General features: G+C 39.1%; 1 protein-coding gene across 2 annotated transcripts; it reads right to left on the bottom strand.

Annotated features, from left to right (window-relative positions):
* Positions 1-844: 844 nt before the first annotated feature.
* Positions 845-88763, bottom strand: CTDP1 (CTD phosphatase subunit 1). Of its 2 annotated transcripts, XM_030446042.1 has the most exons (13): positions 88187-88763; positions 76407-76490; positions 72387-72477; positions 70901-71029; positions 69396-69546; positions 61330-61420; positions 59114-59280; positions 56891-57970; positions 50186-50327; positions 45227-45457; positions 40465-40627; positions 21858-22045; positions 845-1872 (listed from the first exon to the last, which is right to left on the bottom strand). In XM_030446042.1, the coding sequence occupies exons 1-13, from the start codon at positions 88522-88524 to the stop codon at positions 1731-1733; spliced, it is 2997 nt and encodes a 998-aa protein (XP_030301902.1). In that variant the 5' UTR covers positions 88525-88763; the 3' UTR covers positions 845-1730. The 2 variants fall into 2 exon arrangements, with proteins under 2 accessions (XP_030301902.1, XP_030301903.1); XM_030446043.1 differs by lacking the exon at positions 21858-22045 and having other exon boundaries at positions 1772-1872.
* Between the last annotated feature and the right edge of the window lie 33133 nt (positions 88764-121896).

The raw sequence follows: 121896 nt of genomic DNA, 5'->3' as shown, positions 1-121896 counted from the left end.
TTAAGAAAACCCAAAACATAGTCCACAACCCCAGACATCTTAATATTTAATTGCAGGGAGTCATACTCTGATAGCTGGGGAGTCTGCATTTAAGTTGCTGAAAAAAACCTACTTTAATCTCCCATTTTAAAATCAGTGGTCTTTTTCTTCTGGTATAGAATGCAGTGTGCTCGGAGACATCTTGCTTGTTGTCATGGAGAGTTAGAGCAGGCAGGTGACTGTGGATGTGAGCAATGTGCTACCCATGGAAATGACCAGGAAAATGAACATTTTCCTAATGAAAACACAATTACTGTCTTGTGTATGCTGATCCTGTATTCTGAAGTGGAAAAACAGTACTAATCTCAAAGGATTCTTGGATTTTCTCAGTCTTCCTTTAATTGCCATTATGAAGCTCTACTAAGCTGTTCTTTTAAAATCAGTTGAGATTCTGTGACTGCTAAGTGCCAAAATTAAGTAATTCTGCATTGAGAGTACTTCCTTTTAACCATTATTTAAAAGAATTTTTCTCTCCAGTTGCTTACAACTGAGAATAAACCACAGTTCTAGCCTCAGAAATTTAGTAACAAAGCAATCCAATATCTTCAGAGGTAAGTCAAAGAGATCTAAGAAAAGATCAGAATTTAACATTTCACATAAAAAAGAAAAGGGAATCTTCTGAGCCAGTGTTTCTCTTCTCTGCCTCAGGTACTGGCCTGAATCTTTAAACTTGCAGATTCTTTTAATGTTTTTTCATTATTTTCATGCAGAGTAAAGGAACGATATAACAGAAAGGAGTCTTGCATTTAATGGAAGGAAATGACCAGGAAAGGGAAACAAAGCTTAAAAAATGAATTTTTATTAAATGAAAGAAAATCTGTTCTGTGGGTCAAATATGAAATAGAATATACAAAGACTTTACATCAGATCTCTTCTCAAAGAAATTATATTCTATCTAGACTGAAGGAGCACACGTTCTTCCCAAGACAACACAAATGGGTGAATACGCTTCTTATAGCCATACAGGATCACACAATATGCTGTTCTAAATTACATAGAATAAAAGTTAAAAATCTAAATGATGTCCCTAAAGAATCCAACTATTCCACAAGGTAACTGAAAAACATGAGTTTTGATCATTATATATTCTCTCAGACTCAAAAGACAGGTGGGTTGAATGCAGAGCTCACAAAGCTTGCATATCACATTCTCTGTTTCTGTACAAATATAAATCGTTCTTTTTTATTTAAAAATCCTTTTATATTTGATAGTATTTATTTGTGGAAAAGGATGACCTGTTCATCAGGTTCCTGCTGTACTGTCCATCTCCTTTATCTCCTCCTTTTTTGGGGGGAGACCTTTACTCATAAACCACACACTGCAATTATTCTGCAAAAAGTTGCTGTAAGTTTAATCACAAATCTTTGTGTCATTGTCCTGTATATGAAGGTTCTGCAGAGTTCCTATCATGTCTTTGACATAGCACACCAAGTCCCATTTAATACTTTTTTTGTTCGCTTAAAAAAGTATGTTTTCCTTTAATAAAACACCTTAAAAACATCTACTTCTGATTTTGTAAAATAACGTGTCACCTCTTGTGTTGTTTTGCAAAATATACACACACGTTTTGGGAACACATTGAGTACTGACATAAGGGACTCATCTGAAGTCCAATCTGTTTACATAACTATATACTCCTTTGCAATTACAATTACAAAATGTAATTACAAACTCCATCTTCTGCATGAATATCACATGAAGTCATTCAATTCAGCTTCAAGTGCTGCTGCCATTTCATCTGCTTCAGAACTGCTTCCTTCCTCATCTTCAATGCTGGATTCTTTACTGGATTCACTGGCAGCATCATCTTCATCCAGTTTGCGCTTGTGACCCCTGGAAGGGTAGACAGAGATAATGTCCACAAACCAAAGTATCTCATTGCTTATTATCAAAGATTTAACAGGAGAAAGAAATGGGGCTGAGGGGCCCAACTTTGTTATCATGTCTAGAGAAAAATTACTACACTTGCTTTTAAATGAGCGAGCAGTAGTTTGTTCATACAATTTTAAAACTGTGTTATTTATTGTCAGCTGTAGTTGCAAAGAACAAAGTACTGTGGATATCATTTCTCTCATTCTGCTGAACAAGAAATGAAAACAAAGTGTAAGACTATTCGAAAACATTCAGTTGATTTATTTTCCTCTCACATCCCAAAAGAAGAAATCCATTGTGTGAAGGAGATTACCAAAGTATGTTATTTGTTATATAATATAGAAATATCCATGTTCCTGATTTTTTTTTTAAATAAATATGAAACCTGAACTGTTTAACCAAATCTCACTGCTCCAGTTCTTACAATTTACTGCTTTCAAACACGAAAGGGATCTTGTCCTTCCCTTGTATGTCTCTTTGGATTAGTATTGCCAGGCTGAACAACAGCTTTCTTAGCATCTAAGGGGAATTAAACAGTTCAACAGAAGGCTGATGTGCACCATACACTGATAAAAGAGTCATGTTCCTGACTATGAAGGATCTCCAAGGAAATTCTAATGCTTTAACTGGGACATAGCCATAAGCAAAAAAAAAAAACAAAAAACCAACAAAAAACCCGAATTTGTGGAATCCTGAATTTTTTTTTCCTTGCCAAAAGGTATTTTTTTATATCAGACATGTACTTCTAAGACAAAAATAAAGTTGAGACTTTGCATTGCACAGAAGTCATCATGAGCTGCAGAAACACCTTCAAAATCCTTCCTTGATAATTTAGTTAAATCTGAATCAGAGAAATATACTCAAAGGCAGCATTTCTTAAATAACCATCCTCATTGCTAGGTGCAGTTTTATTAAGAGAATGCATCCACTTGTAATAATGAAAAATCACTAAATTAAATCTTTCATCTTTTATCAACGAAGCAGTAATTTTAAAATGGAGAGTAAAGAGAAGAAGCATATAGCAAGAGACCCCTTCAATAAAAGAAGATTTCAACCATGTGCATCCAAAAGAAATAAATGCAAAATCAACAGCCAAACTTGTGAGGTTTTAAGCAATAATAAAATAAAAATTGTTATTTATAAAGACATTCTTATTGCCGTTTTTCCCAGAAACATTAATTCTCAGGAGTGCAGATGCTTGGCTTGTAGGCTGGTTGAGTGACACTTCTTACTTCTGGCACCTTCCTCAGCTTTTCAGGGGCACAGACAAGATGGGATGTGAAGTCAAGAGGGGATTCTTGAATCAAAATGGGAAGTGAGCAGTACCTGCATTACTCCCTTTTCCCCTTCTGCTGCCCCAGTGGGATCAAAAGATACATTGCTGGGGCTTTCTGAGTGCTTCCTCACAGTGATGTTAGGTGGGTTTTTCAATTCAGTATAGGGTGGTAGGAATAATAGTCCAGGGAGTTAAGTCTGAAGGCCCTGGGATTCAGTCTGGGGTCTAAATCCCTAACAAGGGAAAAGGGGATGAGGTGAAAGCACTTCCTGAATATTTTGCTACTGAAACTCAGGTGTGGCCTGCTGAGGGAATCACTAAATGCAGCTTAATACACAACATAAAACACTTTATCAGGAATAACAGCATTTTTCCACGCAGCCTACAACAGCATGCAGGATGAGGAAGCACTCAGTCGAAAAATGCTCAGTTGGAAGCAATCTTAGCACATTTCCATTAAAAGCTACATAAATATATGGAGCTTGAGTTTCACTTGCTCACTTCGTGATCATTTCAGCCTTCAAAAATACAGCACTATCTTAGGTTCTGATGACACTGTTAGCTGCAGAAAAGCTAACTGGGAGTTAAAGGAAGCTGAATCTTACTCAGCAATAGAAGAAACAGTTATGTGTATATAAGAAGTAGTGGAAATGGAGGATACATATACAGCTACCAGAGAAATAAAGAGGTGGGAATCTATAGCAGCCTTCACAGCTGAAAATATTCCTAGTCATCTGTTTGTATCACTGTATCTATGGAAACTGATGGTATCTACAAATTGAAAACTAAACATAACAGTCTGACAGCTATATTTCATATTTACATAGATCAAACATGTACACACAACTGCAGATGATGTGTTAAAGAATGTGTCAGGACAAGCAGGTTTTTAGACCCAGCCCAAATACTATGACACTGGTGGACTCTAAATCTGAGCAAAGATCCCACAGAAAAAAAGGTCTATGACAAACCACTATCTCACTGCCATTTCTTGAAAGCAAGGAACAACTAATTTACTAAATAATTAAGGCAAAGACTAGCAAAATTATTAATTTATGTAACAAAGCCACATTTTGATTTAAATGTACTCTGTCACAACTAGATTTCAATGAGGACAATCAACAATATAGGGACTGCAAATGCTCAGTGTAACCACAGTGTAACCAGTTAACTAAAAGAATGGCACTCCTTTCAGGGAGTTGTAGAGAGTGATGAGGTCTCCCCTGAGCCTCCTCTTCTTTAGGCTGAACACCCCCAGCTCCCTCAGCCTCTCCTCATAGAGTCTGTGCTCAAGTCCCTTCACCAGCCTGGTTGCCCTCCTTTGGACCCGCTCCAGGACCTCAATATCCTTCCTAAAATTGTCCATGGCAGGCCTGTAAAACTCAGGTGTTGACCCTCTAGCAATTCGTCTTGTACATCTCTGTTGGAACACTGAATTTTCTGCCCAGGTGCAGCTCCTGGGCCCTGGCACAGGATGCTGCCAAGCACACAGCCCTAAGAGCAACAAATAGCACGAGCCCCATATTGGGAAGCTGGAGTATGTACTCCTACTACACACTCACACTATGATAAACAGGACAATATTTAGTGTTGCAGGAACAAATGGCAGACAACACACATTTTTTTTCATTAACTCATCCGATGTTGCCTGTGGGATTACAGGATGATCCAGAAACCCAATATGCAGAAAAATTCACACAGAATGTTTACTGCCTAGCCCCGGCATGCAGAGAGAGATTCTGCAGATGGATGAACAGCATTGGTTTTAATGCTCTCCACAAAACACCTTAGCAGAATTCCACCAATTCCAACTGACAGCTCCAGAATGTATTTTAACTTACAGAACAGTAAAGTGAATTAATTTTTGAACAGCTTCGGTGTCTTTGTGCTTTAAAATTTAGCACACCTGCACGCTATTCTAATGGTGAGAAACTGTTATAGAAACTTTAAAAACTATTTTGACAACAGTTTCACAGTTCTCTGAAGTAAATGCTCAATGTATAGCTAAATTAAAAGAGAGTTTTTGAAGTCAGGAAGTCACAGAAAACTTAAATTCAGAAATTATTACAATGTGTAAATAAAGATACTTTGTAAATTTGGCTAAAATAATGCATTTTTCAAGACTAATGCATTTTTCTAGTATCTAGACCAAAGGAAAAGTTTCATAACAAAAATCTCACCTCCCAATTCATTGAAAATGGTAATTTCTTTAAAATTTATTGTTTGCTTGGGATATTTAAAGAACGAACAGTGCCATAATAAAGCTTTAAAATGAAAGACTATGCACTGAACTAATTTTCTGTGTGTTGAACTAATTAGATACAGATAATAATTAAACTGGGTAATGCAAAACTGAAAAGTTCAATCTACAATTTTTCTTATATAACTAAATCACAGAAAAATATGACTCTAAAATATTACTTATTATTTTACTAAACTTCAAGTTGTTTAAAATAATCCACAAAGCTGTTGTAAGAAGACATTTACAACACACAATATTGACTATTTCTTCAAAAGGCAAATGTGATAGTAGCAGTTTTATATCATATAACAAATCGTCTTGTAATTGAATTTTAGAAGACAACAGAAAATTAAATATCCTTCTCAATATGTGGAATGCCAGCCATCACAGACCTGCAGGGGTCAAGATTAATGCACATTAGTTATTATGTGAAAATTAATGTACTTTGAGAACTCACTGGGGAAACTAGAAGGTTGTAATACACAGATATTTTTTTTGTTGTTGTTCCTGATTGGAACAACGTTGCCTTACAGCATTTCTGCTAATGTCCTAGGTCTCAAGACTGACACAGAGTAAAGGATTAAAAACCTTGGCTAACAGTTTTTTTAATGTACTTCTTGGTTTCCTTATTCTTAAGAGGTATTTAGATATCCATACGTCTTACTGAGAAAAAACCCACTATTTTCAATAGGTTATAAACTGCACTAAAGCATTCAGCCTAACAAAAGGAACAAGTGCTGTCTAAATTACCTTATGGCCAATGCTAGGCTGTTCTTCAGCCTTCATGCCAGAATCTCTCACAATCTCTCACTTGTGATAACAAGTGCTTAAAGGAACTTATTTGTTATGCAAGTGGAAGCTGGACACTGGATCCTGTTACTGTCAATTGATAAACAGAAATAACTCAATTAAAAACCTGATGCTTAAAGTCTCATACCTGAACTCAGATCCCACTAGAGGACTTCCCCCCTGTCAGGGCAGTGGGGGGACCTGCGGCACAGATGCTCTGAAGACAAGAGTGAAATGCTCTTCTAACTCCTCCCCTTTGGAGGGAACACAAAGAGATCCAGGTTTTGCAAATCCACCCAGGGTTCTAGTTCTCCCCCTATTGCTCTGGCAATCATAGGAGCCAAGCTGGAGCTGCTGATTCTGGAAGGTAGCAGAACAGGTCACAGATCCTTAAACAGATGAAGTCAAGAACTCCCAACTCATTTTCCATTATCCCTTTGTCTTGCTGACTTTATTTCTTCAACTTTATATTTTGTTTTAAGCATTTTTGGGGGCTGGGTAATGCTAAGTAAACTGTTTCACACACTAGTGCCCCTTCCAGGTGGGCTACAGGGCCAGTATCAGACAACTCTGTTGTAGTGAAATGAGGCAACCAGGTGCCACTAATTGCCAGGTAGTGGGTGTGAGCTTGTGTCAAGCCTACCTGTGCCTGACAATTAGTGGCACCTGGTTGCCTCATTTCACTACACCCTGTATTGTTCTGCAGGCTCTCCACTCCTATCTGTGAGATTGTTTTGAACAGTCCCACAGTCAACCACCTAAGGGGTAGCATGATGTAACAGGAGTTCTCCCTGTCTGGGAGCTCTTCAGGAGTCAAGAGTCAGCTCCTGTTTCCCTGGGTTGGGCTTAGGTGGGACCTCATCCCCCCAGACTCTCCCCCTCTTTCACCTCTTATGTAGGCTCCTAGGACTTTGACCAGAGCTCTCCTGACTCTCAGGAGCAAAACTCTGACCTTAGCAATAATGATTTTACAGTTTGCTTAACATATTTAAGCTAATTAAACTAATTAATTAAATCAGTTTCAGCTAATTAAAGCAAACAATACTCATTCTTCATTCAGAGACAAACATATTTACTGCAGAAGCACATGAAAAACAGAGATAGATAAAATGATAAACATATACAGCACCTAATTTCTTCCTCTTCCTACTCTATATGACCCCTTAGGCTTTAAGGCCAGGGTCTTTGGAGGGTGCCAGGATCACTCCTGGCTGCACAAAGACTCTTATCCAAACCAATGTGATATTCTCCAAAGCTTTGCACTTTCTTCTTCAGCTGGTCTCGCAGTTAAACAAGAATCCTCTGTGAGAAAGCACGTCTTTTTCTCTGTTCTTTCTCACTGATTATATGAATGCCTCTCATAATTCTTCACCCCTCACTCTAAAACAATAATAACAAATACTTGATTTCTATAGTCTGCTTCTAAAAATCAGCTGTTGCAGACTGGTAGCTCTTGCATATCTATTACAGAAAATTATTTTCCCTCAGGTTTAGTCACATTGTCTGGGAGGGAAGCTATTAGTTAATGGCTCTGCAGTGGTAAAAGGCAATGACTGCAGGAAGAATTCTACTTCAAATAAATCGACACATTAGTGAGAAATCAGTTTCATTATTTCACCCAGAAGTTATACATAGATTCACTAAACTATTACAGATGGTAACAGTTAGAAAAAAGAAATGTAAGACAGCAATTCCTGTATATATTTTGGTATTTATTACCACATTTAAGTGGACAAGGAGAACAGGGTACTCTTATACCTCACAACCTACTCTGTACTTCCAAACTTCTGTGCCTATATAAACTAGAAAAAAGCAGCATTCTAGATTACCAGTTCCTTTTGCATATTTCTTGTGGAAGGTGCACATGAATCCAGTTTACTGTCAAAGTTAATTGAGAAAATAAAGATCTATTCTAACACTACTTTCCTAATTCTAGCAACATACAGACTTTTTGATTGCCTGTCTATCCTTCCCTCCTTATGAATTAAAACTGTTAGACCATAAATGTCAGGTAGACTTCCAGAGTTAAGGTATTTGGGTAGGAAAACCCATAAAGAAAAACCGGTACTGACTTAGTATAGAGAGAATTCATAGAAATTTAACTAAGACACACTGGCTTTCAAATCTGTTATTGTAAACAGATGTAAGTTTATGCTATTCTTCACTTCTTGAAAGATATTTCACTTGCCTAGTCAAGAGACATAAAGACATAGCCTCACCATCATGTACAATTCAAGTTATATGAACTGCACACACAGATGCACCTGGGCTGGATATTGTATTATTGCATCTAAAGAATTTCTAAATATTTCTCTAACCAGACTGTATTTCAAGGGATTTTCAGACTTCCCAACTGACACGGTCTAACACAAACATGGATATTATAAACTACCACTTTGTGATAAAAGCAGTTTTCTGAAGTTTACATGACTTGTAGCAATTTACAATTATTTGAGTCCTCCATATCGTGGAAGAAAATATGAAGATAACACAAAATAATGTTAAAATATCTCCCACAAAGTTCAAAGTACCAGTATAAAGCTATTTAGTGAAAAACAAAAAAATATTTATGTAACTATAACATTATTCTTAATGTAAAATTATTAGATTTAGATGATAGTTAAAATGGAGAGTACCTCACATTATACCACCAAATGCTAAAGAAACCTGGCACAAAAGCAACATCATTTCAATATGGAGAGGCTTAGGAAAAAACCTCTTAGAAAAAAGAAAGAAGGTTAAAAAATTCAACTGCTGCTTATAGTTGATAGGTTTCATTTGAAAAAACCAAACTATTTTGTGGATAAGAATGTTACTGAGAACCAATTTATTTAAGTTGCTTAGGAACATTGTACAAGCAAAGTAGTTCAGATATTCTCTCCAGAAACAACCATTGCAGGAGAAACCAGCAAAAACACAGTTGGTTGCCTTGAACTTCAGCTATGGCACCTACCATGAAAGATTTATGGAAAAAAAAATTAATATTAATATTGGAGTTTATAAGGACGAGATCATCATCACTGACAGCCAGCCACATGCTTCCATTTACTGCATTCTGTTGCTGCAGTTTCAACACACTATAAGCAGCCCTCCCAAAGCAAGTAAACATTTATCCTGCATATAAGAGAGCAGAGCCAGCTTAGTAGTTAACTACAACCCATGTCTACCCCTGTACTCAGCCCTGGTGACACCTCGAGTCCTGTGTCCAGTTCTGGGCCCCTCAGTTCAGGAAGGATATCGAGGTCCTGGAGCGGGTCCAAAGGAGGGCAACCAGGCTGGTGAAGGGACTCGAGCACAGATCCTATGAGGAGAGGCTGAGGGAGCTGGGGCTGTTCAGCCTAAAGAAGAGGAGGCTCAGGGGAGACCTCATCACTCTCTACAACTCCCTGAAAGGAGGGTGTAGCCAGGTGGGGGTTGGTCTCTTTTCCCAGGCAACTCTCAGCAAGACAAAAGGGCACAGTCTTAAGTTGTGCCAGGGGAGGTTTAGGTTGGAGATTAGAAAGAATTTCATTACGGAGAGGGTGATCAGGCATTGGAATGGGCTGCCCAGGGAAGTAGTGGATTCTCCGTCCCTGGAGATATTTAAAAAGAGACTGGATGTGGCACTCAGTGCCATGGTCTGGTAACTGCAGCGGTAGTGGATCAAGGGTTGGACTTGATGATCTCTGAGGTCCCTTCCAACCCAGCCAATTCTATGATTCTACGATCTGTAGTTTTAGGACTGTCAAAATGTCCCAGCTACACCTTGAAGAGCTGGCTAAACCTTATAGAGCTGCCTTGAGGAGGTTAATTTAGGCTCCAAGGCAGTCCAGTGAAGCCCACATGAAGCTAGCCACTTTTAGGCATTAATTTCTGCATAAAATCTCTGGCTCTTTGGTTGAGCCAGAGAACTTTTAGATTGCACAGTTCACTGTCTAAAAGCCTCTAGGAGGATAAGCATCCTTATTTTAGGGGATACAAAAGAGATGCAACACACATCTAGCAGCTTGACACTTGCAGAAATGTGCACAAGCTGTGCACCTTCTCCTTGCAGGAAACACAGAGAAATACAAGATCATCTCAGTCTCATCTAAATGTGGACTAGCACCTTTGTTGATTTCAGTTATAGCTGACAGTCTAAACCCCACACTCCCACTGCTGTCTTCTATGAAGCTTTTTTCTTATTCAGTTAATAATGAGGCTTTCAAAAATGCATGTTCCTCTTTTAACAAACAGATATTGTATAAGACCACTGCAATAACTCATCAATTACCAGTTCAAAATATTTCAGAATTTATAGGCAGCAGATATGAAGTGAAAAATGACCTCTGATTTCTTCTGAAGCAGAATTTGCATCCATCTCTTGCACTACATTTATCAATGACATACATGTGCCTGGATCCTTAGAGCGAGGACCTTCCTCTTCAGCAGCTGAAGAACTGTATCTTTTTTTCCCTGCTGATTTGTGCATCTCTGAAAAGACCTAATCAAGACACCTTCTTTCTTAGTAATCTTTCACTAATTTTGAGAGGTTTCATTTTGCTATAAATGAGAATGGAATCAGTCTGAATATCTCAACATCCCCCTGCACAATGAGAGACTGTTCTCCTATCTTTGTGAATTAGGAATTCACCAGAAAAACATTTTAAAATGGAGAAAGAAAAAAAGAAAATCAGGATACATCTCTTATAGACAGAAGGAAGAAAAGAGAACTGTAGAATTTCATGCAAGAATACAGCAAGATTACAGCAATATGTACATTTGTTGTTTTTCCATTTTGATGTGAGTAGTAAGCTTAGTGCAAAGAACCTAAGTGGAAAACTGGAATTTCATAGAATTATATCATGTTTGAAAAGCATTACTGAAGAATTTTCTATGTTTTTCTGATACAGAGCTCCCATTTAAATGCTTCTGTAAGTTTTAAAAACAAAAGTTTGAGGGCTAGGTGCAAAAGACCAGCTACGGAGTAAGATATATTTCATGCAACCACTTTCATTACTGAGCAGTAACTTATGCCAAAAGAAGAGGATAAACCCCTAAATTTCTACCTACAACATCCTGTTTGTCAGAATCCTTAGCCTCTTGCAAAACTTTGTTTCTATAAACTCTGGATAGCAAAAGCAGTCACTTTTCATCTGTTCATCATATTAAATTTCTTCCAAATCTGGGCTAGTACTTTAAACACTGCCTTTCTCCCATGCTTTTATTCTGGGATTACTATTATGCAAGTTATGTAACAGCACGAAGAAAAAAGTTTGTTTCTTCAAAACAAGGAGATCTGAGAAAAAATTAGTATGTTATTCTAATGGTTGTGTCACGCTCAGAAAACCAGTTTACTCTGTGCCAACATCCTTCCCATCACAGCATGGATACATTATGGGGCTAGTCATACACACACCATTTCCATTACTCCTCTGGTACTGTATCCTCTGGGTAATTACAAATCTGCACTTACAGAGTTTCCTGCTTTCCACAGGATTAAGTGTATGCTTTATGTGAAGGGGAGAAGAAATGTGAAAATACAAGAGCATCTTGCTCTGCATCAGTTATAGCTTTTCATCAGCAATGCTGTCTTCCTGTTTTCAACACTTTATTTTTTCCCTGAATGCTGGTTGGAAAAACATGATGCACCATAAGGGGGGGAAAATAATATATATTTTAACTGGTGTGTGCTTCCTCATATTTCTTCCTCTCTAGTGGCCAATATTCTTTTTGCTACTTTGCTTTTGAAGATGAGTGAAATCTACATGTTTCTCCCATTTGTCAAATACCTCCTATGTATCTTCATCTGAAACTTGATGTAATACTTGAGTAGGTGCAAATGTGCCATAGGCAAAGGTAATATTCCCTAAGTATTTGCTAAGGAACCCATGACCAATTTCCTAAATTTTTTTCTCCTCACACAATCATACCATGAATTTATAAGAAAAGGTTTAAAGAAAGACTGTCAGAATTGTTGTTGAATCTCTTAATTTACCACATAAAGATGCCACCATCAAGAATCATGCTAGAACTAATCCATGCTTCCCAAATGAAGCTGCAAGCACAAAGCTTGCTTCATTATGCAATGTCTTAAATCCTCTCATTTTCACACAATTAATTGATTTCTTCTTAAGCACAAGAATTTATGATTATATTTCAGACAAGCATATACAATATATTTTTATTATATCAGTGTCAATTTCCTACAAAATTTGCTGATGAGTCTTTACAGCAAAACTACTCAGGTCAAGAGCTTCACAGATCCTATTGTTAGACCCAGCTTTATCCATCAGAACTGATGCCTGCATTTTGGGAAGAGTTCCCCAGTTCCCTCCTCTCTTCTCCCTCCTGCTATAAAGACTATTCCCTTCAAAAGGCTTTATTTTTACTGCACATCAGCAATCACCTAAGATTTCTTCTTATAGAGATTTTTATTTAAATTTTATTGTATGTGGATCATACCTTTATGTTCATGATGCTCACAAAATCATGGGATTCAGTCTTCCCCTTCCCATTATCTTAGAATTCCCAGATGGAAAGTACAATTGTGACACACTTAAATATACACATATGCAGCAAGAACTGTAATTTTTAAAGTGGAAGCCATTTTGAGGGCATAATGAAGTCGAGAGTCTTGTTTTAAGATGAAAGCAGACTTTTACCAATTGTCCTTTCAAAAATCCTAAAATTATCTCTTTTTTAATGAAAATAGCTGACAGGACTAAAGTGTAACGAAATAAAAAAGATGTCAGATTACATTCAAGGGAGAAAATAAGCAATCAGGAGCACAGGGAGAATAAAAGCCTCAACCAGCCCATGGGACTTATTAATTCATATATTTATTTTTAGGAAGATTCTGTGGCATTTTCATCTAGAGTGGCTTCAGATAATTGGAAGTCTGATCAATTACGGGGGTTTGGAAAACTAGCAGCATGACTAATTGGCAGAGAATAGCTAAGACAGGCACTATGGTACTTGAATTCCTAAGACATAAACAATATGATTCAGAAGCTTCTCTTCCTTCATCTTGGGAGACAATGACAGATGCATCTAATAGAAAATGCAATCCCTTACAAGACTGTACTATTCACAGAAAGGGTGGACCACAAAAGGAAGGAACTCCAGTGATGACTCTGCCATGTAAGGCACGTGGTGGTTTACACCCAAAATACATTATTTTAATTTATAAGAGCATACTTTCCTTTCTGCTGTCTTCAGGATCTGATTTTGCTGCGTCCTCTCTCCTCTGTCCCCTCTAGAATTAGCCAGTTCCTTACATCAAGGTGCCATCCCTGGCAACTCAGATCTTTTCTATTGGTTTCTCAAAATTTGTACTTTCCCTTCTTCTTGCACCTTTCTTTTCTGAATCACCACCACCAGTTGCTTCTGTGCTGAGAGTTGGTTACCTGCTACAGAGACTGATTCTTCATTCCTCACAACTTCTTTCAAGCATTTACCAACATGTGTGATAGAGTTTATTCTATTTTATTTTTGAGGAAATCTGAAAGAAACCATACATCCGTGCAACTCTGCTACTCTTAGTTTAGCCCATCAAGAATCTCTACTTCTCCACCAAGCACATCACTACCATTAATGCTCATCTGGCTTACACAAGTTTTAGAAGCACAACTACTGGGAAATCATTAAGTCTGAGAAAAGCCAAGTGTAAAAAGAACACATAATCACTCCACAAAGAAAACAACCTATGTTTTATAAATTCTCATGGAAACAAGAGGGCATCAGAATTTTCTGAACAAAGCAAGATTTTTCTATTATACACTATTATAATGCTGGCTTGTCATGATGTTAGCACATCTGAATTATGACTTATTAAAGTAATTAAATCAAAGCTGAAAAGGTGAGAATGTATGAGAGAGCCAAATCCTGCATAACTCAAGTGATAGTTGATCAAGCAGCAACACTACAAATTACTGTTTTCTTTTTATAGCTGAATAACATGCCAAAAAACCAAAAGAATCTTTAAATCAACAAAGAAACTAATTATAAAACAATTACTGAAAATTTAACTTTATTCTTTCAGTAATCTTGTTTCCTGAACAGCCAGAATAGTTCACATTTTGTTTTATGGGTTCTTTTACTCATCCACATAAATTTTTTCCATATGAAATCAGAGAGCTTAATTACCTTAAATTAGCAATGGACTAAAAAAACTTCTTTACCACAGCTGCAGAAGAAAACTAAAGATAAAAGCTCAAAGTAAAGGACACACAGAGCAAGCTCTTAAAGTTTAAGATATCAACAGAAATACAAAACCCAAGCAAATCAGTATAGCATATATTTCACGAATTGCCCTGGGTAACAGCTCCCTCAGTCAGACAACATACAGTAACAAATTCAGAGGAAAAATATTTTTCACTGTGATGATATTTTTTGTGTATCAGAGCACTCCAGTCTTCCTAAAAAAGTTGAAGTTGGATATGTATTTTAGATTTTTGCCCCATGAAAAAAATCTTTACTAGGTTGCAGTTTAATCATGATGCAGTAACCCTTTGCTGCCTATGTCCTCACACCACTAGAATATATTTTACAAGATGAATGTGCGCACATCAGCAGTTAGCTTTATGTCTCAGAGTATTTCATTATAACTAAATAAAGGTAACTTGGAACATTTTAACATATTAGTCAGAAGCAGTGTAAGTGTGGTGAAATACAGAATAGATACTCCAGTATTGTGTTTTCTTTGTGAAAAAATTACATAAACTCAAAACAGTTTATGTGCTAAGAAAAAATCTAAGCTATCAGCAACCAAACACTCATTTCCTGTGTGACTTTCATTTTATAAGTTAATTTAAGGACCTATCAATGCCTTCTGCTTTTCTTTTGTTTGTTTACATTTATTTAAGCCCTAGAATCAAAACCTACAGTTTCCTAGCTGGCAATCAGTGAAAAGCTGTTGCTTCAACATAGTACAGAGCGTCAACATAGTACAGAGTGTACAGCATTTGGGACCAGAAATATTTAAAAAACAAACACCCAAACAACCCAAAATAGAAAAATCACCTTTGGAGGAAACAAATAGATTTAAAATTCTGCAGAACAGCCAGATCATGTGAAAACAGCAAGCTGTCCTGCCAGCAGAACCACTTGCCTTTAGAAACTGATCTCAGTTTTCAGTCAGAAGTGTAGCACCATTGCTTCTGGAAAAAAACCCAAACTAACTGAAGCTGCAATAATTTAAAAATTGCTTATATGTAGTGTATACAAAGAGTCTGTTTACTTCCAAACCTTGAGAACTGCAGGGGAAGTTAGTAATTTAAATATATAGTTACTATGCTGTAACTATGAGAACTATTTTTATATTAGAAAAAATTTGTACATTCAGAAAACACAACTTCCATTTAGGAAGCTTGTGGAAATTTCTTTATACCTCAAAATACTCCTCTTGAATAGCTGCTCAAACTCTTCACCAGACTACTGTACTGCCTTGAAAGGTGCTAGCTAGTTCAGGTCATGTATTACTCATCTCATTAAAGTTTTAAACCCATAGAGGAAAGTACTTGTGTAACCTTGCAAAATTTTTAGTAAGAATTTTCTGTTATATAAAGCAAATATTAATCACATTCTATTTTCACCAGAAGCATGTTTTTTTCCTCAGATGTTGAATTTAAAATGTTGAATTAGACTGAATTAATTTAAGACTAATCACAGCAGTAATTGCAGAGAAACAAACTCAAACTTCTTCCAACTTGAAACTTCAGAAAAGTTCAGCAATCTATAAAAGTGGAGCCATCACATCAACTATATTGAGCTTTCTTTACTTGCTCCACCTTAAGAACAGGCCATTTCCAGGGAAGTACCTTCAAGCTGACAAATGCCACATATCACTATAAATTCTTAAAGCAAGTCAGCTTTTCCCACAAGTGGGAGAGGAGGTGGTTGTCTGTCATGTATCTTTAATTCTGTAGAGTTTAGGTCTCTTTTGTCCACTCCTCGGTGATTATTCATTGTTTTCAAAAGCTGAATGGGTTTCCTCTTTCAGAGGATGGAGATCTTCTGGATCTCACTGTAATGGACTAAATTGCACGTCAACGTGGTAATCAAGGAAGAAAATGGCATTTATTTACCCAACTACATCAAGGAACGATAATGAGCTGTTTCTATCAAACTTTTTCTTCTTTTTCTTTAATTGTGGATCCATTATCTCATTGCAAATATCAGTAAATGGGCTGTATATGCTTTCTGAAACATTCCAGAAATCTTAATTCCATGCAAAGATCTTAAACCACAGCAACCAGCTGCAAGATTCTACCTAATTCATCAACATTTAATTGAAATGATGCTTCTGCAATACAAAGGTAGATGTTTCAAAGGAACAACATTTAAGACAAGATGTTTCCCTCTGTAATTCCACAGCCATTGACATGGCAGACCCACACCCAAAATCACCGTGCAATTTTAGAACTGGGCTCAGACTACAGTGCAGGCCAATGATATTTGCAATGAGATAATGGATCCACAATTAAAAAAAAAAAGTTAAAGTTTGATAGAAGCAGCTCATTGTCGTTCCTTGATGTAGTTGGGTAAACATATGCGATTTTTTATTTGACTACCACATAATGGAAATTTCCCTGTTCTGTCTGAATTCTTCCAGGAACTCTTCGCAAGAGTTTATCCATGCAGGTTTCCTGCCTCCTCTATTTTTCTTTTTTTTTTTTTTTTTTTTTTTTTACCTACCTTCTAGAACTCGAGCCCATGAGACACTTCTGAGTAGATCTTCAAAGAGGACAAAGTCAACCCTCTTAGAATCCAGGGCTGAGACTTTACTTACTGTCCTGCTTATTCTCCTAACAATGCTAAAATCTAACATGTCATGGTCACTACAGCCAAGGCTGTCCCCAGCCTTAGCATCCATGACCAGACCTTCTTTGTTTGTGAACAAATGGTCTATCATTGCAACTCTCCTTTTTGGTTCTTCAGCCACTTATAATTTGTCTTCTAACATAGTGGCTGTTGTGCTATAATATTGGAAAAAATACACTTAAAAGAATTTAAGACATACTTAAAGACAGTACATAAAATATTACCGTTTTTTTTTTTTAAAGGTCTGGTAAATGGGCCCAGAAAAGATTCAGAGGAATTTCTGAAATTCTGAGTTCAATTTGCCTTGATTATGAACTAGTAAGCTCTTACTACTGAGAGCTGAAGTTCTACCTTACACTATAAATCATCTAACACGGCTGCACTTTAAACCACTGTTGGCATTCATTAGGACAACAAAGATTGACAAAATCTGTTCTGGAAGAACATAAAAGTTCTTTAGCCTCTGAAAGAGGCTAAAATTCAACCTCCAACATCCTGCTCAGCTCATTTTTTTTCAACAGCATTATTTATTTTATGTGCCTGTCCATCCTGCCAAATATATTTTGAGACAGCCACACCCTTTCACCTGGTCTTTCCTCCTCTTACAAAGACCAGTATTAAAGCACACTATCACAGAATATAGTTTTCCAATATATATTATCATGGCAACTAATTCACAAGCTGCAAGTTTAAAATAAGGGGATATTCTGAGAACTGCAGAAGTGTTCACTATCACTCAAGTGTCAGTGGAGACAGCAGAGTGCAATCAAAATGCATTCGAAAAATAAAGAAAACTTCAGTGACACCTTAAAGCTCAAAATGTCTCAACTAATTACATACCTGTTGCACCTGTTGTGCTAGGAAGCTAAACATCGTTTCTTCTTATTAAGAAACTCTATTTGTACTAGTCTCAAAAGCATTTTCATATTATCTATCACTAATCATTAATAACATATATTAAAAAGAACTGTGCACTTTAATGATTCCTTATTCATAACTCACAGCAGTAAGTTTCACGTGTGACAGGTTTTATCTACGTTAAGTGGAATTTCATTCTAAGTAGAAAATCTTAGAACTGCATTGGGGCTCAAGTCTTGCTCCTGTTGAAATCATGCTCTTCTACAAAAGTTGGATCACAAGAGTAAACAGCAATTCACTTAAAAAAATAAATAAGGATCAGCTTTGAAAAATGCTATCTACACAAAGATCAAAACTATTCAATGTTGCAGTCCAAAACAGGGACCCAGTTTGATGCAAACAAATGTTCAACTTTATTGAATCAGAAGGCAATATTTATACACTAATCTAAGAGCTAATGCCACGTATACATATTGCTGATTGGTGATTTCTACATCTCGTTACACACGTTTTAACTTGATTGGTTACAAAGCATTTAGCAACAATTAACTAACAAAGCTTGTCTTTCACACATTTGAGCTTCTTTGTAGACATAACAATCGTGCCGAGTCCCTTAATCTAATCGTCTTGCTTACTCCTTAACCTTCGAGTGTTCTAACGTACTGGTCCCTGCGGTTACAAAAGTTGCTTTACGCAGAGCTGTCCTTGCGCTTAGCCCAGGGCCCATGGTCGAACCGTTCCATCAACAATTGCTCGGCACCAACAGTTCGAGATTGTACTGCCTCAATTCAAGAACAAAAACTTGTTTGCTACCTTAAGATCTTCTGATTAAAAGTAAGCTACAAATGTACTTAATTGTTATGTAGGTCATAACCACCAAGGACTGGTCAAATGTAACTAGTATGAAGAACTATGTTTTTTTAATTTACTAAAAATTCTATTTCAACTTCTTACACACTGTGAAACTTGCATTCATTGTTTGGTCAATGCTACACCCTTTTAACATGACATGCCAGATAAAGGCAAACATTTTATTAAGCTACATAAAAAGCTAGGATATTTAAGTAATCCTAGGCTGTCGAATTGCAAGTCATAAAAGCACATGTTTGTAGCAAAGCTGTTGCATTTCCTGTCCCACTCTCAAAAAGCAGCTATTTGATTTCTCAAAGATTATTTTTATGAGAATTTTAGAAATGGCACCAATCAGGAAAATGATGTAGGCATTCTGTAGATTTCAAGACTTAGTAATGCTACATTTCTATCTTGTAAATCCTACTTATAGGTGCTACTGGAAAGCTATAATGGAGAAATGAAGCATTGCTTACAAGAAGCCTGAAGTCTCTGCAAGCCTCAGCTCTGTGAAGAATGACCTGAGCCAGAACATTATAGTACTTGATCATATTTGAACTTTGTCTTGTTCATCTTTTATTTACCAGAAACACTAACAACTAGGATATGGACATCAGGGTCATCATAACAAGTTGTGAAATGATGATTTAAAGAGATGGAGCTGTGTGTGGATTTATATAATGAGTAGTTTGGACTGGCCTTTAGAATACAAGGCCTCTGTTTTCTTAATATGGCAAGAGGTAATGGCACAGTAACAAACAACTCATGACTTCAGGCCATTAATAATTTTAAATTATTCCATCTCTGCCATAGAATTTCAGCCTCAATATGCTTCTGACACCCTGAAACCTCCAATTATCAGAACAGACACTTCGGGTCTCATTGGGATTTTTACACTGGGACAGCAATTCCAGGTCCCCTGGAAACTATAGTTGGTATTTGTGTTGGAATGGGCTAATGTCCTTGGAGATTTTAATCCCACTTAACAACTGCTTCTACATTACTCCCCTGGTATAGTATCTCTTAAGCGTATGCAATAGTAACTGGCCACAAAATTGTCAATTTAAAACTTCAACCTTTAAATGTAATAAAAATGATGGGCATAGAACTCCTTTCTGTCAAGATGGATTTCCTGCCTAGCAGACATTGCATCAGCATCTAAACCAGTACTCTGCAAAGATGTTTTCCAGCACTCCATTCAGGTTCAATCCTGGATGCAATTTAACACACTGTTAGGAAAACTTTTAAAATGTATATAAGTAAAAAATAAAAAAGTTACTTAAGAAACCCTCTCAAAAACTTTATTCTAGCACCAGCACTACTACCTCTACATAGTACTACTATATTCTATTTTTTGAGTGCAGAAGTATTGTCAAGTTAGTTACAAACTTCCTTGCTCTATCTTTGTAAACAATATACAGACAACAGTATTTAGCAATAAGCCCAAGCAAAATTCATTTTGCCTTTTTTCCTCCCAGAATTTGGTGCATTTGCTACACAACAAAACATCACAGTATTAGGATGAACTAACAGTGAAATGCCATCACCATGCCTTGCTGCTTTAAAGAGTATTCTAATCATATTCATCACTGGCTTGCCTTTTCTCTTCCAAACTTCATGGGAGAGGAGATTTTTTCTCCTAGCTATGCTAGATAGATCAAATTTTTTCACCTTTTAGAATGACGTTTTTCTGAAGGTGCCCAGTGGTCAGAAATATCCATGACAAACTTGCCTGTGCAAGCTTCCCATGTAGCTCTTTCTCCAATAAAGTCCTGACACACAGCAGCCTTGTTACCATAATCAAAATATCCTCATTAATTTTATATATCACATTCTGTGGTGATTTTTGCACTCTTCTACACGGAGCCAGACTCTTGTCAGTAGTTCCCAGTGACAGGATGAGGGGCAACAGACACAAGGTGGAACACAGGAAATTCCATTTAAACATAACAACAAACTTCTTTACTATGAGGGTGACAAGGCATTGGAATAAGCTGCCCAGGAGGCTGTGGAGTTCCCTTCACTTGGAGATACTCAAAACCTGCCAGGATGCAGTCCTGTGTAATGTGCTCTAGGTGATCCTAGGTGGGAGAGTTGGACCAGGTGATCTCTAGAGGTTCCTTCCAACTCTGATAATTCTTTGATTCTTTGAATGCTAGAACAAAGAATCACAGAATGTCAGAGGTTGGAAGGGACCTCTGAAGATCATCCGAGTCCAACTCCCCTGACAGAGCAGGACCAAAACCAGGGCAAGTTCACTCAGAAAAAAAAAAGAGAGAAAGCTCACAGAGGTTATATTGTAAATAAGTTGCTTAACTCCTATATTATCCTCCATTAAGAAAAAACTGTAAGAGCTTGAATTCTTACTAGTGAGAACAGAGTCTGGGTTTGTGAGAAGAAAGAACTACAATGCACTTTTAGCACTTTGTGGTACAGGACTATGATCTCAACAACTTTAAATTAAAACAGATATATATATATAAAAAAAAATAATATATATATATAATATATATATAAAAAATCTCATATTGCTCCTCCTTGATAGGCTTAAAACTATTAGGGGGCTGCAGTCCAAGAACCATTACTTAACATATTTTAAATATTCACTTATTTTATCAAGTTCTAGTTTACTAGCAAACTGGTTGATAGTCATCATTCAACAGTTAGTGGTGAAACATTGAAATTATTTTTGCAGAAGAGACTAGCAAGTTTGTATTTCTTAAGAGACTGAAGCTGAAGACAATCACAATCACTTAGTTTTTATTCCCATAGAAAAGCATCCCAGAAATTCAGGATGAAAAAACCACAACTTCCAAAACCATGCTTTATTTTACTTAACGTAACACCGCAGAGGACATTGTGCTACAACTGACTCAGGACCAAGACTACTTTAAAACAAGCTCAGTTCAGTGGCCTTCAGCTCTGTCAAAAAAGGCAATATCCTGGCTCTCAGTGAAAATTTACTATGACTATTTGCTTACACCAATCCCAAGACATGGCAGAAATAAGCATGACAGTTTCAGAGCTAGAAAAAAAGTTACCTAGGTTAACAACAAGATAAAGATTGCATTGCTAAAAATCATGCTGAATAGTGCACAGCCACAATGGAAACATCATTAACACTTCTTTGGACATCTGAAAAACTCATACCTGGGTATACTCTCTGTTAAGCTTCTTTCACTTGATGATGATGATGATGACGACAATGATGATACAGGTCTCTGATCTGTTTTCATTCCAAGAGTCTCTGGTGCATTAGTCTGAGGTTTTTCACCTTCTTCGGCCTTTTTTTTTTCACTATCACTTTCATCACTGCCTTCTCCTAAGATGTCATCCACCTGTCAAGGAGTGGAGAGTGAGTGTATCCTCTAACAGACTATTCTACACCAACCTTTCATAATTATTGGATTGCTCTTGAATAATTGTTAAAAACATGCTTCATCTTTCCATGACCTTCTCCCTGAAAAATCAAATTAAACCCCTAGGTCTTCAGATGCAATTTCTGTCGCAGGTCTAGTAATATTCTATTCAAACTACATATATTTAATTTATAATTAATTTAAGGATATACATATAATCACATACATGATACAGATATGTTTGAAAGTGTTTGGACTTTATTATAACATGAACAGCTATAAACAGCTGAAAACGTGGCATGAAAGAAGTGCTGTCATGAAATTAAAGGGATAGATATACTGTTGTAACATATAACACATACTTTGTACTACACATATTTTTATTCTATTATAGCATATAGAATGAGTTGGGTATATATGGTTATGTATTGGTCCAGGAATACCTGTGAAGAGTAAATAATAGAGCATGAATGGAACAGAATGTACAGAGCCCCATTCTAACCTGATTGTCTCCTTATGCTAATTAATAAAGGAAAATCTATCAAGACATTTACACACTTTATTAAATAACTTTGGCCTTTGCTTCTAGAAGTCAGTATGGGACTCATTACTCCTCCTGCTAATTTGCACTTCACAGGTTGGGAACTGCTGAAACCATCACTAAAGACAAATCATGCTCATGAGCTTCAATAGGTTGTATTTTCTTTGAGTCAATGTTCCACCTTCAGAAAGAGATGAAAACATTTGAAATAATGTCAGCATCTCACAGCCTATTTTTATGAATGGCAGAGGACATGGAAAGAATTCTGCTTGGGTATTTCTCTACTGATATTTAAAATTTTTTCCTAAAAGCAGCTTATCTCAGCTTAAGTTAAAATATGCTTAAGTTAAAATATAAATAGCAGCTTAGTGTATCTAAACACAGATGTAAGGTTCTGGTAGAAACAACAGGAATTTCTGTGTCAACTCAAATTACATTTAGTCCAAAATCGTTTGTCCCACGATCAGAAGCTGTCATATGTGTGGAAAACAAGAATCAGGGAACCCAAGATCACAGAGACCGGTATGATGAGATAAGCCAACAGTGAACCTCCTAAAAGTGCAGGAAGTGCAAACAGTAGGGATTTTTCAATGTGTACAGAATACTCAGAAAGTCTGACGTGCTTAAGTATTATAATTTGAGATGGGATGGCAGGAACACCATGCCTGTATAGCTCAGTTAGGAGATACTGTCAAAAAGATGGCCAGCAATAGACAGCAAAATGGCAGCATACATCTACAGCTCTACCATCTCCTTTCCAGAAAGTCTTACATTTAAAATTACATTCTTCATTCCAAAAGCAATGCATTTCCAGGAAGCCCTATGTTTACAACTACATTCTCACCATAAAATACATATTAAGGTGTCAAAAGGACAAAGTTAGGTTGATAGATGTTCAGGGTTACAGATGTCTCTCACAGATTTAACTTTCCCAGTCTCAAAAATATAGTTTGAATGAAAGTTCTGACAGAACTGCAGTGTAGATATTGCTATGTCTTTTTTTCCCATCCTTCACAAAGATGACATTATTCTTTGGAAACCTAGAATGCCAGTTGATATTACATTTACCACATTAGTTGTATACATATGTGCCCTGTTTCTGTAGAAAGGTATTTTAAACGCACATAAAACCCATAGAAACAGGGGAAGTTTTGTAAATCATTACATATGAAAACAATTACATTTTTGGGATGGCCCTTCCAAACTGATTTAACTAGAAAGATTAAAAAAAAAAAAAAAAAAAAAAAGATTGATGCCTATTTAATAAATAGTAAACTGTGTTGAAAAATACAAACATTACAATCTTGATCTTCCAGAATTCTCAAAAAAATGGGAGCAAAATATTGGTTTCATTGAGGCAGTGAGATTCAAGCTCTTAATACATAAAAATAGCAGATTAAGAAGCAACTATCAATCTGGAGACATCATTTGTCTCCAACTTGAAATAAATAAAAAAGCTTAAAGAACAGAGGAAAATTTCCATCTAGTTCAGACCAACCACATAGTGATGTACCAACTACAAATTCTGCTTATAACATTAGATTTTCTATGATTAATGAATGAAATGAAACAGATAACACTTCAAAAGAAACTGACAGCTAATATCAAATTGTGCTGATAAAGACAGCGAGGGGATGGTTACTGCTGAAACACTGCCATACCAGCTATCTTTAAAATACTTACAGACAGACGTTTCTAACACAGCAAGAATGATTAACGTTGAAAAAGAGAAATTATTCATCCCTTGAAGCAGCAAAGGGGTTTATCCAGCAAGAGAATAAAATTCTGACAACTTTTAAACACCATAAAAGCCACAAAATGTCTTTAGCTGACAAAATTATTTTTGTTCTCATAACAGATGAACTTAGTGTGTAGACTAAGTTCAGAGACCAGAGCAGGAGTATTTCTGTCTCATATTCTCTGCTTATGAGCTGTAAAGTACCTAAAGTTTTGTTAAAATGAAAGCTAAAACCTTCTGTAGTGTTAGCAAACCAGGTCAGCAGGAAAATGTTCTTACTCCAGAAGCTGAGTTTACACATTAAAAATTAATCATCACTCTGATAAAACACCAAGAAACTGTCACAAGCAACCTCCATTTTTTTTAAAGATAAATTTATAGGCAATGTTTTGGGACAGCAATATGAATGTGACAGAGACCTACCATGGTGCTTTACATTTTTTCGAAGAAGCAATTATACATGCAGTAGTGCAAGCTTCATATTTTAACAAAGGAGCTGTGAATAAACTTTAATTCTTGTTTTTAAACTACCAGCTATTTTAAAATTCAGATTTTAACAGAAATAAGAAACTGCCTTAGACAGAAATAGGACAACATGTGTAAATACCTAGAAATCTCTTCTAAAAGCAGCAGAATTCTCTGAATCAATTCTTCACTAGAATTACAGAAAATTCAACAAAAAAATAGCATGAGCAGCTGTTCATTTTGTCCTCCAGTTTTGCATGTGATACACACATTTTTTGTGCCCTCAGTCTGTCCCAAAGGACCATTTATATTTTGATCCAACTGATTGCATAAGTGAAAAACAAGAGGAAAAAAATTATTTATGAAGAGTTCTTAAGGTGGGTTTCCACTGCCACAAAAATGACTGTTCATTGTCAGCAATGGGTAGAATTGAACTGGTATTGACAGTAAGTATAGATAAAAAACAATTACATTTCAGCATAAAATCTGTGTCTCCTAAACACATATTTAAGATTTTGTTGAACCAACTCACTGCTTGATAAGCAACATTTTAGTAATAGCTTAATTACATCTGACTACCTTTTAAAGCTGATTTATTGCTTAGCTACATCAGTTCTCTGTTCTCCTTCATTTTATGTCTGCAAAACCACCCATGATGTAGCAAGTACATGACAGGAGGATCAAACCACTGGAACAGATTTGAAATATAAAATGCGTAGCCACAACCTGAATAGTAGAAATCTGGAACAGGAAGCAGACTGATGATTTGGAGAAGTTATGCTAAAAGTATTGTTATATGCCAATATAGATTTTCATAAACTGATGAACCAAACCATTCACTACTGTTGTGGTTTACTGCAGATTCTCTTATGGAAAGTAAAACTTTGTATTCTGGGCAATTTTTAAAGTTCTTCCATACTAGCAAATCTTAAAACCAAACAAACGTGGAAAGGAACAGAAACCCAAGCTGAATGCTCCAATTATACAGATACACTTTACTAAGTATCCTGATTTCACCACCTTCTTAGAGGAATGAGCTAGTGAGTGACTCCACAAATAACATTCTGTTGTACTCACATCCCATTGCACTCTTTTTACAGACATAAGCATTAACTGGATATATAGAGCCTGGAGAACCTAGGGAGTCTGGTCATGCTGTACAAATAGAATCATAATGGACCTAAACTCATAAGACAAAAGGAGCAAGCAAAAATTCTTACACAAAGAGACCTACAATGGTCTTTAATAAATAGAAAGTAACCCTTACGTATGCCAAATGAACAAAGACTAACATCAATGTCAACTTTTTCTAGCCAACAACAAGATCTGGTAAAGACTAGAATTATCCATGCCTGTTAAACAAAACCAAAGTAACAGGTGGACATTTTGGAGTTTTCAGACTGCTGCAAACATATAGCAATATAGCTCCCACCTTTTTACCATATTGCTACAAAGGTTTACATGTTATTTATGTATTACTGGTCACCTTTTTTTATAATAGTACAGTGTCATTATACTTCTTAAAGCTATCCTTTCTACTTCAAAGGAAGTATATTTTGCTGATATGCAGCAAAAGTGGTTAACGGTTGAAGTGTATGAAATTAGAGGTCTTTTCCAACCAGAATGATGCTGTCATGAATCAGCTTTGGTTTACAATTTCGGAAGTCTCTCCTAACAACTGTCAGGCTCTCTATTACATGAAGCAGTTTTGCCAGAAGGAATCATAATTTTCTTCTTATTCCTAGATATGTAGCAAAAGACATGCACAGTCAAATGAGTAAGATATTATTTTAGTGACATAAATTAATCTAATTTGCTAATGAAAGAATGCTTGCAAAAGATTTTTAAACACTATCACAAAATCCCTCTGACACATTAAGTATGGCATCTTAACATACTATCAGAGATGACATATGGCAATTTGAGAGGGTACAGTGCCTAGGTTCTGAGTGATTTTTTCAGACACATTACACTGCCAAAGGGAGGAATCTACAGCAAGATACTAATGAAGTGCTAATGGCAGCACAGCATAATCACATCAGTATCAAGGGACTGTACAATTTCTGAGCTTCTTATCTGTTTTTTTGTTTGTTTTGTTACTTACAAAAAAGATCAGAAATTTGGGTACAAGTCAACTAGGATAAAAATATTTAATCTAATTGCTTTATTTCCAATGATTCCCTCAGAGCAAACTTTCTTTAGACACAAGCTTTATTTTACAACAATTTTTTAAATAATCAAAACACATTCAAAGTGCCCTCTTGACAGCATCTGATCCTGCGAAGTTCCACTTAAGAACAGAAAAAAAAAAAAAAGATGAAAAAAGTCCACAGACACTGAACACACCTATTAGTGTTTACCTTCACAAGCATTTTGTAGAGGACAACATATCCACTCCCCAAAGTAAGAAGCAATGGGATTCTAGACAACAAAGACCAGGAATAAGTGTAATCTACAGGTAAAATTCACTCCCGTGCTGGCCCAGTCAGTGTCATGTTCCATGACATCCAGAGGCAGCTATGAACATGTGTGGGTGAGACTTCATCAATCCAGCTTCTTGACTGCCCAACTGTTTTTTTTTATTAAAAGAACAGTTTTCTCTATATACTCACTATTTTGTCTGGCAAAATCTGCTGAAATGGAAGATTTTTAAAATTTTTAATATGAAAAGTGATACAGGATTTTGCAGCTTGTACTTCTGAACAGAAAATCTCAGCTGTTCTGAAAAAAAGTACCAGGACACTCATCTACATAGAATATTTCAAGTCATTCCCAAAGGATGAGTTAATGCTATAGTGATACTGCAAGTACACTTAGCACATTATCCTTGAAAATGTCTGAAACCATTTAGGGCTTAACCCATTTGGTTATTCCACTAAAACAGGAAATCTCTTAAAAGAGTGGGATTTGAGCTGATTTCCAACAATTTCAAACTGGATTACAGATTATATGGATTACATTTAGGGCTTTAATGTGCTTCAACTGAGAGACAAGCACTAAACTTCTGAAATGGTGCCACCAAAAATACAGTCTGTTGTTGAATGGCATCATAACCAGAAAATATTGTCTTTGTAGAATAACATTACAACTATGGATGTTACTCCAATAGATAAAAGAACCCAAATCGTCCTCACCCTGAAAAGAAGATCTATATAAGCACAGACAAGGAGTTTCATGTATACAAAATACACAGGCAAAAACTTTTTTTTTTTTTTTGGCATCTCGACTGTTTCAAAACTTTGCGCAATGAGTCCTTATTTCCAGACTAGCACAGCATTACATATTTCAGAGGGGGGGAAAAAAAAAAGTGTTTTTCCACTTCAAAGGTCAAATTTATGAACTTCTTGTTCAGCATCATATAAAGCTGTTTAGAAGTCATGGACTCCTAAGTGAAATTGAAAAGACAGGCAAAAATCTGCTTCCATTTATTTTCAAGTGCCAGTTTTTGACAGGTATCACAGCCACTAAGGGACTTAAACAGCAGCTGTGTAGAGCAGCTGGAATACAGCGGGTCTTACTAGCTCAAAAACATTGCAGTATAAATACAGATATGCTGTGGTCATTATAGAATTATTCACACATAATATGAACAACTTAGTAAGCCTAGCCTGATCCAAGCTAGCTACCAGCAGAGCCAGCTTGGATCTGTCAATACTGAGTAGTTTTAACCTAAGTTTAGCATTAGCACTGCCAGACATTTACCTGGCTTCATGAAGCATTGCATGGCTGTCAATGAACTTCCCTCTTCAGTAAGCCCAATTAGCTTGGTCACGTTATCACAAAAGCCAGGAGATCAAACTAACAAAGGTAACTGAAATAACAAGCACTGGGGAGAACAATTTCTGAATTGGCTTTACTAGAAACTTAGAGATGACACTGAAGACAGATCAGCTTCTGCTGAACTCAATGGGACTGCAAAAAGACTGCACTCAAACATAAGCACTGTGTATGTGCAAGTGTGCTGCATGGCCAGAGCACTCAATAGCCAGCATTAGGCACAGAGTAAGTTAAGGGTAAATAAAAAGACAAAAACCAATCCCAAACACTGAAAGGTATGCCCAGCATCTGAACAGCAGTCAGTTTGTACAAGCAGCTCAATATTAAGGTGATGAATACTATGCAGGTTCTGATATGATCTCTGTGTCATGGCATGCCAGCTGTATCAAGTCCTCAATACCTCTGTGATGAAGCAAGTTTGATGCTGAAGCCCTAAAATATCTGAGATAGGCAGCTGTTTGTGTTCATCTTGGGAAAAGAGCTATCATCATATTTGCTATGAGGAATGACAGAGTACTGTCTACAGCTGATTGTGACCTCTGGCAAAGAGAAAGTGCAAGCTCGTATACAAAACTGATAAAATAGAGGACCAATGACATTCTTTCAAAATTTAAAATTAACACCACAACTGTGGACATGAAAAAGTTAGATCAGCATGGCCACACAGGTAATTATTCATTTTGTGACTACACTGCAGTAGGGAATTTTTTTACATCAGTAGAGGGCTCTACTTCTGCAGCTGTTCAGAATCTAAAAAGTGGTACACAGAATGGAAATACTAGTGACACTGACAGAGGTGCTAAAACCACTCACAGCTGCAGGACTGTCACACAGAGACAGAGCTTAGTGGCTATATTCAGTGCTCTCAGAAGCTCATGCCTGAAAAGACTAAGAGTACCAAAGCAAAGATACTTTATCTTGGAGATGTCTTAGAAGTGGGCAATTCCAATGATGTCTAAGTTCAATTAAAAAATGTGTCGCCTTATGATAAATGATTAATAACAGCTGATTAAAGGGCAATGGCACAAATAACCTGGCCCTTATGTCACCAAAATGGACTTGCATTTTTAATACTCCAGCATTCCAAACACAAATCTGTAAATAATTATAGCAGACTAGTGCTATTCAAGTGTTAGTAGAAATTCTCAATAATATGTAACTTATGTGATGCAATAATGCATACCCATACTTGTTCTTATGTTGAAATTTTAAGTATTGGAGCATCTTCATAATACAAAAAAAATATGTTTTGAAGAAACAGTTCAGACTTGTACCAGGACTTGAGCAGAATTCCAGGTACCACTCACAGAGAATAACAGCTTGAAATTAAATGAGAAAACACACTAGATTTGTAATGAGGCTTAATCAGGCCATATATGCAGCTGCTAAGAGTCACGATAGGGATCAGCTTGCAAATTGTTTAACATGGCACAGACAATTAATTCTTAACTGTAGCCAATTAGTGTTGACAGCCTAGCTACATTTAATTTAGAATATGGAGGTATACACTTATTTTCAAATGAGGTTATTAACTCTAAAAAAACATTTGCTCCACTTTCAGTGAGGAAGCAAAGAGCTCACACCTTCTCCTTCCTACAGCCAAGCAGAGAGGCTGCAGATTCATAAGGTACGACTGGTGGTGGTACAAAACCCAACAATGTATGGAAAAGCCTTTTTCCTTATGGAATAACAAATCTTCACTGTAATACCTTGTACATACATTCTAGATGTATAAGCTTTATAGACCTACTCCCCATTTTACATGGAGTAACTTAGAATAATGCATTTGCCATATAACCAGAAACACTTTAAAAGCTAAAGTTGTTTGTATCTGCAAAAACAAACACGGATCTCGGATTTGATCTTATCTGCATAATAATTTTTACTTTCTGTTTAGCAGAATTATAGCAATGTGTAAAAAGATACCGCTTTTCTTAAAAACTTATGAGAAAATCCTCTAAAAACCCAAGATTACTTATAGTGGAACTATTCTGAGAATAGCTTTGAAAGAATAGCAAAGAATCTGAATCAACTTTCTTGCATCAGAAAAGTATGAAGAATGAGAGATTCACAAAAGCATCTTCATTGATAAGTAAATCAAAGCAATCTTTGACTGACTGTCAATAGAATTAGCAGGAAAATTGAGGCAAAACTCAAGCAGTCAATCTTATCACCATAAATATTTTCCTCAAAAAGATGTCAATGCCTCAGTAAGCATGACTCCTGTTTTAGTTGATATCCATTTGGTCCAGCCCTTTAATAATACCTATTGAAGCAAAATTCTTTGTAGTTTTCTCATGATTAAAGAACTTGTCAAAATATCTGGGCATAATAAAAGTAGGTCTACATCACACATTTTCTTCTCTTTTCTCTTAACAGTATCCTGACCAGCCAATAATTTGACATATCATGTTCATTTTGCACAAGATTCTATATAGTAATATTAGCTTTTAAACAACTTATCATGAGTGTCATCAAACGAATCCTTACATATACAGGTATTTTCCAATGTTTTCCATATTCTCCCATGGTATATAAATTGATAAAAATAACCTTAAATGAAAATAAGATGCCCAAGTACACCAGAAATTATGTTTTAATAATGTTTCCTAAGCAACCTCTGATGAAAAAAGAAGCCACCCAAACCTCAGGTAATATCAAATTAGATAAACATCTTTTTGTTACTTCGGTAATCAGTTGTCTCTCTGTAAAATGTAGCATTACGCTGAAAAAACCCTCTTTACAAACACTTAACAAATATGCTAGGGTAGGGCTAGACCATGATGCCCTCTTAAAAAAATGACAAATATGTAAGCAGCTCTAAGCAACTAATGCATAAACTGTGCATTATAAATATCAGACAGAAAAAAAGGAAAGAATGTTTCATATGTTGATAATTAATTCCAATTTCACAAGCCTTTCTTTATACTGCATTTAGTTGTTAATGTTCTTTTAGTTAGATGAGCAACAGTCAGTGTCAATGTTTCTGGTCACAATGATTTACCTGTAACAAACATGACTAATTCATATTTATTTTTATTGTGTTGATATCTTCTGTACTTAAAAATAAATAGAAATGCAATGCTACTTTTTACAAGTGTTTCAATTTGCAGTAGAATATGAATTCTTCACAACAAATCAAAGAAAGGCAGAACAAATTAGAATCAGGTTGGAAGGGACCTCAAGGATCATCTGGTACAGCCCTTATAATACTACAGTTTATATGATCTGTTTCAGCATCCTGTTGAGCTGAGACTTAAAACTTTCCTAAGTGGGAGAATACACCACTTTCTCCAGGAGACCACTGAAATGTCTGATTGTGCTCACAGTGAAAAATTTCCCTCTTGTGTTCAATCAGAATCTTGCCAGGAGCAACTTGTGCCCACTGCCCCTTGTCTTGTCCATGTGACTCCTTAATGATTTCTAACTTACTTTAAATGCCTGTCTGTCTTCTCTCCATCCCACTGTACTGATTTCTTCTTTCTACACTGCTGAGTCTCACTGCCAAAGTACTAAAAATAGTACTGGACAACTTTCCTCAGTTTTCTCTACTGAGAAATCACATGAGATATGGGTGAAATAATTGCTTTAACATTATAATATTTTAATGTTCAAGTACTTCTATGTTCCTTAGCCATATTATAGACGGGTGAATGTCGAAACCTGAAAGGTGCAAAAGCAGTAAAAATACTTCCCTTGTTCTACAATAGCTTTAGGCTATGTTCATTGCAAAACAAAAATTCCCTGGTGTCAACCACAGCACATACTCCATTAAGATAAACCAGCACCTTCATTTTTAGGACCACAGCCTCACTTTCTAGCTCAAAACCTAATCTCAGTGTGAAAGAAAGCAGGCAACACATTTAGTAATACTGGGTTAAGTCATTTGGTAATAAGCACTCCATACTGAAAAAAAAAAATCTGATGGGGCCAGAGTTTCACCAGCTTCTGTGCTACCTGCTTTTGTGTATGGAAGAAGGCAGATAGAGCACAGGGGGCACTGGGATGGGTGCAGGAGCTGCCATGTGAAGGAAGGTGACAGGAGGGCCCCAGATGAAGAAACAGTACCAGAAGTCACCAAAGCTCAGAGCAGAGCTAGGCCCTCCCGTGTGAATGCTGTCAGGTCTGCTTATGCCACAAGGTATTTTGCAAAATACTTTTCCTACAGGTTCTTACTGTCATGTAAATTTTTTGATGAAAAGTAGTGCATTTACTTTTGCTTTTTCTCCATGTGTATACTTTCACCAATAGTTAACCCCCCAAAAATGTTTTTTTAAAAAGTTCAATTTGAATGGAAGTGGTCTAATTACTGTAAAGCAAGACCTCTTAACTTCTGAGGTGCCTGTATGACAAGAACTGGCAACAGAAAGGGTAAAACTTCAAAAAAGGTTACAATTTATAAGAAGAAACTGTTTACCAAATTTACCATCTGTACAAATTATGGCCTTAACTACATGTTAAGGTGCCACACAAGAAATTTTGTGTGAGAAATGTAGCTGTGGAAATTTGAAGAACTGTTGATAAGCAATGCAGGGAACCTCAGGCAGTTATTATTTTGCACTGAAGACCATATCCTCTGCATTAAATTAGTATTTTAAAACTAAGACACTGACTACTTACTGAGATAATAGCTGCTGCTAAACTGAAGGATAAAAATATTGCCTCTTAATTCACTGCATGGTATAGCTACTAATTCAAAAAGAAAACAGAAATTAAGGGATAAATCTGCTTAGTTAGATGAGAGTGAAATACAGTGACAAAACAGCTTTATGGAAGAGCAGAATGTGGTAATTTCAGCCTTTATATATGGCATATAAATTCCAACTTGTTGAAAAAGAAAAGCATGTGCAGAACATGCACCAAATCAGTGGAATAACTTTGGTGCAAAAGTAGTTCACTAAGCAATTCGCACACAAGAAAAGTCTGTATGCTTAAATGCACTGATGTACAGAACATACCTTTGCAATGTAGTCACTTTGCAGCTGCTAAGAACATATTCAGCCAGATGGTAGGAATCTTAGCAACTCCACTAACTGAAGTGAGAGATGGGAAAGCTGGAGGTCTGACTGGTATCAGATTCACTCTCTTGCTTCCTCTCTCCCAAGTCCAGCACTGAGAGGAATTTGAACCAGCAAAATATTTTACCTAAGATGGCAGAAATTGTGACACTTGACAAGATACAGATGCTGCTCTCAAACACCCTGACAAAAACGTAATAATAAATATAAAAGTATATGGATCAAACTAGCAGGCTATGTGTGTGCAGCTGCCTCAGGACATCAGTAATCCCAGACGTTCCTGGATGATAAGATGGGGCAAAACATACCTAAAAAAATCTTTCTGCTCTACTGAACTTAAATCTTATTGAAGTTTTACTGCCTTATGGAAGTTCCTTTTTGAACTTCCCATTTGTGAGGTGCATAGTGGGTATTTGCCTAAGGCTAGTACTGCAAGTGTTGATGGTGACAAATATAAGTACCTATGTACGTCTGTCTTCTACTGTTACTTCCACCCTACCATGAATACAGCAGCAGCCCACGTGTGAGCAAGAAAGAACAGGATCATGAGTTCTGCACAGGCTCATAACACACAGAGGAAAAAAAAAAAGGTCTTGGGTAATTTCTTTTTCTTTTGCCTCTGGCATATTATAAGGCTGCATCTTTGAATCTTTCTATGCGTTTTCATGGATAGGGGATTAGAAAGAATCTCAAAAATAAAATAAAGGAACTTTACAGACAGGAACAGCTCTTAAAGGAACAGACAATAGAATAATTTACAGAAAAAGGTAGATAGGAATGAAAAGCCTTGACCTTGCTTACTTAACTCAGGAACAAATGATTTATTATGCACAAGAATGTCAACCTAATTACTAAAAGGACATGTGATACAAAAGGGAAAACCAAGATTATATAAAACTGACTGTTAAATATTTTGAGAAAAAGAAAAAGCTAAAAATCACCTTTTGGAGCTGCAACAAATAAACACAAAGAATAAATCTTACACAAAAGTCAAGGCCCACTAGGAAGCAATCAGTATGTAAAAACAAAGCTTATTTATGGCACATAGGGCACAACAGTGTTAAGATTAGATCAACTTGACTAGGTAAGTGTACAAGATACTAGCCCAGTTGTATAAGGTTCTCTCCATATACAATTTAGGAATACAAATTCAGAAGAGGAATTAAGAAGAGCTTAAGTGAAAAAAATCCACAATTTCTAAATTGGCAAGACAAAATTTATCAAGTATTGGTTATATGTCATTTTTGCTGGCCTTCTTTAAATGTGTAAGTAATTGTTCAAGTGCAGAAAGGAGTCAATACCCTAGAGGTTCACAGCAATGTTTCTCAATGCATTCTGAAGAAATACGCTCACAAGATGATCCATGAGCAAGCTATGGGAAGGAGAACTGCACTTCACCCTATACTGAAATAATCAGTTATAAAAGGAAAGATACATGTATGTCCTGACATGACTTGTAGGCCTTCCTTTATGCAACTTGCTTTAGCTAATAAATCCTTCTTTTTTTTGGGGGAAAAAAAAAAAAAAAAAAAGTAATTTCAAGCCTGGATTCCACTTTCTGGCTTCTGTCAGTAAACTACAGTAGATTTGCACAACTTTATAGTATCTGGTAGGTCAGCAACTTGTCTGTCAGAGGGAAAGAACGATGACACGCAACCACACCAGAAGCACACAAAGAATGGTCCTGTACCTCTATGATAAGCAGGTGGGTAAATGGACTCCAGCTCCAATGCAGGGTGTGAAAACCTGCAGCCAACCTGTCTCCCTACAGGACAGGCTCTTGCATCTGTTACTTTCCAACTCAAGTCACAGGATCACCACAGTTGGAATAGACCTCAGAGCTCAACATGTCCAACTGTCAACAGTCCCCCCCCAATAAAATATATGTATCAATATCTGTATCACCCTTTAGAGCACATCCCAAAGTGCCTCGTTCACACAGTTTTTAAGTATTTCCAAGTATGGCAATTCTGCCACCTCCCTTGGCAGCCCATTCCAAACACTCAGCTACTCAGTAAAGAATATCTTCCCTAGAATTTCTAGTCTAAACCTTCCCTGGTGCAACTACAGCCCATTTCCTGTAGTCCTGTCATTATCCACTTGAGAGAAGAGGCCAGCACTCACCTCCCCACAACCTCCTCTCTGGTAGTTGTAGAAAGCAATAAGGTCTCCTCTCAGCCTCCTCTTCTCCAAACTAAACATTCCCAATTCCCTCAGCCTCTCCACACAGCGCTTGCTCTCCAGACTCCTCACTGGATTGGGTGCCCTTTTCTGAACTTATTCCAGCAACTAGATATCTTTCTTGTAGTGAAAGGCACAGAACTGAACACACTACTTGAGGTGCAGCCTCACCAATGCTGAGTACAGGGGCACAGTCACTTCCCTTCTCTTGGTGGCCACCCTACTTCTGATTATGTTGGCCACCAGGGCACACTGCTGGCTCATTCTCAGTCAGCTGTCAAACAGTACCCCAGGTCCTTTTCTGCTTGCCATCTTTTCAGCTACTCTTCCCCAAGTCTGTAACATTCCATGGACTTGTTCCAGAGTTCAGGCCCCGGCACTTGGCCTTGTTTAACATAATTTTAATGTACTTGGCCCACTGGCCCAGCTGCTCCAGATCCCTTTGCAGTGGCTTCCTACCCTCAAGCAGATCAACAGCCTTGTCGCCCGTAGTCAAGACACAAACCAACAGAGTCAGTTTATGCGGTGCTTTATTCAGGGCCCGGGAAACCTGAGGACTAGTGTCCCAAGTCAGGATTCCAAAGACCCTCATTTTTGGTTTAGCTTTTATACTCTTTACATTGTGAGGCTACGTGCAGAATTACATATGTTCAGGTCACAAACAACTACATAAATCATGTAGATAACAATAGACAAACATCTCTAAATGGTAAATCTTGTACTAGGAATTATCATTTAGGTACTCCCGCTTCCTGGGTACAATAGCTCATCTCTTATCTTTTCATACAAGGTGTTAGTTTAACTCTTTCCACACGTTTCACATGCCCTACTGACCCCTTTGATCATAAATCACTGGAATTAGCACATTCCTTGCCGGTTCCCCCAAGACTTGTTCCCAGGGTTTGACTTTCCGGCCTGCCTGACCAGTTCAAATCTTAGCCTAACTACTTTGAAATCTCTATTTCTTTTTCTTTTTCCTACTTGTAATTTCTATTTACTTTCGCTACTTGCAACAGCCTCACCCATCTCGCTGTAATCTGCAAACTTAATAAGGAAGCCCTCAATCCCCTCACCTAGATAATTAATGAAGATATGGAATAGGACCAGCCCCAAAACTGAGCCCTGGGGAACACCATCAGTGACCAGGAGCCAACTCGATTTGACTCTGCTGCTGACTGCCACAAAAGGAAAAACAGATTCCTTATCTGCAAGTGAGATTACTGGTGTTTAGAAAATAAATTATCCTGAAAAAAGTATTACGGACAAGAAATGTCTAGGTAAATTATTACAGACTGCATTTAATTGTTTGCAAACCTCATCTTTAAAGATCATTTTCAACCCCTGCCCTCTGCTGAAACCAGCAAGGTACCACGAGGATAACTGTATACTAGATAAATCTGGTCTCCCAGATTTTGGCACTGAAAATGTTACGAAGGACTAGGTGACCTTAAACTGCAACCCAATATCTAGTATTCTATTAATTTCTTTTGACTTATTTGATAACCATAACACAACTACAGCTAAAAAAAAATGAAAGATTATAAAAATATATACAAGATCTGATTTTAACAGAGATGCCTATTCATGTCAGTTCTTCCTGGGAAAATATATTGCTTTTTTACTAGGAAAAGTAGATATTTAAATAGGTTACGAATGGAAATGGATTTAATTTGGGAATAAAATATAATTCAGTTCTCTTTATTTGCTTCAAACAAAACTCACATATAAACTACATACAAATTCTATATTGCTTGGGGCTGTGTGGTCTTTTCAGAAGTTTTTTCAAAGAAAAAACAAGATTTTCTTTTAATGTGAAGTGCAAGAGAAGTATTTATTGCCTGCTGTGTCCGCAGAAACAATATATACAATTCTTCTATTGCCAAATTCATTTCATTGGGAAAAAAGAAAAAACAAACCCAAAAGATCACAAAGCCTGAAGATAAAGGATTCCTTTTCATCTAGTGAAAATCCTAGTGAATTCCCAGCCAGGGAATTCAGCAGAAATACTGAGGATGCAATTTTAAAGCTAGAGGGCTGCAATTCTGCCTTCACTGCTCATTCCTCACTCCTAGCTTCTACTTGCTCCTGGCACTAGCACTCATGTAGAGTAATATCTGAGAGTTATTTCAGTAAGCTGGTAACAATGTAGATTAACCTGGAAAGGGATGTTTTATGACTAAATCAGCTCCCTGAACTGGCTTGCAATATGGTCTCAGGATTATCAACAGTGGCTCAGGGGCAGGATCATAGTAGTTGAGACTGAAGCTGACTTACACTCTAGCAAAATCACACTGTAACTTGGCTTTCACTCTTCTTGGACTACACAAGCCCAACCCAATCAGTCTCAGCACTAGCACTTCTAGTTATGGAGAAAGACATCAACTGCTGGAACCAAACCAGTCTTCCACTACTTCAAGGTAGTCTACAAGCAGTTGTAGATCTTGTGACTGGCATAGCCACTAGCACGTACAAAAATGAAGCAAAAACATTTTTTTGGCAGAAAGTAGAAGTCTCGCACTTCTTAGTAACATAACTGCAGAAAAGTTCTTATCCTTTAACATTTTCTGATAAAGAATGAGAGAAAAGCAAACACCCTCGGTGTATAAGTTAAACTAATCAGTGCCACTGGAGTGACCTGAGCACCATGAGGAAATACTTATCAAGCTTACTTTCACTTTATTTAGTAATGCTCCTGACAGCAGAATCTCCAATGTATACTTCACTACTCTTTTCTATGGACTATATTGCCACACATCCTCCCCAGTTCATAAACAGAATGCCATAAAATCCTGTTTTATTATTTACATCATATGTTTTGTACATAAATACATAATCTTTACCAAGGTGATGCTAGCAGTACCAAGGCTAGTCGACAAAGCTTAGTTTCTCTAGGCTGTCTCACTCACAGTCATCTCCAAAGAGATGACAACCTGGTAGTGCTGGACACTACCATGTCTGGTTCACTACTCGATCATATTCTCTGTGCTATTCTTCATATCAGTGCTAATGTCTGACTCCTGATCAAACCATGGTGGGGAGCTAAAATACCACAAATTCCCAATCTACTTCCCCAGCAAACAAACATAAAATATACCCACACACAGTAAACCAACTGCTACTGGTCTGGCTGCCTGAGGATCAGAAAAATGTAAATTTAATAAAGATATGGTGGGAACAGAGACTGGTGGAAGGGAAATCTTTTGGCAGCAACTGTTAATATCAAATCATACTCTTGAAAAAAAAGCTAAGTCATTTGTTCATGTAGTCTAATTTCCAAACATTATATGCAGCTTAAGGAAAAGCATAATTTACAAAAAAATAATTGTCATTTAAGATCCTTGTATTTGTAGGTTTCGTAGACCAATTTCTTTGGTCTCAGTGTAGCAGCATAGTGAGCAATTGATCACAAAACGAACACTACCAGAAGATTAAAATTTTTACCAAGGTCCAAATACTACCATTAAATACAGTAATTCTGGAAAGCATGAACACTTTCTTTTGGTTCAGTGCACATTGCAACAGCAATTCTTTCATGTTTTCCAAAATCCACACCATCAGATAAATGTTAGCACCCAAACCATAAAAACAACACATAAAAATAACAATTTGCTTTCCCTACCACTGACAATACAGAAGGAAGAAACGGATGCCAGGAACTGGCATCATGACAAAAAAATTACTATTTTCTTGTTGAAGTCTGAGATCAAATGGGCAAAATTCTTTGAAACCAAGAGCAAAAGAGATCAAAAGTCACTAACGCCAAGAGTTAGTGGGTAAAGTTAAAAGCTTGCACTTATCCGAGATTCAGAGTAGATCGCCACAGAGGTTGAGATTTATTGAACACAAGCCCAAGTGTGGGCTTGTACTTGTGTCAAGTACTTCTCTAACAACAGCACATCTCAAAATTACACTATACTGTATACATCAACTCTTTCTTACTGTGGTCAAATTTGCAGTTTCCTGCTCATTCTTTTTATTATATTTTCTGAAGTTCACTCGAATCCTATTATGAACTTTGCAATCAACCCAAAACCCAGCCAGTTTTACACTTCTGTCCCCACAGTGAATGATCTAAGCTCAAAGACAGATTTAAGTTCCACCAGGTTTTAAAGTAAAGTTGCAGGGCATGAATTCATGAAAACATGGCATGCATTGAGGTACTATTAATCTCTATGTATCATTTAATACTATGTAAGACAGTGTCTCATTTGAAAGAAAAGCACACACACACAGAAGTAACAACAAAGCAGCTGCCAGAGGTCCATAGTGAATTTCAAATAAAGTGGTTTTGAATTAAAGTACAGTTCATTCTGTGACAGAAAGCTCCCATCACCTACAGATCTACGATTACTATTTAGCAGCACTGCAACTACATACCTGCAGATAACAAGGTCCCATGAACCCTTTTAGTTGCCTCACCTTCTCTAAAGCAAAGCCTATGCCTTTTACAGCCACAGACCTCTTCCCCTATCCTGCCACTGATTTTTTTGCAAAGTTTGCTTTGCAGAACATAACTGCCTTTTAGACTGAACTGTAACACAAGTCTGCTGTCACTTTTAATTTCCAGTAGGAGCATACAAGCCTGGTTCGCATACATGCATAATTTAACAGAAGTTAAACTGTTAGGCATAACCATCAATCATGACGTTAGAAGTCTGTCAGAATTAGTTAAACTCACCTCTTTATCCATACTCTCTAAATCCTCTTTACATAGAGTGTACAGAGGCATTGTCTCAGACATACTTGGCTGGCGTTTCCGCTTAGATGGACCAGGCTGCTCTTCATTTTCACTTGCTGGTAGGTCGTCTTCTTCAAACATCTCCTGATGAGGCTGAACAACTCTGAAAAATTTCAGGGGTCCCATGTAAGAAAGATTTACTTATTTACAGCTTGTCTAGAAATATAATCCTATAGTGAATTTGACTGCTGAATATCTATGACTTTGCTTTAACAGAGCACAATGCTGTTAGAAGAAGAAAATAAGTCTACCAAAGACTGCTTTCATTTTTAGTCTGATGGTTTAAAGTTTCTTACCCTACCTTTGACAAGCTATTCTCTCTCCTGTCTTTCCATTGTTCATGTAAGAAACCATTAAACCTTTCTCAAAGCCAAGAGTTTCAGTAGCTGAGGGTGACAGTGATTAAGGAAAGGTATAGGATAGTCTCTGATGACAAGAGTTAGAGCACAGGATGGCTGCTTCTCATCAAGCCTGTTTTTTCAAGAAACAACTTTAGATCAGCAGCCTCACTCAAAAAAGTCATTATGAAATCATGTAAATCAAGTTACAGGTAAGGTTATACAAAATTGTTTCTCCTCTCATAAACCTAACACTTTTCTAAGAAGACCATCTGAGTATTTTTTTTTCTGCATCAGTACTGCAATCCTAGAACATCTGAAGTCTGAAAGCCACACAAAGCTGTCAATTGAGCTAATTTGGAGGGTTCATATTTCCTAATATACACACCTCTCCTCTCAGATACCCTGGATAGCTGCAGGAGATTTTTTGAATTGCAGATGGTGAGGGAAGGGAGCCAAGCCTCTGCTGTGCTACCAGAACCACACTATCTGCCACAAAAGAGCCCCATTAGCTTAATACTACTCAGCCATAATCAGAATTATATCCACTCATAGGCTGCACTTTTGTAGAGTGGAACTTCCTGTGATGCCAATAAAGCAATTGGGATGTTGTGGAAATTAACAAATCAAACTGTTTTTCTGTTAGAATTTTTCACTGCAGCTTAACAGTTGTGGGATTTTTTTTTCTATTTTACAAGACCACACAGTTCAATTTTGTTATTAAACTGCTGCTCTCAGACAGTTTCCATATGTAAAAGCAGAAAAAAGTACAGCATTTGGCTTTATTTTCCAGAAACACTGGGACCTCTTAGCAGAGCATTCAAAAAAGCAATATAAAACAAAGACATCTTTAAGGTTTGTGAGAAATATTTTTATTTTATCAAAGATATTTTTAGGCTTCATATTTTCAGCTGCTTGTTACATTTATTAAAATTTAAAGACACACAAATGAAGAAATTTACATTTATTTCTAATCAGACGAGATTCATCAGTTCTTCTTGAAAAAATAACACTGGATTGAGCCCTGCCCAGGTTAGTTGGTGCTTGCCAGTCTTACATGCACAAGCACAAGTATATGTGCTGGAACTCATTGCATGCAGGGTGGGATCAGTATTTGCAGAAGTAATAAGCATCTTAACACTTTAATTGATACAGCATCAGGGCAAAAGCTAAAATAGCAGCACCACCATGAAAATGCCAGAACTATTAAAATTCCATTAGGGATTTCAGTTTGGTACTTTATATTTTTGCTGTCATAACAAGCCCGATAACAACACAAAAATGTTATAAGTGAAATTAATTTATAATAATCTTAAAGAATTGCTTCAATCACCAGCAGATACTTGACACACCTTTTCAAATGAAACATTTGGTGCATCGTAGCGTTATTTAAAACCAGACTAGAACTTCTAACTCACTTTGGAGAGTACTGATTCCATATGAAAATGCAGATTCTTGGGATACATATGGTGTGTCAAAGCTTTGACACACAGGTTATTTTTAAAAAGGAATTCTTCCAGTTCTGATAGAGAAGAGCTCCTGCCAGCCATCAGTCACCACTGAGCAGCACTACACTCCCTTCCAGTACAGCTGCAAACTCTTTGCCACGGTTCCACTCAGGCTGCAACAGCCTTGACAAAAAACAGGTGTTAAGTCTAAAAAAGCTGAGTGCAACAGCAAGATCTTTGCTTGTTGCACAAAAAAATTGACCAAATGAACTGAATTATCTGCAATTCACTGGTGACAGTTTCACTGCAAACTGTGTAGCTATTTATATTCATGGTATCTGGTTTTAAATTATGTTTCAAGTTTTATCTGGGAAAGAAGCTAAAAATGCCCAACCCAAAATAAAAAAAGTGAGAACTGAAATAGTTCTTATGCCATGGTACTCAAGATAACTTGGAAGCCTTTTTCAGCCACTAGCCTTGTAAGAGGTCATCTTCCAAGCACAACCTCTAGTCTTACAGTAGGAGACCAAATACCCTTCCTATGGCACGTGCAGCTATGATCTCCACGGGTTTCCTCTCACAGAACTGCAATTTCTCTGCCAGCTGTGTGAAATTCAGAACCAGATAAAGTTTTGGGAACTACCAAAGATGATCATTGGAGGCTTTGACTACATGCAGCCACAACAGAAGCAGTTGTATTAACAAGACTTATCTAACTCTACACTGAATTCAATGGTTTAGTTACAAATATTCTCATCTTTCTGCAGGAAGTGGTCATACTAAGCCTACCAAGGCACAAAGTACATTGTACTCTACAAGAAATTGCTGCACTCAAGTATTTTTCTCTGAAGTCAAGTATCACATCATTATTTAAACCGGAGATGAGACTTTTTAAAAAAGCTATTGCTCTGTGCATTAAGACAAAGCAAGTAATTCTAAGCAAGCTCTTGCTCAGTCAAAAGACAAAGCTATTCCTATTTAGCTTTTTGTTAATTCTTTCCAGCCTTCATGGTAGGCTTGCACTGCACTTCCTATCTATCAAAAAGTAGTCAAAGAAGTATTTGATTACTGTATTCCTTTCCTCATGGACTTCATAATCACACTCCTCACCATCTTAACTGAAGATAGAACTGCTCTGAGGCATACAGACATGCCACAATAAAGAGATCAATGTTCACACCTCACTGATTTTAAAACTGGAACCAAATCAACAGGAAATGATGATGAAAAAATTGACTATTTCCCAGTATATATCTTATGCTAATCTCTTTTCTCACAGCTGCTTAGTTACAGGCAGAAGTTGCAGAACTGTGCAATTGGATTCACATTTTTAGGTTAAAGCATCTCAATGCTGAGAATTGACAGTGACAAACTGCTTAAGTTAAATAAAGTAAGTTGAGTAGAAAGCAGATAGAGCCTCATTACACCCTCAAAACTGGCTGAGGCTCTGAGAAAATCAATTAAGAGGACAGCTGAAGTATATTTTTCTCCTTTTTTTGTAAGATGGACAAAGGAAGAAGCAGTTCCACATTTTAAAAAAAATTAGGCTTAGGTATGGACATAACTCTTCATTAAGTTGTTGACAAAGGTAGAATAAACATCAAAACCTGATCTTCTAAAAGCATAGACTGATGCATTAATATCAATCTATGTTCAACCTTCTCAGCTCTATTTCTAGACAAATTCCTTTTCAAAATAACTGACAAAAACCCAAAAAGCTTATTGGCTTCTCTCTGGATACATTATCTAAATAATTAAAGTTTTTTGTGTTCATTTAATATGTCATAGTAAAGTAAAATACAGAATTTAAAGACACAGTTAAAAAGGAACGAAAACCAAGATTCGTTCACAAATCAGAGACTCAAGTGTTGAGAGAAACAAGGAAGTGGAAATAATAAAAGTCTTATAAAAAGATGACAACTGAAAAAAAACCCCATAAGCTGAAATAATTTAGCAACAGGAAGATAGAGTGGAAGCATAAGAAGCTATAGTAATGTACAAAATGTTTACAAATATTATACTGCAAAAGTGGCAGGAGAGAGAACAGAAAGGTAGAAAACTGTAATTGTACTATTTTTATAGCTTTTTGGAAAACTGAATTGCTTCATAAAAACTGCTATGCTCTGGATCACACTGTACAAAGGAATTGTGATCACATTTTTTAAAGATAAAAACTTTATCTTTAATTGGATACTTCTTTACCACTGGAGTCAACCAGGCTTGCTAAGCTTGTTACCACTACAGAAAACAGATATGATTATGCAAAAACTTAGGGATGAATTTTAGATACTTTATGCAACATAGCTTGACCAAATCCACAAATTTTGATGTATCCAGCTGCTAGCCCTTGTACTTCAGAAAACAGGCAGCCTTCTCCTGCTGTTTGAGTCTTTCTTTAGTGACTTAAGGATTATTAACTAGCACTCAGTCATATGGCCTTATTTAATAATACTGTCAGCTATACACCCCTCTTGAAACACTTGTGATACTCCTCAAAACAAAACACAAAGCTAATATCACATCTTAAGTAATCAGGTGAAAGGGAAAATTTTATACAGAAAATCCAAATGTTATCAGATATATTATCTAAACAAAAAACCAAGGAGTATTCTAAGATTTCTTAGAAACATTAAGTTGTGCACTCTAAAGAATGTTAGAAGTGAGGCAAAATGCATGTTGCATTTATTTGTTTTGAGGTTTCTAGTTGCATTTAGTTGAGGCACAAAAAGCATCTGGAAATCTAGCACGTGAATTTTCACTTCAGTGGGCTATTCATTTTCTCTCATTTCTTTGGCTTTCTATAAAGAGAAGTAAAGCAAACATGACAATTCCATCAAATGCAAAAATAACAAGAGTTAAATTTACTACACCATATGAAAATCTAATTGAAGTGACTCTTAGCTATGCTTTAGGTACCTGAAGGATGAATGTTCACCATGGACTGGCAAGGTGATGAGAGGAGCTGGAGGCTGGATGTACATCGACTGGCCAGAGGGCTGAGCACCCTTCCTGATGAGCTTCCCAGTGTTAGGATCATAAAGTCGAACTTCAGGACCAGGTTGAGACTTGGGATGGATAGGTGTTGGGTGAAACAGAGTGGTCTGAAATGTGCTGTGTGTATCAGGAAATATGGCAGGGCTATTCTCTCTGTTGGACAAAGTTCAGAAAAAATTGCTATAGAAATTTAAATGAGCTAGCTAACCAGAATGTAAAAAAATGAGCATTTCTTTGTTCCAAGGGAGAAAGTGATAAGGGGAGGGACACAGGGTAGCCAGGAATGGTTTGAAATGTATCTGAAGAAACATTTCTTCATCCCCATGCTCTTTAAAGTCTCACTGACTTTACAAGAGAAAAATGCCAAGACACGGATAACATTTTTACCTTGTTTACGTTATTAAAAAATTTACTAAATATGCCTTAAGAATTGTCTTGACACATGAAGTTATTGAAATTATTTCCAGGTAGCAACCATGGTACAACTAGAGTAGCACGATAATCCACATTTATGGAACAAGGAGAAAAACATGACATTGTTCTGTATCTTGGTATCTGCTCTCCAAATTCACTCAGAGAGAATATAAACACATGGTATTAATTTGCAAGTCATCCAAACTTTTTTGTTAAACCCCTAATCCACCTATTATCAACTCACTGCATTTTAAAAATAGTTTTAGAAGTGTCAGCAGAGAAACATTCAGAGATCAGTCAGTAGGAGAGCACACTATCCAATCGTTATGAAGTGCCACAAAAAAGAAAGCAAACTCAATAATTATTATTTTTTAAATAATCAAATAAACCAGCATGTTATGCACCATGAATCCAATGCTATAGAAAGCCCCCCCCCCCATATTATATTATGAAAAATACTAGAAGTGTGATAAAACTGGAGTTTTTACATATGCTTTCATGGACTTTTCTGAAATAGTCTTGCAATGCCAATACTTAAGGTCAACCAATTTGAAGCTTATTTATTCTTTTTTGATACTCTTCAGCTCCTTTTATAGGCAAAAATTTTCTCAGCGTTTACCCCTTGCCTAGTTTGTAAGTGCTTTAGACCAAAAATCACTCTTTCAATTAGCTTCCCTAAAGAGAAAGATCTTTTCCAACAAGTTGCATATGTTGGATTAATAAAGTAGAATCATTTCCATTAAGATAAATGTCTTACTGACTGTAGTTTGTGGTCTGTGAGTGGGGGAAAATATGAAGTGAAGGTATGCTGTACTTGAAACACACAATTAGGAAAAAAATCCAAACTATCATTGTGCTTCAGTGAAATGGAAGAGTAAACTATGATATATAGAGTAAATCAAGATATTTAGAAAAAACAACATTTATCTACTGAGAATTTTGCAGTGTAAGACCTCTGAGACAAGTTAAAATATTCTATACAAATACTCCAAAGTTTGATTTAAAAAACCCACATCTGATCGCACTTTTAAAAATCAAAATATTCTCGCCAAGGCATAAGTAGGATACATCTCTTTTCTAAGTTTTAGATATCCTGCGTCTAGTCTCCCATTTGATAAGGTACTTCACTTCCAGACATTTCTACTTTTAGTCTCTGGAGTGTCTCAGTACTTAACACATGCACATTCTGCCCTCAGAAGGCAGCAGAAAGCAAATCTCTAGCTCACTTAAGACAATCACACCAGTACCAGTTTAATACAGAAAACCCAATACACCATGCCTCTTTCTGTCTAAACACAGAAAGGAAGGTTCTCTGTTAGGCTTGCAAGATGATATTTACCTGAGTCTATCCAAACAGATAACAAATTAAGAAGCAGAAGCTGGCCCTACAGCATCTTGTGATGAGTTATTTTAGCCATGGCACCTCCTGTTCTCTCAAAACTTCCTTTCTTCCAGTGTTTCCTTCTACCTTTGTAACATCCAACTCCTCAGATTTTTCTGCTTAATTTTTCCATTTCTCTCTTCCTCCTTGCTACCAAGTCTCAGAAAAAATGCCATACTTTACCATTTTTCATATATAGGAGATGTACTTTTAAAACTTATTTGGCAGCATGAATGATTCTGTGTCTTGGTGGCATTTCCAATGTTAGTCTGTGGATGGCCTGATAAAGTCAGCTGCTCCAATTGAAGATGGCAAGCACCAACAACTGCTACCACAGGTTTCTTTAACAGTCTGAAGTTTAAGCAGCATAGAAATGGACTGAAATGGAGGGTTCTTACATGAAATCTGTAAGCATCACATACCACATTGAAGTTGTCAGAAACTGACAAATTCTGCTGACATGACTGCTGTCATGGATGGCTTTGTCCTTTTTTGGAAAGAACATGCTAACAAGGTATGGTGGTGGAGTTGCTTGTTATGTGAGAGAGCAATTATAATTGAGGCAGATAAAGGCAGAAAGTCCAGAGGCAGATAAAGAGCAAGGTGACAGTTTGCAGGCAACAAACTAAAGAGCTAATATGGCAGGGAGACACTGCCATGGCTGTCTTTTACAGGCCACCTGATCAGGATGACAGGGCCTTCTAGAGACAGCTGGCAGTAGCTACATAATCACAGGCCTGAGTTCTCATGGTGGACTTCAGCCATCCTGACAATTAGCTGGAAAGGCTACACAGCCAGACATGTACAGTCCAGAAGGTTCCTGCAGTGCATTGATGGTAACTTCTTGACATGGGTGGTGGAGAAACCAATGGGGAGAGGAATGCTGCTGGACCTTGTACTGACAAGAAAGCAGAGACTGGATGAGGATGTAAAGGTTGGGGGCAGCCTTGACTACATTGACCATGAGCTTGTGGAGTTCAGGATCATGTGCAGGAGGCACAGAGAAACAAGAAGTATCACAGCCCTGGACTTCAGGAGAGCAGACTTTGGCACCTCCAGGGATCTGCTTAGCATGGTACCATGGGATAAAGCCCTGGAGGGGAAGGAAGCCCAAGAAAGCTGGTCTGTATTCAAGGATCACCTCCCCCAAGCCCAGGAGCAATTCATCCTAACAAAAAAGGAAGAAAAGAATGCCAGGAAGCCTACATGAATAAAAAAGGAGCTCCTGTACACGATTAAATGCAAAAAGAAAGTCTACAGGGGGTGGAAGCAAGGATAGGTAGCCTGGGAGTAGTATAAGGAATGTACTCTGAGCAGCCAGTGTTGGGCTTAGGAAAGCTAAAGCCCAGACAGAATTAAGTCTGGCCAGGGACATCAAGGGTAACAACAAAAGCTTCTACAGGTACATAAGGGATAAAAGGCAGTCTAGGGAAAATGCGGTCCCTCTCCGAAAGAAAAAAGGAGACCTAGTCACATGGGATATAGAAAAGGCTGAGGTAATGAATGACATTTTTGCCTCAGTCTTCACCACCTCTGGCCACAACACCCATGTTGCGTAAGGCAAAAGCAGGAACTGGGAAAAGGAATATCTGTCACTGTAGAAGACCACACTTGAGACCATCTAAAGAACCTAAAAGCATGCAAGTCCATAGGATCTGACAAGATCTCTCCTTGTGTCTACAGAGGGAGCTGGCAGATGAAGTTGCAAAGTCACTTTCTATTGTATTCTATTGTATTTGAAAAGTTGTGGAGCAGATCTGCTCAGGCATATGGAAAATCACTTGGTGGTTGGAGGCAACCAACACAGCTTTAGCAAGGGCACACAGTGGCATGATAAATTTAGAGGCTTTTTATGATGGTGTCACAGCGTGGTTGAGTAAGAGGAGAGCAACTGACATCATCTACCTGGACTTGTGCAAAGCCTTTGACACTGTACCACACAACATCCTGGTGTCTGAAGTGGAAAGATTTGGACTTGATGGATGAACAGCTCTGGGGATAAGGAATTGCCTGGATAGTTGCACTCAAAGATGGTCAACAGCTTGATGTCCAAATGATGAACTGCAATGAGTGGCACTTCTCAAGGGTTGGTACTGGAACCGGTGCTGTTTAACATCTTTGTCAGAGACGTGACTTTACTGATGACACCAAGCTGTGTGCTGTGGTTGACACACTGGAGGGAAAGGAGGCCATCTAGAGGGGCCCTGAAGGCTTGATAGGTGGGCCCGTGCAAACTGCATGAAGTTCAGCAAGGCCATGTGCAACTGAGTCAGAGCAATCCCAGGCACAATTACAACATGGGCAGAAAACTGACTGAGGGCAGCCCTGGGGAAGTGGACTTGGGGGTGCTGGTTCATGCGAAGGTCAATATGAGCCAGCAATGGGCACTTGCCAACTGTATCCCAGCTGCATCAAAAGAACTGTGGTCAGTAGATCAAGGGACATGATTCGCTTGATAAACCCTGCCCTCATGAAATCCCACCTGGAGTACTGTGTCCAGTTCAGGAGCTGCCAAGACAAGGACATGAAGCTGTTGGAGTGATACTAGAGAAGGGCCACAAAAACAAACAGGGAGCTGAAGCACCTCTCTTGTAAAGATAGGCCAAGAGAGATGGGGTTGTTCACCTCATCAGGAGATGAAAAGGCCCCAGGGAGACCTTATAGCAGCCTACCAGTACCTAGAGGGGGCCTACAGGAAAGATAGGGACAGACTTATTACAAGTGCATACAGTGGCAGGACAAGGGAGAATGGTTTTCAGCTGGAAGAGGGTATATTTAGGTTAGACATTAGGATAGACATTAGGAAGAAATTCTTCACCATGAGGGTGGCACAGGTGTTCTAGGGAAGCTGTGGATGCCCCCTCCCTGGAAGTTTCCAAAACCAGACTGGATAGGGCTTTGAGCGAGGGCTGATCTCATGGTACATATCCCTGTCCACACTTGGGGTTTGGAACTAGATAGTTCTTTTCCTAAGGTCCTTTCCAACCCAAACCATTCTATTATTCTATGATTCTATAGCTGTATTAATTAGTCATTGTATGACTAACCTAGTTTTATGATCCCTACTCCCCCAAGCTCCCACTTACCTGTGTGTTTTGATGTAGTCATCCTTCAAGGGAAAGAGCTGTTCCTCTACCTTGTCCCAGCGCTCCAGACAGCTCCACAGCCAGTCAGGGTTTACAACATGGAGGTCTTTGCAGTCCTGAGCTTGTCGTACTTTCTCTGTGCCTATTTCAAAGTTAAATGTAACATTACAGTGTTCCCAGAAACACAGAAGATAATTTTATGTACACACTGATTTAAGAAAAACATTTTGTGATCCATCTTACAGAGAAAAACACCCCTCCCCACAAAATAATTGCAATTGATAGAAGTGAGACTCCAAGGACATCTAAGGAAGATGTGATAACTTCAGTCAGATGATGGCATTTGACTTCCTGAAGCCTTGGCACCCTATAAGCAGTCAACTAAAACGATCCATACGGAAAATCTCTCCATGTTAACTAAATTAACAATACAAAATATACTTCTATATTTCACCTCCTTCATTTCTATTTGTCAAAGCCTAAGCAGCAGTGACTCTTAAAAGCCTAACACTAATTTATCTTACTGATTTTCTTATGCACAGTCTCCTGTACACACAATATATCTTTTAAAAGCCATCCACCCACTCAAATTCTATTTGCCAGAAATGGGGGCAGAGACAAATACATCATTTTGTGCATAAAGAGGAGCAAGTGTGAAGTTGAATGTAGCAGGCAAAAAACAAAGTCAGAATTTCAGAACAATGATAACAAGGAAGCAAGAACAGTAAACTAATCTGATGGTTTCAACATAAATCCCTGGAGTTCTGTTTATATGACTGTCATTTAACAACATTTCAACTAAGATGAAAGTCTTGAAGAACTAATACATCTCTGCATCACTTGCAGATGAGAACAGTTAACAGGCAAATATTTTAAGGTTTGTGTACAACTGAACGAGAATATACTCGGATAGACAGATCAGCTGAAATGCACTCTAGGACTGACCTAACAAGTTAGAAAGTTCAGTTTCTAGATTTCTGTAAATTCAAGAGACTAAATAAACAGAAAGGGCATATCACTGTTCTTTACAGAAGTACTGAAAGTTTGTTTCGTGACTTCTGTTCCCTCAAACCCAGCAGAGTACAGGAACAGTGCTACCTTTCCCTCTAATTTTAGATTAAAAAAAATATTATGTACACAAAAACATTTCCTCTCTTTTCAGTACCAAATAAAGAAATTCTACAGTTTGGGACTTGAGAGCTGTAATTGCAATACTGTACTACACATTACAATTCTTGAGCTCACTGAACACAACACACAAAAGCACATGATTTCACTAGTAAGCACACAGTACAGTTAATCTGAATTGCTGGGCTACGGTATAGAAACTGTGCTGCTCCTTTTGGACTTCCTTGAGGGAATCTGAAGAAAACTACAAAACCACACGTTCATCTCATGTCAAATCTATGAAGTTATGTGAGAAGATGGCTTCCTCCAACTATTTTTAAAACTTATGTTTTTGCATTGATGATTTCTCTGGTGTTTCATCGTGCCTACTGTTCCACACAGATACACATTTGGCATTCATGCACAGCTGATTGTTTGATACCAGGTGTATGTCTCAAACATGAAATGCCAAAATGGCACTACTTTGTATAAAACTCTTCTGGTTCTGAAACCACAGCTTCAAAATGTTAGGTTATTAACATAAAATTGAAGTTGGCAACAAGATGACCACTATGTAACCTTCTGAGGGTCAAAAGTTATAGTACATTTCCCACCTGGGCAACATCAAGGCTACTTCCTACCCACTTCTAAATCACCTATTGCACACTCCAGCATACTGAACATAGCATGGGGTAACAAAGCTGTGTAATCTCAGGGGCTGCCTTCTATTTCTAGCTGACATATTCACACATCAAAATTTCACACATATGATGAGCAAGATTGAGTGGAACACCGCATTCATACGGGTAGGAAAAACAGTACTGCAAGCCTTGCCTCATGCTTTCCCTTTCCTTAGTGAAACTTCCCCTTTTGGATTTTTAAGAAGAAACAGCAGAAAGGATTTTAATCCATCCAAGCAATAGTACTTCTGATGCAATTAGGAACATCTGAGCTGGGCTCAGATAAAAAGAAACCCTTAGGAAAAATGATTTTCTGGACTCCTTTTTTTCTCATCATTCTCCTCTAATTACCTTGCCTTACTTCAAATTTTAGTCTAAAAGCCTTTTAAAAAGTTAAAAAGGCATGCAAGCTTTCCCTCATGAAGCAGTTAAGTGTCTAAATTCATATCTGCTATCTGATGAATACAGACTGAAGTATCTAATATTGAGCTTTGATTATTTTCAAAGACACAGGGGTTTTTTCCCCAACTATTGATCTAGCACACTAAGTCCATCATAAAACCAAGTCCCTGTGCAACACATCTACGTGTCTTTTAAACACCTTCAGGGATGGTGACTGGACCACTTCCCAGGGCAGCCTGTTCCAATTCTTAACCATTTTTTTACTAAAGAAAGTTTTCATAATACCTAATCTAAACCTTCCCTAGCACAGCTTAGGCCATTTTATCTTTCATCTTGTTCTATCACTTGTTATTTGGGAGAAGAGGCCAGCACCCACCTCAATATAACCTCCTTTCAGGTAGTTGTAGAGAGCAGTAAGGTCTCCCTTGAACATTCTTTTCTCCAGACTGAACAACCCCACTTCCCCTCAGCTATTCCTTTCAAGACTTGTGTGCTAGACCCTTCTTCACCTCTGTTCTTTTTGGACATGCTCCAGCAGCTTAATATTCTTGTAGTGAAGAGTCCAGAACTGAGCAGTACTTGAGGTGCAGCCTCACCAGTCCCAAGTATGGGGGGACAATCACTTCCCTAATCCTGATGGCCACACTATTTCTAATACAAGCCAGGATGCTGTTGGCAGCCTTGGTCACCTGGGCACACTACTGGCTCATACTGAGCTGGGTGTTGACCAATACCACCAGGTTCTTTTCCGCCAGGCAGCTTTCCAGCCACTTTTCCTGCAGCATTGCCAGGGACTGTCATGACCCAGCTGCAGGACCTGACACTTGAAACTCAGGCAATTGGCCTCAGCCTATAATCCAGCCTGTCCAGGTCCCTCTGTAGAGCCTTCCTACCCTCAGCAGATCAAAACTCCCAACCCAAGTTTGCATCACCTGCAAACTTACTGAAAGCGCATTCCCCTAGTTCAGATCATTGACAAATGAAAGAGAACCTGCCTCAGTACTGATACATGGAAAACACCACTTGTAATGAGCCACCAAATGGATTTAAACTCATGTCTTGGAAAATATTCTTCAGAAAAGATTATAATCTTTTAGACCCATCATAGCTATGTCTGGTAAAGACCTCACACCAAGTCATAGGACAAGGTAACAAGACTATCAGCTGGCAGTTTTATCTTCTCTCTTGGTATCTCAAAAAGATAGATAAAAGAATAAGTATTTTTTTTTAAAGAGGTATGCGAGGATGAATAAAAGAGAAAAATCCAAGGCCTAAACTGGCATATTTCATTTCTATCCCACTAGAATAATCTTTAAGTGCCATGGACAGCTTTATGTTCTTCATCAGCAAAAACTCAATACAAATCAACTACAGTTTCTTTTGTTTAGCAAGGAACAAGATGTGTGAAATAGTGTAGTAACTGCTTAGCCAAGTGTGTACAAAGCTCTAACAACTCATCATCCAGTGCAGTTTACTGCTGCTTAAAGCAAACAGCAGATGTTTCAAAACCAAAAGATCTATTCAGCCCACAGCTAAGTGGAAAAGACTATGGGACAGACTTTTCTCAGTCACTCAGACTTATGAAAGCCGATAGATGATACAAAGATCCTAGTATTTTCCTTCCTACAGAATTTTAAAAAATCCTATTTTTCTCCAAGAACAAGGATTTATTTAATTTCAGAATTCAGAGTATCTATGGCTGCAGAGAAACAAGCTGCCTACCTGCTTAGAAAAAGACACGTATATACAAATAAAATAAATTTACATTATTTACTGCATTAAGCTGGAAAGCTGTAAATGTAATCTAAAATAGTATTCATTAGCTGCCCATTCATATACCAAGCTATGATGGTTACTTTTCAGGGAGAAAATCCATCCCTCCAAGACCTACAAGGTACTCTGTTTTACACTGACTTCTTCCCTTTTAGTTTCCTGTGACAAACTCTTCCTCTGTTTGAAAAAGTTCACAGTATTCACACCTCCACTACTGTTGCTGGTTAAGTATATGCCACTTATTACAGCTCAGTTAATGCAAAGTAAACATTTGTATGGTTTAACATCCGCAATAAGAAGCTTGTAAAATAGAGACCTACCTTCTAACCACACGAGAATCAATATAAAAATAATGTTTATAGGTGAAGTAACCCAAATCCAGCTGTGACAGGACACAATTTATATTCTTATGATCTCCAATGAAACTTTGGTTTCCCTTGTAAGATTAGGATGACGCAACACAACTAATCCCATATTCTTCAGTTTAAAAAAAAACACAACAAAACACAACAGTACCAAAACCCTATCACATAACCAAGCCCACAAACAAACCATGAGGATCTTACAAAAAAGGGCTATTGGAGAATGTTTTTTTTCACACTAAATCCCCCTACTTCATTGCCATTGTTAGAAAAAAAAATTGTTGACAATATTTGAAGGTATTTTTTAGTAACAAGTGTAACACCAACATTGCATGACTACTTTGAAAGAGATGCCAGGTCTTGACAAAAAGTCTGAAAAAAAGGTACCACACTGAAGACCTCAAAAGAGCACTAAAAATTGTTTTAATTAACTCAATTCAAATACTGTAAAAGCACATCAAACCCTAGGGTATTGAGTGGATGGCTTGCTAAAAAGGTACTGAATTATTTGCTTATCCAAGTAGAACACTGTATATTCCAAAACAAGCTGAAAAAAGAAAGCAGGCCTCAACTGCTTTGCGTTCTTGTTAGCTACAGTTGTACCTTAGCATGTGCTAATGGTGTACAACAGTTTCTCCTCTAGAGAAATGCATATATTTGGCAGGGGGTGGGGATGTGTCTGTCTCATTGTACATCCACAATCAGGAGCCATCTAGTGCAAGTTATACAAAGCAACACTGAAATGAAGCATTTTAAGATTCAAAATTGGAAAAACAAGACAGTTACATTGACAGGTATTATGTCTCCAGTGAAGTATGACAAGCTTGTGCAATTCTTTGCTGATAAGAGAATTGCTCTTCCTGCCATTTTAAAAGAGCTGTTCAGAAACTGTGGAAAAACTAGAGTCCCAAATTGATGTATCCATCAATTTTATAACTTCCCATTCTCTAGGTCATCTATCATACCTTCACAAGTCAGAATCCCAGCTAATCTCAGTGAAACTAACTTCAGTCTCTTTGGGGTTTTATGTAGTTTTACTGCACATCTGCAGCAGGACAACTAGCACAAACTTGCAATTTCACTGTTTTTATTGTGATGCTACTTGACCGGGTTGCTAAGTTTGCCTTACCAACTTTTTAATAAAAAGTACTAGTGATTTTCTTCACTAGAACTACATTGATATAACTGGACAAGGATGACCAGCCTAGTAAATATACAGCCTTATTGTTACTTAGGCTAATGTATTTTTAAAACTTAGTGCATTAGCATATTACAATATACTGATAAATTGGTTGGTTTTAAGCCATAGATTTTTAATATTATTCGTATGTAAAGGGATAAAAATAAAGGAACTGAAACATTCTCCTTTTAGTCACTAAACACCAGAGGTTTTTTTTTTAAATCATTGCCAACTCAACAGGAAGAAGTGATTCTTGGTCAGATGTATAATAAATGGAACAACTTACTTCTGAAGTCATACACACTTTGAGAAAATTATACATATCTATTTTATAGCTAGTAAATATATATTCCATTCTTTTAGAACGTAAGCTGGTGAAACAAATATGCTTCTGATCTACTGAAAGCTTTCACGAACAGCAGTTAAGAAAAAAATATTCCAATAAGCATCATATTTCCTTGCTTACGACATCTAAAGATGTCCTAAAACTATGTAGGATTTCCATGGAATTTTACTATTGGATGACATGGTTTTGATTATCAGATATTTAAATTCCATGCAACTTCAAAAGATGAACAACAAGGGAACTAAGGGCCAGAGTATGCAAAAAACCCTACTAATTAGAAGCTAGTTAGTGGTGGCCTGTTAGCTCCTCCATGAAAGTAAAGCCATCCATTACAGCTATGTAAAAACTTTGCTTTGTGAAATGTGTTTCAAAATGAAGCTAAGATCTCTTGTAGCTCTGAAGACAGACAGGCGATGCACAGAGCAGTGAAAGGGTTATCACTGTATTCCTATCTCTTAAGATAATTCCTTTGAACTCAATACAAAGTGAACATGAGGTGAAATCTGAGAAAATAAGAAAGCATTGCTAGAACTCCATAGTAAGACCACTATAAACTTTTCTGTCACAAATGTTTCTATTCAACATTTCCAGTAATCAAAGGCTCAGTATCACCAACTCATAACCAAAAAGTGAAACATGACACATTACATCAGAGGTTATTTAGTGGGTCCTCCTTTTAACAATTATTAGCTGCACATGATGAAAAAAAGCAGGAAAAAAGTTTTGGTTTAGAAAGAATCTTCTCCTTACTTTCAAATCTAATCTGTTACATAAAAGCCTGTAGGCTACATAAAAAAACCCCACAAGACATGAATTAACTGGAACAGATGGAAAACTCAAGCCTCATTTACCTACCTGTCCTTGCTGCAATGAGATGCGTTGCTTTGTCAGGATCATCAGCACTCAGTACTAGATTCTTCACAATTTTAGCACCAAGTGCTGTGGCATGATAGTGTTCCCGTGTCTTCTCAATGGGGAAGTTTGTTGGGTAGAGGCCACTAAATATTATGGTTACATCTGCCAACACTTTACTTTTCAGTTCTGGTACTATTTTTCTGATGTCTGGAATTTCCTCAATCTCTTTTTTTAAGTATTTATCATACTTTGTGTAATAATCAGTGTGAACCCGCACCAGGATCTCTTCAAGGTATATTAAATGGTCATCATCATCTGTATCATCCTCCTCTTCTTCTTCCTCCATACTCTGGTCTAGGGACTCACCCATTGTAATACCAGATTGTTCACTATTCTGAGACTCTGTTTCAGCTTCTTTCTTGTCTGCACACCCATTTCCTAAATCACAGAGGCTTTCCTGTTCACTTTCTTCTTGAGCTTCAAGATCATTTTTCTCATTAATATTTTCACTAGGTAAAGACTGCATGTCCCCAGAATGGTTCACCAGACCATCCTTTTTCTCACTTATATCAGCACAACTCCCTGTCTGCAAATTTTCATCCTGCTGAACTTGTTTGGATTTCTTCCAGCTTCTCTTTTCCTCAATCTCAGTATCTAATACAGAAGTGGATGAGCTTCTGGTATCCAATCCACCTTCACTTTCACTGTCACTAGACAGCTCAAAGTCCAAGGAATTTGTCTTGTCTTGGGTCTGCTGCTTCTCTACAACTGTTCTGTCAACTTGTTCTAAACAAATCCGAGATTCTTTTGCAGTTGGCAAATCATTAGTGACCTCACTGTCCTTTTTGTGATCAGTGCTATCATTTAAGGACTCCTGGGCATTAACTTTATCACGAGAGTTCAAATCAAAGTCATGTGTTTCACAGTTTACAGAAATACTCCCATTTGCAGTACAACTGTCTTTTGTAGCTTTCTTGAGACCGTTGCTTTGTTCTTCTACACACGTAACACTCTTTATTTCTTCAGCATCTTTTACTGATGCTGCTGCATCCAGTGGCTCGGTATTCGTAGAGTGGTTTACTGAGGCACAGGAAAGAGAGAAATATGAAATACATTTCTATAATTTCTAGGGTGTTTTTTTTTTTTTGAAGCTTAAACAAGATTCAGTTTTCTTTTTCCTTAAAGACATGGTTAACATATCTGGTTAGACTTCACTGTGTTTAGTGACAACTAGACTTTTCAAAGTTAAGATAGTTTAGGAGTCAACGATTATGAGAAAATATGGAAAACCTAAAAACCGTACTTTGGTAACAAAAGCTGTGTAAACAGCTTTAAAAAAAACACCCAACAACAAAACAAATCCCACAGGTCATAAGTAATCATTAGTTGTACAAACAAAGGATGTATCTTTAATATAAAATTTGAAAATTACCTTTCAGGACAAAGAAACTACTACAGAGAAGAAGAAAAAAAGGGGCAGAATTTCCTTCAGAAGGTCCCAATCCAGAACTACAAGAACTTCCTTTATAAACTTCCACTAGTTTCATATATTTCCTATTTTTCATAACCAAAATAACAGTATTTTAAGAGCTGAAAAGATACACATTTTAGTGAAACAAAGATGCTGTTTGATGCTCACTTGAGAATGCAAAGGGTAAAAGGCACAGCAGAAAATTAGCTTTAGGATATGTCTTTAGATGTCTGCAGAGAAAGAGACACACAGACACTGCAGACACTCAAATTTTCACACACTCCTCAGGAACACTGGATAAATCCACCCCACTCTGCCTGTCTTTCCTGTGCATGTCCTTGCCCTGCAGGTAACTATACAAGTCAAGAGCCGAAGTCCTGCATCATAGTGGCCTGATTCAATTTTAGTACATTATTATAATTTCCAAATAGGTGATCTGTACTCCTCTACACGTTCTTCAACAATTTGCCCCATCAGCTCTCCAAACATAACATCCAAAATGCTATTACCAGTACACTATTTTTTCTGTGGGTGCCCATCTAAAGGGAAGCTATCAACAAGTACAACAAATTCAAGAAGTTATACTAAACTACTGCATTTGTGCTGCAGATGCACTCACTCTCAAGTGCAATAATCTAGGATTTCTCATCTGAGTGTAACAGCAATAGTAGTATAAGGCCACCACAATAAGTTACAGTTACATTTGATACCTGGAAAACGTGGGAAAAGTGGTTTAATATTTATATAATTACCTTTCTTTTTCATTTGAATTTCTCTTGATCCAGGAGGTGCATTAATATCTCCTATCCCCTGGAAGTATACATATTTCTTCACAGTTATCAAATTGGGTGCAAATTTCCAAACATCCTCTCTGTCATCAATGATGCAAACCATGGAATCCCCACATGGGAAGAGATCTCTAAGAGACAAAATAGTTGAGAAAATTAAGCCAATTTTTGGAAATTAAAATTATCAATTAAGATAGTGTCTGATGATATTCCGGCTTATTACAGGACATGCTTATGTATGAATGTATTTAAAAAAAATCAGTAACATTAAAATTACAGAATTCAAAACACAATATTTGAATTAGTTGAAAATAATGAAAAAAGAAAACAACTATTCTAAAATTACTATCCCAAAGGCTAGAATCAGGAACCAACAAGCCTTTCCAAAACATTTCAATGTTTCAGTCTAGTTTTCACATTTTATATTGATGAACAGCCCAAATCCAACTATTACATGAACACCACACTAGAAATAATTATGAAAATAAAAAACACACAAGAAAACTTTTTAAAGAGTAGTCATTCAAGACAAAGGAAGAAAAAAGTACTAGTCTCTCATCTACGTGAAAGTGGTAGAGTAGAATCATAGAATTCCTTGGGTTGGAAGGGACCTTAAAGATCATCTGGTTGCAATTCCCATGCCATGGTCAGGGAACACCTCCCTCTAGACCAGGCTGCTCAAAGCCTCATCCTATCTGGCCTTGAAGACCTCCAGGGAGGGGGCATTCAAAACTTGCAGTAAAGAATTTCTTCCTAATCTAAATATATGCTTTATCAGCTTAAAACCATTACCCTTATGTTACCACTACATCATGCCCTTCTAAAAAGTCCCACCTCAACTTTCCCATAGGGCCTCCTTCAGGTACTGGGAGGCTGCTGTAAAGTGTCCCAAGAGCCTTGTCGCCAGGCTGAGCAATTCCATCTTTCTCAGCCTGTCATTACAGGAGAGGTGCTCCAGCCCTCTGACCATCTTTGTGGCCCTCCTCTGGACTCCCTCCAACAGCTCCATGTCCTTCCTGTGTTGGGGACTCCCAAATGAAACAGTAGTCCAGGTAGGCAGAGAGGGAGAATCATCTCCCTTGATCTTGCTGACCACATTTCTTTGGATGCAGCCCAGGATACAGCTGGCCTTCAGGGCTGCAAATGCACACTGCTGGCTCATGTTGACCTTCTCATAAACCAGCACCCCCAAGTCCTTTTCCACAGGGCTGCTCTCAATCTGCTCTCCACCCAATCTCTAACTGCTTGGGATTGCACTGACTCAGGTGAGTTGCAGGACCTTGCACTTGCTTGTAGTGAAATGAGGCAACCAGGTGCCACTAATTGCCAGGTAGTGGGTGTGAGCTTGTGTTAAGCCCACCTGTGCCTGATTAGGTCGGGCCCCACAGCGCATGAGCAGCATTAGTGGGCCAATAAAAGGTGAGGCCCTAATCAGGCACAGGTGGGCTTAACACAAGCTCAGCCCACTACCTGGCAATTAGTGGCACCTGGCTGCCTCATTTCACTACACTTGGCCTTGCTGAATTTCATGCAATTCGCATGGGCCCACCTCTCAAGCTTGTCAGGCTTCCTCTGGGTGGCCTGAAGTTCTTAATACATAAACATGCATAAAAAAACAGAAGCAAAAGAAGAACAAAATTTTTTGTTTGCTATGGTCTGATGGGGAGGGGGCAATAATTTTTAACCTAGCTATATGAAATACTAAAGATACCTATATTTTGAACAAAATCTTAGCTTATATTCTGGAAATATCAAAACCTGAATCTAGACTGGAATACAAATTCAGGCTTTAGATGACCTAATGCCATGAAATACTAGAACAGTAAGTGCTAGATGTGTATCACATCTGAAAGTGAAAATACTAGACACTGAATACAAATTAACATAAAACAGAGAATTTTGGCCTAATTTGATAAAACCCACAACATACACAAGTCATTATACAATATCATAAGCTATAAGGTTAAAACATGATTAAATTATTACAAGAATAGGAGCCCATTAAATAGATTAAATGCTGCAATACGCAACACCTTATTGAGATAATGTTGATATTCAAAAGGCAGATAAGGAAGGACTATATCCACCTTAAGTACAGAGAGAGTAACTTTTACTATACTTAGAATGCTCTGCCTCTTTGTTGTCCTGTTTTCCTTAATGCATTAGAACCATATACATACCTAAGATTCCCAGTTTTAGAAAATGGATCAATACATTCATCCCTTGACAATATCCGATGGGAAAAAAGCTTCTTTTCAGGGTCCAAAAATCCTTTTGAAAAAAGAAATTAAAACATTAATGTTCAAGATGTTTTCTCATTTTTTATGTAGTAATTCAACCAACAGAATTTTAAGGTAAGAAATATTGTATGGCAAAAGGCTAAGTATAATGAATCAAACATTAACTAATGCAGTGGGATTACTTTTAAAAATCCCATTTAATTTTCTTTCAATATAGCAACAAAATTGATTATTATAACTAAATTTCTGTCCAAATGGAGGTTCAAGTTGAATATTCGAAAAAATTTTTTTACTGTAAGGGTGACAGAGCCCTGGAACAGGCTGCCCAGGGAGGTTGTGGAGTCTCCTTCACTGGAGACATTCAAAACCCGCTTGGACACGTTCCTGCGCGATGTACTCTAGGTGGCCCTGCTCTGGCAGGGGGGGTTGGACTAGATGATCTTTCGAGGTCCCTTCCAACCCCTATGATTCTATGATTCTATGATTCAAATTAGGCTGAAAGACATACAGCAGGTGACAGAGATGATTTTTGCAATTTACATTTATCTTTCTACAGGTAGTTCTTTAAAGTTAGATGCTCTCCTTAGCTCATTATGCCTAGGGACTGCAGAGAAGTCTCTCAAGAGTCGGCAATGTGCTGCAATGCTTAAGCACCACGGGCAAGTTAAGGGACGGTTTTAGCCGGAGCTCTTGCATTTGTAGGTTTTAAGTTCTACCTCTAACAAATACTTTAATACATTTGCATACAATTAATACATCCTGGGATTCCTAGAAATATTTAGGCCCAGTTGTAGCAACCTTACTGACTGTACTCTTAAGAAACAAAAAAGAAAAAAAAACCAACAAAAACAAATCAGGAGAAACTGTGCTAAGTGATCTTAAAGCAAGATAAAATGCCATCATTTAGGAAAATGGTGACCTGGGTGTACAAACACACATGCACATGCTTCTGAACCTAGCCTGCAATAACAAAATTCATCTTCAAGAGCAGATCACAGCCACATAATTGCTTGGAAATAAACTAGCATTTTCCATGCTTATATGAATTTTCATTTCACTGAATCTGCATTGAAGATAGCATCAACTCTGCATTCTTATAAATGACAAAAGGTAGTCAATACTTATTTGGGATTTTAAAAAAAGAAATTTTAAGTTACTTTATTTTAAAAGGTGTCCATCTTATAGCCAGAACTAGAGTTCAGGATGACTACAGACTCTAATGAACAACTTTAAATTTCTTTCAAGGAGCTCTGAGATATTCACAGGACACACATTCAACTCCTTTTAAGAGTCCAGCTCCCAGGAGTGCGTTAAGTTGGGTCTTCAAAAACACAGGGTTTAAATTAAAAAAAAAAAAAAAAAAAAAAAAGGAAGGGAAAATTAGTCATCGCTACTGAAAAAGTTCATCCTGTTATGTATTTAATATTAATGCATAATTGGAGTAACTTAAAACCCATAAAAGCAAGAAAATTCTGAGTTAAGGACACAGGTTCAACCTTAACTCACCCGACTATGCTTAAGAATTGCTGCAAACTCGTAGAATCAATCCCCTGCAGTGAGACCCTTGCAGTACCTAGGCATAATGAATTGAGACAATTAGCTACAAAGATTTATTGCTGTACACACAGATATTCTGACAAACTACATATGCTGTCTATCCAATTATCTTCTACTAATTCTGCTAATCACCTCAGTACAGATGAACTCCACAATAAACAGGACAGGAGAGCATGGTTTTAATGGCAAAACTATAGGGAGGCATTCAGTTATAGTATTGCCTAGCTAAAACTAAGAAAAGAAAAGCTGAATTAAGAAAACCCAAATACAGAAATCCTGGCTGCCAGGGATTAGAGATGTAGTAGTATTCCACAGCTTTTCAAGAATACTTAGACAAAGACTTATTAATTTTAATGCTTTTGTCCCTCGACAATTCACTAAAAATACACTAAAGATACAGGTCACAAGAGACACATAAATACAGATAAAAGCCCATCTTAAAGTTGGGTCTTTCAAAGATAGGCAACTGGAATAGCAATACAGAAAACAAGCCTGGTCTTTTACAGAAGCTCTCTAAGTGTCTTAAACTGTTTGGCTTCTTTTTAATGTTGCCTAGCCAACTGAATCATTATAAGAGACATAATCCCAGAGTTTTTACAATTCAGTGGAATAGCAGATAAAATGTCATTTGTTATTCATAATTTGTTGTCTTCAATATAGTAAGTTAATCTTATCTTTAGATCATTAAAAAGGCTATATTGTCTATTGACTAACCCATTTAGCAATTCTACTCCATGCAAGAGCAAACAAGATCTAGCCCAGTGGCTAGATCACATATTCTCAGTTGAAACTGAGAACAAATTGGTTTATGATTACAAATAAAAGATAGATCTGAAGAAATAAAAACTTTACATCAAAATCAAGTAAATGCAGATATCTCCAAGATAAAACTAAGTAAAGGCTAAGATTGAAATTTTTTATTTAAGAATGTAAAAGAATTATTCTACAGCTTTCAGCAACAAAAACAACTGTGAAACCCTTAGTATGTAAAATCTCTACAATCTTCAAAACAATAATCTTTTCTAAACCTATAAACTGGAAGATTTAAAATTTGGCAATAGTGCATCATTCAGATAATAACCTCTAATAATGAAGCTGCAGGTTTCAAATGGATGATACTTTCCAAAGTATTTGTGTTTTTTTTTTTTTTTAAGAAAAGTCAGTACAGACCACCAAAGCCAAAAACCACCACCAACAACAAAAAACCCCAAATAAACAAAAAAAATCCACCAAGAACTCCCAACTGTTCAGATTTCATTTTTCTGTGGGGGCATTTTGTTGAAAAATTTGGAAAAGAAATTATTTTAATTTCTTTGTCTTTTAGACTTATTTTTAATTCTAAAATTTAATTTCTGAAGAGTAAGTTCATCTTTACTATTAAATACACCAAACTTTTTTATGCAGAGTTGGAAAAAAGTTAAGCAACAATCTGTCAGAATAATTATGTCAAAGATAAATACTTTAGAAAGCTGTATATTTAAAAATCCAAGCCTCATCTTCATAAATGCACAAGATACCACTTTGTAAATGTGTCTAACTAGGAAACAGTTTAGGATGAATTGCTTCAGTAAAAGGACCAGCAATATGTAATCTGTTTGAGAAACAGGGAAAAGCCTTCCAGGACCTGGAAGCAGCAGCTCAGTTCAGACTTCACAAAGAAATCTGGAGAAGCTAATAAAAAGCCTCACCTTTTTCTTATGAAGCAGATTCCTGGCATTTCATTAGAAGTCCTTTATGTAACACAAGGATAATGGTAAAATACCAAACCCAGCTTTCTGTGAGAAACCATTTAGCCAATACTGCCATCAAGTGTTCTCTGTATGTATTAGCTACGTATTCCTCTGTTCCTGTATCTTGTTCCAACAGGTATGTGGACCATCATCACAAGACTGTATCAGCTGCTTCTCCATACCAACATTTTTCAGCTGAAACCTTCACCCTCATTGTCCACATAACGCACTTGTAGTTTCAATGCTTTTGATGAGCTTAAACAGCTTCAGGCAAAAATCCAGAACACTGTAAATGTCAGGCAGCTTAGATACCCTAATTAGCTTCTTTGTAGCTATTCCATTATAGAGCAGAAGGAGCAACTCAAGTATGCTGCCTACAAAGAGGTTTGTCACATTTTAAGTATTCTGTTCCAGTTGGGGACTGCAGGGTAATCCCAATTTTAGTTCAGAGATTAAAATGAGCAAACACAGAACTATCACAGATTAAGAGAAGTCAATCATGGTGAATGCACTTCCACATCGTAAGTCAACTACCTCTGTAACCCATTCTTCCTTGCTCTGAAGCTACACGTCTTCTGGCCTTACTTGGAATACATCTGATCTCAGGACACATGCAGATCCAAGTGAGGAAGACTGTCCACCCACTTTGTTACTACTGGGTATTTAGGTCTAGTGTATAAGGCAGCCATTCCCCTTTTGCTACAGAAGAAATAATCACACTTGAAGAAGGACAGCAGGGTAATGAAGTGTTAAAGCACTAGCAGTACACGATGTATAATCCAATAGACTGACTGACAAAGCTTTAAGACGGTTATTCAAGCACCTCAGCTATTAAACACCAAGTACTGTGAAAACAATCAGTAGATGGGCAGAACACGACACGTCTCATGAACTTTCAAGGAGAATTAATTGGAAACCACAAATAGGTATCACTTTCTGATTACGGAATCTAGTATCTGTCATTACAAGCATCTCATGTATTTTACTTAACATAATTTACTTAAACAGTTCTTCTTTAGCTCTGTTCTAGAGCTAAATAGAAGAGTTAGCTATCCTAGCAGTTAACTCTTTAACTGTTTTGTAATCTTCCTTTCTTGCCAAGAAGTGGGATCACTGGGATAGCATTGCTCAAGGCACTTATGGCAACACAACACAAGAAAGCAGATGTGAAAGACAATTTAAAAAAAAACTACGAGACATATAATAGCTGCAAAGACAGTTTTGACACAACATTAATTATATTGTCCTAGTTCAATAGAATTAATAAAAGAAAGTCTGAGGTGAAAATGCCACTCTGTCAAGGAAGGCTCAAGACTGGGTGAAAGACAATTCTACAGTTTAAACATATGGTCACACTCATATGGTGAATTTGACTCATATGCTTACATAACAGGGTAGGTTTCTTATATGCTTGTTGGAACAAAACATTTCAGCCAGTGATCCACACCGTGGACTACTATTTCTGTAATTTAAGTAGAGGTTTTCGGGTACCAAAAGAAAATATTTCTAAGTTTTTGAGAACTCTCGCAGCCTGAGAGTTGGGGTTGTTCAGCCTGGAGTAGAAAAAGCTCAGGAGAGACCCTATAGCAGCCTTCCAGTACCTAAGAGGCCTGCAAGTAAGCTGGGGAGGGATCTTTGATGAGGGTGTGTAGTAATAAGACAAGGTCTTAAGGGCTTCCTTTAAACTGGAAAAGGGTTAAGATTTAGGTTGGACATTAGGAAGAAATTCTTCACTACGAGGGTGTGGAGACATTGCAACAGCTTATCCAGGGAGGATGTGTATTCCTCATCCCTGGAAGTCTTGAAGGCCAAGCAGGATGACACTTTGAGTAACCTGGTCCTGTGGCAAGTGTTCCTGCCCATGTAGGGGGTTGGAAATTTAAGGTCCCTTTCAACCAAAACCATTCTGTGATCTCACAACCTATGATTCTATTCTGTGAAAATACTGCTAGACCTCTGATTTTCCTCAAAGAATCACACACATCTCAGCTCCAAAACACAAAAAGAACTGCTGCAAATAGATTTACTGCCCTTGTCCTTATGGGGGACTTCAACTTGCTGGAAATCAACTGGGACCAACATACAGCAAGCACAACCCAGGTGCAGAAGGTTTCTAAGCCATCTAAATGACAGCTTTGTGGAACAGGTCATAAGGGAGCTAATTCAGAAGAATGCTCTCCTTAATCTGCTGCTTGTCAACAGAGAGGATCTCATGAGTGGAGATCAGAGGTGGTCTCAGCCACAGAGACCACGAGGAAATTGAGTTCAAAATCTCTGTTGACCAGAGGAAAACTGCCAGCAAACCTCAACACTGGGCATGGGGAGAGCAGACTTCAGGCTGCTCAGGGAGCTTCTGAGTCCAGTCCCCTGGGAAAATATTGTTGCAGGTGCTGGGGTTCATGAGTGCTGGTCACTCTAAGGGCAAGGGAAGAGGCAATCCCAAAATGTCAGAAGTCAGGCAGACGAGGCAGAGACCAACCTGGCTGAACAGGGATCTGCTCCTACAAATCAGGCAAAAAGGGAAGGTGTATGCCCAGTGGAAGCTGGGTCAGGTGATGGGGGAAGAGAACAGAGATGCTGTTAACTACTGCAGGGAGAATATTCAAGTGGCCAAAGCTCAACTGGAGCTGAAGCTGGCCATATAGCTGGGGACAATACAAAGGATTTTTTCAAACACACTAACATCAAAAGGCAGTACAGAAACATCGGTCCCTTACAGGATAAGGAGGATCTCCTCACCAACAGGGATATAGACACAGCAGAGGTATTTAATGCATTCTTTACCTCTGTCTTCAACACTGATGATGGATCAAGGGAGCCTCAATGCCCAGAACTGGAGGACCACAACTTCAATGAGGATCAACCCTTAGTTTCCCTGAACTTGTGTGGGATCTGCTGCTACAGTTAGATACCTACAAGTCCGTGGCATCAGATGGCACTCATCCAAGAATCCTCAGAGAGCTGGTTGATGTCATCACTAGGCCTTTCGTTATTATTTTTGGGAGGTTCTGGCAATCTGGAGAGATCCCAGTTGACTGGAAGCTGGACAGTGTTGTACGAATTCAAGAAAGGCAAGGAGGATGACCCTGGAAACTGCAGGCCAGTCAGTCTAACTTCAGTGCATGGTAAAATTATGGAAGGGATTATTCTGAGAGGTATTGAGAAACACCTGGAAGACAACACAGTCATTGGTCACAGCCAACACAGCTTTATGAGGAGAAAGTCCTGACTGTCAAACTTAATTTCCTTTTATGACAAGGTAACCTATCAAGTTGATCAAAGAAAGCCAGTGCATATAATATTTCTGGACTTCAGGAAAGCTTTTGATACTGTCTCCCATAGTATCCTTCTAGGTAAAATGTCCAGCATTTCCAGCTGGACAACCATGCAATATGATGGGTGAGCAACTGGCTCACAGGTCGAGCACAAAGAGTGACAGTGAAAGGGGTAACATCACACTGGTGACCAGTCACTAGTGGAATCCCACAGGGATCCATCCATGGCCCAGTCCTCTTTAACATCTTCATCAATGACTTGGATGCAGGACTGGAAGGAATTTTAAGCAAGTTTGTGGATAACACAAAACTGGGAGGAAGCACTGAATCCCTCGGGGGCAGGCAGGCCCTGCAGAGAGACCTCCACAGGGCAGAGAGCTGGGCAGTCCCCAAGCATGTGAAGTTTAACAAGGGCAAGTGACAAATTCTGCACCCAGGACGGGGCAGCCCTGGTGACAAATACAGACTGGGGAATGAGTGGCTGGAGAGCAGAGGGACCTGGGGGTCCTGGCTGATGTCAGTATAAAAAAGATGCCAAGGTCTTGGAGAGCATCCAAAGGAGCACAACAAGGATGGAGAAGGGTCTGGAAGGGATGAGTTATGAGGAGCAGCTGAGGTCACTTGGATTGTTCAGTCTGGAGAAAAGGAGGCTGAGGGGTGACCTCTCTGCAGTCTATGGCTTCCTCACAGGGGTAAAAGATGGAACTGGCACTAATTTCTTCACTTCTGTGACTGAAGACAGGACTCTGGGAAATAATGGGAATCTGGATCAGAGGAGGTTTAGGTTAGATGTTAGGAAAAGGCTTTTCACCCAAAATGCAGATGAGCAGTGGAACAAGTTCCCCAGGGAAGTGATCACAGCACCAAAACTGCCTGAGTTCGAGAAGCATTTGGATTATGCCATGTGGTGCAATCCTGGGGGTGCCCTACACAGACAAGAGTTGGACTTGATGATCCTGGTGGGTCCCTTTCAACTCAGCTTATTCTATGATTCTATGATTTATGGAAGCCAAACATCCTTTGGTGAAAGGAAACAGCAGGGGAAGTGGGTTCTCCACAGGAAGAGATAATTTGATGTTGATGATTTTTATGGAACTATTGCTTTAGATTTCTATGACAAGAGATGTTGAAGATAATTTTTCCAGCCCATCATCATAATCTATTACACAATTCAATAGGAAGACATTTGTCATGCCACAGTTTGACTCTCTAATCCGTAAGAAAGCAAAAAAGCTTATATCCCATGAGGAAAAACAGATTATTTCTAAAATTACAGGCCATACAGGCCACTGCCTTGTAAATAAGCAAAGAATTCTACTTACAGGACTATTTAGGATGTTTTTACACAAACCAAAAAACAAATACTTGAAAGCAACGACAGAAAGTCATGTGCAAGTATGAAGGTAGATTACATAATTATTGTTAAATGTAGCATACCACTCACCTGCAATTGTGTGTGCATACAGTCTGCTTCCAAAAGTAAAAACATGTAATTCATACAGCTTGGCAATTTTTTCCAGGAATTCCTTACAATGAGGACGCAAACGAGTATGCAACATAGGCTCACCTCGACCTAACTGAAAATGAAATATTCCCTAGAAGAAAAAGTGTATTTCATATTATGAAAATACCAAATTAAAAAAACAGCATTCCAGTAGTACCACCTTCCATCACTTTCACTACTTATATTTGGTCTGACTAGGCTAAAGCAAGTTTTGGCCACAAAGATTATGTAGATGAATAAAATGCAAAGCACGTTTTTGCTCTGTGCCAGTCAGTACAACACTAAGTTGTTCAAATGCAGGAAGGTACACTGTTGAAAAATTTATGAACTAGATAAGTTTCGTTTAAATCTTTACTCATGGATTTAGAGTAAATAAATTGAGAAATTTCTGAGGAAATTCAGGTTCTCACTCCAATCAGCACTACTCAGTAAGCTTCAGTCAGATTAGTTTCCATACAAACCGAGTTCAGGGACTTTGTTGGATGAAAAAATACATGGAAACATACTATTAGACAGCAAACCAGGAAGAAAGCTTGCAGATAAGATCCCAGCTAAAATCTCAAAATATTTTTTAAAATGTTTTTTTTCAAAACATGAATTTATCCAGATAAAAACATAGCCTTTCAAATACATCAGGTTTTTAATCCTCACAGTGAACATTTCACAGTTCCCTTTCCTCTCAGTTACAAAGTACATTCACAGACTGTTTTTTTCCTATCACAAGTGAACACCTGCTGAAACTACTGGACATGACAGAATTCAAGAAAAAGTAAGAACTAAGAAACTGCAGTTTGCTTGACACTCACGTTTGATTTTGTATCTTGCCGTACAAGAAAATATACACATTGTAAGGTGCTTTGCATTTTAAATTGAAAATATTAAAAGGCAGCATCCTTCTGAGCTCAATTACAAATGTTTCATTAAAAAACTAAACCACAATACCCAATCTCTCACAAAAAAAACCCCCAAAAACCAACCAACCAACCAAAAAAAAACCCCAAACCAAAACACCAAAAAAAAAAATCCCCCACTAGACATGTTCACAGAATGACAGAAGTACTAACAAACAGGATTCCCCAGAAAGGGAGATTGAACAGTAAATTCAGTATTTCTGCCTCAGACATTGAGGGCGAAAAGTGTCATTATTACAGTTTGTTTGTGAATTGCAGAGAAGAGAAATCAAAGATTAAAAAGAGCAATCTGAAGCTTCTCACTTTAAATGACTGGAATGGAAAAGTGCAGGCAAGCATAAATGGAAGAAAGAAAACAATCGATTCAAACAGAGAAAAAAAAAATAACCTATTTCAGAAGACATGTTTTCATTTTCTGGTATTCTTCAACTACAATTTTATCTATCCACAGAACACTTTCTTAAAGAATCATAATCCAAATATTGTTAAACATATTTTGTTCCTTTGGCTTCAATGTTAACATCAAATTCTTACCTTATTAGACATTTGTTGGCAGTGCTGTTCTGTTGTATGGATCAATGTCTGGTCCAAATCAACCATAAGCACCAGTTTTCGATTTCGATGTAGTCGCTGTTGATCTTCTCTTCCTAGCTGCTCAGCTTGCTGTAGTTTAGGAAAAAATATATTAGGAGTATTGCCTTTATAGTATTGTAAACTTGAGAAGAAGTTCTGCTACAAACTAACTGTATAAGAAATAGACTTCAACACAACTGTAGTGATAGCATTTTTGTGAGCAATTTTTCTGCACAAAAAAAAATTCCCAAACTCTACTCACTGATCTGAGTGACATTAGTAACCCTTAAAACTGATAAACTCAAAATAGATTGCTATTTACAATTTACATATTTAATAAATAACTAACAACCAAATTAATGTAAGGTCAATAGTCTCTGGAGGTACTAGCAGTAGCTTTGGGGAAAAATGGTTAAGTTCAGTAGATCTGAAACTTTGGTTGCTGCATTTAGGAGTTTTGTATCAATATGGCTGACAATAATTAGGCTGAGCATTAAACTGAAGCTGGCAATGACAGAAATTATCATAACTGTGAGTATGAGCTTAAAGAACATATGCCTTCAGACACAAGTAGATTATGAGGTCTAGTGCTCACATGGAATGACAATCTCATAAATTTGAGTTCAAGTTTACTCCTCTTATGCATATTTCCAAATTCTCACCATATTAAGCTGTGCTGACTTTAAGCACTCTGATAGCAAGCTGCAGTGTTACCCACCAGACAGCCAAACTTAGAAGTAAATTTAAGTGAAGCAGTATGAAAAAGCATGTGTCAAGTGCATATTGCCCTTAGAAACCCTTTTGCATGATGGGGACACTATCAGCTGTTTATATTTTCACATTTCTTCTCACTGGTGTTCTTTGAAGAGTTAAAAATAAAAAAAAAAAAAAGAGCAAGCAGCAATACAAAAAGTTAAAATGGATCAAGTTGGAAAGGAAGATAAACATTTTATCTTCAAAATAAACAAGCTTTGCCATCTAAAGAAACAAAGGTATGAATAAGCCTATTTTGATAACTTAGCTCAATGGAATATTTGAAAAATTATGAAATTAATTTAGCCTACAGGAAGAATGCAGACAAACTAACTTTACTATATCTAGCAGGATGAATTTAAAGGTGAAGAGTGAAGCTAGGTGTCAAAGACAATGCAAGCTTTATACACATTTCAGCTAGTGGAACCTGAACTTTCCAGAAACTTCTCATTCTTAGAGACTAAAACATTATAGTACTAAGTTCTCACACTGCTGTCATGTAAGTGCCACCTTTTCAGTGCACAGGTCTAAAAAACCCCCCTATGAACCCCAGTAACAATCAAGCTGCATTAGGGCAGACAAATACTCTAGGCTACATATGCTCAACACTAAATTCCTCTTCTGCTATAATTAAGATTATCAAGCGTAGAGCTACATTGAAAGGTATTACTAAAGAAAGAACAATGGTTCTTACCTCAGAGCTAACTTTCAGTTCTGGGACACTGTGAACCATAGACACAGTTGCTGTGGATAATGGCATATTCTTTCCATTCTTGCTTCGTATCCTGATACCATAGGGAAAAGCAGCATTATATAGAAATAGTTGAAGGGAAAGTGATACTAGAGATTTTAGTGAGTTCAAAACTAGTCATTACCAGAAAACTACTATGAGGAAGTGCTATTTTGACTAATACACTCTTTCAAATTGTTACTAAGTTACTCAACAAAATGGATAAAGAGATCAAAGCAGTGCACCATAAAATCTTTGCAAAAAGCAACTGTAATTAGTTAAGCTTCCATATAATTATTTCATGAAAAATGCCACTAAGATGAAAACATGCATGCATTGATTTGTATTTGAGAAGCTGCAAAATAAGCATTACTACTAAAAAGTTCCTATTTAAAACTATGCCTTTCCTTCCTTGGCAATCACTCAGCATGCAATTATCTACTTTTCTCCAAGACCGACTATCAAATAGATTTAAGAAAAAGATGCCCCAGGTTATTCTTTACAAATAGCAGAGTGACTTACATGTGACTGCTGCTTCAAGTAAAAGAGCCAAAAAATTCCCATACATGTTTTTCCCTTAGGCATTAACAGAATTATGTAATACGTGTGTTCCTGTATTTATTTTCTTTATGTGTATATTATACAGTCTTACTTGTATACATACCTGTATGATAGAGTGTATATACAGACAAATACTAATACATACAGAATACATACCATTCCCACGTGTGTGTATATATATGTATGCGAGTGTGCACACACTTACAGACTTGTGTACACACACAAATACAAAATTCCTTGAAAACTGACCATACAGCATCAGTATCACTACTTCTGAGCTTACAGAGATCAATTTCTTGGGAATTCTGATACAGTCTAACGACATTATTTATGGTTCACCAACATTATAAATCCTAGCATACTAATTTTGTCCTGTGTGACATATACACTTGTTTTCATTCTTCCGACTACCTCTGCCAAAGACAAAATTTAGTATCAGATCTACAGACAGAGTTAAAACTTCATCCAGTTAGCATGTCATGACAAGCAAGTTCATGATGAAAAAAATGTTATTGTGCGGTGTTGAGGCAGACACAATCACAGACAAATTTGCTTGTACTGTACCACAGTGTTTGGAACAACTGATACCCAAGAATGAAAAAAAGGTTATTTCATTTGGTCTAAAGGCACATTTTGCCATCTTAAGCCTTTAGCTCAGAGTTCAGAAACTGGAATGGTATTTTAAATGAGCCTTTAAAAATTATAAACTGTTTTCTCATTCAACTATTTGTTGAATGAGCATAAGAACTGTTTACCAGAAAGGATGCGTCACTACCACTCAAGCTGGCACTGAACTTGCTGTACTCAAGTAAGAAAAACATTGATGCTTTTCAATTGCTTTCTGATGTAGGCTCAGTAGACCTAACATATTCTTCCAGAAGCATAAGCCATCATATATAAAATGATATTATCTGAGGCAGAGAAGTATTATTTGATAAAACTGAACTCAGTGAATTTCTCTACATTTTGAATGAAATAATAACATTATAGCAATATCTAGATGTGATGGTACACAAATCTCAAATCAAGTAATCATTCAGATTCAGGGCAGGAAAATTCTATTTGTTAGGTTTGTGTTTTGCCAAATAATATTACTTAGAAAATATTAAAAATAATCTTCTGATTAAAAGTTATATCCAACCCTTAACCAGGCTACACACTGCATAACATTTTCAATATTCAGTCCACGTGTGCTGTTTAACAGGATAACGCTCACAAAACAATCCTCAGTAATGAGCTATGAATTATATCTATCTATCTATATAAAATATAGATATTTTACTAGTTTCCTTCCAAATGAAATAAGCATACAACATTCACATTTCATTTCTAAAATCCAGGCTACTATACAGTCCATTTTAGAAAACAGTTGTTGAATTAGTAACTTGACATGCATTTTAGAAAACAGCTGTTGAATTAGTAATTTGACATGCACTTTAAAATACATCTGTTGAATTAGTAATTTGACATGCATAAGAAGCATTCTCTTTACCAAATGTATTAGCAATATGACAGAATAAAAGAGAAGTATCTCCATATTTCAAATTTGCTTTCTTTTTGGCCTAAGGCTTAAGTTCCTTTAGTTCCATGGCAGAATATTTCACCAAAAAAATGTAAACAGTTCTGCAGCCTGTTGAAAGCACTGGAGACAAGCTAGCTCCCATTCAGACAGAGGACAAATAAAGCAAGGTCACAAGAATGAGACTGATATTACCTGATATTACCTCACAGCTATTTACACCTTCACAGATAAAACTCTTGGGTCTATTAAGTCACTGTTGACACACCTGACAACTCTCAAACTCAGCTGTAAGTACTTAGAAAGCAAAGTACAATATACTGAGAAGAGAATTTATGTCTGCATAAATCCTCTTCACATTTTCTGTGCAAGGCAGTAAAGTTTTCCCACATTTACCTCCACAACACTCCTGCAGAGTTATTGTCAGAAATTTGTAACATGAGCTGGAATTCAAGTACCTACATGGCATCTTATTCACCCATATTTTTGGTTTTGAATCTCTGTAATAGTTCAAATGAAACACAGTTCTAAGCCATTTATCTGTGGCTATAGTGACATAAAAAGAGAAATTTGAAAATTCCAGGGCAACAAAACAAGTGTCTTGTGTAAACAATAAATGTAAATAAAAGCACTTCACAACAGTGACACAGACCTTGCCTATTACTTCTTCATGTGTTGTTTTTATCTACAAGGAATGCCAATTCCTGCCAACAAGCAGCAATTTCAGAACAAATAATGTGACCAATAATTAATAATAATCAATGATAATCATGAATTAATAACTGATAAATATATTCAGGCCACTCAGAGCATGGATTTCATGAGCTATTATTTTAATTTTTTTTTAAAGAAAACCAAATTTGAAAGAGTGCTTTATGCTGAGAAATTCTGGAGAGTTGGGCTGATTCCAACGGGATGAGGTTCAACAAGGCCAAGTGCCGGGTCCTGCACTTTGGCCACAACAACCCCATGGGGAGCTCCAGGCTGGGCACAGAGTGGCTGGAGAGCAGCCAGGCAGAAACGGACCTGGGAGTCTGGATTGACAGGAAGCTGAACGTGAGCCATCAGTGTGCCCAGGTAGCCAAGAAGGCCAATGGCATCCTGGCCTGTATCCGGAACAGCGTGGCCAGCAGGTCCAAGGAAGTGATTCTGCCCCTGTACTCAGCCCTGGTGAGGCCACACCTTGAGTACTGTGTCCAGTTCTGGGCCCCTCAGTTTAGGAAGGTTATCGAGGTCCTGGAGCAGGTCCAAAGGAGGGCAACCAGGCTGCTGAAGGGACTCGAGCACAGACCCTATGAGGAGAGGCTGAGGGAGCTGGGGGTGTTCAGCCTGGAGAAGAGGAGGCTCAGGGGAGACCTCATCACTCTCTACAACTCCCTGAAAGGAGGGGGGGGTTGGACTCTTTTGCCAAATGACTCTCAGCAAGACAAGAGGGCACGGTCTCAAGTTGTGCCAGGGGAAGTTTAGGTTAGATATTAGAAAGAATTTCTTTACGGAGAGAGTGATCAGACATTGGAATGGGCTGCCCAGGGAAGTAGTGGATTCTCCGTCCCTGGAGATATTTAAAAAGAGACTGGATGTGGCACTCAGTGCCATGGTCTGGCAACTGCAGTGGTAGTGGATCAAGGGTTGGACTTGATGATCTCTGAGGTCCCTTCCAACCCAGCCGATTCTATGATTCTATGTTTCCCTATAGGAGCAGAGTAGTCCTTCTTATGCTAGGCAGTATGAACACTGTTCTCCCTCCCAACTATATCTACAACTTCATGGTTACACTTACAGGTATGATTCACAACTACCAATATGCAGAATGGAGAAATAAAGAATTAAATGCAAGAACAAAAAAAATTGGATCCCTAAACACAAGCAAGGATAAGATGGAAAAAAGAGCCAAGGATACTTACTGAGTCAAGTCTTGGCCACATTCTGCACACAAGCCTTTCATAACAACAGGATGGCTGCATCCTTCCAGTCTCACCAAGACACCCCTGAAAAAGATTTAGTCATTCCATTTACTGCAGATTGATTTCAGACACTTGAAGACTGCAAATTGTCAGACTTTAAAGAAGAGTTTCTGATTAAGATTTGAGAGGCAGACCTCTAAGATACATGCTTTTGCCCCAACATGAGGAAAAAAAGACAAAGTATTCAAATTATTCAATTTCACACCTTCAAAAGTCCCCAAAACATGTATTAATGCCAGTTTCTAACCTTAGCTTAGCATTCAGTATGTTAACAAAACAATTTATCCAGGAAAAATTTACATTCGCTTTGGTACAGCTCCTCATTAAGATTCTACTGAGCTATCCAGTAGTAAAAATCAAAATATGAAAATGCTGGTACTATACTTATTTCATATGAGTTTACTGTGTTCTTTTATCATGGTAGAAACATATATTGCTTCAGTCTTTTAACAAAAATATTGCCCCTCTCTACTCCCATTTCTGGAGAGAAAAATTAATCCCCTTCTCCCCCTTTGTAATGTAAAAATTACAGTATGTTCTAGTGCTGGCAGCATTAATGGCATCTTCCTATCTTTACCCAAACTTTTCCAGGGCTCACTTGGTGACAAGCAGAGCTCATTGACTACTTCAACACTAACATTCCAAGGAAAGCTGCCACAAAAGATGTAGAAACCTTTCTCAGTTTTACAAATGTCCCTAGGATTCAGATGACCATATGCCCATCACTGTTTTCCCAGTACTTCCATACTTACACCTTTTGGCTGCTTCTAAAACAAATAATTTAACAATATCTGCCTTCAATCAGCAGTAGGAAAAAAAATAAAGAAGGAAAGTTATAACGAAATCCAAAGGAACATTAGCTTTTACTAACAGAGGAAGTCCCCACCTTTGGTAATTCTGGGGCCTGATCATTATTACTGATTGCAAATGTTTTTGGCCAAATGGGCCAAAACATTCAGTCCTAGAAGCACACACTATCTGAGAAACTTGCTGTTAATTTCAGCAAGTGCAACTACTTACAAGAGACTCAGATAAAGCAAAAGTACAAGACAGAAAATCACCTTTACCCTGGCCCAAACCAGGACAGCAAATGTAAGAACTTTATATCAAGTGGACACATAGCTATTGTTACTGGTAGGCTAATTACAACAGAAAAAGCCAGCATATAAATTTCTCACAGCTATGCTACAGTCTCCAACTCCTCAGTTGTAGCAACCAGTTAAGTGGAATGAAACAAAAAGCAATCCCCTAAAGGTTTTTTTTTTATATTTTTAAATTTGGTTTTCCAGAATGATATAATATCTCCAGAAACAAAGAATGATGGCAGGAAGAGCAGAAGCTACAGGAGAACAGAAGCAAGAACTTCCTGAGCTAGCTTATCACATAGAGGAGAACACCTACCTGCAGCTGGTGGGCTTGGACAACTGCAGCACAAGAGTACCATGGCCATCAGATAGCTTTAGTGAGGAAAGCTACAAAGAGCTGTAACAGGTTATCTTAGTTATTCAGAACTAGTGTAATTTGAGTATAGGTTAGCCATGGCTACCTTTCTATTACAGCTTAGCTCCACTTCCAAGGGGAACTGTTCTAATGTCTTGCAGCCATTTATCTTACTTATCTTTCATGACTAGTTTCAACAACTCCATGCCATGGAGACGTAAGTTTTATTAATAATCTTAACAAAGCTGGTTTAAGGAACCATGCACTGGCATAGAATATTTTCCAAATGAGTGAAGGGAAAATAAAAATTACAAGATGAAACTACTGCCAGGGACTCACATATCTCCCCAGAATCTATCAAAAATTAGGAAATTGCTATCCTCAGATCAGTTTGGCATAAAGAAAGATACCAAATACCAAAAGAGTCACAAGTTGCCACTGTGATCACTTAAAGCTGCTGTCCTCACTATGGTGCCATATGTCCTTGCAGTTAACATTATAAGATGTGAACCCACACTACTGGAGCAAAATGAGATTCCAGAGTGCAGGTAAACTAAAGCTCCCCCACCTAGTCCCTGTTTCTGCATCATGCTCAAGAGGCTGTTAATGAAAAATTATCAAAGGGTAAAATACCAAATTAACATCTCAGATCTACAATTATTAGTATCAGTTATAACCCAATTATCCAAATGACCTACAACAAACCAGAGTACATGGTCTTTTAGCTGTCATAAGACTAGCATGGCAGACAGATGAAGTCTGATCCAACTTAAAGCCTTCTTGCACACTGACATTTTGATTAGCTGATACCAGAGCAACATTTGTGGTATGTGGCAGCAGTATTTAGAACCACTACAAAGAGCCCTCAAGCCCAATTTACATCAAACCACAGCCTCAGTTAAACAGATATCCAGGTTCCACAACAATGATTTCCCAAAAAGCCTTAATCACCTTGAAATTATTATTCTTTAGATATTTTACCATTATATGTCTGTATTTATTCCTCATCAATATTTGAAGAACCAGACATATCCTGAAAAACTGATTAAAAATACCAAGGATGACAAGCACACAAGGCACCTTCCTGCTTTAAGCAACCCATGGCCTACAGCCTCTTCCACATGTTTCAAGAAACCTGTCTTAACAGTTCTCTACAGAAGCCACTTGACCTACACTCAAGGGCAAGCAAGCAGAAAAAGATTCTATTCCAAATATGTGTGAACATCAAAAGCCTCACCCAAACAAGCAATCCATTTTGATAAAACAAACCATAAAAAAGTCATGAAGATCATACCCTATCTTAGCATGATGCAGACATCAGGGTACAGGCACATTTGTAATTATGATAACTATAGAACAGCAACTGCTGTTCTACATTTTGTCACAGAAAGTATGGTTCACACTTCAAAACATCATCTCAACTCTTCACAGCTAATGGTGATATCATACATACTGAGGATTTTTTTGTTGTTGTTGTTAGGTGCAAACTTCTCAAAACTGTTAAAATTTTTGTGAACTTCAAAACATTTTGAAACAGAAAAGCTAAATAGTAAGTCTACTTTTAGGGCAAGATACTTTTGTTCGGGTCTATTACTCCATAGGTCATGAATGCCAAGACAAAAGCCCAGAGTCTTTGGATTATATTTATTACCCAAAAGGTATCTTAAGCATTAATTAAATCTATTTGTTTTGCATTGACTTGCAAGCCTTTTAGTAGCATTTCTGTTTACTTCTGGAGAAGAGTTTGGCATTACCCTCTCCCACCTCACACCCACGTACACACCCACACGTTTTTGGGCAGCTTCTTACATTTCAAAAACTCATTGTTAAAAGTTAAAAATGTACACCAAAAAGGTACACCTTCCCCCCACCCCTCCCTTCTTCCCAGGTTTACTTTACTCCTAACACCTCTACCTCCTCACGCTCTTCCACTGCTCCAGCATGGGGTTCCTGCCACAAGAGTCAATCCTCCACAAACCTCTCCAATATGGGTGCTTTCCACAAGGTGCAGTTATTCACAAACTGCCCTATGGTCCTCTCCACATATCCTTTCCATGGGGTGCAGTCCTTCAGGAATGGACTCGTGGGGTCACAAGTCCCACCAGCAAACTTGCAAACTCCTCTCTCCATAGGTCCACAGATCTCCTGCCAGGAGCCTGCTCTAGCACAGGCTTCCCATGGGGTCGCAGCCACCTTCAAGCATCCACCTGCTCTGACATGGGCTCCTCCACAGGCTGCAGGTGGATGTCTGCTCCCCCGTGAACCTCTATGCAGGGGAACAGCCTTCCTCACCATAGTCTTCACCACAGGCTGCAGGGGAATCTTGGAAGCTGTGGTGCCTGCAGCACCTTCTGCCCCCTCTTTCTTCCCTGACCTTGGTATCTGCAGGGTTGTTGCTCTTGCATATTCTCACTCCTCCCTCTGGCTGCAATTCCACAGGGTTGAGTTTTGGGGTTTTTCCCCCTTTCTTACACGTGTTACCAGAGGGACACTACCACCATGGCTGTCTGGCTCAGCCTTAGCCAGCAGGGTCAGTCTTGGAGTCAGCTGGTACTGGCTCTGAGGCACAGCAGAAGCTTCTAGCAGCTTTCCACAGAAGCCATCCCTGCAGCTCCTTTACTACCAAAGCCGTGGCACACAAACCCAACACGCAGCTGAACTGCTTCAAGGCCAGGTGACAACAGCCTTGAACCAACCCTATCTCTGATCCCCGTTCTGCTCTTTTCAGCTGTATGCTTTCTTTAATTCCCCACCCTTCCTCCAGGCACATGATTTCCCCTTACCTAAAACCAGCTTATCACTGCATTCCTGCTACCCCCAAGCCAAGATCACTTACAATCACCTGAACAGATTTGGTTTGCAGTATACGCCTGCAGGTCCTCCACCTAAAGAAACAGCTACAGATGAACACCAAAACAGCCTGGACACCAAAGAAGGGAAACACAAGAATAAGACAATTTGACAGACACACAGAGCTAGTAGCAAACCTAGCAGCATGGTTTTTTGCTTCTTCCTGTGCATAATTCCACATATTCTGTGTGTGCAGTAAGAAATCTGTGATCTCTACCCCTCTGCCTTAGAAAGCTGTATGTATTAACAGAGAGTATCACACCTTCTCCAGGTGTTTTACCACTTTCTCCATTAGAACAAGACACTTAAGCAATCAAACTCCCTTTGTTTTTTACTTCCAAACAATTAGTAACACGGGAAGAGGCTTACCACAGGATGCACAATCCTCAAACCTAATAGCTTTCTCCTCTTTTCACTTTTTGATACTGTAGCAAACTTTTATCTTGACACTACTTTCTGCACAGCTTCTCTTCCTGGGCTTTGCTGGTAGGCCAAACTGACACGCATGGGCAAATTTAGTAACTCTTGAACAAGATCATCCTAAGTTCATCATACATCATCATACAGCAGTGTTCAAACCAAGGAGCAGCAGCCACATGATGCTGCTGCTGCTGGGACATTCGACACTCACGCGAGCCCAGAATCCTCACACACTGTGGAAGCAGAGCACAACGGTTCAGAAGACCACTCAGCATATTAAGGGGTAGTAGTATAAATAGCTATAAAATCACCTGGAAGCTTAATTAAGTTCCCTTCCTTCCTGTTTAATGCCATCCTTGGTTGTAATGTCTCATTCACCCTCTCTCCTGCAAATGGGGATTCACGCAGTTCACTCCACTAAGCTTGGACTGAAACTTTTTGCCTTATACACCAGCCAAATGCTGCCAAGTTTTAGATATAATTTTAAAACTAGGAAACAAACAAATGGCATTATGAAGTTCTACTCTAAATGTCTGAATCAATCTTACTCTACAGTTTTTCTCAAAACATTTGTAGAAAGGCAACTTCATTTTTACTTGAAACCTTGTAAGGATAAAAGTAATGTGTTACTACAGAATATCATACAAAACACCATATGGGACATGTAAAACCTTAATAACATTATTTCCCAGAATCAACACGTCATTTAACCCCCTAATGACAGCACTGGCATTTACACTACCACTTTTAGCTGACCTAAACACAGGCTACAGCTGAAAGGAGAAATCCCACCTCCCTTTCCCCATGCTACACTCCTGTTGCAGCAACTGAGCATAATATGGAAACTGATCAGTATGGGATATTTCACAGGAGGTTGGGTGGATGGAAAGAAAAAGCTACCTGATTTCCAACACCCAACATGATGCATGCTGGAGACATGCAGAAGCGTGAGCATCCCTTCCTGCCAACTCCTGTATTACCCTGAAGCAATTACAGAATAGTGGCCTAAGGAAGCCACACAGAGAACTGCAGACACAAGGCTGATACAACCACACTGCTAGGAATTTCTGAGCCTAAAGCCCATTTCCAACCAACTCTGACTGAGCAGCTTGAGTATCTTAGAAAAGGAAGTTCCTAGAAGTTTCATAAAAACAGACGGTCAGGTCAGATGGTTCAGTAGGGTCTGAAAGGGGACAAGAGTTTCCCATTAGAGATGCTTATACATTCATACAAACCATAATACTGACCCAACCCAATCCTGATATGCCAGTAGCAGCTTCAAAACTATTAACCTGGATGGGTAACTGGCATTAATAATACACAGAGCAGGGTAGTAGTTTTTGACATTGTATTCATTGTATTCATCAAAGTCTCAGCAAGGAGACTTTGTACTCTACCATTCAGTGCTATTAGCTACAGGGTGAGCTCCCAACTTGTTAGGCACCAGAGAACTCAGAAGAAACTGAAAAGTTGATAAAAAACATGGAAACACCTCATTAGAACTGGAATCTTCTAAAATATCAGATTCAATCAAACATAAGCCATACATTGAAAAGCGGGCTTCATTAGCACCACAACAGGTTGGAAAGATACTTACTATGAAAAAAACCCCACAAAACAAAATAGAATTAATCACAGGGGAAAAAGGCATTTGATGAGAGATGTGGTAGCCCAGGATTCTTAAGTGTTATTCAACAACCTTCAGTGTTTTGTGAGACTTTTTTTGTAGACTCTAATAAACTCATTAAATATTTGACAGGATGTTATGAAAACATTTGCAATTGACTGAAATAGCAAGCTGTTTTTCCTGTAGTTCACCACAAGTGTCATCACTTCAAAATAAATTGTAATTCATTAGTATCTTATTCCCCTTGAAGGCTGGAAGATGAAAGGTACTAGGGTCCAGGGTTAAGTTTCCTCATCTTGGGTAGTAAACTAGGCCCTGAGGCTCTGTGAAATTAGATATCCAGAGGAAAATATGTATTTTTAAATATATAATCAAGTTTTAAATTAATAAAAGCAACAAAGTACCATCACAAAAAACTATGAACTTAAGGAACAGAATTCATCCTTTCTCCTGCTATCTTCTCCACAAGCAAAAAATACAAGCTTTGCTTCATTAGAATCCAGATAGGTTCAAACAAGTTTTTAATCACAGCATTCAGACGTTATGGTCTGTAGAAAAATATTAAGTTTTAGCTATTAAATCTATGTAGTAAGACACAAGGATACCCAGCTTAAACGTACAGGTAATTATCTAAGGAAGACTTTACTGAAGTGAACCAAACATGAGGCTTTCAGTAGTCTCTTGAATGTATCTCATTAGTAGGATCTGAAAGGGGACAAGAGTTTCCCATTAAAGATGCTTATGTAAACATTCATACAAACCATAATACTGACCCAACCCAATCCTGATATGCCAGCTTCATAGCAGCTTCAAAATTATTAACCTGGATGGGTAACTGGCATTAATAATACACACAGCAGGGTAGTAGTTTTTGACATTGTATTCATTGCTCTAGCCACCCATGGAAATTATGCTTCATTAACATCAAAGACCTCCCATTAACTGCTTACTGTCATCCCTGCTATTTACAGTCCTAACAGGTCAAACACCTTACTCTCTCAAATCCTTGTTTTACATTTGATGCAAGCCTACCTCTGCTGGCACAAACAAAAGCCACCTCCTGTCTGCCTCAGGCTGTCATCACCACCAAATACCATCCTCTCCCCTGTGCTGAGAGCTGATGTGGCTTGCCAGTACAGCAGATTGGATCAAAGAATGGATCCTGCTGCAGAACTGATGAAGAAGCTTGTCTTTCAGCCAATGCAATGTACACCAGGAAAATTCAGACAGGACCATGCAGAATGAAGAGGGTGATTGTTGGTGCCACTATCAACACCAAGAAGCACATAATAAAACTAAACTACTAAACCCTGCAGTCTATTATATCCCAAAAGTCCTGGCAGTCTGGTGAAATTTCCACTGACTGGAAAAGGGGAAACATAACCCCCATTTTCAAAAAGGGAAAGAAGGAAGATCCAGGGTGCTTTAGACCAGTCAGTCTCACCTCTCTACCTAGTAAGATGATGGAGCAGATCCTCCTGGAGGCACTGCTTCAGCAGAATAATGAAAAGGTGACTGGGTATAATCAACACAGCTTCACCAAGGGCAAATCATGCCTAACAAAACTTGTGGCCTTCTATGAAAAGGTCACAACATCAACAGACAAGGGAAGAGCAACCAACATCATTTACCTGGACCTGAGCAAAGCCTTCGACACAGCCCTACACGACATCCTGGTCTCCAAGCTGGTAAAACATGGGTTTGATGGATGGACCACTTGGTGGATTAAGAACTGGCTTGATGGCCACAACAATAGAGTGGCTGTCAGGGGTCCATGTCCATTGGACATTTGAGGCCAGTGACAAGTGGAGTCCCTCAAGGATCAGTGTTGGGACTGGTTCTGTTTAACATCTTTGTTGGTGACATGGACGGTGGCATTGAGTAAACCTCAGCAAGTTCACTGATGACACCAAACTGTGTGGTGCAGCCGAAACACTGGAGGGAAGGGATGCCATCCAGAGGGACCTTGACAGGCTGGAGAGATGGGGCCATGCCAACCTCATGAAGTTTAACAAGACCAAGTGCAAGGTCCTGCATCTGGGCCGAGGCAATCCCAAGCACTGATGCAGGCTGGGCAGTGACTGGCTTCAGAGCAGCCCTGAGGAAAAGGACTTGGGAGTGCTGGTGGATGAGAAGTTCAACATATGCCATCAGTGTCCACTTGCAGCCCAGAAAGCCAACCAGATCCTTGGCTGCATCAAGAGAAGCGTGGCCAGCAGCTTGAGGGAAGTGATTCTCCCCCTCTGCTCTGCTCTGGTGAGACCCCACCTGGAGGACTGCATCCAGGTCTGGAGACCCTGGTACAGGAGGGACATGGATGTGCTGGAGTGTGTCCAGAGAAGGGCCAGGAGGATGATCAGAGGGCTGGAGCAGCTCTGCTATGAAGAGAGACTGAGAGAGTTGGGGTGATTCAGTGTGGAGAGGAGAAGGCTCTGAGGAGACCTTATTGTAGCCTTCCAGTATCTGAAGGGGGCTACAGGAAAGCTGGTGAGGGACTTTTTAGGACGTCAGGGGGTGATAGGAACAGAGGAATGAATTCAAACTAGAGGAGGGTAGATTCAGATTGGAAGTTAGGAAGAAGTTCTTCACCATGAGGGTGTTGAGACACTGGAACAGGTTGCCCAGAGAGGTGGTGGAAGCCCCATCCCTGGAAATTTTTAAGGTCAGGCTGGACAGGGCTCTGAGCAACCTGATCTAGTGGGAGGTGTCCCTGCCCATGGCAGGGGGGTTGGAACTTGATGATCTTAAAGGTCCCTTCCAACCCTGAAAATTCTATTATTCTATCTACAAGAAAACTAAGTGCTATATACACAGAACATTACTTTCATGTACTGAAAGATTTTATCTTATGCCTAGTATAAAAGAAAAATAACCTAAAGTTTGAAACATTTCTTCTTAAGAGGGTGAGACACGCTAAAGATGTCATTGTTTTCAGAAATTATTAAAACTTGACATAGAGAAAATTTAGCCAATTACATTATTTATCCTCAAATTAAACGTTTTAATCAATTTATGTTCTAATGAAAAGGAAAAATATTCGGAATAAAACTACAGTGTTTAAATGACTGACGAATATTTGTACATATCTTTGGTTTACAGAGAATTTGGGACTAAGCAAATCGAACCCACCTTTTTCAAAGCAGCAAATAGAATCTCGCCACCCCAGTTAGTTTGGTTTAAAAATAAATATAAAAAAATGCATCTTCTGGAGATGAGAAAAAAATTTACTCACAACTGTATTCTAAATATATGTTAGGGTTGTGGAGTACTAAAAATTGCTGATAGGGGGAGAAACGTTATTATTTCCAGTCCACAAAATGGGAAGCCACAGGCAAAATATTAAATGTCACAAAAAAACCTTTTAAGTAACCAAAGAAATGCTCTCAGGCCTTCAACTGCTGACTATCTCTGCTATAGTTAGGACATGCTTCTACCTATTTGCATGAGATTTTTGTTTACATTCACCCAGTAATATCATCACAGCATACAACAGAGAATGCACACTGAAAAGTCAGAATTCCAGAAGTGAAATGTCTAGCAATGGTCAATATGAAGAACAAACTTCTAGTGGTATAAGAGAAAAATGTTTTAGGAAACCAAGAGTAACAGTAATAAAGAACAATATTTGTTTCTAGTCGTCTCAAAGCAAGCACTCGCTAATCATAGCCAAGTGAATCAAGACTAAACAAATCCAATACAAGCATTGTATAAAAATTTTGCATCAAGTCCTAAAGTTTATCACAACAAAGCTAAACCTACATCAGACTGAGCGTATTTTAAATTGTTTTCATTTACCATTTAAAATATTTTTTGTTTTGCTTTTCCTCCCAACTGTTTCACTAACACAAAGAAAGGTAACAAGATAAAGTTATCTCCCCTTCCACTCAGTACTATCAAGATGAACTTCAGCACAGACACAGTGCTTTAAAAATTCAGTGCATACTTTTAAGATGTTTTCAGTCTGCCCTTGCATTTATGGTACCTCTGTTCTAAATCAGGTATTAAAAGATTGCCCATGTTTCACCAGATGCAACGGCAGAACGCTGATTTACCATGAAAAGAAAGCCACTGTCTTATCTTCTAAAGAATAATACTCTCTGTAGCAAGAAACACACAGCTTACATCTCCTCTGTAGCATCTTATACTACTGACTGATTAAAAAAAACAAACAAAAAAATCAGCTTGTTTTTTCCTGAACCTTTGAGAACACAGCCAATATAAATATTTTGCATATACTGGTTATTTTCAATCAAGAAAGTTTAGGCCTGGCTGCACGCTCCCCAAAATCAAAAGAACAGCAATAGAAGAAAGTAACTTGCTGTCAAATACCAGAAGAAGCAGTGTTCCACTAGTTTCCTGTTGAGAAAAAAAAAAATTGCTTGAAGTATGGGGTAGCAAGCTAGCAGCACAATTTAGCCAAGAAGACTTATCTAACTAGTAGCCATTTAAGAAATCAAAATTCAACCAATATGCAGTTTTATAAAAATAAAGCTATTGTAAAATAAAACTATAATATGTATTTTTCATATAACCATGGAAAATCTTCCCCATTTAATCCCTTACTCTTCTGAAAGTACAAATTACACCATCTCGTTTACATTTGTCAAGCTGTATACATTATAACACCAACAGTATAATAAGCATATAGGCTGTCAATATCATGTGTACGGTATCTAGTAATTTAAAAATATCTTACCACACTACTGATTCCCATTAAAATTCCTCCTATCAAGCAGGAAACTATTCTGCTACGGAGTTTTGCAGCAACCTAAAAGTGATCTGCCAAACTAAACAACAAGTATCTTCAAGTACTTCTGCCAGTAACAGAAAACTGCAGAGAAGCCCGAAACACGTGAAGGGGATGCTCAAGTGCCGAAGACAGAGTTTAGCGAAACAATCAGCTCCGAAATAAGGCACGCACGCTGTCTTGTCCCTCCCCAGCTTCCTCCTCGCACGGCTGCTTCCTGCACCAGCGCAGAGCTGGGAGGGAAGGGCCTTTCCCCGCGGTACTTCCACGGCTTTTAAAAGCCGAGCATAAGAAGAGTACGGGCAGTTACGATCCCCCCACCCCGTGAAGGGGAAGGACGGGAAAAGGCTGCTGTTACACACCGCCTCACCAGCGCAAGCGGTCTCTCGGAGCTGAGGCGAGAAGTGCCGCCTTCCCCCCATCCCGCACCGGCAGCAAAGGGATGGGGAGCGCCGGTCGCAGAGGTGCCGCGGCCCTGGCGGGTACCCGCTCCCCGCCACGCCCCGCAGCACGGCCGGGCTCCCGCCGCCGTGCTTCCGGATACCCTGCAGGGCCAGCAGAGCGCGTCCCCCGCAGAAGCGCGAAACCCGCGTCCCGGTCCAGAGACACCGGGCTGTTCTCCCGCCCCGCACTCACCCGGGAGCGATAACCTGTCCGGGCAGCGCACACAGCTCCCGCACCACGCCGGGACGCTCCGCTTTCAGCTTGCGCTCGACGCCGGCCCGCTGCGGCCGGGTGCTGGTGCCGCTGGTGCCGGTGGTGCCGGTGGCATCGGGCGGCGGGACGGGCGGCGGGACAGGCGGCACCGGGGCACACAACGCCAGCACCGACCCGATCTGCACCGCCGCCCCCACCGACACCTTCCACTCCAGCAGTCGCAGCGGCCGCGGGCCCGGCGCACGGATCTCCGTGATCACACCCGCCGGGCCCTCCGAGCCGGACCCGCCGCCCTTCTCCGCCCGTCCCTCCATCATCTCGGGCAGGGGGGCGTCGCTATGGCAACGCTCACGTCGCCGCCGCCGGCCTAGCCGTGGGGCCGGAGCCTCCTGCTGCCGCCGGGGGGCTGGGGGCGCCCCAATAGTCACCGGCGGCGCCGACGGGCAGCGAGGTCACGGCCCCTCTGCGCAGGCGCTGCGCGCCGCTCCTCAGCCCGGCCTTAAAGGCCCAGGCGCACGCAGCTCGTCCCGCCGAGGCGGCTGCACAAGGCGGGCCTGGGGGCCGGCGGTGAATGGGGAGGGAATGGCAAGGGTGGCGAGGCGAGGCGGCCCCCGCCCGCCCCCTCCTTCTCCAGCGGAGGGAAAGCGCCGCTCCCTTTCCCCACCCCTAGCGCGTTTCCGGATCCGCGCACTCCCTTCCAAGCCCAGGGCGCGGGGGGAGCCGCAAGGCCGCTGACACCAGAACTACCGCTCCCGCAGGTGCCGCGGGGCCGCCTACCAGCCCCGGCATGCTCCGCGCCTGGCAGTGGCCACACCCGGGGGCTCTGGGCGCGCAGGGCAGGCTGGGATCTGTAGTCCTTCCCCTCCTGGTGCCCGCGGAAGCGCTCCGCCTCGGGGGCCCGGCCCATGCCCGGTTCGGCGCATTTCTGTGCTGCTGTCCGGTCTCCCTCCGCGGCGGCCCGCTTAGCATGGGCCTGCGGGCCGGAGATCGGAGGTGAGCGGGGTCAAGCAGGTGCTGCCTTGTCCCGCACGGGCCAACAGGAGCGACAGGGCTGGGCAGAGCTGAGGGCTGAGCTGAGGGCTGTGTGTGCGTCTCCATCACGGGTCGTGGGCACACCTCCCCTCTGCCGCAGCCGCGTTGTAAAGTGCAGGTATACCTGAGTATATATACACTTGAGACGTACGCCAAGGAGGTAAGCCTCGTGCAGTGTGCCAAGGAGGGATGAGATGCTCTAAGCAGCCCTGGGAATGTGTGCCAGTACCTCAGCATCTCCAGCACTGATGTAGCAAGGGCATCAAATGTTTGTTCCTTGTAGGCTCTCCCAGAGTTTGTGTCTGGACCTAAGACCTCAAGTGTCTTCCAAGTATCTGCACTTAGTGAAATTAACAGCAAGTTTGTCAGTCAGTGTCTGCTTCTAGGACTGATAATGCTTGGTGTTTGTAGTTATGGCTGGAGAATGGTATGCAGAGCCAAGGCCACTGCTCAGTTGTGAGGAACATCTCATGCTTTCAAAAGAGAAAGGGAGTAAAGGGGTCACACCTGCAACCCTCCTTTAGAGAGGAGTAGACAAGACAGGTGACCAAAACTGATCAGAGTATTCTATCCCACGTGTGTCATATTTGGTATAAATTTGAGGGATTGCGAGGGTCAAGCTTCTTCATCACCCATGGCTGGCATCCTGGGAGGATTCACCCATTTGTCTACTTGTCCTGATCCATGCCCACCTCTGTGTTCCTGCCTCCAGCTCCTAATTACTGCTGACTCCAGGAGCCCAGCCTGGGACTTTTCCAGAGCCTGTCCTGCAGCCTTGGTGGTGATGTGAGCGTTATTGGGTGGAAGGGGGAAGGAACATGATATTGCTTCTGTGTATATTTGTATATACTTAATAATTTTTTATCATTACTGTTCCATTAAAGCTCTGTAGTTTAGTTTCCAACCCACAAGTCTCTTATTCTCTCTCCTTTCTTTATCGGGGGGGGGGGGGGGGGGAGGGAGATAATAGCATCTGTCAGTTGTTTATTTGCCAGTCCAGTGTTAAACTGTGACACTGCCATAGGAAATAACCTCTCTAAGGACACCTGAAAAAACTGCAAGCTTTCTCCAGATCCCCTGAGTGTAATCTTGCCCTGTGTTTGAAGATCAGCTCAGTTAAGCAAACTGTACTGGTTGGTACTGAATGCCTCCTTATTGTATGTGGAGATGATAGGCTTGGCAGCAGAGCAGAACCACATCATAAAAATGATATGGCTTTGTTTGCCCTACAAATATTGCAAACCAACAGTTGCTCAGTTTCCTTTTGCCTGCTAATCTCCCTCACCCAAAGAAGTACATTTAAAGACATGCAGCTTTTCTTGATAGTCTGACACACAGCTTTTACATATTTAACATCATATCTGTCCTATCAGTCCTTTTTAGATGGACAATATTTAATCCTTCACTGGCAGGCTTAATGCACGTAAGAATTGAATGACTGAAGTCTGACACCAGATGGCCACACAGGTCTAGAATTTTTGATGCTACAGGCAAGGGATGAAGTAAGAAGAGCTTACCTCTTCCCGACTCTGATACATTAACTTTTAATATCTGGAGTAAACAGAAGGTGTGCTGCAGTTTCTGCAGTACTGCTGATCTCTGGAAGCCTCTGTAGTCCTTGCTTCCACAGAAACTATTTTGTGATTTTCTCTGCACCTGTAATTGCTGAATGAAAAGCTCAGCTAAGGGAATAGCAACAGAAATCTGAATAATTATTTTTATTGTTTCTAGTTACTTTGATTGTGCTGAGGCAGAACTTCACAAAATAATTGCACTGATCAATCCTAGTTAGGTGCGAGAAAATATTCCTGAGCTGGTATGTGATGAGACAACGTTAGGGGAAGAATTGGTAATTCTCTTAAGCAAGTATAATTCTAAGGCACAGTGTGCTAAAATGCTTGACTTCATGTCTGGTTATACCAGATGGTTTCCATCAAGAAGCAGATGTTTTCCCCAGTCTTCCCCTCAAAAAGGACATCAGAATTTAACCACGCCTTTGGATTTGAATATGGAGCATGAACAAAAGCATCTGCTGTAGGTACCAGATTAATGAAAATTCAGTTCAGTGAAAGTGCTGCAGTGGTGGATATAGCCTTCTGGGGAAGCATTCCTTGGAAGTTAAAGATTTTTTTTTTTTAATACATGCATTCAGTATGGCTGACTTCTAGGAAGATAAAGAAGATAATCTGAAATTTATTTACTTATGTTTGAAACATGATTAGCTAAAACATCTAAGTTAAAAGACACCTTACCCTGCCCTGGGTGTTCTATCTTTAAGGAAAATTTGTAATGCATTGGAAAAAGCCTTTTAAAGGTGCCTTGGCTGAGTATTTTCCTATTCAGACTGGGGACTTTGATACTTTAAGCCTGTCACAGAGTACTTAATCCACACTAATACCTGTTCCACAGTATTTTTTGGGAGGCTGTACAACACGAGGTGGCCAGCCTTCCACAGTCTACATGCAGCTAACAGAGATCTATAAATGGGGAAGAGCCACAAAGTGCATACTGTATAATTCACTGCTCCCAGCAGAGCTGTGGAGTGACTTGCAGACAACATGACAGCAGCTCACCAGTGATCCATGGACACCCTCCAGCCTGAAGCCTGGGTGTGCAGCTGTGGTGCAGGGTGGCAGGGCAAAGTCGTGCTCATTTCTCCCCTGTGACTGGAGACTTGACCAAACCAGCCATCCTGCTGCTAGACAGCCCTGTTGCCAGGTACATGATGTAATGCTGTTATCAGAACTCTATCTGAACTATTCAGAAGTCACAGACTGGCCAGTCCCTACGGCAGAGATTTTATAGCTATGTATATATAATTCCTCAGTGCAAGAAGTCTGCAGGGTGGTATCACATCTGGACAGACTGGAGAGTTGGGCTGATTCCAATGGGATGAGGTTCAACAAGGCCAAGTGCCGGGTCCTGCACTTTGGCCACAACAACCCCATGGGGAGCTCCAGGCTGGGCACAGAGTGGCTGAGAGCAGCCAGACAGAAAGGGACCTGGGAGTCTGGAGTGACAGGAAGCTGAACATGAGCCAGCAGTGTGCCCAGGTGGCCAAGAAGGCCAATGGCATCCTGGCCTGGATCAGGAACAGCGTGGCCAGCAGGTCCAGGGAAGTGATTCTGCCCCTGTACTCAGCTCTGGTGAGGCCACACCTCGAGTTCTGTGTCCAGTTCTGGGCCGCTCAGTTCAGGAAAGATATTAAGGTCCTGGAGCAGGTCCAAAGGAGGGCAACCAGGCTGGTGAAGGGACTCGAGCACAGACCCTATGAGGAGAGGCTGAGGGAGCTGGGGGTGTTCAGCCTGGAGAAGAGGAGGCTCAGGGGAGACCTCATCACTCTCTACAACTACCTGAAAGGAGGGTGTAGCCAGGTGGGGGTTGGTCTCTTTTGCCAGACGACTTTCAACAAGACAAGAGGGACGGTCTTAAGTTGTGCCAGGGGAGGTTTAGGTTGGATATTAGAAAGAATTTCTTTATGGAGAGGGTGATCAGGCATCGGAATGGGCTGCCCAGGGAAGTAGTGGATTCTCCATCCCTGGAGATATTTAAAAAGAGACTGGATGTGGCACTCAGTGCCATGGTCTGGTAACTGCAGCGGTGGTTCAAGGGTTGGACTCGGTGATCTCTGAGGTCCCTTCCAACCCAGCCAGTTCTATGATTCTATGATTCTATGATCATCCAAAAGCTCTCGCTCGCAAGTTTTCCATGCCTGGACACCTCATTGGATCCACTGTGATAGCCAGTGTTAGATTTCACAGTGACAGATTTCACCTCATCCTGGTTTTCTAGTGTTTACAGTAAGAAGGGAAGCTTCACCTTCTTCAAAATCTGGCAGGACTTATCAGAAACCAGAGCAGCTTTTGCTGTACGTGAATACCCCGTGTAAAAGAGGTTTGAGTAGTTTCCATTGTGGCAATCCTTTCCTGTTTCTAGACTCTTGACTTATCAGCCAAGAATCTTCTGCCAGACTTTGTGCTGGCTTTCACAGAAGCGACTCAGGGAATTACTTTAACACATAGAATACAATAAAAGGCATATCTGGGGCCTGATCCCACTCACACTGAAATATCACAGATGTTGTCAATTGCCTTCAAAGGAGACCATGAAAATTCTTACCAGCATCACCATAATCAATTATAAGGCAATTGAAATTGTGCTGTCACTACCTTTTACATCACCTGGATCTTTGTGCTTGAAAATGGAGTTTTCATGATCCGTTTACACAGGATCTTTTTTCTGGCAAATATCTTTGGCAAAACTCTGTGTTCTTCAATGGAAATATAACAGAGACTACTTTAGTGTCTCAATTTTTTTTTTCTTGGGGAACCTGAAAGAAAAGGCTATTAAAAATAAAGCATCTATGAAAGTTAGTTGCATTTTCCCTGCTAGTCCTTCTCTGAGTGGGGTTAATTTTTCAGTAATGGATCTGCATAAGTATATTTTGAGCAGCACATATACTCTTGGATGGGTTTCTCTCTGTATAACAGTATACAAACTGGTTCATCCCAGCTCACCTGTACAAGAGATTGTGACATACACACCTACCTGAGTGGGGCTGCCCATACATGCATCACATGAACACATCCTTCTGGTCCTTCCCTTGAAAATCCTACAGATAGCTTTTATTACTTATAAATTAAATAATTATTTATTCCAGTGGGGCTACTCCCATGGTGCCTTCACAGTCACCCTTCACATCTTGGAGCCAATGTAGTTTTTAAATGCATGACTTGGAAGCACAAATCAACACTTTTCCCTTTCTTAGCAGGGATGCATACAGCTTAACATCCATTCCCTCCTCTGCAGAAGGAGAATGTCTGAACATTTTCATTTCAGAAGAGAAGCTGATGACAGAGATTCCTGTGCCATCACAACAGGAATTCTTTCAAGCTCTAGACTAGGTCATCAGACAGACAGAATGGAAAATTTTTCTAAGTATTTGTGACTGCAAAACTTCAGAGATTTCCAGCCTGTGCTCTGCAGGCTCTTGGGGCTGGCAAATCCATGAATAAGATCGAGTTTGCTGTCTCAGTAATCTAAAGATGTGAAACGTTTTTCTTCTCACCTCCACTGAAAAATGTATGGTCACAAAAGTTAGCAAGCATCCAAAAAGCCCTGCTCTAATGAAGCACATGTCCTTCTTACTGAACTTGTGCAAAACGTTTATTCAGACCAAAGCTTTTTACTCTTCCCCTACAGTCTCCAGCCAAGGAAAAAATCAGGATGCAGAACCTGTCCTTTGGTGACAGGCCAGGCAGGCCATGCTGTGTGCTGTCAAGAAATAGTGGCGTTTGGGGTTCTACTCTCTGCTTCCTGAGGTAACACCCGGTGAAACTCTGGGTCCTTGAGTAGCTGCTGACTGGTACAAAGATCCCGCATTTCAGAGGGGCAGAGGGGGGGTAACTCTGCGAGCCGGACAACCTCGTGTTTTCCTGACATTCACCACAGGATGGCAGTGCAAGATTTTAATTTTCAGCTTTTATTTCTATTGTGTGTGTGTGCTTGCCTTGGGCATGTGGTAGTGTAGTTAGACAGAAAATTAAAACCAGTAGTGCTGCTTTTTTTTTTTTTTTTTTTTTTTTTTTTCATTTTTTCATTTTGAAAACAAAGATGTACTAGTTTACTTTCAAATAGAGCTGGATTATGAAACCACAGAACCAATAAGGAAACAATCCTTCTGCTTCACGTGAGGAGTTCCCATAAATGCCACATGCACTTCAGCTCTGTTCCTGTACTGACTGCACATTTAATTAATTAACACCTTTTTTCCTCCCCATCCACCCCCACCCCAGTAAACAATTTATGCTGCAAAGATAATTTAGATCATGTATTCTGTATGTCTTTTGAATTCAGGTAGCTAGTGTCCTAAAATTGTGTATTTGGCCTGTGTACTAAGGCACACTCCCTGCTGGTGTGGGCTCAAAGCACGTTCTGGAAACACTTGCCTGAAGGTTGGTTCAGCCTTCTTCCTCTGTCTCCAGCCTCACATTCCCTTTTAATTTTTTTTTTTTTTCCTTCCAAGGCAAATCAGGGAATTTGGTATGATAAATTTGGTCCAAATAATGTACTTGGCAAAACCAAATGGTTAGTTTTTCATTTTATTAGTTTCTCTGTCTGGCTTGCAGCTTGGATGCCAGCACCAGCAAGAGGAGGCAGCAGGGAGCCTGGGTTCATCCTTCAGTTGCACCTCGTGTCCAGGCTGGTTAATGTGATGGCAGAGCTGAAAAAAGCTTTCAGGAATGGGCTCTGCTGGTTGTAGATTCCACTGGCTTTTCATTGCAGGGGCTATTTTCTGGGTTGGTGTTCACAGTGGAATGCTGTGAACATAAAGCTGGCATAGTGACATTTTTTTCAGGATGCGATACAGTAAAATATCATCAAGCCTATATTAATGCCAAGGGCAATACAAAATTTAAACTAAGTGTCCTGCTTTCAAATGCTGCTGAAACATACCTATACACTCAGAACCTTACTGATACGTGAGTCTATGCAAGTGAATGACACTGGCTGCACAGCTAAATCCCTACAAAAAAGACAATGCAGGTGAGCTCCTGGAGAATGAGTACCATATTGACAACTGTTATTATTTCACAGCTACTGTGAACCTTGTTTGTCACTAAAAAACTTCACAGTTCAACCTAAGAGTTGGAAATGTGAACTCCCTCGCTTAAAAACATGAAGGCACATTTAATTTGTAAATTTGTAAATTAAATGTCACCTTTAGGGTAATGCTTTGAATGCTACTTTATGATTTTTAATCCTTGGGACTGGCAGCCCTGTTGTTTCTTCCCTTCTCATCCCAGTGGCTGAGCAAGAAGGGGTGTTGGGGTCTTGATTGAAAGGCAGAGAAGAGAATGCTGGGCACTCTTGGCTCTGAACTCTGCTACTTCTACCCTCAAACAAAAGCTTCAAGAGACACAACCTGGGTATGGCCAATGTTCACTTGTGTGCTCAGACTGGTGCTGGAGACAGATCGTTTGATAAACAAAAGCAATGGCTTCTTCAAGTGGCAGCTATCTGTCAATGTTTTTACTTTTTTAAAGCTAATATATATGTGTTTAGTAGTCCTAACAGACCACTGACAGAAAAAACATGCATTTCAGCAGTGCTGCTTGAGATGTAATAAAGGCTCCACATAAATGCAGGACAGCAGCACTTACTTCTGATTTTTCTTCTTCCCAATAAAGGGCACTTTTATGATTCAGAGGGTTTCTGTGATGACTGATATGATCTGATATAGAACCAGCCTGTACATAGCAGGAGTCTACACTGGAATACTTAATGAGAAAACTGCATTTTCTGTAGCTAGCAGCACCCAGCACTCTTAGCTATATCGGAGAGAAGTGCTACTCTTACACTGAGAATCAGTCTTTGACTTCTGCATTTATCAGTAACATTTCTGAAATATATTATTTTTCTTTGCAGAGTAACTGCAGGTGAATCTCCCTTTTGTCTAAAAACAGGAATTTTTTTCCAGTACATACCTGCCTCTCCATCTCTTCTAGTGGTGTAGTGATAACTGAACAAAGTGTACAGAAATTCCTCTTCATGGTGACAGGAGGTTACATTCTACATTGACTAAGTAGAAATGAGAAAAAACATTTACTTATTTACTCTAAACTATACAAAATCTTCCCTCTTCTTTCCCAGACATGATATCATTTGGGTTTTCTTCTTTCACACATAGAAAGAGTACATGATGTGTGTGCAACTTCAGTAATCCTTCAAAATTAAACCTTTGGTGCTACAGCTAATATTCTCTTATGTTTCAAGATGCAGTATCCCCAAACAGAGACACTACAGAATCTGCTGCACAGGTCCCAAGCAGCCTGTAAGGAATTAAGCTTCACAAAAAACCCACGACACAGGAAAATATTTTGATTCCTGAAGGTGGTGATAGCAGCCAGTTTCAGGGTCAGCTGCAGCAGTGGAATGAAGTGGGGAAGCAGGGAGCCATTCTGCAGCGTGTATCCAACAGCATCATCACCATCACCACCACCATGGGCTGGTGTGGGGCACTGCATGGGTGAGTAGGGTCAGAAAGGGAATACCACAGCCTCCTTGTAAATCACCATTAGGATGGGGGACCCACTAGGCTTTTATTGTTCTATTGTTTATTGTTCTACAAGCCCATGTAGCTATTCTTCAGGAGAGTTTGCAGTATGAAAGAGAGCAGATCAGTAACATGGAAAGGGGCTGCAGTGTAGTTATCAGAAGTACAGATGAGCTGAGGGCACCAGGTCCTCCAGATCAGAAGGGTGAAGGGTGGTGATGGAGGCAGACCACAACCAGGAACAAACACCACCCATAATTAAGCTTTTAATTATAGGTAGCTATTCCCTTTTGGAAGGTACCATTTTGCATGTGTGTTCATCCACTTACAGGTACGTCACAGTGCCTCTCTCCAAACACTTCCCTTTGTCAGGAGAAGGTTGCAGCTGAAGAGCAGAGAAGAAGAGGTGGTCAAAACCAGAACTGAAAATGGGCAAAGGGAAAAGGAATATGGGAAGCAGAAGAAATGGGAGGAGGACAGGAAAACACAGAGGGCATGAAGGTTTAAGATACTGGCTGAGGACCTACAGTGGTGGGAGAGGGGTCTTGAAGAGCAACAATAATCAAAGGGCTATGGACCAAGCAGTGTTGTCTGTATAAAAACATGCTCACATACATGTCAGCATTGACAGAAAGTGGGTGTTAGGAGGAGGGAGGCTATCTCACACTGAAAGAGGCAGGATTAAGCCTAGTTACAAGAGGGCCCCAAATGCCTCCTGCTCTGTACCCATTGGAGGTGCTGTGGGAACTCTGAGGTTCTGGAGGTGCCTTCCAGCCACTCTCCCAGAGCATCCTTCATCTGCTGCAATGACGAGGGGCAGTAGGGGAGTTAGTTGTTGATGAGACTCTCTCCATGCCCTCTGGTGAGCAGGCAGGTCTAGCTATGCATCTGCAGGAGGCTGTCAGAGCTGAGAATAAAACCCAGATTTCCTGTGCCTCAGCTCTATCCACGAGGCTGTTGCTTCCCCACGCACTAATTTGACATTACAGAATGTATGGCAAAGCAAAGCCACAAAGAAACTAAATTAAGAGAGTAGTGGGCGTATGACTTGCTTGAAATGTTTCCCTTTCACTGCAAATTTCTCATTTACTGTTATTTTTGCAAAGGCCCGTGTGACTGAATTCCCATAAAGTGGTCTCTTTACACCTCAGGCAGTTATTAGAGCAAGAGGCAGTCACTGGGCTAATCTGTGCCTAGAAATTAGAGACAGACACAGACCAGGCACCTGAGAAAGAGACTGCAGTGCAGGAAAGGATATATGAACCACTCTGACACAATTCAGTTGTTAGGCAAATGATTAAAGCTAAAAAGAAAGAAAAATAAGTTGCTTCCTCAACTGTATATATAAGCTGGACATTTGTGGAGGGTGAGAAAGTAGAGTGGTTAACAACAATAAAGGAATAATAAAAAAGATAAGATCTTTGCATTCCAATTAAAAGAAAAATCATTGCAAGAGGACTAGATTTTCCCTGGCAAAGAGGCAAAGAATTTCTCTCCAGGCAAGAGACAAATACCTACCTCTTCCCTTTTATCAAGCATTAACCCATAGGCCTCTAATAGTAAAAGGCAGAGAACCAGCACAGGCACTTCTATTGCAGATGGGAAAGCAATTTTTGTCCTTTGTTTAAATCTGAAGAAAGATTGGACCAATGAATCAATGGGGTGGAGGAAACCGAGCTATCAGGAGATTAACATCACAGGAAACCTTAGAGCAAGATGGCTTTTCTGATGGAACCCTATAAGAAAGGAAAGAAAAAAAAAATATCTGTTTTGTTTCCCCTTCCTGCCACCCCCACATTAGCTACATCTTTGCAAAACATACCATGCAGCATCTACTGATTCAACAGCAAGGCTAACTTCTGTGATAGAGGTTTTTCTCACTGAGATTTTCAGAGCCTGAAAAACAACCATCAGAGATGAAACAACCTCACGGCAAGTTTGCAATATCCAGTGTCAAGGTCACATATGTAAAAATACCTGAGTCAATGGAACAAAAGTAGGTTTGCCTTTTCCGTAGTGGGTTTTGTTTGTTTTTTGTTTGTTGTTTTTTTAAATATCATTCCAAAATAGTGCGATGCATGAGGGATAAGCACAAGATGTGCTGAACACCTTCAGAGGCCTTCTGGGTTGTCTTCTTTCTGTCACTGCCAGGCAGGTAGAAAGACAATCCAAAAGAAAGTCAGTTTCACCGCCTAACCTTAGGGATCCATCATGGAAATTGCTGCTTTTTATATAGTCAAGAAATGTCATTTGTCATTAATTCAACTCCTCAGGAAGCCTGCTAACTGCTTAACTGAAAATTTAGAGATTATTTGAAGAATAGAAGTCCTTAATAAATAAGCAATGATAACAAATAAGCAAAAATAACAAACAAACCATGCCAAGCATGGTTTTAAAATCTGACTGCTGCTTGAAATTTTTCAAATTTGTTTTCACTGGAAGACTGAGATTTTATTTGGTGTCCATGCAGTGCAGACCTGAGAAGACTATCTACTTACCAGGGAAAATAGTGACTGTAACTGAAAAAGAGAATCCCTGAAAGGATAAGGAAATATGCCCGAAAATAGAAGCCAGCATATTCAAGACAAATTTTTTTCATTTGAATGTGGCATAATGGTACCTCCTAGACATCTAATGCAATGACTTGGTTTCCCCCTTTTCCTCTGTGAACAAGTTTTGCGTCCTCTTTCCAGCTGCTGTTATGCTGGGGGGGATGTGCTTATGCTTGGCACAGCTGTACGGTGCCAGGGGCAGTCCTGGCTCATGGGTAGTCTTGCTTAGGCAGGTAGTGTTTCTTACCTATAGAGAAATACTGCAGCTGCATTTACTGATCACAGCTGTGAAGTTATCATTCCTCTGCTGAAAGATGTCAGTTTTCCAGCAGGAAATCTCTTCTCTAAATTTTCTGACCAAAACTTACGTTTATCGGGCTCCTAATTACAAAACCTCTTCTCCAGCGTTTCCTTCCCTTTGACAATCCACTAACAGCCTCATTCCCTTCCCTTTCATTGCCTCATCTTTCTTCTTATGTGCAAGCATAGATCAGCTGAAACGTGTGTCTCTTGTCTTCTTCCAATAACAATCTGATTCTTTATGTTAACCTTACATTTCAAACACACTGAGAAGAAAGAGAAGAGGTTTTTGTACCCGTCATTTGTTGCAGTACTGTGATCTAAACAGAAAATACTTTCCCACTTCTACATTTTGCACAGTTTATACAAAATGTTTTAACAGCATTTGGTGAACACAATTCACCAGTCAACAGAGATTCCTGATAAACGTTCACAGTTTCAAATGTGAAAGAAATAGTCTGCATTATTGACTACACCTAATGCATATGTTAAGTAAAATGTCTTAGAAGTACTTCAGCAAGTTTCTAATTTATATTGGATGCTTATTCTGCAATCACTGGGAAAAAATATACACATGTGTGTATATATATATATATATCTGTATGTAAAAATCCATCAGTTGTTCCAGACAAAGATTCCTCATGTAGTCCTCAAGTGGTGTCTTATACTCATTCCTTGTGGTCAATGAATATGATGAATACATCCTTAGTGGCAAGATGACAGTTACTTCCTCATGCCAGGGGAATACCCAGAACAGCATTAATAGATGCCAATTGCAGGAAAATAGTCTGACCCATTGAACCTTTATTTTTTTGCAGAGCGGATAGTAGCTATTTAGCTAAACATTTTTAATGTTTCATATATTTCATGAGGTATGTGTTCTAAAAGTGGTCTTCCAGTATCGGGCAAACTATTTGTCTAAGTAACTTTTTCTTAGTTAGTAAGAGTTCAGGAAAGCACCAAGATGTATCGTAAAATAGGGCAACAACTGAGCTTCTCAAGGGTACCTGGTAACCTAGGTATTCCTAAGTTAGCCCTAACTTAGAGCCCTTGAAGCCCATCTTAGCCTGCTGGCTTAGTTACCTGAATATTAACCCTACCTCCCACACAATTTTGTATCTTGGGTCTCAAACAGGGAATTGAACTTGGTCTCTTGTATTCTAGGTGACTGCCTGAGTGACCAGACTGCTGGCTAATACGGGATAAATTTCTCTCATCCTCTCCTGTGGGGGGTGCTCCACTTAGTATCAATAATTAAGTATTTATTTGGGAAGGTATTTGAACTCTGAACTCTGCAGTATTTCCCAACTAATGGGCTAAAGAGTCAGGGTGTCTTCTTGCTCCCTCCTGTCTTCCCTCTACTTCAATTTCTAGACCAGTAGTAATTAATAATTTATATGAAATGGAATATTTTCAACAGTAACGATGGAAAGAAACCAACCCCTTGGTACCTATATCACCCCCCAGTTATGCCACTAAAGGGAGATTTGAGAGAAAGTGTTTGGATGGAAGAACTATCTTTAGACAAACATGAGCTTGGATCCCACAAAAATTTTTATTGTCTTGAACTTAATACTTCATGGGTCCAATATTTATCTGCCAGTGCCTTTGTACTATGCTTACTCTTCACCATATGGTGATTTTGGGGGAAAATTAGACAGACTGAGCTATAAGAAAACTTAAAAAAAAATATTACCATGCTGCAAATGCAATACTGATATACATACTGCAACTCTGATGACTTTCCACTGTCTTTGAAAGATATTACTGAATCTGCTTCCTTCAGCTCATTTTTAAATGTTATATCCCCCGGGTTATTTTTGTTAACTGTGTTTTCCTAATTTTTGCTTTTAAAATATTTCTTTTAAATATTAGAAGGCTAAGGTTTCCTTTTTCTGCTTCCTTCTCCACACACCCCCTTCCCACTTTTCTGGTCTAGCATAAATGCCAGCAGGAGAAAATGAACTCTCAGACTTAACTTATCCACTAGCTGTACATATTCTGTACTAAATTAAGCACAGAAACAGATACCTGGTACTCTGCAAGTATGGATTTTACCTACAGAATTGTGATAGCTCAGGAAACTATACACTGACAATCAGGAAGAGCTCTGTCCTGATGAGTAACAGGAGATTTGTTGCTCATTTCTTCCACTGAAATATTTGCAGAGGATTTCTGCCTTCAGAACCAATCAAGCATCATACACTTTTGCATGCAGGCATATTTTCCTGAGCAATATGGGAAGGATAAACTTTTGAATTGAAAAAAGGGAAGTTCAAATCAATCACGATTATTTTCATCTTTCTGTAAATGTGCTGCTTCCTTTTTTTCTTTAAATAGTTTTCTTTGTGGTTGCTGAAATGTCTTGGTAAGAGAACCTACAATACTCAGACAAGGAAAGTCCCTGGTGGTTTTTAAACATGATTTTTATGGAGATTTTAAAAACTGAAAATAGAAAGATCTAATCAGCACATCAGCCATAGACTCCCCTTATCATCATGACTACTCTTTAAATTTTCTGAAAAGGAACCAAAATGACATCTATGTCACGGGTTAGTCTATGGATATGTCTAAAGTGGCTTGAGAAAATAATGTTCTAAAGATAACATTTTTATGTGCAGAAGAGTTAAGTCTGAAGCTGCACTTATCACACGATGTGATGCCATTCAGGTGATTAATTTAGATGCGTAATTTTATATTGTTTAAGGTGCACAATAATCATAGGAAATGAAGATAGACACATAAGCCAGCAAATGCATTGATTATCTGCAAGAAACTTAAGCCTTGTTTCCAAATGTTTTATCTCTAGTACCTTAGTTTTCTCTACATGATGTTCTAATGACTAAAGCTGACAGCTCTGAACATTAGCTTTTTGTCTATGCACAGTACAGGTAGGTACAACACAGATAACAGTATTTGACTATCTCTATATATCACCATTTAATTTTATCAAGAATTTCTGACAACCCTTGAAAAGAATGTTGGAAGAACCAGAAAAGAGATTTTTCCTAGAAATTGCATTCACAAAATTTCACCAAAACCTCTGTAACATTGGAAAGGACCTCAAGATATTAGTCATGGTAGGGAAATGTTCTGACACTGCAGACAAGCACATTAAAGATCACAGTTATGCACCTTTACAGAGTCTCCAGTGTCCAGAGAGCGTTTTTGAAATTTAAATATATATTCCAGTGGCTGAATGAATTCTCTTGAACCACGTGAGAAGGCCAAATTATCTAAACTCTGTCAGTTGTCACTTTTTACTGCAAAAATCACAACCACTTTCCAGGGAGGTAACTATGGATTACTTTTGCTATCAGGAAGCATAAGTTAAATAAGCATCTGGACAAAAGACAGGCTTCTTGGATTTTAGACCACAGTTTATCACAGGAAAGCTAATGACTGGGATAACTTTGAGACCAAAATTTCAGTAATGGTAGTACCATATCTGCTGGATAGCTTTTGATGATTGTGAGATATTGATGATCTGACTGCATCAGCTGGTCAGGCTGGATGGGATCTGTTCCTCTCTGTAGCATTCTGCCACCTGCCCAAGAGCCAGCTGTGGGGATCAAGCAGATGAATCTGAGGAATGACTTGAGGATGAGCACATCTCAAGTGTCACATGTTTGATGGTATCCCTCCTGGTGCAAGTGGCTTGATGCAAGGAGGTTTCCAGAGTTCAAAACTGTTGTCTTTGTCTTGTTTCTCCTATCTACCAATTGAATATGGGAACAAATTTCAGGGATGGTCAGAAACTATTTTCAGCTTGAAAATGCTGGAAGATACGGCCTTTACTCCAGACTGATGTCTCAACACAGGAGCTCAGGCCTATTATTTTTGTGAAGTAGACTGCTGTAACACTCTGCACATGGCCCTGCCATTGCACACTGCAAGCAAAACTGAAAATAATATCAGGCAAAGCTGTGGTCTTGACTTGCTTTTTACTGCAGTGTCACCCTGAGGGGACTGGAGTCCAAAGCCACACAGTTGACTTCCAGTGATTTTTAACTGTACTTTTTCTGCATACGTACACAACCAGCCCAGATTCCTTTCTCCTTCCATATGAGCTGCTTGGAGAGAGACCAACAGTACGTAAGTGTGCTGTTGAATTACTAGGGGTTTATTTTAAGCATATTCAGATACTTCTGAAAAGGTTTTTTCTACATAGATGGATAGGATCAATCTATGATAATTCTGCTTACTGGACCAAGCTACATTTTTTCTTTAATCTCTTGATTTTAAATACATTTGTCCAAAGCACTCACAGGGCATAAGGCATGAATCCCTTTTCACTAGCAGTCACAATTAGCCCTGATTGTTATTTTTTGTGTCTTCTTAAAGCAGGAAGCACACAAGCTCAGAACATGTATTTCTACATGATGATTACGCAACATCTTTTCAACACTAGAATAGACTCCTCATAGAACAGCTGATTCAAATACAGTGTTATGCTTCCAGAAGAAGTGCTCTTATTCATTTATTACTAAAAGGCATCAAGGAGGCTGTCTAGGTATTAATTTCATATTCACCATAATTACTTAGTGCTTGCCTCTGCTTGCAAACAAAGTAGTGAGACACTTTTCAAACCTTCCACTTCCTATCACTTGGGCCCTGTGCTACATCACCCTTGGTTCAACAGGAAAAATTCACCAGGCAAAGCTGAATTTCACCAGTGACTTCTTATGATTCTTCTACAATGAGACTCTGAAATGAAATCACAGCTTTTTGTTTTCTCGTGTCTCCCTCAGTGGCCTCCATTGGTGTGCAAATTAAGTCTGGCTCTTGTGGTTCAGCGTCTCTTCTGTAGTTGGCAATTGGCTAAACACCCAGCACTGTCACTTTGCTTCATAGCTTTGCCATCAGCAAATGACACTTAAAAACCAGTTTCTTTAGCTTGTTCCCCAGGTGCCTTCCTGAGACTAGAAACCCAGTGTTTGAATCAGTAAGATTTTTTTTTTTCCTAAGATAGCTCCCTAAAAAACCCAAACAAAAAAACCACCACCACAAAACACATAATTTCTGAGCCTGGCTGTCCCAGCTTGCGTGCTCTGGTAAAGGAAAGCACTCAGAACACAGGCAATTCAATAGATTGAGCTAAGCAGTCAACATAAGGCAACAGCAGGAGGTGCATGTTACTTCATGTGCATTAGACAGAGTCTTCATGACAAATCAATCACCTAAAACATTTCCAGGGACAGAAAAATGTTACAGTTAATAGATTTTTAAAAAAGTAAACGGAGCAATTATTGTCATCACATGTAGCCTCTAAGACACAGATTTCACATATTCTTTGTGTTGTTCCCCAGCACTGAATTTGAACTTCAGTATTTGTTTAGAATGCTAGGACTTCATCTCTAGTGTGTTGGTATCTCCAAGCACCAGGAGAGGAACAAGCTGAACTCCACAGCTACCTCTGCCAGCTGCCCCTACCTCAGCATTAAAGCACAGTTCCAGAGCTAAATTTCTCCCACATATAAGCAGTCTTTGGACTGGGACAGTGATTTCAATTTGGTGTATACTAACCTATCTTCACATGGCAAAGTTCCCTTTTTCATGCAGTATAAGCACAGTTTAAGTCAATCTCTCCTCCCTGCTTCGCTGATTAGTTACCTCCCCTTACCTGAGTCTCATCATTGGCATTACTCTTTTACACTTTTTCAGTGCAAAAGAAACAAAACACCAAGGCTGAGAAAGATCATACTGTTAGTAGTTTCCAAACAGTGCTTCCCAGCGATAAAATATACATGACTCATCTGCTGAACCATCAAACTTACCTGAACAGGTTAGATGAAAATTAAAAAATAAAAATACAAGCAAGGCATCATCAGCATTAGGGTGTTTGCAAAATTACTGGGTAAATGAAAGCATTCATTCCTTGAACTGATGACATACAACAGACTCCCTGTCTCTTCTGCTCTACATAATCTCTTCTGCACAATGGATTTCTCCTCTCAGTACCTGTGATATTTGTGGGGGTGGGGAAGGGGAAATATTCAACTTACTCTTCCTTTAAGACCTAATAGAGGTAGATGTAGGATGTAAAGAAAAAAAAATGCAAAGCCCACAGCATATTTAAGCCCTCCAATAATACTAGGAAATAGAAATATCTCTCCGTGTTAGCATCTTGTATTTTCTCCCCCAGCTTCTGCACAAAGGACAGGCACACACCATGCTCCTATTAGAGTACCTTCTGCCTCCTTTTTCCTGGAGAGGCCCTGTACTCCTCTGACATAGGGCAACATCAAGGCTTTTCTCCTGGGCCTGTCTGAACAGACTGACTTGCTGCCTCACTCTTCTGTTTCTTTCATCTTCAGCAAATGAATTGCTCTTTCCTCTTCTTCTTCTTCCTGGTGTTTTTCCAATATTCTTGGCTTCACTGTTCCAGACTTAACACTGTGAAATCTCAGAGTGTGTGAGGGTTGCAGTTCTTAAATATGTTTTTTCTGAGTGTCCTTGCACTGAAAAAGTGAATGTCATTTGTGAATGTTGGTGTAAGAAACATGAATGCAATTTCCTGAAATTTTGCATGAGACCTGTGGGAGCAACAACATACCTTTCATACCCTGCCAACTTGATTTCATAAGGTCTTGGAGAATGTCGACTCCAGGGACAGCTGATAGCCAACTTCTTATTTATTATATTTGCAGCTCTTACTGTACTCTGGGATATGTATGTGCCTACCCAGCTGTCCATGGCCTATGTGTTAGATCCTTCATAAAGACAAACTCATTCTACCACACACTTGCTTTGGAGACAGTCGGTTTTGTTGTCCAGCAGAGTAAAAAGACTAATTCTTAAATGAACTAATTCTCATTTAGAGGGCCTAATAAGTTTAACCAGGCATCTTCCACTTCACCCAGTTTCAAAAACCAAAAATTATAGGGTGCAAGTCTGGAAATCCTGCTGCTAGCATACTTAGAAATAATGCCAGAGTTAGATGCAAAGTAGTTATTCTTTTTAATGTACATCTTCCTTTCCTGTCCCCTAGGCCCCAGTGCATACCATTAATAGAACAGAAATTCTTAGACCATTCTTTTTAGTCAGGTGGCTAGACAAACATCTTTATATTACAGAATAAATGAAGTGAGCTACACTGGTCTCTGAGGTTATTTCTATAATAATAATACTATTAATACAGACATAGAATAACTAACATACGATAATTCTATATTCATAGAAAATGATAATAAAATCAACTCTTACCTATTTCCTAACACCAAAAATAAATCAGAAAAAGAAAAAATAATTTTTCACAGAAGCAAAATATTTTGCCAATATCAAGTACAGAAATATAGCACTATAGCAATACAGTAGATGTGATCCTTTGGTTATGTCTGCACTTGTTCTTGCCAAGGCATACCATGAAATTATATAGGGTGCATTTTGACTCATGCCAATGAATGCTCTCCCAGACAATTCATAGGCATGTTTTGGGGTGTAAACACACACTAGGAATCAGTCCCAGATTTGAAAGCAGCCACTCTGTTTTGGGTGAAGTCTTCTACCATCTGAGTGGACACAAAGTATGTTGATTCCTTCTCTTTCAGTCTGTCTAGGGTGTATTGCCACTGGGTAACAGGTCTGGAGGCAAATAAGTGAAACATGCTACTGTTTCACTTCTAACAGGGCTAGGAACCTTACAATAATTTGGCATTTTGCAGCTTTTTCTACAAACATTTAGGTTCTGATTAACTGGAGTGCCCATTTAAGAACTAGATTCTGTCACCTGTACAGTCTTGAAGCGACAACACCTGTGTGTGTGTTGAAAAGAGTAAGGCAGGGTTCTGCTCATCATTAAGAAGGACAGGAGATTCTGGCCATGAAGGGTTATGTTACAGAGGAAAATAAAACCTTAGACAAAATTCAGAACAAAGCAAAAATGACACACCTTACATCTGCCACCATCTCTGCAAAAGATTCAGTTTTGGAACCAGCTGGAAACTGGTTTAGCTTTGGAAACTGGTGCAGCCAATTGAATGTTGTAGGAATCCTGCAAAATTGTGTTATAAGGGAGCTTAATATCCTTTGTTATACAAAGTATGTGTAATGTGGACCAAAATAATTTCTGGCTCACTTTTGCCCAGTGCATTAAAATCCCTTGGTTTATTAATTAGTCCCAGAGCTAAATATTTTTCCATCATTCTGTCTACTGCTGTCGAAGCAGCAAGATTTTCATTTTCATGCAACACAGCAAATTGCTTCCTAGAATTGAAATCCCCATCTATCTTGTAAAAGCCAGAGGCCTTTGATGAATATGGGAATTGAGCCAACTACAGTGAGAAATTATATTCCAAAAAGCTGCATGTAACGTTGGCATGGGTCAACGCACGTTTCTATACACAACTCATCTACTGCTGTGGGCAACATACAAGTCTATTAGAGTGGACTTAATATATTGGTCTTGGTCTATATTCTAACAGTCTGAAACAATAATAGAAATCTGCTCTTGAGACACCCCCCCCCCAGCAAACTTCTGTGCATCCTTCTTGCAGAGAGGAAGGATGAAACAAAATGTTCACTATCTGTCCAGGGTAGGAATCAGAATTCCTTTGACAGTGGGTTGGAAAGAAAGAAGAAGAAACTGCAGGTATATACAGGGAATCAGAACAAACTCATAGCAGTTGTATAATAATGAAATGTTACTCATTTAATTCCCAGAATGCCTAATATCCAATCACTTCAGTGCACTTAACAGCCATCATTTACACTTGCTGCAGCTCAAAAGGCACATACACGTTTTAATTTACATCCCACAATTTGTGATCCACCTGGAATTAAAAAAAAAATCCTTCTAAATAGAACTTGCTATGCTTCTTCACAATCTTGTCACCTCAAGATTAGCCTCCTGTAATATGCTTTGCTTTAGGCTATCACTTGAGATCATTCAGAGTCTGAAGCAAGTCAGGAATGCAGCAGACACTCATTAATCAGAGCTTAAGCTGGCAGCACATAACACCAATGCTCTCTGAGCTGTGTTGGCTGCCAGTAGGATTCAAGGTATTGGTTCTGAACTTTAAAAGTCTGGATGCAGGCTCTCCTCAAAGCACACTACTAGATGGCCATCAGTGGGGACATTTGGGTGGGTGCTCAGCTGATAGCAGGGACTGACTGCCATTGGGGCTTGGATTGTCAAAGCTCCCTTGGCTCAGCAATTCACTGCACTAAACAGCCAGACATGCTGCCTGAGCTCATTTTTTTTTCTTAAGAATATTGAGAAAGATGATCTGAGGGATGAACTGGCTTTTCTCTTTTATGAGCTGGTTCCAAAGCTTAATATATGTGTACTTGGTTTCACAACACTTCATAAATAAATCCACAATATATGAAATAGATTAAAATACACTTGCTGTTTGCACCTGAGATGCAGACTTACTACGCTTGCAGGAATGACACATCCATATAAGTGGAACCTCTGTTTTACCTTACAAAGTACTAAAGAGCAAATCTAATTACTGTACTTCAATGAGAAATGTCTGTAGCCAGTCAACAGGACACAAGAGACAAAGTGTTTGTTCTAAATCTGTCCTGTGGAAAAACAGGACCTAAGCTGGTTATGTGAAGTCCAGTTATAACACAGGGTTTTCTCTTGGGTGCTGGAAATGGCTGAACATTCAAGCATCTGTATGTTGGCTGTAGATGAATTGTGTAAGTGACCCTAGCTACCACACTAGGTTTTACCATCCACAGCACTAATAGAAAATGCACTGATGCATAGTACTGAGGGAGTGTCCTGAATATGAAGTAGCAATAGTGCTAAAAACAATGCTCAGGCCATTGCACAAGGCAGAAACTGATTTCTGCTCCTTAAAAGGGTCTTCCCTGCAGTGACAAGTGAAATGCAGGGGCAGTTGCATACTCAGGTGTGCTTCAGAACCTGGTTAGAATGGTGCAGCTGTAACAAAATCCCATTTGTAGTGAAACAGAATTGAAATGTAAAGTTATTTCATAAAATCATTGGATGGTTTGGAAGAGATGGTTCCCATCCCATCATCAAGGACTCTATGTTAAGAAGGCTCATAAAGTACACAGGCCTTGCTTTGCCCTAAGCAACCATCATGTCTGCCAAAAAATAAATAAACATGGATTCTCAATAATGAGGAACCACCTCTGTAATCTGTAGTGCTTTGAGGCTCTTGTGATGGTGTTGTAATTCAAAAATGCTTCTTACACATTCATAGAAGTGTACATTGCTGTGTTAAAGACATACTTTGAAACACTAGAATTTGAAATTCTTGCTTAACAAAGTTGTGTATTCAAATACAAGCATGTACTCACATAACTATATTTTTTAGGAAGAGTGGATAGGTATGATATTTGAAAGTAAAGCCACACACAGGTAGTTTTACCAACAACTGCCTACTATTTGAAGTTATGTCATTCGAAACAAATTGATGGCAATGATATTGGTGCCTTGCAGATCTCCTTCTGCTTTACTATATTGATCCGCTGAATATTTTTCCACATTATACATACTCAGCCTTAAAGACTGCTTAGCTTGTAAAAAATAAAAGATCCATTATCACAGTTTTTCCTCTGGTTATCTGGTTGCCCTATGGAATTATCCAGGTAAGTGAAGAATGCTGACAGAATCCAAAATACAGCTCTTTCTGATACAAAGCAAAAAGAATTAAAAGATGAAAAATTCAAAAAATTGGGTTCTGTGTGACCTGCCCTCCTAACAACACTGGGAGCTGAGAGCACTCTGTACCTTTCAGGATTACATCCTGTGACTGAGTGTGCATCTGCAGTAACTTGTGTGAAAACTACCCACCTACACATCTCATGGCTGATAAAGAAAAAATGTGTATTTCAAGCAGTGCAGCGTTTTACTGCAAATAGAACAAAACTCTCTATTTGCAGAACAACTCACTGCTTAACATTGTGCAAAACTGTGAAATTTCTGTTTTAGACTGCAGCCTGTTTTTTTATAGAGATGTTTTCCTATTTTTGTAGCTATGGAAACAGCCTTTTGTTTCTTTAGAAATACGCCAAGAATTAAGGGCCAGGCCACAGAATATTTTTTTTTTATTACAAAACACCCAAAACATGATTTCTCACCAGTTTAACTGGCAGTGAGGCTGTTTCACACAGCAGTACAATATACTGATGCTCTCCTGGGGAACAGTAGCTGGCTGAGAGTTAGGACTATTTCTGGAAGTTTCAAAAGTATCTGGGGAAAGTACTTTTCACTTTTATTCATATGAACAGTATCTCTGTTTATAAAAAAAAAAGTGAGAAATAGCTTCTCTTCAACTTCAAATGGCTTTAACAATAAAACTCTGCTTATATCAAGGTCTTGGGAGACACATGAAGCCTTCTGATAAATGGGGTGCTTGGATGATGAAGAGATGACTTGAAGATTCCAGAAGAGATGCTTCAGATTCCTGCCCCTGGAGCACAGTGAAATAAAGGTGAGTTCACTTAGATCCTAGCTCTGTCGCCTACCTTTTTATCTCTCTGATGCCTGCATGAGATTAACTGTGATGAACTATATAGTCTTTTCCATCGTAAGGTATCAAAAGACCAAGTAAGTCATTCCTGCTGTGAAAAGAAGGAAAAATCAAGATGTTTAAGTTCCTAAGTACAGGCTTAAATTTTACTGGAGTCCACAGAATTAAAATACAGGATTAAAACTTATCCTGAATAGGAATGTGCTGCTGAATCACAGACAAGACTTCTTAAATTGAGGTATTGTTACCCATGAAATTATAAACATGCTCAATATCAACCCTGTACTTAAGTGCATTTTTAAAAGGGCATAGACTTTTGGGGGGCTTCTGGTTCATTCTCTACAAGCATATCTGGCTGGATCAGGGATTCAGAATAAATCTGGTGAATAAAAACATTAAAAAATAAAAAGCCTAACCACACCAGAAAATTGAGCTATGAGCCAGGGCAAGACTTTTCTAGACAACTGAGCTGCTATTGACAAATTCAAGGTTCCATTCACTCTGCTGTGGTATTACCTTCTATTCTAAAATTTGCTTTTCAGTGAACTGAAACCAGGATCAGAACTTTTACTGGAAATGTATGATCTTCATTGGTATAAACTGTCTAATTTCCATCCTTTTTGTGTCCATCTCTTAAGGGTGTGCCAAAATGTTTACATCAACAGGAGGCTAAAGCTCATGTTGTGAACAGGAAACAAAGTGGTTTTAACACTGTCACTGCATAATAGTTTCCAAACTTTCTTTTGCTGTCTTCCACCATTTCTTCAATAAATCCTCTGATCCACCAGTGTGTCAAACCTGCACTGTACTTCAATGGTCTTCCAGCACACTGTGGGTCAGCAGATCTGTGTGCAGCTAAGCATATATATATATGCTGACAGTATTTACCTGGAGGTATGGCTGGAATGCTCAGCAGCAATGAGATTAAACCACAGTTTTTGAACAAAACATCAATGAGGCTTAAGGCATCAAAGGTGGTCTTAAATGTCTTTAACCTTCAAGGAAAATCAGTTTTGGATTCAAAGGTTGCACCCTATGGCTGTTCACATGAAAATCCACGACGAGGTTTTGTGTCTGTTGGTGCTAGGAAAAAACACCAGGCACAACTGCGTGACAGTACATCTTACCCTTCTGTCCGGTGCTGTCCTTTGCCTCCAGTTTCTCTCCTTTTTGGCACTGATGATTTTCTGGAGGTCAGACCTCATGAAAAAACTGTAAAGCTTTGATTTCTGAATCTGAGCCATTTTTATTCATTCAAGTAAGTAGAAGGAAACCCCCCATGTTCAATCATTGACTAAATAGCATGCACTATGAGTGTTGTGGGTCATTGCCACTGCCACCCACCCTGTTTCCATGAAGTGCTGCTGCCACCACTCAGGGGCCCAGTTTACCCCATGCCTGCGGTGGCTGCTGCATCCATGCCTGGCTCTGTGCCAAGATGTGCTTTCTAAAAAACCAATGAGAAAAATGCCACACTTACACAATTTCAGGCCCTTGTCCACTGAGTGTAAACAAGAGCCTCAGCCCCATCCCTCTTTTCATTGCACACCTCTCTGTGCTACAGCACTTTTTGTTGCTCTTTCAGTAAGTAGCTCTCCTTTGCCAGCAAGTAACAGACATTAAACAATAGAAAACCAACAAAATTAGATGAGTAGAGAATAACAATCTGTACACAAAGATAAACATCAGCAATAAACACTTTCAGCTGCCTGCCCTACAACATATATAAGTGACAGAAAGGTACCGGTGACGGAAGGGAACAGCAGTGGTGGGTGCAAGTCCAAGAAGGGATGGTGTAAAGGCTCTCAGCAGGAGCTTGGGAAAGCCCTGCTTTTCCAACTTCTCTGTTTCCCAAACACTTGAAGAGTGTTTGAGGCACAGTTTAGGCAGGAGAGCCCACTACACTCAAGTGTCATGTCACTGTGTGTCCCTTTGGATTTCTGGAATTGAAAATGGAGCCGCAGGGTTAGCAAGGTGCATCAAACATCCAGGAAGCAAAAGTGGCACACATGCCACAGAACTGATCCTCTAAGAGCAAAAGAGGGAAAAAAAATTTTTTTTTTCTCTTTATGATATGGAAGCATAGTCTACAAATAGAATAAAATGTTTAGGTAAAGAGGATCTTTGCTAGGTACTTGCTAGGGATGTTTTCCACTGTCAGATACTCATATCTAGATGGCAGGTCTTAGCTTTTTCAGTCTCCTCCCAGTTTTTAATACTGCCCAGTCCACATCTCAAGCCACTATTATTCTGAGAAGGAAAAATTTGTAACTGGACTACTGTAGGAAAGAAGAGCTTGCTGCTCAGTGCTGGTTTTGAAGTTGGGAATGTTAGAGGTCATTCAGCAGAAGAGGAAAGTGATGGGCTGCATTAATTTTGCCCAAGCTGCTTTGTGGCTAGCAGCTCAGATGACCCCTGCAGCCATAAAGCAAGGCCTCTGAGCAAGTTCTCTGTTCTCCATTTTCCCTGTTTTGTGTTTTTTTTTCTTCTTCTTCTTTTCTTTTTTTTTCTTTTTTTTTTCTTTTCTCCTCTTACCTACTGACCTAACACACAGTTTCACAACTGTGGATAATTAGAGCTTAACTTTATGAATATAGGAAGTGGTAGCTGGCAACAGATACTCTCTGGGGTATAAAACCCCTACAACAACTGCTCTGTGAAGCACAAGTAGAGTACAGAGTACTCTACTGTTCTGTTGTTTTAACTGCTGTTAAAACTGATGGGCAATCAGTTCTTAATACCACTCTCCTCTCCTTTCCTCCGAAGTTACAGCCCAGATACCACACTACCATTTTGCAACTTCCAAAAGCCATTTGGGACTGATGAATTTATAATAGGGATTAAGAGAGGTAGCTACTTCAATGAGAATCTGTTTGACTTGGTGTCCAAGGATCTCCTTTCCAGGCAGATACAGGCCTGATGTCAATGGAGAGGCACTACTGCTGTATAGAACAGGTGTGTTCAGCCCTGAGGATCACTGTAGGTGGTGTGGGACAGATATGGAGATCTTACTGCTCTCAAACACACCAAGTAATTAAATAATATTTTCCCAGCATCTCTGAAACTCAGAGGAAAAACTGAACCATCATCCATATGACAGGGGATTTGTCATGGGCAGACTTTGACTTTAGGTACAGCTTTCATGGAACAACAGGAAGGTTTAATCTGATTCAAGGAATCACATGCTATAGAAAGGCATTATAGGTTGCCCAAGTCAGAGCAGTCCTTTCCCAGCTCAGATTCCTGATTCAATAAAGAGGCATGAATACAAACCATGAAACAAACAAAACCTGTATTCATTTTAAAGGAATACTAAGAAGAAATGAAAAAAATAATTTCTGATTAAATTCAAGGACTGTCATAATGCGAAAACATTTTTACTTCTGATCAAATAGAAATGGTGCTTTTCAGTGCTTGTTACAGCTTGCAGAGCAGCAAACTGGATAGCAATTTTAAAATACTTTAAAGAAATTGTCCTTGTTTTTAACAGAGAGCTGTTTCTTTATGTCTGAAATGAGGCTTTTATAAATTTTTTTTTCAAGCAGATAGTTCAGAGAAATGATTTGCTTAGGATAACACAATGGATCAGTGGCAGAGATGAAGAAAAAACTTCCTGGCCCACTGATGTCCAGGACTAAACAACCTTTCCTGTACATTATTTCATAAAATTACAGCCCCCTAGATAGTTCATTTTTGTCCATTTTTCTCCAACATCAGAGTAACATTATGCTAAGCACTGAGGGACAAACTTAACCTAGAAGTTACTTAACCTATTGATTTTTCTTTTTAAGATGGAAATTGTTTTAGCCAACTCATTGTTTCCTTATTAGTCTATTGACAAGATATTTCATCTAATCCAGTGTCCCAGTTTTAGGAGAAGTCAGAGGCAAAAGCAATACTAATGTCAGATAGATGGTTGCAGACTGAACGATCCAGTTCTATTCCTGCATGAGAACCTGCCAGTCACTTAATCCCTCTGTGGATATTTGGTGTAGCACAGCAGCACCTGAGCTAGATTTAAATTATCTTGGTGGGACAGCATTAGCACTTGTACTGTAGCAGCATGGGGCTCGGCACCACCTGGGAAGCTTACATTTGGTATTAAATGGAGCTCTCAATACTTGCAGTGAAAGAAATGTAGAAGTGGTATCCCTGTGTTACAAAACACTGTCCTTAGAATCTTGTTATGCTTGGTACCACCAGGCAAAACTGCTGGATGCATGTCTCACATGCATTTCCTTTTTGAATCTGGACATAGGGATATTAGTACAGTAAAAAACTGGCCAGAAAATTGATAGTCTGATGTTTCAGAAAGTCAGTACACACCACTTTACCCCTTCTTTACAGTCATAATTATCAGCCTCTAAGCCATTGCATGAGGATGCTGGAAACATTTAGCTCTGCCTCATCCTTGGCTCTCCATCTAATGTTGAGGATCACTCAGCTTAACTATGTAGAGCCCATCATGGAGTACTTATTTGCCAGGCATCAGGAATGACCTACACACAAGGAATATCATTAAACTTCTCAAACATCAGATTAACATTCTGTTTGCTCCTCCCTTGGCTGCATTTTGCAGTTTGCTTTCTTCTTTAGAGAGAAGCACGATGTCCATAAGCAGACATAGTCCACCTTCAAGAATCATGATAAACCAACAGAAGGTTTATCAACCACCTCAAAAAGAAAGATCAACAATAGCCAGAGTTTGATAGTCTCCCTGCACACTCTAGCATGTCATCTATGGTAAATTAGGATGATGCATGAAATTTAAGCATGACCAGTTGTTAATATCTTCATAATTTGTAAACAAGTTGCAATAGTTTTCCCAAGTGAGATTTTTAATAAATTATTCCTCCTCCTAGTGAATTAAGTAAATAATCTGAGCTGAAATAGAAGTCTTTTTGAAACACAGAAAGAAAAAGAGGATTTTATTGTTGTCAGATACACTTTTTGCCACTGGGAGAAAAGCAGAATCTCTCCCTCTGCCAGAATGGCCTCTTTCAATGTGGCTGAGATGCGTGGTTTGACAAAGTTGTTTTATCCCCATCAAGGAAAATTCTTATCTGTACTGGAGGTCATAAAACTCCTTGAAAAGAAAACAGGCACAGTGTTTTCAAGCTGTGCAAAAACACTTCTAATATTTTTTTTACTGGCTCATCCAGATAGTGTAATATTGAAGTGATAATGAAATGACCTGATAATCCTTTTCTCTTGGGTAATGACAGGCCAGTCTATTAAATAAATAGTTCTATTGCATGGGAAACAGTTCCTGTTTTATGCTAACTGGAAAGAAATGCTATTATTAGTATTCAAAATAGCTGCAGTTTTACAGCAAGCTGAATATCTCCAGTCACAATTCTTTCCACCAGAAGTCACAGGCCTGGTGAGTCCTTCACTCTTGCCTTCTAGGTGGTCTCTCCTGCAGATCTAATGATAGGTCTGTCAGAGTGATTTATGGTGTTTGTCCATGCCTCTGTGATCTTAGCTCCTCAGCTTTGGGTCAGCTCTGATCTCCAGTGTTCTGTGGTTGTTTATAACATATATTCAGTAATCACACAGATCAAGACTTTCTTCTGTACATTTGTGTTTTCTTTCACCCTGCCTGTCTTACAGTTTTCAGTAACACTCATTGCCACTGGATTCTACTTCTATATTCCATTTATCAGTAAAGCTTAAGCAAATCTCCTGTCACTAACTAACACTGTTGGCTTGTGCGTACATACGTGTACACAAACATCAACTAAAAATGTGTGATCACATTTGTGCTAGTTATGCATCCTCGTGCGTCCCTTGCTTGAATCATGTCCTGCTAAAATCAGTAGGAAGTTTACCATAAATGTCAACAGGGACTTTATCTCATATTTCTCCTTATATTAATTCAGACTACCATGAAGTACTGGTTACCAGTTTTTGACAGAAAAACATCCTGAGCAGGGCAGTGGCAGGAAGAAAGCCTCTGCTCTACAGTCCTGGGACACTTCAGGTACCTGATCACAGAGTTATCAAAATGCTGCCAGGTCTTGAGGTTGCACACCCCACCAGAATGTTGGAGCAGCAAACAAAACACATGACACAGCCCAGAGCCTGAGGCTCCTTGGGATGGCAATCTCCTCTTGTACTTGTTCTGCTAATAATAAATCACACATCATTTGCTTCATAGATGCCAAACATGGCACCTACCATTCTTTTTTATTTAGGAACTGTTTCTATATAGTGCTGCTTTATCCCATTATAGTTTTAACAACCAAAACTTCTCTGAGATAGATGGTTCTTACAGGATCAGCAAAATTTTGGAGGTCTACCTAGGGTGGTCTAAAGTATTTCCATTGAAAAATATATAGAAATCTGAATTCCAGTGGAGGATAAAAAGACCTCAGACCACTGTGTTAGTTTTAATTAAATAGGAGGAAGAAAGGGCTGTTTTACATACAGAATAAAACCCTACAGCTTTTCTGTAGGTGAAAATTCATCTCAGACCAATGTGAGCTTTGCCCTTATTGCAGAACCAAGTCTGCATTTCAATTTCTGTGCATGCCTAAACCTAGATTTAATGATTAAATAAAGTTCCATTGAATATGAAGAATGGGAGCTCTGTTAAAACAGGAAGCTTCCAGTCCTCCATGGCTATCAAACTGTTGTCTCTCCCCATCATTTAATAATAATAATAATAATTTTGTAAAGCAGCAGCCATGAAAACAAGCAACCAAACAAAACAGATGAGAATGCAACTTCCATTTTATCCAAAAGGTTTGACCACCCGAGAGTCATAGTCTAAAAGAAAAAAAATTAAAGTAGTCAGTGGAGAACAAAGTGCCACCCAGAGAAAATTAAGAGCTAAAATTTCCAGGAAGTGTCTGTGATTTGTTTCATATTTTAATTTGGATCGTAAGAGAGACAGCAGGAAGTTTATCTAATTTGCAACAGGAGAATAATATTTTTATCAGAAAAAATCTAGAAGAATCTGAATTTTCTAACATTTCTGAGATTTTGTAATAGACAAGGGACAAGCCAAGGTAGGCCACATCATGCTATGGAAAGATGATAGGGATGAATGTAATTGCCTGAGGTAACCCAGTGTGGAATATTGATGTGAGACCACTAAGTTGATGGCATTTTTTTTAGTCTGCACTTGCTGACAACGGACACCAAACCTTTTCACTGACTGATGCTACCTTAGTTTGTGCCTTCTCTTTGTTTAGTCCCATTCTTGCCCTAGAGATGGGAAATGTCAATCCCTCCTTTCTATGAGTTCTAGGTGTTTCAGTGGTCCTGGATAGTCCTCCTACAGATGTGAATCAGAGACTTTCCCACATCTCAACCCTTTCTACATCCTGTAAGATGTATCCTCGTTGCACCCAGGAAGGAGGAAGTAGGAGGTTCCCCTGAGCAGGACTCTGAGCTTTGGTGTGAACCTGTATCTACTAGCCTTTGCCAGCATTCTGGAGCTGTGACTGTCTCTTGGACCTGGTGGAATGAGAGACTTCTGTGGGATGGTGGTTAAAAACACAACAAGGAAGTAGCATCCTCTCCCTAGCAGGGATCACAAGGAACAGCATCATCTCAGTTTACAGAAGTCTTCTGCAATACATGAGTGGTTTTTGTAGCTGACAACATCAGCTATCCAGCTCACATGCTGTTCTTGAACATCAGGAATGTCAGATCACTGCCTTGATCCTGTAACTTGCCTTTAGACTGTACATGACTGCCTTTTGGAACTCCACTTAAAAAGTAATATTTTGCTTGAGTGAGCTCATATGATTTAAAAAACAAACTAAACACATCAAGGTGTCACAGAGAGTGATGGAGTAACAGTGGCAGACTTCCTCTAGCAAGATGTTAAAATGGCTGAAACACCTGAGTGACATCTGTTCTGCTGCCAGTGAACTGGTGTTGGAAGTATTTGGTAGTTCCATAGCCCAAGCCAGTTCCATGCACATAGCCAAACCTGCCAGCTGGAAGGGAACAAAAGGGGCATCAGTGAAGACAGGGAAAGCAAGCTGTGCTGTTCCCTCCCAGCAGTCAGCACAGATGGAAACAAGTGGCTACAAGCAGGATGTAGGAAGGTTAAAATAACAGATGAGAACAGGAGTGAAGAGAAGCCTACAAGAAAGGCAAAGAAGTTTGGAGGGTGCAAGCGACAGCCCAGCTGTATTTGTCCACAGAGGAGGACTCACTCGATCACGTATCTCTAGTGACATTACTAAAAACAGAAAGTCCTTTTCTGCACACCTCATTTTCAGACACTGCAGCTCAGACAGGTGACACACCACTTCCAAACCCCAGTAATTTTGCTGAGCAGACCGCAAGCAGAACATGTCATGTAAATATGGGACCTACTCTGTTTCCCTGTACATCAATGGCAAAACTGCCTTCAACTTTTGTATTTGTAGTACGTGAAGCTTACCAACCTTCTGAACACTGTGTTACGAGCTTGTGGCAATGAAAAGTTTTGTTCAGCACATCTGGAAAACACTTCACTGAAGCAGGTTGATAACACTCCATAATCTCATTGAGCTTTATTCCCTGCATTTGCTGCTGTGGTCAGTTGGAAAACATTGTATGTGGGGAAAAAGGTACTTTTTCATTTTTTTCTGTCTACCATGTATTAAACTTACCACCTTATTTTAAGGAGACTGTGCTCCAGACGAGATTGACTCTTGGGACTGTAAATCCCCACTTAGTGACTGAGGAGTTACTTACAACTACCACAGAGCTTAAACTACAAGTTGTTCTGAGAAAAGCAGGTGCCTTCAAGCACTCCTCTATGCACAAGAGGGAAAGGTTAGCAAGAGGACAAGTTATAATAATGGAGCCACTTGTGGGTTACATCTGGCATATGCAGTTATATGAGGCTTTTTGTTCTATGCCTTTCTGATTTCCAGGCAGTACTAGGTTTTTCTCCCTTCTGAGCAAATAATAAAATAAATTAAAAAAACAAAAAAACCCAAGCAAACAAAAAAACCCCAAACGTTTTTAGTACAAGATGTAATTTTTCTGCTTTGACAGTGTGGCAGAGCTCTGAATGTTTGGAGTGTAGCAGGTCATGAGTCAACAAGCTGTGTGAGCATACAGAAGTGCTGTGTATCATGGCCTCAGAGAAAGCTGCCAAGTGTTTGTCTTCCTTCAAGTGACACTTCTCTCCAAGAAAAAAATGAAAATCATACAACACTTACAATGGAATTAGGGAATAAACTGCATTTGTTGTTTGAGGAAGTGGTTTAGACTGGCTGTGAAAAATGTTCAAATACAAGGGAGCTTCCATTTCTTGTAACAAGTTATCAGATTTCCATGGAACTCATACACTTGAAAAAATGTTTGAGGATTCACAGAGCTATGGCTATAAAAGACATCCACTTCAGAAGAATTTTAATCCTTCTGGAACACCAAAATCTCACTGGGAACAAAAAAATCAGCATCCAAATTCCTTGCTTTGGTGTCTGCTTTGGTCTGGGTAGTAGAGGATAATTTACAGCCCATTCCAAAACTTCTGAGTCTAGACCATTACTGTGGGAGGCTCTTGCATGGAAACACTAGTCAGCTCTGGCTACATTCGTATTCCAAATGGAGGAAAGAGAAGCTGCATTAATCCAGGAATCTGAATAAAGTTTTCCCTCTCTTGTGTATTTTTGCAGTGTGTCAGGGGTCTAAGTGAGTCATACCATTCAGCATTAAGCTGAAGGCATCCTAAACACTGTGTATCTTGCATCTTTCCATGGGTGAGAAAACACTGAGCTTAGCCTGATCTCATTGAGTACTAAACTGCTTCAACTATAGGCATGAGCAAGTATATCCACTCACTGAAGTTTCCTGGAATAAGTGGTGGTTGCGAAGGCAACTACTTTTAGAATTACTTGAGAAATAAATATTTTTTTGTCATGCGCTGTTTTTTATTAATTTTTAATGATCTGATGAACAATTAAATCAGACCAGAAATGTAAGGTTAATTGAGGATGTGAAAAGAAGGAGGCTCCAACTGACAGGGGAAAGCGTTGATTTCTGTGTCTTATCACAAAGTGAGGATGGGTCACAATGAGTTACCTTCTTGTCTATGGAGAATAATGAATGCAGTAGGAAAATAACTCTCGGAGAATAACCTAAGAGATAATAAGGAAAAAGAGAAAACATAAAGATAAAAGGCAGTGATGATACCGAAGTAGAAATGGAAGGAATGGATGTGGGAACATTAGAAGTAAAGAAGAAAGGGCAAAAATAAAGAGGAAGTGCTGCAGAAGCAGTAAACTAAGGACAGGATTTTCAGAAGTCCCTTACTGTCCTAAAAGGTTGTAATTATTTTCT

Source organism: Calypte anna, chromosome 2 (assembly GCF_003957555.1).
Source record: "Calypte anna isolate BGI_N300 chromosome 2, bCalAnn1_v1.p, whole genome shotgun sequence".
Lineage (NCBI taxonomy): Eukaryota > Metazoa > Chordata > Aves > Apodiformes > Trochilidae > Calypte > Calypte anna.
Note: the sequence above shows the minus strand (reverse complement) of the source record. Positions and strands in the feature narration are given on the sequence as shown.

Bases quoted from the DNA above. Each gene is read 5' to 3' on its own strand.
- CTDP1 (XM_030446042.1), bottom strand. From the start codon at position 88,524: ATGATGGAGGGACGGGCGGAGAAGGGCGGCGGGTCCGGCTCGGAGGGC. The intron at 71,030-72,386 runs GTAAGAACCATT...CCTAAACTACAG, and splicing joins AACTGAAAGTTAGCTCTGAG to CAAGCTGAGCAGCTAGGAAG. The intron at 69,547-70,900 runs GTAAGAATTTGA...TTTTTCTTCTAG, and splicing joins GCCAACAAATGTCTAATAAG to GGAATATTTCATTTTCAGTT.